This window comes from Carcharodon carcharias, chromosome 7, assembly GCF_017639515.1.
Source record: "Carcharodon carcharias isolate sCarCar2 chromosome 7, sCarCar2.pri, whole genome shotgun sequence".
NCBI lineage: Eukaryota > Metazoa > Chordata > Chondrichthyes > Lamniformes > Lamnidae > Carcharodon > Carcharodon carcharias.
Genome location: NC_054473.1, coordinates 758609 through 872500, shown reverse-complemented (window position 1 = coordinate 872500; position 113892 = coordinate 758609). Strand labels below are relative to the sequence as shown.

The 113892-nt window shown below is 51.8% G+C and overlaps 1 protein-coding gene across 4 annotated transcripts; it reads right to left on the bottom strand.

The window, feature by feature from the left end:
- Positions 1–1603: 1603 nt before the first annotated feature.
- LOC121280571 (hyaluronidase-2-like) lies at positions 1604–86886 on the bottom strand. Of its 4 annotated transcripts, none has more exons than XM_041192713.1 (5): positions 86795–86846; positions 25368–25426; positions 15421–16416; positions 11644–11733; positions 1604–2443 (listed from the first exon to the last, which is right to left on the bottom strand). In XM_041192713.1, exons 3-5 carry the CDS (start codon positions 16339–16341, stop codon positions 2057–2059), a joined length of 1398 nt encoding a protein of 465 aa, XP_041048647.1. In that variant the 5' UTR covers positions 16342–16416; positions 25368–25426; positions 86795–86846; the 3' UTR covers positions 1604–2056. The 4 variants fall into 4 exon arrangements, with proteins under 4 accessions (XP_041048647.1, XP_041048645.1, XP_041048648.1 ...); XM_041192711.1 differs by lacking the exon at positions 86795–86846 and adding an exon at positions 33651–34026; XM_041192714.1 differs by lacking the exon at positions 25368–25426 and having other exon boundaries at positions 86795–86886.
- Positions 86887–113892: the final 27006 nt, after the last annotated feature.

Here is a 113892-nt window from a genome sequence, read left to right as displayed (position 1 = left end):
CACCACTCCCCCTACCCTCACCACCCCCCCCACCCACACATTCACCACCCACACCACACCACACCCCCACCCACACCCCCACCCACACCCCCAACCCCACCCACACCACGCCCCCCGCCCACACCCCACCCACACCACGCCCCCCACCCACACCCCCACCCACACCACACCCCCACCCCCAACCCCACCCACACCCACACCCCCACCCACACCCACACCCCCACCCACACCCCCACCCACACCACACCCCCACCCACACCCCCAACCCCACCCACGCCCCCCCACCCACACCACGCCCCCCCACCCACACCACACACCCCACCCACACCATGCCCCCCCACCCACACCACGCCCCACACCCACACCACGCCCCACACCCACACCACGCCCCCCACCCACACCCCCACCCACACCACACCCCCCACCCAAACCCCCACCCACACCACGCCCCCACCCACACCCCCACCCACAAACCCCCACCCACACCACACCCCCCACCCACACCCCCACCCACCCACACCACGACCCCACCCACACCACGCCCCCCACCCACACCATGCCCCCCACCCACACCCCCACCCACACCACACCCCCACCCACACCCCCAACCCCACCCACACCCCCACCCACACCACGCACCCCACCCACACCACACCACACCCCCACCCACACCCCCAACCCCACCGACAACACGCCCCCCACCCACACCACGCCCCCCACCCCCAACCCCACCCACGCCCCCCACCCACACCACGCCTCCCACACCACACCCCCACCCACACCACACCCCCACCCACAAACCCCACCCACACCACACCCCCCACCCAAACCCCCAACCACACCACACCCCCACCCACACCAAACCCCCACCCACACCACACCCCCACCCACACCACACCCCCCACCCACACCACACCCCCCACCCACACCACACCCCCCACCCACACCCCCGACCCACACCACACACCCACCCACACCACGCCCCCCACCCACACATTCCGCACCCACCCCACACCCCCCACCCACACCCCCCACCCACACCCCAACCACACCACGCCCCCCACCCACACCACACACCCACCCACACCCCCACCCACACCACACCACCCACCCACACCCCCCACCCACACCCCAACCACACCACGCCCCCCACCCACACCCCAACCACACCACGCCCCCCCACCCACACCACGCCCCCCACCCACACCCCAACCACACCACGCCCCCCACCCACACATTCACCACCCACACCACACCCCCACCCACAGCCCCAACCACACCACGCCCCCCACCCACACATTCACCACCCTCACCACTCTCCCCACCAACACCACACCCCCCCACCCACACCACGTTCCCCACCCACACCACGCCCCCCCACCTTCACCACACCCCCCACCCACACATTCTCCACCCTCACCACGTTCCCACCCTTCACCACCCACCCCCACTGTGATCCTTCACCTCAGCCTAAGCCCTGCCCTCTAACCCAGTGCCTGCTTTTGGGAATAGCTGTAGCCCTGGGTAAGATTGAGGATCTATTCCAATGCAACGGAGCAAGACTTTTACACTCACTGTACAAAAAACAAAACACATTTCCAGCTTTGGTCCCATTTAACAGTGTTTACTGACAGAAGGGTGACCATCATTAACACTGGCAGATCTTGCTTCTGGATTATTGTGTCTCCAGTAACTGAAAAGGAACTTGTTTTGTTTGTAAAATGACATTTTTTCCACAAAGCAATGACTTTGGCACATTGAAAAAATTGAGGCAGAGTCACAGCTCCTCCCAGGCCCAAAAATAACATTGTCCTACTCCAGCCACACCCAATATGACTGATTTTCCAATAAATATCAGAGAGAGATCCAAGAAAGCTTGTTCACAGCAAACAGACCAAGGTTGTCTCTTTGTACAATTCAATGTCTGAAAAGTTTTTTCCCATTTAAAAGGTTTCATAATGTTTGTTGATATGAATGACAGAAATACTTTGAGGGAAACATCCCCTTTCAAAGAAACGTCAACACCGGCTTAAAAATAGGAAGAGGTTTTGGGTTGTTAGATTATCAGAGAGAGAAGCAGCGTTAAGATGAGGGTTATAACATGAGGTAGAGTCAGCTGGGCTCCACTTGTCTTAATGTTGCAGTGTTGACCCATCCAACCCCGGTAACATCGGCACTGGAACCTCTCCTGGAACTGGCTGATGTCTTTCTTTGTCAAGGCTCCTGTGAGCACCAACTTGGTTCCTCCAGTCACATTTTTTCCCTGGATTTGGAAACTGTCTGCACTGAGGTGGAGGTAAGCATCAGATTGACTGTCCCGCCGCTCACATCGGCCATGTCCTTGGCACAGAGCCTGGCTGCAATGCTGTGTGGCTGTGGTGACATTGAGGACATAACGACCAAAATCCCCTTCCAGATAATTCTTCAACATCTTGCAGTGACTCTAATGGGCGATAGAGAAACAGGGTTAACATCATTCAGGACTGAACCAATCAGGGGCAACCTGCTCCAGAACAGGACCAATGGGGTCAGGACTCTAAGAGAAGGACACACCATCCACGTCAAACTAAAGAAGTTAAAGATAGTATCAAATTGAAAGAAAAAGCATATAATTCAGCAAAGATGATTGGCAGGTCAGAAGCAAAGAGGTAAATAAGGAGGGAGAAATTAGAGTTCAAGAGAAAGCTAACTAGTAATATAAAAACAGATAGTGAGAGTTTTTACAGGTATTTAAAAAGGAAAAGAGTAAGTAAAGTGAGTAAAGTCCATCACCCCCTACACCTCAATCCCCTCCCACGGCACCTTCCCATGCAACCGCAGAAGGTGTAACACCTGCCCCTTCACTTCCTCTCTCCTCTCCATCCAAGGGCCCAAACACTCCTTTCAAGTGAGGCAGCGTTTCACTTGCATTTCCCCCAACTTAGTCTACTGCATTCGCTGCTCCCAATGTGGTTTCCTCTACATTGGAGAGACCAAATGCAGACTGGGTGACCACTTTGCAGAACATCTTCGGTCTGTCCGCAAGCATGACCCAGACCTCCCTGTCGCTTGCCATTTCAACACTCCACCCTGCTCTAATGCCCACATGTCTGTCCTTGGCTTGCTGCATTGTTCCAGTGAAGCCCAACGCAAACTGGAGGAACAGCACCTCATCTTCCGACAAGGCACTTTACAGCCTTCCGGACTGAATATTGAGTTCAACAACTTTAGGTCATGAACTCTCTCCTCCTTCCCCACCCCTTTTCCGACCCCCCTTTTTTCCAATAATTTATATAGATTTTTCTTTTCCCACCTACTTCCAATATTTTTAAATGTATTTCCATCCATTGTTTTATCTCTACCTTTTAGCCTATTTCAATCTCTTCCCCCTACCTCACCCCCACTAGGGTTATCTGTACCTTGCTTGTCCTGCTTTCTACCCTTAATTAGCACATTCCTCAGATAATATCACCACCTTCAACACCTCTTTGTCCTTTTGTCTGTGACATCTTTTGGTTATCTCCACCTGTCACTGGCCCTCTATCCAGCTGTACCTGTCCCACCCCCCCACCCCCCACCCCCCGCCCCCCTAAACCAGCTTATATTTCACCTCTTTTCTATTTTTCCTTAGTTTTGTTGAAGAGTCATTCAGACTCGAAACGTTAACTGTGTTCCTCTCCGCAGATGCTGCCAGACCTGCTGAGTTTATCCAGGTATTTTTATTTTTGTTCTAGATTTCCAGCATCTGCAGTTTTTTTGCTTTTATCTAAGTAAAGTGAGTGTTGATCCTCCAGAGAGTAAGTCTGGGGAATCAATATTGGAAAATAAGGAAATGGCAGGTGAATTGAACAGATATTTTGCATCTGTCCTCACTGTAGAGGATACAAGTAACACCTCAGAAATAATTGAGGATCAGGAGTTGAAAGGGAGGGAGGAACTTAAAACAATTCCAATCATCAGGGAAAAGGGACTGAGAAAATTATTAGAACTAAAAGCTGATAAGTCCTTGAGTCCTGATGGACTTCATCCTAGGGTCTTAAAAGTGAGATAGTAGATGCATTGGTTTAAGTTTTCTGAAATTCCCCAGATCCTGGAAAGGTCCTATCAGATTGGAAAATAGTGAATGTGACTCCTCTATTCAAGATAGAAGGGAGACAGCAAGCAGATCAGTTAGTTTAATATCTGTCAGAGGGAAATTGCTGGAATCTATTACTGAGGAGGTCATAGTGGGGCACTTAGAAAATCTCGATGCAGTCAGGCAGAGTCAACATGGTTTTGTGAAAGGGAAATCATGTCTGATTAACTTACTGGAGTTCTTTGAGAAAGTAATAAGCGATGTGGATATAGGGGAACCTGTGGATGTGCTGTACTTAGATTTCCAGAAGACATTTGATAAGGTGCCACGTCAAAGGTTATTGTACAAAATAAGAGCTCATGGTGTAGGGGGTAACATATCATCATGGATAGAGGATTGGTTAGCTAACAGAAAACTGAGAGTAGGCATAAATGGGTCTCTTTCAGGTTGGCAGGATGTGACGAGTGCTGTGCCACAGGGATCAGTGCTGGGACCTCAACTGTTAACAGTTTATATCAATGATTTGAATGAAGGGATCGAATGTATGGTTGCAAAATTTGCTGATGACACAAAGATAGGTAGGAAAGTGAGTTGTGAAGAGGACATAAGGAGTCTTCAAAGGGACATAGACAGATTAAGTGAATGGGAGAAAAATTGGCAGATGGAGAATAATGTGGGAAATGTGAACTTTGACAGGAAGAATAGGAAGGCAGCATATTAATTAAATGGAGAGAGATTACAGAACTCTGAGGTACAGAGGGATCTGGATGTGCTGCTACATGAATCAGGAAAAGTTACTATACAGATACAGCAAGTGATTACAAAGGCAAATGGAATGAAAATAAGTGACAGCCATTCACTGGTTCATTCCCAGGGCAACGTCTTGACCAATCAGAGTCAAGCTTCCTGGTTTAAATTTCAAATAATGATTGGCAGTTAACTGTCAGTTAGCATAAACTGGTGCATTCTCCATGGCAATGCCTCTACTAATCACAGTCCACTTGCCAACCAATCAGCACTGTCTTCTCATACAGTATAAATTTGTTGTTTCCCCTGACATTGGTGTTTTCTTACGAATTGTCCTGATGAGTGTCAGCCAAAAAGCTCTGAGAAAAACTCTCTCTTTTTGCAGCAATACTCTAATGGAATGTTGTTGTTTATTGCAAGGTAAATGGAATATTAAAGTATGTAAGTTTTGCTATAGTTGTAGAAGGCATTGGTAAGACCACATTTAGAGTACTGTGTACAGTTGTGGCCTCCTTATTTAAGAAAGGATATATAAATGTGTTTGAAGCAGTTTAGAAAAGGTTCATTCAACGGATACCTTTTTTAAATTTATTCATGGGATGTGGGCTTCACTGGCTGGGTCAGCATTTATTGCCCATCCCTAATTGCCCTTGAGAAGGTGGTGGTGAGCTGCCTTCTTGAACCGCTGCAGTCCATGTGATGTAGGTACACCCACCCTGCTGTTAGGGGGGGAGTTCCAGGATTTTGACCCAGCGACAGTGAAGGAATGGTGATATATTTCCAAGTCAGGATGGTGAGTGACTTGGAGGGGAACTTCCAGGTGGTGGTGTTCCCATGATTCTGCTGCCCTTGTCCTTCCAGGTGGTAGTGGTGGTGGGTTTGGAAAGAGGGTTGGGGGTGGGTTATCCTATGAGGAAGGGTTGGACAGGTTGGGCCTGTATCCATTCGGGTTTAGAAGAATGAGAGGTGATCTTACCAAAACATATAAGATCCTCAGGCGGTGACATGGTCAATGCTGAGAGGATGTTTCCCCTCGAGGGAGAGACCAGGACATTGAGATACAGTTTAAAAATAAAGGGTCTCCCATTTAAGACAGAGATAGGAGAATTTTTTTTCTCTCAGAGGGTCATGAATCTTTGGAACCCTCTTTCCCAAACAGCGTTGGAGGCGGGGTCATTGAATATTTTTAAGGCAGAGGTAGATCGATTCTTGCTTACCAAGGGAGTCAAAGGTTATCGGGGGTAGGCGGGAATGTGAAGTTGGGTCCACAATCAGATCAGCCATGATCTTGTTGATTGTTGGACCAGGCTTGAGGGGCCGAATGACCTACGCCTGCTCCTATTTCTTGTTTGTATATAATCTCCCGAACCAGACAAATCGGGGTCAACCCCCTCCAGAACTGGACCAATCAGCATCGATCTCCTTGAGAAATATAAGGAGAAAATGCTGGAAAAACTCAGCAGGTCCGACAGCATCTGTGAAGCGAGAAACAGAGTTAACGTTTCGAGTCTGTATGACTCAACTTTGAACAGCTCTGAAGAAGAGTCATGGGGGTGTGGGGGCCGCAAGGCAGGAGGGCGAGGCCTAAAAGGGGGGTGGTGGTTGACTCCGGCATTAGAACATGTGCTGCAGAACTTGCCGCGCCCCTAGCCAAGCTGTTCCAGTACAGCTACAACACTGGCGACTACCCGGCTATGTGGAAAATTGCCCAGGTATGTCCTGTGCACAAAAATCAAGACAAATCCAACCCAGCCAATTACTGCCCCATCAGTCTGCTCTCCATCATCAGAAAATTAATGGAAGGGGTCATCAACAGTGTTATCAAGTGGCACTTACTCAGCAACAACCTGCTCGCTGACACCCAGTTTGGCTTCTGCCAGGGCCACTCAGCTCCTGACCTCATTGCAGCCTTGGTTCAAACATGGACAAAAGAGCTGAACTTCTGAGGTGAGGTGAGAGTGACTGCCCTTGACATCAAGACCACATTTGACCAAGTGTGACATCAAGGAGCCCTAGCAAAACTGGAGTCAATGGGAATCAGGGGGAAAACTCTCCACTGGTTGGAGTCATACCTAGCACAAAGGATGATGGTTGGGGTTTTTGGGGGGGGTCAATTATCTCAGCTCCCGGACATCACTGCAGGAGTTCCTCAGAGCAAGCAGGAATCTAGTGGTACTGGGGGTAGTATAGTGAGGGGGAATGACACTGTTCTCTGCAGCAAAGAGCAAGGCTCCGGACGGCTTTGTTGCCTGCCTGGTGCCAGGGTTTGTGACATCTGCTCAGGGCTGGAGAGAAACTTGCAGTAGGAGGGGGAGGATCCAGTTGTCGTGGTCCATGTAGGTACCAATGACATGGGCAGGACAAGGAAAGAGGTTCTGCATAGTTAGTAAGAGAAGCTAAACACCAAATTAAGAAGCAGAACCTCAAAGGCAATAATCTCTGGATTATTACCTGAGCCATGTGCAAATTAGCATAGGGCAAATAAGATTAGAGAGGTGAATGTGTGGCTCAAAGACTGGTGTGGGAGAAGTGGGTTCCGGCGTGTGGTGCACTGGCACTAGGATCAAATTTTGGAAGATGTAAACTAAAGAGCAGAGGTGAGGTAAGACAGAAAGGTATTAATATGGGAAATGATAAACATCACGTGACAGGAAGGGGCAGAGAGCACAAATCGAAGAGTAAATCAGCAGGTAAACCTAGAGATTACAAAAATAATAACAGGACAAAACTAAAGGCTCTGTACCTAAACACACATAGCATTCAAAACAGATGAACTGATGGTTATCAAATCGTGTTTATTTATTTCTATTTGCACTATGACAGAAACAAGGCTGCAGGATGACATTGGTTGGGACTTGAATATTAAAGGGTAGGTGACATTTAAGAAGGAAAGGAAGCTAGGAAGAGGTGGAGGGGCGGCTCTGTTATTTAATGATGGTATTAGCACATTAGAGAGGAATGACATAAGTTCAGGAAACTAGGATTTAGAAGTGGTTTGGGTAGAGATGAGAAATGCTAAAGGCAAGAAGTCACTTGTGGGAGTGGTGTACATGCCTCCTACATGGTAGGACAAAGTATAAAGGAAGAGATAATGAAAGCTTATCAGAAAGGTACGGTGACAATCATGGGGGATTTTAATCTACATATAGACTGGAAAAATAAGATGAACAAAGGTAGCGTGGATGAGGAGTTCATAGAATGTTTTTGGGCTAGTTCCTTAGAACAGCATGTTCTGGAGCCAACCAGAGAGCAGGCTATACTAAACCTGGTACTGAACAACAAGGGATTAACTGAGAGTCTCATGGTGAAAGCATCCCCAGGTAGCAGCTATCATAGTATGATTAAATTTTACATTCAGTGTGAGGGAGAGAAGAGTGGGTCCAAGACCAGTATTTTAAACTTAAATAAGGGGAATTATGAAGGCTCGAAAGCAAAGCTGGCTAAAGTGAACTGGCAAATGAGGTTAAGGGAAAGGTCAATAGAGGTGCAGTGGCAGACATTTAAAGGGACATTTCAGAATACACAGAGTAGATATATTCCAATGAGAAAGAAACTTTCCGAGGAGAGGACCCACCATCCGTGGTTAACTAAAAAAGTAAAAGACAATATCAAACTTAAAGGAAAAACATATAATTGCATAAAAATGGGTGGCAGGTCAGAAGATTGGATAGAATATAAAGATCAGCAAAGAATGACCAAAAGATTAACAAGGAGGAAAAAAAATAGAGAATGAGAGAAAGCCAGCTAGAAGTATAAAGACGGATAGTAAGAGTTTCTATAGATACTTAAAAAAGAAAAGAGTTAACAAAATGAGTGCTGGTCCTATAGAAACCGGGACTGGGGAAGTGATAATGGAAAGTAGGGAGATGACAGATGAATTGAATAGGTATTTTGCTTCGGTCTTCACTTTGGAGGATACAAGTAACATCCCAGAAATAGCTGTAAATCAGGAAATGGAAGGGAGGGAAGAACTTAGGAAAATGACAATCACCAGGGAAGTGGTGCTGAGTAAACTGTTGGAGCTGCGGGCTGACAAATCCCTAGGTCAGGATTGACATCTTAGGGTCTTAAAAGGAGTGGCTAATGAGATAGTTGATGCATTGGTTTTAATTTTCCAAAATTCCCTAGATCCAGGGAAGGTTCCATTAGATTGGAAAATAGCAAATATAACTCCATATTTGAAAAGGGAGACAGACAGAAAGCAGGAAACTACAGGCCAGTTAGCGTAACATCTGTCACAGGGAAAATGTTAGAAGCTATTCTTGAAGATGTTATAACAGAGCACTTAGAAAAATTCAAGGCAATCAGGCAGAGTCAATGTAGTTTTGTGAAAGGAAAACAGGTTTATCCAAATTATTGGAGTTCTTTGAAGGAGTAACATGTGCTGTGGATAAAGGGGAACTAGTGGATGCACTATATTTAGATTTCCAGAAGGCATCTGATAAGGTTATTGTGGAAAATCAAAGCTCCTGGTGCAGGGGGTAACATATTGGCATGGAGAGAAGATTGGTTAGCTGACAGGAAGCAGAGAGTTGATATAAATGGGTCTTTTCCTGGTTGGCAGGATGTGACGAGTGCTGTGTCACAGGGATCAATGCTGGGACCTCAACTGTTTACAATTTATATAAATGACTTGGATGAAGGGATGCATGGGATAGTTGCCAAATTTGCTGGTGATACAAAGACAGGTGGGAAAGTAAGTTGTGAGGAGGACATAAGGGGGCCACAAAGTGACACAGGTTAAGTGAGTGGGCAAAGATCTGGCAGATGGAGTATAATGTGGGAAAATGTGAAATTGTCCATTTGGGCACAAAGGATAAAAAAGAAGCTTATTATCTAAATGGTGAGAGATTGTAGAGCTCTGAGATTCAGAGGGATCTGGGTGTCCTAGTGCATGAATCACAAAAGTGCAGGTACAATAAGTAATTAGGGAAGCTAATAGAATGTTATCATTTATTGTGAGGGGAATTGAATATAAAATCAGGGAGGTTATGCTTCAGTTGTACAGAGCACCAGTGAGACCACATCTGGAGTATTGGGCACAGTATTGGTCATCTTATTTAAGGAAGGATGTAAATGCATTGGAAGCAGTTCAGAGAAGGTTTATTAACTAATAAAAACAGTTTGGGCAGGTTAGGCTTGTATCCACTGGAGTTTAGAAGAGTAAGCAGTGACTTGTTTGAAACCTTTAAGATCCTGGGGGGTCTTGAATTAAGGGTATCTCATTTAAGACAGAAATGAGATTTTTTTTCTCTTAGAGGCTTGAGAGTCTTTAGAACTCGCTTTCTCAAAATCAGTGGAAGCAGAGTCTTTGAATATTTTTAAGGCAGAGCTAGACAGATTCTTGATTAGCAAGGGGGTGAAAGGTTATCGGGGTAAATAGGACATTACATTCAGATTAGCCATGATCTTATTGAATGGCGAAGCAGGCTTGAGGGGCCTAGTGACCTACTCCTGCTCCTAATTCATATGTTCCTAAGGTCAGAATTGGGATGTTCACTGATGGTTGTACAATGTTCAACACCATTCGCGACTCCTCAGATACTGAAGCAGTCCCTGTCCAAATGCAGCAAGACCTGGACAATATCTAGGCTTGGGCTGACAAGTGGCAAGTAACATTCACACCACACAAGTGTCAGGCAATGATTGTCTCTGACAGGAGAGAATCCAACCATCACCCCTTGGTGTTCAATGGCATTACCATCACTGAATCCCCAACTATCAACATCCTGGGGTTTACCATTGACCAGAAACTGAACTGGACTAGCCATATAAATACTGTGGCTACAAGAGCAGGTCAGGGGCTAGGAATCCTGTGGCGAGTAACTCACCTCCTGTCTCCCCAAAGCCTGTCCACCATCTACAAGGCACAAGTCAGGAGTGTGATGGAATACTCCCCACTTGCCTGGATAAGTGCAGCTCCCACAACACTCAAGAAGCTTGACACCATCCAGGACAAAGCAGCCCACTTGATTGGCACCCCGTCCACAAACATTCACTCGCTCCACCACCGATGCACAGTAGCAGCAGTGTGTGTACCATCTACAAGATGCACTGCAGGAATTCCCAGGCTCCTTCAACAGCACCTTCCAAACCCATGACCACCACCACCTAGAAGGACAAGGGCAGCAGACACATGGGAACACCACCACCTGGAAGTTCCCCTCCAAGTCACTCACCATCCTGACTTGGAAATATATCGCTGTTCCTTCACTGTCGCTGGGTCAAAATCCTGGAACTCCCTCCCTAACAGCACTGTGGGTGTACCTACACCACATGGACTGCAGCGGTTCAAGAAGGCAGCTCACCACCACCTTCTCCAGGGCAATTAGGGATGGGCAATAAATGCTGGCCCAGCCAGCGATACCCACACTCCGTGAACAATTAAATAAAAAGAGGGTGAGGGGGTGACAGGATGGTGAGGGGATGGTTAGAGAATTCTGTTGCTCCCTTTCTCTCTCTCTGCTCCCACCAACCCCCTGCCCACTTCAACCCTGGAGACACAATCAATAAATTGCTGAGCAGGTTCCTATCCAGTTTGATGACAGTGAATTCAATTCTCACTGACCCAGGGTCACCGAGCCCAGAATACTGACCCCCACCCCCACATGTCACAGCACCACCGCTGGCAGCTCTGTCCCATTTGGATATACCCTAGTGCACCTTACCCACTGATGCATCAGGCTGGCATCCAAAGGATCAAGTTCGTCCTCCTGAATGATCGGCCGGACGAGCAGGAAGGGATCACACGGAGTAACGGAGGGACCGCTGGAATGAGGCGGAAATGCACAATGGCAAAGGCATCGAGCAGAACAACAGGGCTAGAAAGGGTTAATTCTTACCTCACTGTTACTGTAGTCGGCATCACCCCAGAATATGATGCCAGCAGCTCCGAGGGCGGCCGTCTCTCCGATGGTCGTGATCAGATCCCGCTGTTTAAATAAGAGACAACAGAACTGAAGAAACCATATCAATATAACCCTTCCCTTGGCCATGGGTTCCATGGATATTGACTGTTCCCACAGCCTCATTATTTATGTTCAAACTTAGTGTTACCCAAGTATTTGGCTGTGCAGACACCACCCAATGGAAGACTGAATGAATCTTTCCAACAGCGAGAAGAGCAGAGGTAGAGCAAGAGTGGGTGAGGGAGTTCACACACATGACAGCGAGGAGGGAGAGGGATAGAGCGAGGGAGGGAGGGCGTGGGCAGGGTGAGGGAGTGAGGGTGCGGGCAGGGTGAGGTAGGGAGGGAGGGCGAGGGAAGGAGGGAGGGCGGGAGGGCGGATGGGGGAGGGAGGGAGGGTGGAGGAGGGAGGAAGGGTGGTCGTGGTAGGGAGGGAGGAAGGGTGGTCATGGTAGGGAGGGAGGAAGGGTGGTCGTGGTAGGGAGGGAGGAAGGGTGGTCGTGGTAGGGAGGGAGGAAGGGTGGTCGTGGTAGGGAGGGAGGAAGGGAGGGTGGTCGGGGTAGGGAGGGAGGGAGGGTGGGTGGTTGTGGTAGGGAGGGAGGGTGGGTGGGTGGTCGTGGTAGGGAGGGAGGGTGGGTGGGTGGTCGGGGGAGGGAGGGAGGGTGGGTGGGTGGGTGGGGGAGGGAGGGGGGGAGGGTGGGCGGGTGGGGTAGGGAGGGAGGGTGGGAGGGTGGGGTAGGGAGGGAGGGTGGGTGGGTGGGCGGGCGGGGGAGGAGGGAGGGTGGGTGGGCGGGTGGGGTAGGGAGGGAGGGTGGGTGGGCGGGCGGGGGAGGGAGGGTGGGTGGGGGAGGGAGGGGGAGGGAGAGGGGGAGGGAGGGGGGGAGGGTGGGCGGGTGGGGTAGGGAGGGAGGGTGGGAGGGTGGGTGGGCGGGGTAGGGAGGGTGGGTGGGAGGGTGGGTGGGCGGGGTAGGGAGGGTGGGTGGGTGGGAGGGTGGGTGGGGGAGGGAGGGGGAGGGAGAGGGGGAGGGAGGGGGGGAGGGTGGGCGGGTGGGGTAGGGAGGGAGGGTGGGCGGGTGGGGTAGGGAGGGAGGGTGGGAGGGTGGGTGGGCGGGGTAGGGAGGGTGGGTGGGTGGGAGGGTGGGTGGGGGAGGGAGGGGGAGGGAGAGGGGGAGGGAGGGGGGGAGGGTGGGCGGGTGGGGTAGGGAGGGAGGGTGGGCGGGTGGGGTAGGGAGGGAGGGTGGGAGGGTGGGTGGGCGGGGTAGGGAGGGAGGGTGGGTGGGCGGGTGGGGTAGGGAGGGAGGGTGGGTGGGCGGGCGGGGGAGGAGGGAGGGTGGGTGGGCGGGTGGGGTAGGGAGGGAGGGTGGGCGGGCGGGTGGGGTAGGGAGGGTGGGTCGGTGGGCGGGCGGGGGAGGGAGGGAGGGTGGGTCGGTGGGCGGGCGAGCGTGGTAGGGAGGGTGGGTGGGTGGGTGGTCGGGGGAGGGTGGGAAAGAGAGAGGGAGGGAGGGTGAGGGTCTTCTCTCTCTCTCGTGCTCCCTCCCTCCATCTCACTCCCGTGAGAGAGAGAGAGAGAGAGAGAGAGAGAGAGTGTGGGTCTCCTCAACAGGGAGATTCGTCTTACAATTTTAACCAGGTCACTGAGGGGTGATGTCAGAAAGCATTGGTTCACACAGAGGGGGAGAGACCCTCAGAGGCCACAAACCGGAGAGCAAATGGAAAATACCACAGTGCTGGAGTGGAGAGCGCTCGTGGAAGCTGGGACAAAGGCACATTCTCTGTATCTAACCCCGTGCTGTACCTGTCCTGGGAGTGTTTGATGGGGACGGTGTAGAGGGAGATTTACTCTGTATCTAACCCCGTGCTGTACCTGTCCTGGGAGTGTTTGATGGGGACAGTGTAGAGGGAGATTTACTCTGTATCTAACCCTGTGCTGTACCTGTCCTGTGAGTGTTTGATGGGGACAGTGTAGAGGGAGATTTACTCTGTATCTAACCCCGTGCTGTACCTGTCCTGGGAGTGTTTGATGGGGACAGTGTAGAGGGAGCTTTACTCTGTATCTAACCCCTTGCTGTATCTCTCCTTTGAGTGTTTGATGGGGACACTGTAGAGGGTTCTTTACTCTGTATCTAACCCTGTGCTATACCTGCCCTGGGAGTGTTTGATGGGGACAGTGTAGAGGGAGATTTACACTGTATCTAACCCCATACAGTAACTGTCCTGGGTGAGTTTGATGGGGACAGTGTAGAGGGAGATTTACTCTGTATCTAACCCCGTGCTGTACCTGTCCTGGGAGTGTTTGATGGGGACAGTGTAGAGAGAGCTTTACTCTGTATCTAACCCTGTGCTGTACCTGTCCTGGGAGTGTTTGATGGAGACAGTGTAGAGAGAGCTTTACTCTGTATCTAACCCCATGCTGTACCTGTCCTGGGAGTGTTTGATGGGGACAGCGTAGAGGGAATTTTACTCTGTATCTAACCCGGTGCTGTACCTGTCCTGGGAGTGTTTGATGGGGACATGAAGAGGCAGCTTTACTCTGTATCAAACCCACTGCTGGGTGTTCTTGGAGTGTTTGAAGGGTACAGTGTAGAGGGAGCTTTACTCTGTATCTAACCCCGTGCTGTACCTGTCCTGGGAGTGTTTGATGGGGACAGTGTAGAGGGAGCTTTACTCTGTATCTAACCCCGTGCTGTACCTGTCCTGGGAGTGTGTGATGGGGACAGTGTAGAGGGAGCTTTACTCTGTATCTAACCCCGTGCTGTACCTGTCCTGGGAGTGTTTGATGGGGACAGTGTAGAGGGAGATTTACTCTGTATCTAACCCCGTGCTGTACCTGTCCTGGGAGTGTGTGATGGGGACAGTGTAGAGGGAGTTTTACTCTGTATCTAACCCCGTGCTGTACCTGTCCTGGGAGTGTTTGATGGGGACAGTGTAGAGGGAGATTTACTCTGTATCTAACCCCGTGCTGTACCTGCCCTGGGAGTGTTTGATGGGGACAGTGTAGAGGGAGATTTACTCTGTATCTAACCCTGTGCTGTACCTGTCCTGGGAGTGTTTGATGGGGACAGTGTAGAGGGATCTTTACTCTGTATCTAACCCCGTGCTGTACCTGTCCTGGGAGTGTTTGATGGGGACAGTGTAGAGGGATCTTTACTCTGTATCTAACCCCGTGCTGTACCTGTCCTGGGAGTGTTTGATGGGGACGGTGTAGATGGAGATTTACTCTGTATCTAACCCCGTGCTGTACCTGTCCTGGGAATGTTTGATGGGGACGGTGTAGATGGAGATTTACTCTGTATCTAACCCTGTGCTGTACCTGTCCTGGGAGTGTTTGATGGGGACAGTGTAGAGGGATCTTTACTCTGTATCTAACCCCGTGCTGTACCTGCCCTGGGAGTGTTTGATGGGGACAGTGTAGAGGGAGCTTTACTCTGGACTTTTTCACACAGCGAGTGGCTCGGGTCTGGAATGCACAGCCTGGAAGTGTGGTGGAGGCAGGTTCATTCGAGGCATTCAAGAGGGCATAAGATGATTATTTGAATAGAAACAATGTGCAGGGGTATAGGGAAAAGGCAGGGCAATGACACTCGGTCATGATGCTCATTTGGGGAGCCATTGCAAATGTGATGGGATGAATGGCCTCCTTCTGTGCCGTTAAAATTCTGAAATTGTGGATCTAGTTGAGGAATGCTAGTGATTGACAGGAGAGGATGCTCACCTCAGTTAGCAGGTCGACGGTGTAAGTGTAAGTGGGTCGGGAATAGACAAACACGGGCAGTGAGTAGTTGGCGCTGTGAAGCTCGGACACTCTCAGTGCCTCTTTGACCCGTGAGCGGACAAACTTGGTAGCACTGTTAGTGGAACGCAGCATTGCGTCCAGGTAGATGGAAGGGAACACTGCTGTGCTGTTGGTCCACAGCCACCTGAGGAGGTCATTGCGAGATATCTCCACATCAGGACAACGGCCTGTGTAGTTGGCCATATTGTTCTTATAGTCGTGGTTGTAGCAGTCTGGGAACAGATAGAAGCCCCACATGCTGTGTGGCCGTGAGTTCCTGGCCCTCCTCAGAGTCTCCGCCATGAACCTTTGGGCTGATTGCTCAAACTCAAATTGTGCCTCCCTGTTGAGGTCACTCTCGGTCCAGTCTGGGTGTCGTTCAGACACCAGGCGCCGGGAGCTGTTCCGGTAAATCTGTTTGTCCTTCCAGTTTCGAATCCAGAGGGGTCTCCACTCCTCCCAGTCGATCACTGCCAGACCCTTGGTGCTCCGGGATCGCATGTAACGCTCAATGTCCCGCTCCATCACAGTGAGATGGTCCATGAGGCTGCTGTTCTGCGGCACACCCCCATTCACAGCCTGCTGCCCATGGTAGTACGGGTACCTGCCCAGCCTCTCCTTGTAGAAGATTGTTAGATTCTGGTCATAAAAGCCTTCATTTGGGGATGAAATGATGTCAAACATGTTGAGGTTCAGATTGACTGAATGGCGGACACAGTCCTGGGTTGGTGCATTCCACACAGTCACAAAAGGTTTATTCCCAAATCGAGAAGTCTGCTTCAGCTGTGCTCGACTCTTGGATACCAGGAGGGTCACAACAAAAACCAGCACCCTGGCAAAAGAGCCACTTCTTTGGGCCATGGCCGCTCGGCCTCTCAATCACCCACCCTCCTGCTTCTGGAGAAGCTGTGGTTCCAGTTTCACCCACTCCAGATCCTGGAATACAGAACATCAGCATCAGTCAGAGATATCAGGCTTCAGAACACCACACCCAGACCTTACACTAGAGTGCACAACATTCTCAAACCACAGCCATTAACCTTGCCACACTCCTAGCCCAATCCCAGGCCCCATACGAGGTCCTCAAACTTCTTCCCCCAACTCTCCTTCACCCGAAGTCCCACAAACACTGACTTTCACTGGGTTACAGTCCCACACACACTGACTCTCACTGGGTTACAGTCCCACACACACTGACTCTCACTGGGTTACAGTCCCACACACACTGACTCTCACTGGGGTACGGGTCCCACACACACTGACTCTCACTGGGGTACGGGTCCCACACACACTGACTCTCACTGGGTTACAGTCCCACACACACTGACTCTCACTGGGGGACGGGTCCCACACACACTGACTCTCACTGGGTTACAGTCCCAAACACACTGACTCTCACTGGGGTACAGTTCCACACACACTGACTCTCACTGGGGTACAGTCCCACACACACTGTCTCTCACTGGGTTACAGTCCCACACACACTGACTCTCACTGGGTTACAGTCCCACACACACTGACTCTCACTGGGGTACGGGTCCCACACACACTGACTCTCACTGGGTTACAGTCCCACACACACTGACTCTCACTGGGGCACAGTCCCACACACACTGACTCTCACTGGGTTACAGTCCCACACACACAGACGCTCACTGGGTTACAGTCCCACACACACAGACGCTCACTGGGGTACAGTCCCACACACACAGACGCTCACTGGGGTACAGTCCCACACACACTGACTCTCACTGGGATACGGGTCCCAAACACACTGACTCTCACTGGGGTACAGTCCCACACGCACTGACTCTCACTGGGGTACGGGTCCTACACACACTGACTCTCACAGGGGTACGGGTCCCACACACACTGACTCTCACTGGGTTACAGTCCCACACACACTGACTCTCACTGGGTTACAGTCCCACACACACTGACTCTCACTGGGTTACAGTCCCACACACACTGACTCTCACTGGGTTACAGTCCCACACACACTGACTCTCACTGGGTTACAGTCCCACACACACTGACTCTCACTGGGGTACGGGTCCCACACACACTGACTCTCACTGGGTTACAGTCCCACACACACTGACTCTCACTGGGGTACGGGTCCCACACACACTGACCCTCACTGGGGTACGGGTCCCACACACACTGATTCTCACTGGGGTACAGTTCCACACACACTGACTCTCACTGGGTTACAGTCCCACACACACTGACTCTCACTGGGGTACATTTCCACACACACTGACTCTAACTGGGGTACGGGTCCCACACACACTGACTCTCACTGGGGTATGGGTCCCACACACACTGACTCTCACTGGGGTACAGTTCCACACACACTGACTCTCACTGGGGTACAGTTCCACACACACTGACTCTCACTGGGGTACAGTTCCACACACACTGACTCTCACCGGGGTACGGGTCCCACACACACTGACTCTCACTGGGGTACGGGTCCCACACACACTGACTCTCACTGGGATACAGGTCCCACACACACTGACTCTCACTGGGATACAGGTCCCACACACACTGACTCTCACTGGGGTATGGGTCCCACACACACTGACTCTCACTGGGGTACAGTTCCACACACACTGACTCTCACTGGGTTACAGTCCCACACACACTGACTCTCACTGGGGTACATTTCCACACACACTGACTCTCACTGGGGTACGGGTCCCACACACACTGACTCTCACTGGGGTACAGTCCCACACACACTGACTCTCACTGGGGTACGGGTCCCACACACACTGACTCTCACTGGGGTATGGGTCCCACACACACTGACTCTCACTGGGGTACAGTTCCACACACACTGACTCTCACTGGGGTACAGTTCCACACACACTGACTCTCACCGGGGTACGGGTCCCACACACACTGACTCTCACTGGGGTACAGTCCCACACACACTGACTCTCACTGGGGTACGGGTCCCACACACACTGACTCTCACTGGGATACAGGTCCCACACACACTGACTCTCACTGGGGTACAGTCCCACACACACTGACTCTCACTGGGGTACGGGTCCCACACACACTGACTCTCACTGGGATACAGGTCCCACACACACTGACTCTCACTGGGATACAGGTCCCACACACACTGACTCTCACTGGGTTACAGTCCCACACACACACTGACTCTCACTGGGATACAGGTCCCACACACACTGACTCTCACTGGGATACAGGTCCCACACACACTGACTCTCACTGGGATACAGGTCCCACACACACTGACTCTCACTGGGGTACGGGTCCCACACACACTGACTCTCACTGGGGTACAGTTCCACACACACTGACTCTCACTGGGTTACAGTCCCACACACACTGACTCTCACTGGGGTACATTTCCACACACACTGACTCTCACTGGGGTACGGGTCCCACACACACTGACTCTCACTGGGGTACAGTCCCACACACACTGACTCTCACTGGGGTACGGGTCCCACACACACTGAATTTCACTTGGATACGGGTCCCACACACACTGACTCGCACTGGGGTACAGGTCCCACACACACTGACTCTCACTGGGGTACAGTCCCACACACACTGACTCTCACTGGGGTACAGTCCCACACACACTGACTCTCACTGGGGTACAGTCCCACACACACTGACTCTCACTGGGGTACAGTCCCACACACACTGACTCTCACTGGGGTACAGTCCCACACACACTGACTCTCACTGGGGTACAGTCCCACACACACTGACTCTCACTGGGGTACAGTCCCACACACACTGACTCTCACTGGGGTACAGTTCCACACACACTGACTCTCACTGGGTTACAGTCCCACACACACTGACTCTCACTGGGTTACAATCCCACACACACTGACTCTCACTGGGGTACAGTCCCACACACACTGACTCTCACTGGGATACAGTCCCACACACACTGACTCTCACTGGGGTACAGTTCCACACACACTGACTCTCACTGGGGTACGGGTCCCACACACACTGACTCTCAGTGGGGTACAGTCCCACACACACTGACTGTCACTGAGGTACAGTTGCACACACACTGAGTCTCACTGGGGAACAGTTGCACACACACTGACTCTCACTGGGGTACGGGTCCCACACACACTGACTCTCATTGGGGTACGGGTCCCACACACACTGACTCTCACTGGGGTACGGGTCCCACACACACTGACTCTCACTGGGGTACAGTCCCACACACACTGACTCTCACTGGGGTACAGTCCCACACACACTGACTCTCACTGGGGTACAGTCCCACACACACTGACTCTCACTGGGGTACAGTCCCACACACACTGACTCTCACTGGGGTACAGTCCCACACACACTGACTCTCACTGGGGTACAGTCCCACACACACTGACTCTCACTGGGGTACAGTCCCACACACACTGACTCTCACTGAGGTACGGGTCCCACACACACTGACTCTCACTGGGGTACAGTCCCACATACACTGACTCTCACTGGGGTATGGGTCCCACACACACTGACTCTCACTGGGATACAGGTCCCACACACACTGACTCTCACTGGGGTACGGGTCCCACACACACTGACTCTCACTGGGGTACAGTTCCACACACACTGACTCTCACTGGGGTACATTTCCACACACAATGACTCTCACTGGGGTACGGGTCCCACACACACTGACTCTCACTGGGGTACAGTCCCACACACACTGACTCTCACTGGGGTACGGGTCCCACACACACTGATTCTCACTGGGATACAGGTCCCACACACACTGACTCTCACTGGGGTACGGGTCCCACACACACTGACTCTCACTGGGGTACAGTTCCACACACACTGACTCTCACTGGGTTACAGTCCCACACACACTGACTCTCACTGGGGTACATTTCCACACACACTGACTCTCACTGGGGTACGGGTCCCACACACACTGACTCTCACTGGGATACGGGTCCCACACACACTGACTCTCACTGGGGTACAGTTCCACACACATTGACTCTCACTGGGGTACAGTCCCACACACACTGACTCTCACAGGGGTACAGTTCCACACACACTGAGTCTCACTGGGGTACAGTCCCACACACACTGACTCTCACTGGGGTACAGTTCCACACACACTGACTCTCACTGGGTTACAGTCCCACACACACTGACTCTCACTGGGTTACAATCCCACACACACTGACTCTCACTGGGGTACAGTCCCACACACACTGACTCTCACTGGGATACAGTCCCACACACACTGACTCTCACTGGGATACAGTCCCACACACACTGACTCTCACTGGGGTACAGTTCCACACACACTGACTCTCACTGGGGTACGGGTCCCACACACACTGACTCTCACTGGGGTACAGTCCCACACACACTGACTCTCACTGGGGTACAGTCCCACACACACTGACTCTCACTGGGGTACAGTCCCACACACACTGACTCTCACTGGGGTACAGTTCCACACACACTGACTCTCACTGAGGTACGGGTCCCACACACACTGACTCTCACTGGGGTACAGTCCCACACACACTGACTCTCACTGGGGTACGGGTCCCACACACACTGACTCTCACTGGGATACAGGTCCCACACACACTGACTCTCACTGGGGTACGGGTCCCACACACATTGACTCTCACTGGGGTACAGTTCCACACACACTGACTCTCACTGGGGTACATTTCCACACACAATGACTCTCACTGGGGTACGGGTCCCACACACACTGACTCTCACTGGGGTACAGTCCCACACACACTGACTCTCACTGGGGTACGGGTCCCACACACACTGACTCTCACTGGGATACAGGTCCCACACACACTGACTCTCACTGGGGTACGGGTCCCACACACACTGACTCTCACTGGGGTACAGTTCCACACACACTGACTCTCACTGGGTTACAGTCCCACACACACTGACTCTCACTGGGGTACATTTCCACACACACTGACTCTCACTGGGGTATGGGTCCCACACACACTGACTCTCACTGGGATACGGGTCCCACACACACTGACTCTCACTGGGGTACAGTTCCACACACATTGACTCTCACTGGGGTACAGTCCCACACACACTGACTCTCACTGGGGTACAGTTCCACACACATTGACTCTCACTGGGGTACGGGTCCCACACACACTGACTCTCACTGGGATACAGTTCCACACACACTGAGTCTCACTGGGGTACAGTCCCACACACACTGACTCTCACTGGGGTACAGTCCCATACACACTGACTCTCACTGGGGTACAGTTCCACACACACTGACTCTCACTGGGTTACAGTCCCACACACACTGACTCTCACTGGGGTACAGTCCCACACACACTGACTCTCACTGGGTTACAGTCCCACACACACTGACTCTCACTGGGATACAGTCCCACACACACTGACTCTCACTGGGGTACAGTTCCACACACACTGACTCTCACTGGGGTACGGGTCCCACACACACACACTGTCACTGGGGTACAGTCCCACACACACTGACTGTCACTGAGGTACAGTTGCACACACACTGACTCTCACTGGGGAACAGTTGCACGCACACTGACTCTCACTGGGGTACGGGTCCCACACACACTGACTCTCACTGGGGTACAGTCCCACACACACTGACTCTCACTGGGGTACAGGTCCCACGCACACTGACTCTCACTGGGGTACAGTCCCACACACACTGACTCTCACTGGGGTACAGTCCCACACACACTGACTCTCACTGGGGTACAGTCCCACACACACTGACTCTCACTGGGGTACAGGTCCCACACACACTGACTCTCACTGGGGAACAGTTGCAGTTCCAGTTCCTCAGACATGAATGATTTGAGGCCGTATGTATGAAAACATTTGGCTGTGAATTGTTATACACAGTCACCTTCTGAAGGATAATTAGTGATGGGCAATCAATCAATTCCAATGACACCCAAATCTTCTGAAAGAATAAAAGTCCTGCTCTGCCTGTGTGGAGGGAGAGGCAAAAAGAAGCAATAGTTCCAAAGAGTTCCCAAGCAATCCCATTACCCTTCCTTTCTCCATTGTTCGCTTTGTGTCTGTGCTGAATCTCCCTCACCCCCATTCCCATCCCTGTCCCACCTGGAACCCCCCAACATCCCTCAGTTTGGATTCAGCAAATGGGGGCCAAGTGTCACAGTCAGCAGAGCTGAACAGTGAAGATTTGGAGTCTCTGGTTTGAGATTTTATTTCACTCAGCCTCTTTCTGCCTTTGATCATTAATGAAGAACAAGTTTGCTCCTACATACCAGTCAGCATCAGAGCAGCAGCACTGCTTTCGTAAGCCCAGCCAGATGCTCTGTCTGTGCAGCCCACCCCACCCACCTTTCTCCCTGCCCCTCCCACCCTCTATCGTCCAGGGTTGGAATGTAAACAGAGATAACTAAAGCAAGCAGGGCGGATTCAGACATGACTCTGGCAGAATTCTGAGCTAACAGGAGATCTTAGACAAACATGGCTTGTTTGAAAAGATTTTTCAAGTACAGGAATTAAATGACAAAGGGTTCCTGACTGCTGCGCACTTACCCTCACCAAGGTGACACGGGACTGACTACAGCCCAGTTCGGTAAAGGAACATTTTCATTCCCCACAACTAACAATTATCAAGGTCACTTCTAAAAGCTAGAAACTTCAAAAGTGAAGTCCTGACCGAATGACGAAAGGAATTCAACAGTTTCCAGCTGCTCAGCGCCCACCTCTGCCAGGCTCCCTCTGCAGCCCCCACCCCAACAAATCTCCCAGATTCTGCACCTCTGTCCACCCTTCCTGGGCATTCACTTATTACAATGAATTCATTTTAAAAATCTTGCCTGCTCCAATTCTTGTTCAGTGACGTGGTGAGTCAGAGTTTGTTCAATGCAAGGGAACATTACATCCAAACACAGGGTCACACCATGGCCATGAAGAGTGCCCGATGTTCTTTAGCCTGATTTCCAGACTTCAAAGAAATTCTATATTTAAGATTGCAGACTAGCAGGAAGACTGTTCTACAGCAGTTTGTACAGTGTGAGCTGAACTCACTTGGGGGTGGCGGGGGGGGGTGGGGGGTCCTAATCCAGTCATAACTATTGAAAAGATGGAAATGAAGAAGGAGGTGGTGGTGGAAGAAATCACTGGAATAATTTGTTTTTGCGATTGGAATCCTGTGACGAGTGGTGTATCGCAGGGATTGGTGCTGGGACCCTTGCTGTTTGTAGTGTACATTCATGATTTAGATGTGAATATAGGAGGTACGATCAGTAAATTCACAGATGACACAAAAATTGATGGCGTTGTAAATAGCGAGGAGGAAAGCCTTAGATTACAGGACGATACAGATGGGCTGGTAAGATGGGTAGAGCAGTGGCAAATGGAATTTAATCCTGAGAAGTGTGAGGTGATGCATTTTGGGAGGACTAACATGGCAAGGGAATGAATGGTAGGACCCTAGAAAGTACAGAGGATCAGAGGGATCTTGGTGTACATGTCCATAGATCCCTGAAGGCAGCAGCAGAGGTGGATAAGGTGGTTAAGAAGGCATATGGGATACTTGCCTTTAATAGCCGAGGCATAGAATATAAGAGCAGGGAGGTTATGTTGGAGCTGTATAAAACGCTGGTTAAGCCACAGCTGCAGTGCCTTGTGCAGTTCTGGTTACCACACTATAGGAAGGATGTGATTGCACTGGAGGGGGTGCAGAGGAGATTCACCAAGATGTTGCTGGGCTGGAGCGTTTCAGCTATGAAGAGAGACTGGGTAGGCTTGGGTTGTTTTCCTTAGAGCAGAGAAGGCTGAGGGGGGGCCTGATAGAGGTCGACAAGATTATGAAGGACATAGATAGATTAGATAGGAAGAAACTTTTCCCCTTGGGGGAGGGGTCAATAACCAGGAGGCATAGATTTAAGGTAGGAGGATTAGAGGGGATTTGAGGAAGATGTTTTCACCCAGAGGGTGGTTGGAATCTGGAACACGCTGCCTGAGGGGATGGTAGAGGCAGGAACCCTCACATTTAAGAAGTATTTAGATGAGCACTTGAAACGCCATAGCATACAGGCCAAGTGCTGGAAAATGGGATTAGAATAGATAGGGACTTGATGGCTGGCACAGACACAATGGGCTGAAGGGCCTGTTTCTGTGCTGTTTGGCTCAATGACTCTAATTCCATTGGTCTGCTCAAAGGAGACACTGATGACCATCCATCCTCATTGGTGTTTTCCCCCTAACACTGCACACTCCGACTCCCACCTCCCCAAAGTCAAAGAAAACTCCCCCTATCTTGTAGCTCGTCCAGACCCACAGCTCTCTGAGTTCTCTGTGCTCCTCCAATCCTGACCATCCCTGATTTTAATCGCTCCACTATTGGCGGCCGTACCTTCAGCTGTCTGGGCCCGAAGATCTGGAATTCCCTTCCTAAACCCCCCCACCCCGTTCCTCCTTTAAGACTCTTTATGAAACCTACCTCTTTGACCAAACTTTTGGTCACCTAATTATGTGCCCCAGTGTCAAAGTTTATTGTAGAATGTTCCTGTGAAGTGTCTTGTTCCTGGTACTTTTCTAGTAAATAGATGAAACCCTTTATAAAATCAGCCGCTAAACCCCAGCTGGAAATTGTATCCAGTTCTGGACACCAGACTTTTGAAAGGACATTAAGCCTTTGGAGAGAGTACAGGGGAGATTCACTAGAATAGAGGGATGAGGGATTTCAGGTAACTGGATTATTCTCTTTAGAGCGGAGACGATTAGGGGAGCTGTTTAAAGAGTTTTGGTGCTTCTCCCTATTTCCAGAAGAATCAGTAAATAATGAACACAGATTTCAGCAAAAAAAAGAGGGAAAATATTACCCAGTGAGGTGTATTCTGGAATGTTACAATCCGGAAAGTTCTGATCTGGAACGCGCTGCCTGAAAGAGCAGTGGAAGCAGGTTCACTATTTATGACACCACCAATTTTTGTGTAATCTGCAAACTTACTGATCATACCTCACATATTCACGTCTAAATCAATAACTTTCAAAAGGGAATTGGAGAAATAAAAACATCTGAATTAGGAGCAGGAGGAGGCCATTCAGCCCCTCGGGCCTGCTCTGCCATTTAATAAGGTCATGGCTGACCTGAAGGTAACCTCAAGCCCACATTCCCGTCTACCCCCGATAACCTTTCACCCGCTCTAAATCAGAAATCAATCTAGCTCTGCCTTAAAAATATTCAAAGGCTCTGCTTCCACCACCTTTTGAAGAAGAGCTCAAAGACTCAGAGAAAAAAATTTCTCCTCATCTCTGTCTTAAATGGGGACCCCTTATTTTTAAACAGTGACCTCTAGTTCTAGATTCTTCCACAAGAGGAAACACCCTCTCCACATCCACCCTGTCAATACTTGACGGGGAGAAAATTCCAGGCTTATGGGCAAAGAACAGGGAGAATGGGGTTAATCGGATAGCTCTTTCAAAGAGCCAGCACAGGCAGAATGGGCAGAATAACCTTCTTGTACTATACGTCTCTCTGATTCCTTCTTACCTCCTGTCAGTTTATTTCCCTGCTACTAAAATAACAAAATCAACTCAAAACCAGGCCATTCAGCCCATCTGCTCCAGGCTGGTATTTATTCTCCACACCAGCCTCCTCCCACCCCTTCTACATCTTACCGCCATCACCTTCTATTCCTCCCCCTCCCCATGTGCTTATCCAGCTTCCCTTCAAATGTATGGACACTATTCAACTGGTCCACTCCCTCTGGGAGCGAGTTCCACCTGCTCCCAGACTCTGGGTGAAGAACTTTCTGCTGAATTCCCCACTGGGTTGAATTGGTCTCTTTTACATTAACCCAACTGTGGAGCAGCCGCTCTGTAACACCAGGAATTCTCTCTCTGCCTCTCCCTCTGTAACACCAGGGATTCTCTCTTTGCCTCTCCCTCTGTAACACCAGGGATTCTCTCACTGCCTCTCCCTCTGTAACACCAGGAATTCTCTCTCTGCCTCTCTCTCCGTAACACCAGGGATTCTCTCTCTGCCTCTCCCTCTGTAACACCAGGAATTCTCTCTCTGCCTCTCTCTCCGTAACACCAGGGATTCTCTCTCTCTCTCCCTCTGTAACACCAGGAATTCTCTCTCTGCCTCTCTCTCCGTAACACCAGGGATTCTCTCTCTGCCTCTCCCTCCGTAACACCAGGAATTCACTCCCTGTCTCTCCCTCTGTAACACCAGGGATTCTCTCGCTGCCTCTCCCTCTGTAACACCAGGAATTCTCTCTCTGTCTCTCCCTCTGTAACACCAGGGATTCTCTCTCTGCCTCTCCCTCTGTAACACCAGGGATGCTCTCTCTGCCTCTCCCTCTGTAACACCAGGGATTCTCTCTCTGTCTCTCCCTCTGTGCACCAGGGATGCTCTCTCTGCCTCTCCCTCTGTAACACCAGGGATTCTCTCTCTGCCTCTCCCTCTGTAACACCAGGGATGCTCTCTCTGCCTCTCCCTCTGTAACACCAGGGATTCTCTCTCTGTCTCTCCCTCTGTGCACCAGGGATGCTCTCTCTGCCTCTCCCTCTGTAACACCAGGGATTCTCTCGCTGCCTCTCCCTCTGTAACACCAGGGATGCTCTCTCTGCCTCCCCCTCTGTAACACTAGGGATTCTCTCTGTCTCTCCCTCTGTAACACCAGGGATTCTCTCTCTGTCTCTCCCTCTGTGCACCAGGGATTCTCTCTCTTTGCCTCTCTCTCTGTGCACCAGGGATTCTCTCTCTGTCTCTCCCTCTGTAACACCAGGGATTCTCTCTCTGTCTCTCCCTCTGTAACACCAGGGATTCTCTCTCTGTCTCTCCCTCTGTAACACCAGGGATTCTCTCTCTGTCTCTCCCTCTGTAACACCAGGGATGCTCTCTCTGTCTCTCCCTCTGTAACACCAGGGATGCTCTCTGTCTCTCCCTCTGTAACACCAGGGATTCTCTCTCTGCCTCTCCCTCTGTAACACCAGGGATTCTCTCTCTGTCTCTCCCTCTGTAACACCAGGGATTCTCTCTCTGCCTCTCCTTCTGTAACATCAGGGATTCTCTCTCTGCCTCTCCCTCTGTGCACCAGGGATACTCTCTCTGCCTCTCCCTCTGTAACACCAGGGATTCTCTCTCTGCCTCTCCCTCTGTAACACTAGGGATTCTCTCTCTGTCTCTCACTGTGTAACACCAGGGATGCTCTCTCTGCCTCTCCCTCTGTGCACTAGGGATTCTCTCTCTGTCTCTCCCTCTGTAACACCAGGGATTCTCTCTCTACCTCTCCCTCTGTGCACCAGGGATTCTCTCTCTGTCTCTCCCTCTGTAACACCAGGGATTCTCTCTCTGTCTCTCCCTCTGTAACACCAGGGATTCTCTCTCTGTCTCTCCCTCTGTAACACCAGGGATTCTCTCTCTGTCTCTCCCTCTGTAACACCAGGGATTCTCTCTCTGTCTCTCCCTCTGTGCACCAGGGATTCTCTCTGTGTCTCTCCCTCTATGCACCAGGGATTCTCTCTTTGTCTCTCCCTCTGTAACACCAGGGATTCTCTCTCTGCCTCTCCCTCTGTGCACCAGGGATTCTCTCTCTGTCTCTCCCTCTGTAACACCAGGGATTCTCTCTCTGTCTCTCCCTCTGTAACACCAGGGATTCTCTCTCTGTCTCTCCCTCTGTAACACCAGGGATTCTCTCTCTGTCTCTCCCTCTGTGCACCAGGGATTCTCTCTCTGTCTCTCCCTCTGTAACACCAGGGATTCTCTCTCTGTCTCTCCCTCTGTGCACCAGGGATTCTCTCTCTGTCTCTCCCTCTGTAACACCAGGGATTCTCTCTCTGTCTCTCCCTCTGTAACACCAGGGATTCTCTCTCTGTCTCTCCCTCTGTAACACCAGGGATTCGCTCTCTGTCTCTCCCTCTGTGCACCAGGGATTCTCTCTCTTTGCCTCTCTCTCTCTGTGCACCAGGGATTCTCTCTCTGTCTCTCCCTCTGTAACACCAGGGATTCTCTCTCTGTCTCTCCCTCTGTAACACCAGGGATTCTCTCTCTGTCTCTCCCTCTGTGCACCAGGGATTCTCTCTCTTTGCCTCTCTCTCTGTGCACCAGGGATTCTCTCTCTGTCTCTCCCTCTGTAATACCAGGGATTCTCTCTCTGTCTCTCCCTCTGTAACACCAGGGATTCTCTCTCTGTCTCTCCCTCTGTAATACCAGGGATGCTCTCTCTGCCTCTCCCTCTGTAACACTAGGGATTCTTTCTCTGTCTCTCCCTCTGTAACACCAGGAATTCTCTCTCTGTCTCTCCTTCTGTAACACCAGGGATTCTCTCTCTGCCTCTCCCTCTGTAACACCAGGGATTCTCTCTCTGTCTCTCCCTCTGTGCACCAGGGATTCTCTTTCTGTCTCTCCCTCTGTAACACCAGGGATTCTCTCTGTCTGTCTCTCCCTCTGTAACAGCAGGGATTCTCTCTCTGTCTCTCCCTCTGTGCACCAGGGATTCTCTTTCTGTCTCTCCCTCTGTAACACCAGGGATTCTCTCTCTGTCTCTCCCTCTGTGCACCAGGGATTCTCTCTGTGTCTCTCCCTCTGTGCACCAGGGATTCTCTCTTTGTCTCTCCCTCTGTAACACCAGGGATTCTCTCTCTGCCTCTCCCTCTGTGCACCAGGGATTCTCTCTCTGTCTCTCCCTCTGTAACACCAGGGATTCTCTCTCTGTCTCTCCCTCTGTGCACCAGGGATTCTCTCTCTGTCTCTCCCTCTGTAACACCAGGGATTCTCTCTCTGTCTCTCCCTCTGTAACACCAGGGATTCTCTCTCTGTCTCTCCCTCTGTGCACCAGGGATTCTCTCTCTGTCTCTCCCTCTGTAACACCAGGGATTCTCTCTCTGTCTGTCCCTCTGTAACACCAGGGATTCTCTCTCTGTCTCTCCCTCTGTAACACCAGGGATTCTCTCTCTGTCTCTCCCTCTGTAACACCAGGGATTCTCTCTCTGTCTCTCCCTCTGTAACACCAGGGGATTCTCTCTCTGTCTCTCCCTCTGTGCACCAGGGATTCTCTCTCTGTCTCTCCCTCTGTAACACCAGGGATTCTCTCTCTGTCTGTCCCTCTGTAACACCAGGGATTCTCTCTCTGTCTCTCCCTCTGTAACACCAGGGATTCTCTCTCTGTCTCTCCCTCTGTGCACCAGGGATTCTCTCTCTTTGCCTCTCTCTCTCTGTGCACCAGGGATTCTCTCTCTGTCTCTCTCTCTGTGCACCAGGGATTCTCTCTCTGTCTCTCCCTCTGTAACACCAGGATTCTCTCTCTGTCTCTCCCTCTGTGCACCAGGGATTCTCTCTCTTTGCCTCTCTCTCTGTGCACCAGGGATTCTCTCTCTGTCTCTCCCTCTGTAACACCAGGGATTCTCTCTCTGTCTCTCCCTCTGTAACACCAGGGATTCTCTCTCTGTCTCTCCCTCTGTAACACCAGGGATTCTCTCTCTGTCTCTCCCTCTGTAACACCAGGGATTCTCTCTCTGTCTCTCCCTCTGTAACACCAGGGATCTCTCTCTGTCTCTCCCTCTGTAACACCAGGGATTCTCTCTCTGTCTCTCCCTCTGTAACACCAGGGATTCTCTCTCTGTCTCTCCCTCTGTGCACCAGGGATTCTCTCTCTTTGCCTCTCTCTCTCTGTGCACCAGGGATTCTCTCTCTGTCTCTCTCTCTGTGCACCAGGGATTCTCTCTCTGTCTCTCCCTCTGTAACACCAGGGATTCTCTCTCTGTCTCTCCCTCTGTGCACCAGGGATTCTCTCTCTTTGCCTCTCTCTCTGTGCACCAGGGATTCTCTCTCTGTCTCTCCCTCTGTAACACCAGGGATTCTCTCTCTGTCTCTCCCTCTGTAACACCAGGGATTCTCTCTCTGTTTCTCCCTCCGTAACACCAGGGATTCTCTCTCTGTCTCGCCATCTGTAACACCAGGGATTCTCTCTCTGTCTCTCCCTCTGTAACACCAGGGATTCTCTCTCTGTCTCTCCCTCTGTAACACCAGGGATTCTCTCTCTGTCTCTCCCTTTGTAACACCAGGGATTCTCTCTCTGTCTCTCCCTCTGTGCACCAGGGATTCTCTCTCTGTCTCTCCCTCTGTAACACCAGGGATTCTCTCTCTGTCTCTCCCTCTGTAACACCAGGGATTCTCTCTCTGTCTCTCCCTCTGTAACACCAGGGATTCTCTCTCTGTAACACCAGGGATTCTCTCTCTGTCTCTCCCTCTGTGCACCAGGGATTCTCTCTCTTTGCCTCTCTCTCTCTGTGCACCAGGGATTCTCTCTCTGTCTCTCTCTCTGTGCACCAGGGATTCTCTCTCTGTCTCTCCCTCTGTAACACCAGGGATTCTCTCTCTGTCTCTCCCTCTGTAACACCAGGGATTCTTTCTCTGTCTCTCCCTCCGTAACACCAGGGATTCTCTCTCTGTCTCTCCCTCTGTAACACCAGGGATTCTCTCTTTGTCTCTCCCTCTGTAACACCAGGGATTCTCTCTCTGTCTCTCCCTCTGTGCACCAGGGATTCTCTCTCTTTGCACCAGGGATTCTCTCTCTGTCTCTCCCTCTGTAACACCAGGGATTCTCTCTCTGTCTCTCCCTCTGTAACACCAGGGATTCTCTCTCTGTCTCTCCCTCTGTAACACCAGGGATTCTCTCTCTGTCTCGCCATCTGTAACACCAGGGATTCTCTCTCTGTCTCTCCCTCTGTAACACCAGGGATTCTCTCTCTGTCTCTCCCTCTGTAACACCAGGGATTCTCTCTCTGTCTCTCCCTCTGTGCACCAGGGATTCTCTCTCTGTCTCTCCCTCTGTGCACCAGGGATTCTCTCTCTGTCTCTCCCTCTGTAACACCAGGGATGCTCTCTCTGTCTCTCCCTCTGTAACAGCAGGGATGCTCTCTCTGTCTCTCCCTCTGTAACACCAGGGATTCTCTCTCTGTCTCTCCCTCTGTAACACCAGGGATTCTCTCTCTGTCTCTCCCTCTGTGCACCAGGGATTCTCTCTCTGTCTCTCCCTCTGTAACACCAGGGATGCTCTCTCTGTCTCTCCCTCTGTAACACCAGGGATGCTCTCTCTGTCTCTCCCTCTGTAACAGCAGGGATGCTCTCTCTGTCTCTCCCTCTGTAACACCAGGGATTCTCTCTCTGTCTCTCCCTCTGTAACACCAGGGATTCTCTCTCTGTCTCTCCCTCTGTGCACCAGGGATTCTCTCTCTGTCTCTCCCTCTGTAACACCAGGGATTCTCTCTCTGTCTCTCCCTCTGTAACACCAGGGATTCTCTCTCTGTCTCTCCCTCTGTAACACCAGGGATTCTCTCTCTGTCTCTCCCTCTGTAACATCAGGGATTCTCTCTCTGTCTCTCCCTCTGTAACACCAGGGATTCTCTCTCTGTCTCTCCCTCTGTAACACCAGGGATTCTCTCTCTGTCTCTCCCTCTGTAACACCAGGGATTCTCTCTCTGTCTCTCCCTCTGTAACACCAGGGATTCTCTCTCTGTCTCTCCCTCTGTGCACCAGGGATTCTCTCTCTGTCTCTCCCTCTGTAACACCAGGGATGCTCTCTCTGTCTCTCCCTCTGTAACAGCAGGGATGCTCTCTCTGTCTCTCCCTCTGTAACACCAGGGATTCTCTCTCTGTCTCTCCCTCTGTAACACCAGGGATTCTCTCTCTGTCTCTCCCTCTGTGCACCAGGGATTCTCTCTCTGTCTCTCCCTCTGTAACACCAGGGATGCTCTCTCTGTCTCTCCCTCTGTGCACCAGGGATGCTCTCTCTGTCTCTCCCTCTGTAACAGCAGGGATGCTCTCTCTGTCTCTCCCTCTGTAACAGCAGGGATGCTCTCTCTGTCTCTCCCTCTGTAACACCAGGGATTCTCTCTCTGTCTCTCCCTCTGTAACACCAGGGATTCTCTCTCTGTCTCTCCCTCTGTAACACCAGGGATTCTCTCTCTGTCTCTCCCTCTGTAACACCAGGGATTCTCTCTCTGTCTCTCCCTCTGTAACACCAGGGATTCTCTCTCTGTCTCTCCCTCTGTAACACCAGGGATTCTCTCTCTGTCTCTCCCTCTGTAACACCAGGGATTCTCTCTCTGTCTCTCCCTCTGTAACACCAGGATGCTCTCTCTGTCTCTCCCTCTGTAACACCAGGGATGCTCTCTCTGTCTCTCCCTCTGTAACACCAGGGATTCTCTCTCTGTCTCTCCCTCTGTAACACCAGGGATTCTCTCTCTGTCTCTCCCTCTGTAACACCAGGGATTCTCTCTCTGTCTCTCCCTCTGTAACACCAGGGATTCTCTCTCTGTCTCTCCCTCTGTAACACCAGGGATGCTCTCTCTGTCTCTCCCTCTGTAACACCAGGGATTCTCTCTCTGTCTCTCCCTCTGTGCACCAGGGGATTCTCTCTCTGTCTCTCCCTCTGTAACACCAGGGATTCTCTCTCTGTCTCTCCCTCTGTAACACCAGGGATTCTCTCTCTGTCTCTCCCTCTGTAACACCAGGGATGCTCTCTCTGTCTCTCCCTCTGTAACACCAGGGATTCTCTCTCTGTCTCTCCCTCTGTGCACCAGGGATTCTCTCTCTGTCTCTCCCTCTGTAACACCAGGGATTCTCTCTCTGTCTCTCCCTCTGTAACACCAGGGATTCTCTCTCTGTCTCTCCCTCTGTAACACCAGGGATTCTCTCTCTGTCTCTCCCTCTGTAACACCAGGGATTCTCTCTCTGTCTCTCCCTCTGTGCACCAGGGATTCTCTCTGTGTCTCTCCCTCTATGCACCAGGGATTCTCTCTTTGTCTCTCCCTCTGTAACACCAGGGATTCTCTCTCTGCCTCTCCCTCTGTGCACCAGGGATTCTCTCTCTGTCTCTCCCTCTGTAACACCAGGGATTCTCTCTCTGTCTCTCCCTCTGTAACACCAGGGATTCTCTCTCTGTCTCTCCCTCTGTAACACCAGGGATTCTCTCTCTGTCTCTCCCTCTGTGCACCAGGGATTCTCTCTCTGTCTCTCCCTCTGTAACACCAGGGATTCTCTCTCTGTCTCTCCCTCTGCTCAGGTGGAGAGACCAAGATTTGCACCAAGTTCCTCGGTTACTTTGTGTCACTTTCCGTCTCTTTCTGTTACTTTTTGTCAATTTCTCTCTTACTTTGTATCGCTTTTTCCTGCTCGTTTCTCGCTGAATTTCTCCTGTTGCCTCCGGCGGAAACTCCGCCGGCAGCTGGGCCGGTTCCTCCGCTATTGCCCCGCTATTGCCCCGCTCTTGCAGCCGGCGGAACACGAGGCGGCCGCTCCAGGCCGGACATCGATTTAACTCGACTTCCGTGAATGAAGCGCCTGGTTCCTGGCGGCCCGTCCGCATCACAGGAACTTCAGACCCGCCCGCTCCCGGTGCCAGTCCCGGGGGGAGTGAGAGGCGGCCCGGGCTCCCGGTGCCCCCGGCCCCGCTCAGTCACACCGGCCCCGGGGCAGAGCCGCTTCATCCCGGGATCGGCCTGACAGCTGCTGCCTGTGGGCGCGGCTTTTACCGGGGGAGGGACCGACTCCCATTCACCCAACCCGGAGCCAGAGGCAGAAAGAACCGGGGGCACAACCCCCCCCCCCATTCACCAGGGGCACAACCCCCCCCCCCCATTCACCAGGGGCACAGACCCCCCCCCCCATTCACCAGGGGCACAGACCCCCCCCCCCCCATTCACCAGGGGCACAGACCCCCCCCCCCCATTCACCAGGGGCACAACCCCCCCCCCATTCACCAGGGGCACAACCCCCCCCCCCATTCACCAGGGGCACAACCCCCCCCCCATTCACCAGGGGCACAACCCCCCCCCCATTCACCAGGGGCACAACCCCCCCCCCATTCACCAGGGGCACAACCCCCCCCCCATTCACCAGGGGCACAGACCCCCCCCCCCATTCACCGGGGGCACAACCACCTCCCCCCCCATTCACCGGGGGCACAACCCCCCCCCCCATTCACCAGGGGCACAAACCCCCCCCCCATTCACCAGGGGCACAGACCCCCCCCCATTCACCGGGGGCACAGACCCCCCCCCATTCACCAGGGGCACAGACCCCCCCCCCCCATTCACCAGGGGCACAACCCCCCCCCCCATTCACCAGGGGCACAGACCCCCCCCCCCATTCACCAGGGGCACAGACCCCCCCCCATTCACCGGGGCACAGACCCCCCCCCATTCACCAGGGGCACAGACCCCCCCCCCCCATTCACCAGGGGCACAACCCCCCCCCCCATTCACCAGGGGCACAAACCCCCCCCCCCATTCACCAGGGGCACAGACCCCCCCCCCCATTCACCAGGGGCACAGACCCCCCCCCCCCCATTCACCAGGGGCACAAACCCCCCCCCCCATTCACCAGGGGCACAAACCCCCCCATTCACCAGGGGCACAGACCCCCCCCCCCATTCACCAGGGGCACAGACCCCCCCCCCCCCATTCACCAGGGGCACAGACCCCCCCCCCCCATTCACCAGGGGCACAACCCCCCCCCCCCCATTCACCAGGGGGCACAGACCCCCCCCCCCCATTCACCAGGGGCACAACCCCCCCCCCCATTCACCAGGGGCACAAACCCCCCCCCCCATTCACCAGGGGCACAGACCCCCCCCCCCATTCACCAGGGGCACAGACCCCCCCCCCCATTCACCAGGGGCACAGACCCCCCCCCCCATTCACCAGGGGCACAGACCCCCCCCCCCCATTCACCAGGGGCACAGACCCCCCCCCCCATTCACCAGGGGCACAGACCCCCCCCCCCCCCATTCACCAGGGGCACAAACCCCCCCCCCCATTCACCAGGGGCACAAACCCCCCCATTCACCAGGGGCACAGACCCCCCCCCCATTCAACAGGGGCACAAACCCCCCCCCATTCACCGGGGGCACAGACCCCCCCCCATTCACCAGGGGCACAGACCCCCCCCCCCCCATTCACCAGGGGCACAAACCCCCCCCCCCCCATTCACCAGGGGCACAGACCCCCCCCCCCATTCACCAGGGGCACAGACCCCCCCCCCCCCCCATTCACCAGGGGCACAGACCCCCCCCCCCCATTCACCAGGGGCACAGACCCCCCCCCCATTCACCAGGGGCACAGACCCCCCCCCCCATTCACCAGGGGCACAGACCCCCCCCCCCATTCACCAGGGGCACAGACCCCCCCCCCCATTCACCAGGGGCACATACCCCCCCCCCCATTCACCAGGGGCACAACCCCCCCCATTCACCAGGGGCACAAACCCCCCCATTCACCAGGGGCACAGACCCCCCCCCCCATTCACCAGGGGCACAGACCCCCCCCCCCCATTCACCAGGGGCACAGACCCCCCCCCATTCACCAGGGGCACAGACCCCCCCCCCCCATTCACCAGGGGCACAACCCATCCCCCCCCATTCACCAGGGGCACAGACCCCCCCCCCCCATTCACCAGGGGCACAACCCCCCCCCCCCCATTCACCAGGGGCACAGACCCCCCCCCCCCATTCACCAGGGGCACAGACCCCCCCCCCCATTCACCAGGGGCACAGACCCCCCCCCCCCCATTCACCAGGGGCACAAACCCCCCCCCCCATTCACCATGGGCACAAACCCCCCCATTCACCAGGGGCACAGACCCCCCCCCCATTCAACAGGGGCACAAACCCCCCCCCATTCACCGGGGGCACAGACCCCCCCCCATTCACCAGGGGCACAGACCCCCCCCCCCCATTCACCAGGGGCACAGACCCCCCCCCCATTCACCAGGGGCACAGACCCCCCCCCCCATTCACCAGGGGCACAGACCCCCCCCCCATTCACCAGGGGCACAGACCCCCCCCCCCATTCACCAGGGGCACAACCCCCCCCCCCCATTCACCAGGGGCACAAACCCCCCCCCCCATTCACCAGGGGCACAGACCCCCCCCCCCCCATTCACCAGGGGCACAGACCCCCCCCCCCATTCACCAGGGGCACAACCCCCCCCCCATTCACCAGGGGCACAAACCCCCCCCCATTCATCAGGGGCACAAACCCCCCCCCCATTCACCAGGGGCACAGACCCCCCACCCATTCACCAGGGGCACAACCCCCCCCCCATTCACCAGGGGCACAACACCCCCCCCATTCACCAGGGGCACAACCCCCCCCATTCACCAGGGGCACAGACCCCCCCCCCCCATTCACCAGGGGCACAACCCCCCCCATTCACCAGGGGCACAGACCCCCCCCCCCATTCACCAGGGGCACAACCCCCCCCCCATTCACCAGGGGCACAGACCCCCCCCCCCATTCACCAGGGGCACAGACCCCCACCCCCCATTCACCAGGGGCACAGACCCCCCCCCCCCCATTCACCAGGGGCACAAACCCCCCCCCCCATTCACCAGGGGCACAGACCCCCCCCCCATTCACCAGGGGCACAGACCCCCCCCCCCCCCATTCACCAGGGGCACAGACCCCCCCCCCCCCCATTCACCAGGGGCACAAACCCCCCCCCCCATTCACCAGGGGCACAGACCCCCCCCCCATTCACCAGGGGCACAGACCCCCCCCCCCCATTCACCAGGGGCACAACCCCCCCCCCCCCATTCACCAGGGGCACAAACCCCCCCCCCCATTCACCAGGGGCACAAACCCCCCCCCCCATTCACCAGGGGCACAGACCCCCCCCCCCATTCACCAAGGGCACAGACCCACCCCCCATTCACCAGGGGCACAACCCCCCCCCCCCCCATTCACCAGGGGCACAACCCCCCCCCCCATTCACCAGGGGCACAGACCCCCCCCCCCCATTCACCAGGGGCACAACCCCCCCCCCCCCCATTCACCAGGGGCACAGACCCCCCCCCCCCATTCACCAGGGGCACAGACCCCCCCCCCCATTCACCAGGGGCACAGACCCCCCCCCCCATTCACCAGGGGCACAGACCCCCCCCCCCCATTCACCAGGGGCACAGACCCCCCCCCCATTCACCAGGGGCACAGACCCCCCCCCCATTCACCAGGGGCACAACCCCCCCCCCCCATTCACCAGGGGCACAAACCCCCCCCCATTCACCAGGGGCACAAACCCCCCCCCCCCATTCACCAGGGGCACAGACCCCCCCCCCATTCACCAGGGGCACAACCCCCCCCCCCATTCACCAGGGGCACAAACCCCCCCCCATTCACCAGGGGCACAAACCCCCCCCCCCATTCACCAGGGGCACAGACCCACCCCCCATTCACCAGGGGCACAACCCCCCCCCCATTCACCAGGGGCACAACCCCCCCCCCATTCACCAGGGGCACAGACCCCCCCATTCACCAGGGGCACAAACCCCACCCCCCATTCACCAGGGGGCACAACCCCCCCCCCCCCATTCACCAGGGGCACAAACCCCCCCCCATTCACCAGGGGCACAGACCCCACCCCCCATTCACCAGGGGCACAACCCCCCCCCCATTCACCAGGGGCACAGACCCCCCCATTCACCAGGGGCACAACACCCCCCCCATTCACCAGGGGCACAACCCCCCCCCCATTCACCAGGGGCACAGACCCCCCCATTCACCAGGGGCACAACACCCCCCCCATTCACCAGGGGCACAAACCCCCCCCCCCATTCACCAGGGGCACAAACCCCCCCCCATTCACCAGGGGCACAACCCCCCCCCCATTCACCAGGGGCACAACCCCCCCCCCCCATTCACCAGGGGCACAACCCCCCCCCCCCCATTCACCAGGGGCACAACCCCCCCCCCCATTCACCAGGGGCACAACCCCCCCCATTCACCAGGGGCACAACCCCCCCCCATTCACCAGGGGCACAACCCCCCCCCATTCACCAGGGGCACAGACCCCCCCCCCCCATTCACCAGGGGCACAACACCCCCCCCATTCACCAGGGGCACAGACCCCCCCCCCCATTCACCAGGGGCACAGACCCCCCCCCCCCCCATTCACCAGGGGCACAAACCCCCCCCCATTCACCAGGGGCACAACCCCCCCCCCCATTCACCAGGGGCACAACCCCCCCCCCCCCCATTCACCAGGGGCACAACCCCCCCCCCCCATTCACCAGGGGCACAACCCCCCCCATTCACCAGGGGCACAACCCCCCCCCATTCACCAGGGGCACAGACCCCCCCCCCCCATTCACCAGGGGCACAGACCCCCCCCCCATTCACCAGGGGCACAACCCCCCCCCCATTCACCAGGGGCACAGACCCCCCCCCCCCATTCACCAGGGGCACAGACCCCCCCCCCATTCACCAGGGGCACAACCCCCCCCCCCCATTCACCAGGGGCACAACCCCCCCCCCCCCCATTCACCAGGGGCACAGACCCCCCCCCCCCATTCACCAGGGGCACAACCCCCCCCCCATTCACCAGGGGCACAGACCCCCCCCCCCATTCACCAGGGGCACAGACCCCCCCCCCCCATTCACCAGGGGCACAACCCCCCCCCATTCACCAGGGGCACAACCCCCCCCCCCATTCACCAGGGGCACAGACCCCCCCCCCCATTCACCAGGGGCACAACCCCCCCCCATTCACCAGGGGCACAACCCCCCCCCCATTCACCAGGGGCACAACCCCCCCCCATTCACCAGGGGCACAACCCCCCCCCATTCACCAGGGGCACAACACCCCCCCCATTCACCAGGGGCACAGACCCCCCCCCCCCCATTCACCAGGGGCACAACCCCCCCCCCGTTCACCAGGGGCACAAACCACCCCCCCCCCATTCACCAGGGGCACAGACCCCCCCCCCCCCATTCACCAGGGGCACAGACCCCCCCCCCCCCATTCACCAGGGGCACAGATCCCCCCCCCCATTCACCAGGGGCACAGACCCCCCCCCCCCCCATTCACCAGGGGCACAACCCCCCCCATTCACCAGGGGCACAACCCCCCCCCCACTACACTGATGAACATGTCCTCCCCCACTCATAGCAGTGGGACATACCCCCCACCACAGCAAGGCCACATACCCTCTGCACCACCCCCCCCCCCAAAAAAACCTGGAGCAGATTCCCTCAGCCCCCCCTCCCCACTGAAACCTGAGGCATCTTCTCCCCACCCCCACCCCCACCCCCACCCCCCAAAACCAGGTCAAGTTTCCTCCGCACCCCCCCCCCCCCACCCTCCAAACTGGGGGCAAATTCCCTCTGCCCCCCCCTCCCCTCCCCTCCCCTCCCTTACACACATGGGGCACATTCCTTCCATCCCCCAAAACCAAGGACACATTCCCTTACCCCCGAAAACTGGGGTGCACACTCCCTCTGCCTCTGAATACTCTGGGGGGGCGGGGGGGGGGTGTCGGGGGGCTGAAAATCCCCCCTGCCCCACTCCCTCCCCCTTGCCCCTGTACCAACGCAAACTAATAAATGCAAACCTTTGAAAGCTGGGGGTGGATATTTGGATGTGGACAGGTTAATACTCGACTGAGCCTCCTGCCTTTGAATCAGGTCTGACAGTAACAATCAGAACTGTAGTGAGGTGGAGGAATGGTTGCCTTGGAGATGGCTAGCTCCCAGCGAGAATCCCATCCTCCCACTGAATCCAAGGGCTGTGTAAGTAGCGTGGGCTCTACTGAAAGGAGCAATGACTGATTGCTCTCCCTCTCGCTCACTCTTGCCCAGTGAATTCCGCCACACGGATTCGCTTTTGTTCTCCAAACACCCTCGGAACTAACTGGCGGCACTGGGCTCGGTCCTGTAACACTGAGCCAGACTCGCCGGAGTGAACATACTCCGGGCTGCACCTCCCTCTCTGAGTCTCACACCCATTCCACTAAACCCTGCCACCTACACTTTAAAACACACCTGCTGTCACCATGGGACCACCCCCCCCCACCCCCCGGTTGCTGGTGCATTTCTGAGACAATCTGCTGTCCAATGAATAGTCGATTTAGAGGAGCAGACCTGGTGGAGGGGGCGATGGGGAGGGAGGGGCACTGCGGGGGGTGGGGGCAGGGTCCCTGTGTTTGGGAGAGCTGACACTGTGTTTGATGTTTCTGACACCAGGATTGGTGTTTGTAAATGAAGAGATTTGATGAACAGACTTTTAGGAATCTTTTCCTGCAATGTGGGAGCTGTTGGTGAAGTCACAGTTATTGCCCTGAGAACCTTGTTACTGAGGGGCTTTTTACACACCCTCAGAGTTTAAAGTGTCAAGCACCAAGGCTCAGGACTGGAGTCACAGTAGGCCCGAGAAAGCTCAGTACGTCAGGTACACTTTTCTGAATGACATTGATCAATCAACCGGCTTTTTAGTGACAAGTCTTATAGCCATTTTCTGTGGTCAGCCAAGGAATTATTAGATTTATTGAATTAAGTTTCATAATTTTCCCCAGTGGATTGGAACTGCTGATTTCTGCTACAGGATCTGAACCATCACAAAGCTAAGTTCAGCAGACAGGTTTGATGTTGTAGCCTGATGGGTCAGTGAGCTGTTTCATTAAGAACCAACTGCACAGAATTCTCAAAAGTGGATTCACTGCCTCTCGAACACTGTGCTCTCAGAAACTGTGCTCTCGGACACTGTGCTCTCGGACACTGGCTCTCAGGCACTGTGCTCTCAGGCACTGTGCTCTTGGACACTGGCTGTCGGACACTGGCTCTCGGACACTGTGCTCTCAGGCACTGTGCTCTCAGAAACTGTGCTCTCGGAAACTGTGCTCTCAGAAACTGTGCTCTCAGACACTGTGCTCTCGGAAACTGTGCTCTCAGAAACTGTGCTCTCAGACACTGGTGCTTGGGCACTATGCTTTCGGACACTGGCTATCTGACACTGTACTCTCGGGCACTGGCTCTCAGAAACTGTGCTCTCGGACACTGTGCTCTTGGACACGGTGCTCTTGGACACTGGGTCTCGGACACCGGCTCTCGGACACTGGCTCTCGGACACTGGCTCTCGGATACTGGCTCTTGGGCTCTGCCTCTCAGAAACTGTGCTCTTGGACACTGGCTCTCAGACACTGGCTCTCGGGCACAGCCTCTCAGAAACTGTGCTCTCAGACACTGTGCTTTCAGACACTGGCTCTCAGAAACTGTGCTCTCAGAAACTGTGCTCTCGGACACTGTGCTCTCAGACACTGTGCTCTCAGAAACTGTGCTCTCAGAAACTGTGCTCTCGGACACCGTGCTCTCGGACACTGGCTCTCGGACACTGACTCTCAGAAACTGTGCTTTTGGACACTGGCTCTCAGAAACTGTGCTCTCGGACACTGGCTCTCGGACACTGGCTCTCGGACACTGTGCTCTCGGATACTGTGCTCTCGGACACTGTGCTCTTGGACACTGGCTTTTGGAAACTGTGCTCTCTGAAACTGTGCTCTCTGAAACTGTGCTCTCGGACACTGTGCTCTCGGACACTGGCTCTCGGACACTGTGCTCTCAGAAACTGTGCTCTCAGACACTGGCGCTTGGGCACTATGCTCTCGGACACTGGCTATCAGACACTGTACTCTCGGGCACTGGTTCTCAGAAACTGTGCTCTCGGACACTGGGTCTCGGACACTGGGTCTTGGGCACTGCCTCTCTGAAACTGTGCTCTCGAACAATGGCTCTTGGACACCGTGCTCTCGGACACTGTGCTCTCGGACACTGGATCTCGGACACTGGCTCTCGGACACTGGCTCTCGGACACTGCCTCTCAGAAACTGTGCTCTTGGACAATGGCTCTCAGACACTGTGCTCTCGGACACTGTGCTCTCGGACACTGTGCTGTCGGACACTGGCTCTCAGACACTGCTTTCGGACACTGTGCTCTCGGACACTGTGCTCTCGGACACTGTGCTCAAGCACACTGGCTCTCGGACACTGTGCTCTCGGACACTGTGCTCTCGGACACTGTGCTCTCGGACACTGGCTCTCGGACACTGGCTCTCGGACACTGGCTCTCGGACACTGTGCTCTCGTACACTGGCTCTCAGAAACTGTGCTCTCGGACACTGGCTCTCGGACACTGGCTCTCTGGCACGGCCTCTCAGAAACTGTGCTCTCAGACACTGTGCTTTCAGACACTGGCTCTCAGAAACTGTGCTCTCAGAAACTGTGCACTCGGACACTGTGCTCTCAGACACTGGCTCTCAGAAACTGTGCTCTCAGACACTGTGCTCTCGGACACTGGCTCTCGGACACTGACTCTCAGAAACTGTGCTTTTGGACACTGGCTCTCAGAAACTGTGCTCTCAGACACTGTGCTCAAGCACACTGGCTCTCGGACACTGTGCTCTCGGACACTGTGCTCTCGGACACTGGCTCTTGGGCACTGCCTCTCAGAAACTGTGCTCTCAGACACTGGCTCTCGGGCACTGCCTCTCAGAAACTGTGCTCATGAACACTGTGCTCTCAGAAACTGTGCTCTCGGACACCGTGCTCTTGGACACTGTGCTCTTGGACACTGTGCTCTCGGACACTGTGCTCTCGGACACTGTGCCCTCGGACACTGGCTCTCGGATACTGGCTCTCAGACACTGGCTCCCGGACACTGGCTCTCGGACACTGGCTCTCGGACACTGTGCTCTCAGACACTGTGCTCTCAGACACTGGCTCTTGGGCACTGGCTCTCAGAAACTGTGCTCTCGGACACTGGCGCTCGGGCACTGCCTCTCAGAAACTGTGCTCATGAACACTGTGCTCTCAGAAACTGTGCTCTTGGACACTGTGCTCTCGAACACTGTGCTCTCGGACACTGTGCTCTCGGACACTGTGCTCTCGGACACTGGCTCTCGGATATTGGCTCTCGGATACAGGCTCTCGGACACTGTGCTCTCGGACACTGTGCTCTCGGACACTGTGCTCTCAGAAACTGTGCTCACAGAAACTGTGCTCTCAGACACTGGCACTTGGGCACTATGCTCTCGGACACTGGCTATCAGACACTGTACTCTCGGGCACTGGCTCTCAGAAACTGTGCTCTCGGACACTGGCTCTCAGACACTGTGCTCTCGGACACTGGGTCTCGGACACTGGGTCTCGGGCACTGGGTCTCGGGCACTGGGTCTTGGGCACTGCCTCTCAGAAACTGTGCTCTCGGACAATGGCTCTCGGACACTGTGCTCTCGGACGCTGTGCTCTCGGACACTGTGCTCTCGGACACTGGCTCTCGGGCACTGCCTCTCAGAAACTGTGCTCATGAACACTGTGCTCTCAGACACTGGCTCTCAGACACTGTGCTCTCAGAAACTGTGCTCTCGGACATGATGCTCTTGGACACTGTGCTCTTGGACACTGGCTCTCGGACACTGGCTCTCGGATACTGGCTCTCGGACACTGTGCTCTCGGACACTGTGTTCTCAGAAACTGTGCTCTCAGACACTGGCACTTGGGCACTATGCTCTCGGACACTGGCTCTCAGAAACTGTGTTCTCGGACACTGGTTCTCGAACACTGTGCTCTTAGATACTGTGCTCTCGGGCACTGACTCTTGGGCACTGCCTCTCAGAAACTGTGCTCTTGGACACTGTGCTCTCAGACACTGTGCTCTTGGACACTGTGCTCTCGGACACTGGCTCTTGGGCACTGCCTCTCAGAAACTGTGCTCTTGGACACTGTGCTCTTGGACTCTGTGCTCTCGGACACTGGCTCTTGGGCACTGCCTCTCAGAAACTGTGCTCTCGGATACTGTGCTCTCGGACACTGTGCTTTCGGACACTGGCTCTCGGACACTGTGCTCTCGGACACTGTGCTCTCGGACACTGTGCTCTCGGACACTGGCTCTCGGACACTGGCTCTCGGACACTGTGCTCTCGGACACTGGCTCTCAGACACTGGCTCTCAGATACTGTGCTCTTGGACACTGTGCTCTCGGACACTGTGCTCTTGGAAACTGTGCTCTCGGATCTGTGCTCTCGGACACTGTGCTCTCAGAAACTGGCTCTCGGACACTGGCACTCAGATACTGTGCTCTTGGACACTGTGCTCTCGGACACTGGGTCTCGGACACTGGGTCTCGGGCACTGGGTCTCGGACACTGGGTCTCGGACACTGGTTCTTGGGCTCTGCCTCTCAGAAACTGTGCTCTCGGACAATGGCTCTCGGACACTGTGCTCTCGGACTCTGTGCTCTTGGACACTGTATTCTCGGACACTGGGTCTCGGACACTGGGTCTCGGACACTGGGTCTCGGACACTGGCTCTTGGGCACTGCCTCTCAGAAACTGTGCTCTTGGACACTGTGCTCTCGGACACTGTGCTCTCAGAAACTGTGCTCTCAGACACTGGCGCTTGGGCACTATGCTCTCGGACACTGGCTATCAGACACTGTACTCTCAGGCACTGGCTCTCAGAAACTGTGCTCTCGGACACTGGGTCTCGGACACTGGGTCTCGGACACTGGGTCTCGGACACTGGATCTCGGACACTGGGTCTCGGACACTGCTCTCGGACACTGTGCTCTCGGATACTGTGCTCTCAGAAACTGTGCTCTCAGACACTGGCGCTTGGGCACTATGCTCTCGGACACTGGCTATCAGACACTGTACTCTCAGGCACTGGCTCTCAGAAACTGTGCTCTCAGACACTGGCACTTGGGCACTATGCTCTCGGACACTGGCTCTCAGAAACTGTGTTCTCGGACACTGGTTCTCGAACACTGTGCTCTTAGATACTGTGCTCTTGGGCACTGACTCTTGGGCACTGCCTCTCAGAAACTGTGCTCTCAGACACTGTGCTCTTGGACACTGTGCTCTCGGACACTGGCTCTTGGGCACTGCCTCTCAGAAACTGTGCTCTCAGACACTGGCTCTCGGGCACTGCCTCTCAGAAACTGTGCTCATGAACACTGTGCTCTCAGAAACTGTGCTCTCGGACACCGTGCTCTTGGACACTGTGCTCTTGGACACTGTGCTCTCGGATACTGTGCTCTCGGACACTGTGCCCTCGGACACTGGCTCTCGGATACTGGCTCTCAGACACTGGCTCCCGGACACTGGCTCTCGGACACTGGCTCTCGGACACGGTGCTCTCGGACACTGTGCTCTCAGACACTGGCTCTTGGGCACTGGCTCTCAGAAACTGTGCTCTCGGACACTGGCGCTCGGGCACTGCCTCTCAGAAACTGTGCTCATGAACACTGTGCTCTCAGAAACTGTGCTCTTGGACACTGTGCTCTCGAACACTGTGCTCTCGGACACTGTGCTCTCGGACACTGTGCTCTCGGACACTGGCTCTCGGATACTGGCTCTCTGATACAGGCTCTCGGACACTGTGCTCTCGGACACTGTGCTCTCGGACACTGTGCTCTCGGACACTGTGCTCTCAGAAACTGTGCTCACAGAAACTGTGCTCTCAGACACTGGCGCTTGGGTACTATGCTCTCGGACACTGGCTATCAGACACTGTACTCTCGGGCACTGGCTCTCAGAAACTGTGCTCTCGGACACTGGCTCTCAGACACTGTGCTCTCGGACACTGGGTCTCGGACACTGGGTCTCGGGCACTGGGTCTCGGGCACTGGGTCTCGGGCACTGCCTCTCAGAAACTGTGCTCTCGGACAATGGCTCTCGGACACTGTGCTCTTGGACGCTGTGCTCTCGGACACTGTGCTCTCGGACACTGGCTCTTGGGCACTGCCTCTCAGAAACTGTGCTCATGAACACTGTGCTCTCAGACACTGGCTCTCAGACACTGTGCTCTCAGAAACTGTGCTCTCGGACATGATGCTCTTGGACACTGTGCTCTTGGACACTGGCTCTCGGACACTGGCTCTCGGATACTGGCTCTCGGACACTGTGCTCTCGGACACAGTGTTCTCAGAAACTGTGCTCTCAGACACTGGCGCTTGGGCACTATGCTCTCAGACACTGGCTCTCAGATACTGTGCTCTTGGACACTGTGCTCTCGGACACTGTGCTCTTGGAAACTGTGCTCTCGGATCTGTGCTCTCGGACACTGTGATCTCAGAAACTGGCTCTCGGACACTGGCACTCAGATACTGTGCTCTTGGACACTGTGCTCTCGGACACTGTGCTCTCGGACACTGGGTCTCGGACACTGGGTCTCGGGCACTGGGTCTCGGGCACTGGGTCTCAGACACTGGGTCTCAGGCTCTGCCTCTCAGAAACTGTGCTCTCGGACAATGGCTCTCGGACACTGTGCTCTCGGACTCTGTGCTCTTGGACACTGTATTCTCGGACACTGGGTCTCGGACACTGGATCTCGGACACTGGGTCTCGGACACTGCTCTCGGACACTGTGCTCTCGGACACTGTGCTCTCAGAAACTGTGCTCTCAGACACTGGCGCTTGGGCACTATGCTCTCGGACACTGGCTATCAGACACTGTACTCTCAGGCACTGGCTCTCAGAAACTGTGCTCTCGGACACTGGGTCTCGGACACTGGGTCTCGGACACTGGATCTCGGACACTGGATCTCGGACACTGGGTCTCGGACACTGCTCTCGGACACTGTGCTCTCGGATACTGTGCTCTCAGAAACTGTGCTCTCAGACACTGGCGCTTGGGCACTATGCTCTCGGACACTGGCTATCAGACACTGTACTCTCAGGCACTGGCTCTCAGAAACTGTGCTCTCAGACACTGGCGCTTGGGCACTATGCTCTCGGACACTGGCTCTCAGAAACTGTGTTCTCGGACACTGGTTCTCGAAAACTGTGCTCTTAGATACTGTGCTCTTGGGCACTGACTCTTGGGCACTGCCTCTCAGAAACTGTGCTCTCGGACACTGTGCTCTCAGACACTGTGCTCTTGGACACTGTGCTCTCGGACACTGGCTCTTGGGCACTGCCTCTCAGAAACTGTGCTCTTGGACACTGTGCTCTTGGACTCTGTGCTCTCAGACACTGGCTCTTGGGCACTGCCTCTCAGAAACTGTGCTCTCGGATACTGTGCTCTCGGACACTGTGCTCTCGGACACTGGCTCTCGGACCTTGCGCTCTCGGACACTATGCTCTCGGACACTGTGCTCTCGGACACTGGCTCTCGGACACTGGCTCTCGGACACTGTGCTCTCGGACACTGGCTCTCAGACACTGGCTCTCAGATACTGTGCTCTTGGACACTGTGCTCTCGGACACTGGCTCTCGGATACTGGCTCTCGGATCTGTGCTCTCGGACACTGTGCTCTCAGAAACTGTGCTCTCGGACACTGGCACTTGGGCACTATGCTCTCGGACACTGGCTCTCAGAAACTGTGTTCTCGGACACTGGTTCTCGAACACTGTGCTCTTCGATACTGTGCTCTCGGGCACTGACTCTTGGGCACTGCCTCTCAGAAACTGTGCTCTCAGAAACTGTGCTCTCGGACACTGTGCTCTTGGACACTGTGCTCTCGGACACTGTGCTCTTGGATACTGTGCTCTTGGACACTGGCTCTCGGACACTGGCTCCCAGACACTGTGCTCTCGGACACTGGCTCTCGGACACTGGCTCTCGGATACTGTGCTCTTGGACACTGGGTCTCGGACACTGGGTCTTGGCACTGGCTCTTGGGCACTGCCTCTCAGAAACTGTGCTCTCGGACACTGTTCTCTCGGACACTGTGCTCTTGGACTCTGTGGTCTCGGACTCTGGCTCTTGGGCACTGCCTCTCAGAAACTGTGCTCTCGGACACTGTGCTCTCGGACACTGGCTCTCGCACCTTGTGCTCCCGGACACTGTGCTCTTGGACACTGGCTCTCGGACCTTGTGCTCCCGGACACTGTGCTCTCGGACACTGGCTCTCAGACCTTGTGCTCTCGGACCTTGTGCTCTCGGACACTGTGCTCTTGGAAACTGTGCTCTCGGACACTGGCTCTCGGACCTTGTGCTCTCGGACACTGTGCTCTCGGACACTGTGCTCTCGGACACTGGCTCTCGGACACTGGCTCTCGGACACTGTGCTCTCGGACACTGGCTCTCAGACACTGGCTCTCAGATACTGTGCTCTTGGACACTGTGCTCTCGGACACTGGCTCTCGGATACTGGCTCTCGGATCTGTGCTCTCGGACACTGTGCTCTCAGAAACTGTGCTCTCGGACACTGGCACTTGGGCACTATGCTCTCGGACACTGGCTCTCAGAAACTGTGTTCTCGGACACTGGTTCTCGAACACTGTGCTCTTAGATACTGTGCTCTCGGGCACTGACTCTTGGGCACTGCCTCTCAGAAACTGTGCTCTCAGAAACTGTGCTCTCGGACACTGTGCTCTTGGACACTGTGCTCTCGGACACTGTGCTCTTGGATACTGTGCTCTTGGACACTGGCTCTCGGACACTGGCTCCCAGACACTGTGCTCTCGGACACTGGCTCTCGGACACTGGCTCTCGGATACTGTGCTCTTGGACACTGGGTCTCGGACACTGGGTCTTGGCACTGGCTCTTGGGCACTGCCTCTCAGAAACTGTGCTCTCGGACACTGTGCTCTTGGACTCTGTGGTCTCGGACTCTGGCTCTTGGGCACTGCCTCTCAGAAACTGTGCTCTCGGACACTGTGCTCTCGGACACTGGCTCTCGCACCTTGTGCTCCCGGACACTGTGCTCTTGGACACTGGCTCTCGGACCTTGTGCTCCCGGACACTGTGCTCTCGGACACTGGCTCTCAGACCTTGTGCTCTCGGACCTTGTGCTCTCGGACACTGTGCTCTTGGAAACTGTGCTCTCGGACACTGGCTCTCGGACACTGTGCTCTCGGACACTGGCTCTCGGACACTGTGCTCTCGGACACTGGCTCTCGGACACTGGCTCTCAGATACTGTGCTCTTGGACACTGTGCTCTCGGACACTGTGCTCTCGGACACTGGGTCTCGGGCACTGGGTCTCGGACACTGGGTCTCGGACACTGGGTCTCGGACACTGGGTCTCGGACACTGGTTCTTGGGCTCTGCCTCTCAGAAACTGTGCTCTCGGACAATGGCTCTCGGACACTGTGCTCTCGGACTCTGTGCTCTTGGACACTGTATTCTCGGACACTGGGTCTCGGACACTGGGTCTCGGACACTGCTCTCGGACACTGTGCTCTCGGACACTGTGCTCTCAGAAACTGTGCTCTCAGACACTGGTGCTTGGGCACTATGCTCTCGGACACTGGCTATCAGACACTGTACTCTCAGGCACTGGCTCTCAGAAACTGTGCTCTCGGACACTGGCTCTCAGACACTGTGCTCTCGGACACTGGCTCTCGGACACTGGGTCTCGGGCACTGGGTCTCGGACACTGGGTCTTGGGCACTGCCTCTCAGAAACTGTGCTCTCGGACAATGGCTCTCGGACACTGTGCTCTCGGACACTCTGCTCTCAGACACTGTGCTCTCGGACACTGCGTCTCGGACACTGGATCTCTGACACTGGGTCTCGGACACTGGATCTCGGACACTGGGTCTCGGACCCTGGGTCTCAGACACTGGATCTCGGGCACTGCCTCTCAGAAACTGTGCTCTTGGACAATGGCTCTCAGACACTGTGCTCTCGGACACCGTGCTCTCGGACACTGTGCTCTCGGAAACCGTGCTCTCGGACACTGTACTCTCGGACACTGTGCTGTCGGACACTGGCTCTCGGACACTGCTTTCGGACACTGCTCTCGGACACTGTGCTCTCGGAGACTGTGCTCTCAGACACTGTGCTCTCAGACACTGTGCTCTCGGACACTGGCTCTCAGACACTGTGCTCTCGGACACTGGCTCTCGGACACTGGGTCTCGGGCACTGGGTCTCGGACACTGGGTCTTGGGCACTGCCTCTCAGAAACTGTGCTCTCGGACAATGGCTCTCGGACACTGTGCTCTCGGACACTGTGCTCTCAGACACTGTGCTCTCGGACACTGCGTCTCGGACACTGGATCTCAGACACTGGGTCTCGGACACTGGATCTCGGACACTGGGTCTCGGACACTGGGTCTCAGACACTGGATCTCGGGCACTGCCTCTCAGAAACTGTGCTCTTGGACAATGGCTCTCAGACACTGTGCTCTCGGACACCGTGCTCTCGGACACCGTGCTCTCGGAAACCGTGCTCTCGGACACTGTGCTCTCGGACACTGTGCTGTCGGACACTGGCTCTCGGACATTGCTCTCGGACGCTGTGCTCTCGGAGACTGTGCTCTCAGACACTGTGCTCTCGGACACTGGCTCTCGGACACTGGCTCTCGGACACTGTGCTCTCGGACACTGTGCTCTCAGAAACTGTGCTCTCGGATACTGGCTCTTGGGCACTGCCTCTCAGAAACTGTGCTCTCAGACACTGGCTCTCGGACACTGGCTCTCTGGCATGGCCTCTCAGAAACTGTGCTCTCAGACACTGTGGTTTTAGGCACTGGCTCTCAGAAACTGTGCTCTCAGAAACTGTGCTCTCGGACGCTGTGCTCTCGAACACTGTGCTTTTGGTCACTGTGCTCTCAGAAACTGTGCTCTCGGACACTGGCTCTTGGGCACTGCCTCTCAGAAACTGTGCTCATGAACACTGTGCTCTCAGACACTGGCTCTCAGAAACTGTGCTCTCAGAAACTGTGCTCTCGGACACTGTGCTCTTGGACATTGGCTCACGGAGACTGTGCTCTTGGAGACTGTGCTCTCGGACACTGGCTCTCGGACACTGGCTCTCGGATACTGTGCTCTTGGACACAGTGCTATCGGACACTGTGCTCTCGGACACTGGGTCTCGGACACCGGGTCTCGGACACTGGGTCTCGGACACTGGGTCTCGGACACTGGGTCTTGGGCACTGCCTCTCAGAAACTGTGCTCTCGGACAATGGCTCTCAGACACTGTGCTCTCGTACACTGTGCTCTTGGACACTGTGCTCTCGGACACTGGGTCTCGGACACTGGATCTCGGACACTGGGTCTCGGACACTGTGCTCTCGGACACTGGGTCTCGGACACTGGCTCTCGGATACTGGCTCTCAGACACTGGCTCTCAGATACTGTGCTCTTGGACACTGTGCTCTCGGACACTGGCTCTCGGATACTGGCTCTCGGATCTGTGCTCTCGGACACTGTGCTCTCAGAAACTGTGCTCTCGGACACTGGCACTTGGGCACTATGCTCTCGGACACTGGCTCTCAGAAACTGTGTTCTCGGACACTGGTTCTCGAACACTGTGCTCTTAGATACTGTGCTCTCGGGCACTGACTCTTGGGCACTGCCTCTCAGAAACTGTGCTCTCAGAAACTGTGCTCTCGGACACTGTGCTCTTGGACACTGTGCTCTCGGACACTGTGCTCTTGGATACTGTGCTCTTGGACACTGGCTCTCGGACACTGGCTCCCAGACACTGTGCTCTCGGACACTGGCTCTCGGACACTGGCTCTCGGATACTGTGCTCTTGGACACTGGGTCTCGGACACTGGGTCTTGGCACTGGCTCTTGGGCACTGCCTCTCAGAAACTGTGCTCTCGGACACTGTTCTCTCGGACACTGTGCTCTTGGACTCTGTGGTCTCGGACTCTGGCTCTTGGGCACTGCCTCTCAGAAACTGTGCTCTCGGACACTGTGCTCTCGGACACTGGCTCTCGCACCTTGTGCTCCCGGACACTGTGCTCTTGGACACTGGCTCTCGGACCTTGTGCTCCCGGACACTGTGCTCTCGGACACTGGCTCTCAGACCTTGTGCTCTCGGACCTTGTGCTCTCGGACACTGTGCTCTTGGAAACTGTGCTCTCGGACACTGGCTCTCGGACCTTGTGCTCTCGGACACTGTGCTCTCGGACACTGTGCTCTCGGACACTGGCTCTCGGACACTGGCTCTCGGACACTGTGCTCTCGGACACTGGCTCTCAGACACTGGCTCTCAGATACTGTGCTCTTGGACACTGTGCTCTCGGACACTGGCTCTCGGATACTGGCTCTCGGATCTGTGCTCTCGGACACTGTGCTCTCAGAAACTGTGCTCTCGGACACTGGCACTTGGGCACTATGCTCTCGGACACTGGCTCTCAGAAACTGTGTTCTCGGACACTGGTTCTCGAACACTGTGCTCTTAGATACTGTGCTCTCGGGCACTGACTCTTGGGCACTGCCTCTCAGAAACTGTGCTCTCAGAAACTGTGCTCTCGGACACTGTGCTCTTGGACACTGTGCTCTCGGACACTGTGCTCTTGGATACTGTGCTCTTGGACACTGGCTCTCGGACACTGGCTCCCAGACACTGTGCTCTCGGACACTGGCTCTCGGACACTGGCTCTCGGATACTGTGCTCTTGGACACTGGGTCTCGGACACTGGGTCTTGGCACTGGCTCTTGGGCACTGCCTCTCAGAAACTGTGCTCTCGGACACTGTGCTCTTGGACTCTGTGGTCTCGGACTCTGGCTCTTGGGCACTGCCTCTCAGAAACTGTGCTCTCGGACACTGTGCTCTCGGACACTGGCTCTCGCACCTTGTGCTCCCGGACACTGTGCTCTTGGACACTGGCTCTCGGACCTTGTGCTCCCGGACACTGTGCTCTCGGACACTGGCTCTCAGACCTTGTGCTCTCGGACCTTGTGCTCTCGGACACTGTGCTCTTGGAAACTGTGCTCTCGGACACTGGCTCTCGGACACTGTGCTCTCGGACACTGGCTCTCGGACACTGTGCTCTCGGACACTGGCTCTCGGACACTGGCTCTCAGATACTGTGCTCTTGGACACTGTGCTCTCGGACACTGTGCTCTCGGACACTGGGTCTCGGGCACTGGGTCTCGGACACTGGGTCTCGGACACTGGGTCTCGGACACTGGGTCTCGGACACTGGTTCTTGGGCTCTGCCTCTCAGAAACTGTGCTCTCGGACAATGGCTCTCGGACACTGTGCTCTCGGACTCTGTGCTCTTGGACACTGTATTCTCGGACACTGGGTCTCGGACACTGGGTCTCGGACACTGCTCTCGGACACTGTGCTCTTGGACACTGTGCTCTCAGAAACTGTGCTCTCAGACACTGGTGCTTGGGCACTATGCTCTCGGACACTGGCTATCAGACACTGTACTCTCAGGCACTGGCTCTCAGAAACTGTGCTCTCGGACACTGGCTCTCAGACACTGTGCTCTCGGACACTGGCTCTCGGACACTGGGTCTCGGGCACTGGGTCTCGGACACTGGGTCTTGGGCACTGCCTCTCAGAAACTGTGCTCTCGGACAATGGCTCTCGGACACTGTGCTCTCGGACACTCTGCTCTCAGACACTGTGCTCTCGGACACTGCGTCTCGGACACTGGATCTCTGACACTGGGTCTCGGACACTGGATCTCGGACACTGGGTCTCGGACCCTGGGTCTCAGACACTGGATCTCGGGCACTGCCTCTCAGAAACTGTGCTCTTGGACAATGGCTCTCAGACACTGTGCTCTCGGACACTGGCTCTCGGACACTGGCTCTCGGATACTGTGCTCTTGGACACTGGGTCTCGGACACTGGGTCTTGGCACTGGCTCTTGGGCACTGCCTCTCAGAAACTGTGCTCTCGGACACTGTGCTCTTGGACTCTGTGGTCTCGGACTCTGGCTCTTGGGCACTGCCTCTCAGAAACTGTGCTCTCGGACACTGTGCTCTCGGACACTGGCTCTCGCACCTTGTGCTCCCGGACACTGTGCTCTTGGACACTGGCTCTCGGACCTTGTGCTCCCGGACACTGTGCTCTCGGACACTGGCTCTCAGACCTTGTGCTCTCGGACCTTGTGCTCTCGGACACTGTGCTCTTGGAAACTGTGCTCTCGGACACTGGCTCTCGGACACTGTGCTCTCGGACACTGGCTCTCGGACACTGTGCTCTCGGACACTGGCTCTCGGACACTGGCTCTCAGATACTGTGCTCTTGGACACTGTGCTCTCGGACACTGTGCTCTCGGACACTGGGTCTCGGGCACTGGGTCTCGGACACTGGGTCTCGGACACTGGGTCTCGGACACTGGGTCTCGGACACTGGTTCTTGGGCTCTGCCTCTCAGAAACTGTGCTCTCGGACAATGGCTCTCGGACACTGTGCTCTCGGACTCTGTGCTCTTGGACACTGTATTCTCGGACACTGGGTCTCGGACACTGGGTCTCGGACACTGCTCTCGGACACTGTGCTCTCGGACACTGTGCTCTCAGAAACTGTGCTCTCAGACACTGGTGCTTGGGCACTATGCTCTCGGACACTGGCTATCAGACACTGTACTCTCAGGCACTGGCTCTCAGAAACTGTGCTCTCGGACACTGGCTCTCAGACACTGTGCTCTCGGACACTGGCTCTCGGACACTGGGTCTCGGGCACTGGGTCTCGGACACTGGGTCTTGGGCACTGCCTCTCAGAAACTGTGCTCTCGGACAATGGCTCTCGGACACTGTGCTCTCGGACACTCTGCTCTCAGACACTGTGCTCTCGGACACTGCGTCTCGGACACTGGATCTCTGACACTGGGTCTCGGACACTGGATCTCGGACACTGGGTCTCGGACCCTGGGTCTCAGACACTGGATCTCGGGCACTGCCTCTCAGAAACTGTGCTCTTGGACAATGGCTCTCAGACACTGTGCTCTCGGACACCGTGCTCTCGGACACTGTGCTCTCGGAAACCGTGCTCTCGGACACTGTACTCTCGGACACTGTGCTGTCGGACACTGGCTCTCGGACACTGCTTTCGGACACTGCTCTCGGACACTGTGCTCTCGGAGACTGTGCTCTCAGACACTGTGCTCTCAGACACTGTGCTCTCGGACACTGGCTCTCAGACACTGTGCTCTCGGACACTGGCTCTCGGACACTGGGTCTCGGGCACTGGGTCTCGGACACTGGGTCTTGGGCACTGCCTCTCAGAAACTGTGCTCTCGGACAATGGCTCTCGGACACTGTGCTCTCGGACACTGTGCTCTCAGACACTGTGCTCTCGGACACTGCGTCTCGGACACTGGATCTCAGACACTGGGTCTCGGACACTGGATCTCGGACACTGGGTCTCGGACACTGGGTCTCAGACACTGGATCTCGGGCACTGCCTCTCAGAAACTGTGCTCTTGGACAATGGCTCTCAGACACTGTGCTCTCGGACACCGTGCTCTCGGACACCGTGCTCTCGGAAACCGTGCTCTCGGACACTGTGCTCTCGGACACTGTGCTGTCGGACACTGGCTCTCGGACATTGCTCTCGGACGCTGTGCTCTCGGAGACTGTGCTCTCAGACACTGTGCTCTCGGACACTGGCTCTCGGACACTGGCTCTCGGACACTGTGCTCTCGGACACTGTGCTCTCAGAAACTGTGCTCTCGGATACTGGCTCTTGGGCACTGCCTCTCAGAAACTGTGCTCTCAGACACTGGCTCTCGGACACTGGCTCTCTGGCATGGCCTCTCAGAAACTGTGCTCTCAGACACTGTGGTTTTAGGCACTGGCTCTCAGAAACTGTGCTCTCAGAAACTGTGCTCTCGGACGCTGTGCTCTCGAACACTGTGCTTTTGGTCACTGTGCTCTCAGAAACTGTGCTCTCGGACACTGGCTCTTGGGCACTGCCTCTCAGAAACTGTGCTCATGAACACTGTGCTCTCAGACACTGGCTCTCAGAAACTGTGCTCTCAGAAACTGTGCTCTCGGACACTGTGCTCTTGGACATTGGCTCACGGAGACTGTGCTCTTGGAGACTGTGCTCTCGGACACTGGCTCTCGGACACTGGCTCTCGGATACTGTGCTCTTGGACACAGTGCTATCGGACACTGTGCTCTCGGACACTGGGTCTCGGACACCGGGTCTCGGACACTGGGTCTCGGACACTGGGTCTCGGACACTGGGTCTTGGGCACTGCCTCTCAGAAACTGTGCTCTCGGACAATGGCTCTCAGACACTGTGCTCTCGTACACTGTGCTCTTGGACACTGTGCTCTCGGACACTGGGTCTCGGACACTGGATCTCGGACACTGGGTCTCGGACACTGTGCTCTCGGACACTGGGTCTCGGACACTGGCTCTCGGATACTGGCTCTCGGACACTGTGCTCTCGGACACTGTGCTGTCAGAAACTGTGCTCTCAGAAACTGTGCTCTCAGACACTGGCGCTTGGGCACTATGCTCTCGGACACTGGCTATCAGACACTGTACTCTCGGACACTGGCTCTCAGACACTGTGCTCTTGGACACTGGCTCTCGGACACTGGGTCTCGGGCACTGGGTCTCGGACACTGGGTCTTGGGCACTACCTCTCAGAAACTGTGCTCTCGGACAATGGCTCTCAGACACTGTGCTCTCGGACACTGCGTCTCGGACACTGGATCTCGGACACTGGGTCTCGGACACTGGATCTCGGACACTGGGTCTCGGACACTGGGTCTCAGACACTGGGTCTCGGGCACTGCCTCCCAGAAACTGTGCTCTTGGACAATGGCTCTCAGACACTGTGCTCTCGGACACCGTGCTCTCGGACACCGTGCTCTCGGAAACCTTGCTCTTGGACACTGTGCTCTCGGACACTGTGCTGTCGGACACTGGCTCTCGGACACTGCTTTCGGACACTGCTCTCAGACACTGTGCTCTCGGAGACTGTGCTCTCGGAGACTGTGCTCTCGGACATTGGCTCTCGGACACTGGCTCTCGGACACTGTGCTCTTGGACACTGTGCTCTCAGAAACTGCTCTCGGATACTGGCTCTCAGAAACTGTGCTCTCAGAAACTGTGCTCTCAGACACTGGCTCTCGGACACTGGCTCTCTGGCATGGCCTCTCAGAAACTGTGCTCTCAGACACTGTGGTTTTAGGCACTGGCTCTCAGAAACTGTGCTCTCAGAAACTGTGCTCTCGGACACTATGCTCTCGAACACTGTGCTTTTGGACACTGTGCTCTCAGAAACTGTGCTCTCGGACACTGGCTCTTGGGCACTGCCTCTCAGAAACTGTGCTCATGAACACTGTGCTCTCAGACACTGGCTCTCAGAAACTATGCTCTCAGAAACTGTGCTCTCAGACACTGTGCTCTTGGACATTGGCTCACGGAGACTGTGCTCTCGGACACTGGCTCTCGGACACTGGCTCTCGGGCACGGCCTCTCAGAAACTGTGCTCTCAGACACTGGCTCTCAGAAACTGTGCTTTCAGACACTGTGCTCTCGAACACCGTGCTCTCGGACACTGTGCTCTCGGACACTGGCATCCAGAAACTGTGCTCTCGGACACTGGCTCTCAGAAACTGTGCTCTCGGACACTGGCTCTCAGACACTGTGCTCTCGGACACTGGCTCTCGGACACTGGGTCTCGGGCACTGGGTCTCGGACACTGGGTCTTGGGCACTGCCTCTCAGAAACTGTGCTCTCGGACAATGGCTCTCGGACACTGTGCTCTCGGACACTCTGCTCTCAGACACTGTGCTCTCGGACACTGCGTCTCGGACACTGGATCTCTGACACTGGGTCTCGGACACTGGATCTCGGACACTGGGTCTCGGACCCTGGGTCTCAGACACTGGATCTCGGGCACTGCCTCTCAGAAACTGTGCTCTTGGACAATGGCTCTCAGACACTGTGCTCTCGGACACCGTGCTCTCGGACACTGTGCTCTCGGAAACCGTGCTCTCGGACACTGTACTCTCGGACACTGTGCTGTCGGACACTGGCTCTCGGACACTGCTTTCGGACACTGCTCTCGGACACTGTGCTCTCGGAGACTGTGCTCTCAGACACTGTGCTCTCAGACACTGTGCTCTCGGACACTGGCTCTCAGACACTGTGCTCTCGGACACTGGCTCTCGGACACTGGGTCTCGGGCACTGGGTCTCGGACACTGGGTCTTGGGCACTGCCTCTCAGTAACTGTGCTCTCGGACAATGGCTCTCGGACACTGTGCTCTCGGACACTGTGCTCTCAGACACTGTGCTCTCGGACACTGCGTCTCGGACACTGGATCTCAGACACTGGGTCTCGGACACTGGATCTCGGACACTGGGTCTCGGACACTGGGTCTCAGACACTGGATCTCGGGCACTGCCTCTCAGAAACTGTGCTCTTGGACAATGGCTCTCAGACACTGTGCTCTCGGACACCGTGCTCTCGGACACCGTGCTCTCGGAAACCGTGCTCTCGGACACTGTGCTCTCGGACACTGTGCTGTCGGACACTGGCTCTCGGACATTGCTCTCGGACGCTGTGCTCTCGGAGACTGTGCTCTCAGACACTGTGCTCTCGGACACTGGCTCTCGGACACTGGCTCTCGGACACTGTGCTCTCGGACACTGTGCTCTCAGAAACTGTGCTCTCGGATACTGGCTCTTGGGCACTGCCTCTCAGAAACTGTGCTCTCAGACACTGGCTCTCGGACACTGGCTCTCTGGCATGGCCTCTCAGAAACTGTGCTCTCAGACATTGTGGTTTTAGGCACTGGCTCTCAGAAACTGTGCTCTCAGAAACTGTGCTCTCGGACGCTGTGCTCTCGAACACTGTGCTTTTGGTCACTGTGCTCTCAGAAACTGTGCTCTCGGACACTGGCTCTTGGGCACTGCCTCTCAGAAACTGTGCTCATGAACACTGTGCTCTCAGACACTGGCTCTCAGAAACTGTGCTCTCAGAAACTGTGCTCTCGGACACTGTGCTCTTGGACATTGGCTCACGGAGACTGTGCTCTTGGAGACTGTGCTCTCGGACACTGGCTCTCGGACACTGGCTCTCGGATACTGTGCTCTTGGACACAGTGCTATCGGACACTGTGCTCTCGGACACTGGGTCTCGGACACCGGGTCTCGGACACTGGGTCTCGGACACTGGGTCTCGGACACTGGGTCTTGGGCACTGCCTCTCAGAAACTGTGCTCTCGGACAATGGCTCTCAGACACTGTGCTCTCGTACATTGTGCTCTTGGACACTGTGCTCTCGGACACTGGGTCTCGGACACTGGATCTCGGACACTGGGTCTCGGACACTGTGCTCTCGGACACTGGGTCTCGGACACTGGCTCTCGGATACTGGCTCTCGGACACTGTGCTCTCGGACACTGTGCTGTCAGAAACTGTGCTCTCAGAAACTGTGCTCTCAGACACTGGCGCTTGGGCACTATGCTCTCGGACACTGGCTATCAGACACTGTACTCTCGGACACTGGCTCTCAGACACTGTGCTCTTGGACACTGGCTCTCGGACACTGGGTCTCGGGCACTGGGTCTCGGACACTGGGTCTTGGGCACTACCTCTCAGAAACTGTGCTCTCGGACAATGGCTCTCAGACACTGTGCTCTCGGACACTGCGTCTCGGACACTGGATCTCGGACACTGGGTCTCGGACACTGGATCTCGGACACTGGGTCTCGGACACTGGGTCTCAGACACTGGGTCTCGGGCACTGCCTCCCAGAAACTGTGCTCTTGGACAATGGCTCTCAGACACTGTGCTCTCGGACACCGTGCTCTCGGACACCGTGCTCTCGGAAACCTTGCTCTTGGACACTGTGCTCTCGGACACTGTGCTGTCAGACACTGGCTCTCGGACACTGCTTTCGGACACTGCTCTCGGACACTGTGCTCTCGGAGACTGTGCTCTCGGAGACTGTGCTCTCGGACATTGGCTCTCGGACACTGGCTCTCGGACACTGTGCTCTTGGACACTGTGCTCTCAGAAACTGCTCTCGGATACTGGCTCTCAGAAACTGTGCTCTCAGAAACTGTGCTCTCAGACACTGGCTCTCGGACACTGGCTCTCTGGCATGGCCTCTCAGAAACTGTGCTCTCAGACACTGTGGTTTTAGGCACTGGCTCTCAGAAACTGTGCTCTCAGAAACTGTGCTCTCGGACACTATGCTCTCGAACACTGTGCTTTTGGACACTGTGCTCTCAGAAACTGTGCTCTCGGACACTGGCTCTTGGGCACTGCCTCTCAGAAACTGTGCTCATGAACACTGTGCTCTCAGACACTGGCTCTCAGAAACTATGCTCTCAGAAACTGTGCTCTCAGACACTGTGCTCTTGGACATTGGCTCACGGAGACTGTGCTCTCGGACACTGGCTCTCGGACACTGGCTCTCGGGCACGGCCTCTCAGAAACTGTGCTCTCAGACACTGGCTCTCAGAAACTGTGCTTTCAGACACTGTGCTCTCGAACACCGTGCTCTCGGACACTGTGCTCTCGGACACTGGCATCCAGAAACTGTGCTCTCGGACACTGGCTCTCAGAAACTGTGCTCTCGGACACGTGCTCTCGGACACTGTGCTCTCGGACACTGTGCTCTTGGATACTGGCTCTCGGACACTGGCTCCCGGACACTGGCTCCCGGACACTGGCTCTCGGACACTGTGCTCTCGGACACTGTGCTCTCGGACACTGTGCCCTCAGACACTGGCTCTTGGGCACTGCCTCTCAGAAACTGTGCTCTCGGACACTGGCTGTCAGACACTGTGCTCTCAGACACTGGCTCTCAGAAACTGTGCTCTCGGACACTGTGCTCTCGGACACTGTGCTCTCGGACACTGGCTTTCGGATACTGGCTCTCAGAAACCGTGCTCTTGGACACTGGCTCTCAGAAACTGTGCTCTCGGACATGGGCTCTCGGACACTGGCTCTCAGAAACCGTGCTCTCGGAAACTGTGCTCTCAGAAACTGTGCTCTCGGAAACTGTGCTCTCAGACACTGTGCTCTCGGACACTGTGCTCTCGGACACTGGCTCTCGGACACTGTGCTCTCAGAAACTGTGCTCTCGGAAACTGTGCTCTCAGACACTGTGCTCTCGGACACTGTGCTCTCGGACACTGGCTCTCGGACACTGGCTCTCAGAAACTGTGCTCTTGGACACTGGCTCTCGGACACTGTGCTCTCGGACACTGTGCTCTCAGACACTGGCTCTCGGACACTGGCGCTCGGACATGGTGCTCTCAGACACTGTGCTCTTGAACACTGGCTCTCGAACACTGGCTCTCGGACACTGGCTCTCGGACTCTGGCTCTCGGACACTGGCTCTCGGACACTGTGCTCTCGGACACTGGCTCTCAGAAACTGTGCTCTCGGACTCTTTGCTCTCGGACACTGGCTCTCAGAAACGGTGCTCTCGCACTCTTTGCTCTCAGACACTGTGCTCTCGAACACTGTGCTCTCAGACCCTGGCTCTCGGACACTGGCTCTCAGAAACTGTGTTCTCGGACACTGGCGCTTGGGCACTATGCTCTCGGACACTGGCTCTCAGAAACTGTGTTCTCGGACACTGGTTCTTGAACACTGTGCTCTTAGATACTGTGCTCTCAGGCACTGACTCTCGGGCACTGCCTCTCAGAAACTGTGCTCTCGGACACTGTGCTCTCGGACACTGTGCTCTCGGACACTGTGCTCTCGGACACTGTGCTCTTGGACTCTGTGCTCTCGGACACTGGCTCTTGGGCACTGCCTCTTAGAAACTGTGCTCTCGGATACTGTGCTCTCGGACACTGCGCTCTCAGATACTGGCTCTAGGACCTTGTGCTCTAGGACCTTGTGCTCTTGGACACTGTGCTCTTGGACACTGTACTCTCAGACACTGCGCTCTCGGACACTGGCTCTAGGACCTTGTGCTCTAGGACCTTGTGCTCTAGGACCTTGTGGTCTTGGACACTGTGCTCTTGGACACTGTACTCTCGGACACTGTGCTCTCGGACACTGACTCTCGGTCCCTGTGCTCTCGGACACTAGCTCTCGGACCCTGTGCTCTCAAACACTGGCTCTCAGGCACTAGCTCTCAGGCACTAGCTCTCGGACACTGGCTCTCAGGCACTGTCTCTCGGACACTGTACACTCAGTAGCATTGCCAACTGTGATTAAATGTATTCCTGGAGGTTTCAATCACGTGCCCTGCCCCCATTAGTTGGTAAACACAATCCCCCTTGTGACTGACCGCCTTCCTATGCCAACTGGAAAGCAAAAAGAATCATTACCCAACTGGATGATCATCAGCCAAATAACATCATTCCCCCCATTTTAAATATTTTTATAACTGATAAGGAGAAATCTTCAAAGAAAATGACAAAATAAACAATGTTTTTAAATATCCCAATGATTTTTCTCCAGAGTTGAAAACAGCAGTGTCCTGGAGATTGATCTTCAATCCCTGGAGACTCCAGGACGATCTTGGAGCATTGACAATCTTAGCTCTCAGGCACTGTGCTCTCAGGCACTGGCTCTCAGGCACTGTGCTCTCAGGCACTGTGCTCTCAGGCACTGGCTCTCAGACACTGGCTCTCAGACACTGGCTCTCAGGCACTGACTCTCAGGCACTGTGCTCTCAGGCACTGGCTCTCAGGCACTGGCTCTCAGGCACTGACTCTCAGACACTGTGCTCTCAGGCACTGGCTCTCAGGCACTGTGCTCTCAGGCACTGGCTCTCAGGCACTGTGCTCTCAAACACTGGCTCTCAGACACTGTGCTCTCAGGCACTGGCTCTCAGACACTGTGCTCTCAAACACTGGCTCTCAGACACTGTGCTCTCAAACACTGGCTCTCAGGCACTGGCTCTCAGGCACTGACTCTCAGACACTGTGCTCTCAGGCACTGTGCTCTCAGGCACTGTGCTTTCAGGCACTGGCTCTCAGACACTGTGCTCTCAGACACTGGCTCTCAGGCACTGGCTCTCAGGCACTGGCTCTCAGGCACTGTGCTCTCAGGCACTGGCTCTCAGACACTGTGCTCTCAGACACTGTGCTCTTAGACACTGTGCTCTCAGACACTGGCTCTCAGGCACTGCGCTCTCAGGTACTGGCTGTCAGACACTGGCTCTCAGGCACTGGCTCTCAGTTACTGTGCTCTCAGGCACTGGCTGTCAGACACTGGCTCTCAGGCACTGGCTGTCAGTTACTGTGCTCTCAGGCACTGGCTCTTGGGCACTGGCTCTCAAACACTGTGCTTTCAGGCACTGTGCTCTCTGCCTGCTCTCAGGCACTGGCTCTCAGGCACTGTGCTCTTGGGCACTGTGCTCTTGGGCACTGGCTCAAAGGACTGTGCTCTCAGGCACTGGCTATAAGGACTCTGCTCTCAGATACTGTGCTTTCAGGCACTGGCCCTCAGACACTGTGCTCTCAGACACTGTACTTTCAGACACTGTGCTCTCAGTCACTGTACTCTCAGTCACTGTACTCTCAGACACTGGCCCTCAGACACTGTGCTCTCAGACATTGTACTCTCAGTCACTGTACTCTCAGACACTGGCCCTCAGACACTGTGCTCTCAGTCACTGTACTCTCAGTCACTGTACTCTCAGACACTGGCCCTCAGACATTGTACTCTCAGACACTGGCCCTCAGACACTGGCCCTCAGACACTGGCCCTCAGACACAGATTGTCATGGGGAGCACAGGTCAGGGAATGAGCGAAATGTGGCACAGTGGCAGCATTCTCAGGTCGGAGTCAGGAGGTCATGGGGTCAAGCCTGCTCCAGAGCCTTGAGAACAGTGCCATTCTGGAGGGATTGCTGCCTCACCCCACTCTCCCCAGCAGGAACCCTACCACCTGGGGAACCTGCCTCACAGAAATAACCAGTGCCCAGGGAACTGATACGCAACAGAGAACCAGATGCCTGGGGGAACCTGTACTGCACTGCCCATGGGAACTCACACCCTACAGACAGCCAGTTCCTAGGTAACCCATGACATGGAAGTCCATGAGGGGAAGAGGCTGGTACCTGAATAGTCATGGGTACTTCGCATTTTGGAAGGACAGGAAGCTAGAAAAAGGTGGAGGTGTAGTTCTGTTAGTTAAGAATGAAATAGTAGAATAGAGAGTACATTAGTGTAGTCAGGCTTTTGTTGACCGGCACGGACACAATGGGCCAAATGGCCTCCTTCTGTGCTGTAAACAACTAGAAGAGAGATGACCTCATTCTAAAGATCAAGATGTAGATTCAGTTTGAGTAGAGATAAGAAATAGCAAAGGGAGGAAGTCACTTGTAGAAGTAGTTTATAGGCCCACTAACAGTAACTACACTGTAGAACGTAGACAAATCAGATTGGCAAAGGTAGTCTGGATGATGAGTTCATAGAGTGTTTTTGGGACAGTTTCTGAGAGCAGGCTATAGTAGAAATTAGGTTAAGGGATCGGTCAGAAGAGATGCATTGGCAGAAATTTAAGGAGATATTTCAGAATACTCAGGAAAGATACATTCCGGTGAGAAAGAAAGACTCTAAGGGAAGGTGCACCATCTGTGGCTAACTGAGGAAGTTAAAGATAGTATAAATTAAAACAAAAGGCATATAATTCCACAAAGATGAGTGGCAGGTCAGAAGAGTGGACAGAATATAAAAAACAGCAAAGACTGACTAAAAGATTAATAAGGAGGGAGAAATTAGAGTTCGAGAGAAAGCTAGCTAGCAATATGAAAACAGATAACAAGAGTTTCTACTGGTATTTTAAAAGGAAAAGAGTAAGTAAAGTGAGTGTTGGTCCTCTAGAGAGTGGGTCTGGGGAATTAATAACAGAAAATAAAGAAGCGGCAGATGAATTGAACAGATATTTTGCACTTGTCTTCACTGCAGAGAATACAAGTAAAATCTCAGAAATAATAGTGAATCAAGAGGTGAAAGGGAGGGAGGAACAATCACCAGGGAAAAGGGACTGAGAAAATTAATAGAACTAAAAGCTGACAAGTCCCCAGGTCCTGATGGACTTCATCCTAGGGTCTTAAAAAAAGTGGCTGCTGAGATAGTAGATGCATTGGTTTTAATTTTCCACAATTCCCTAGATTCTGGAAAGGTCCCATCAAATTGGAAAATATCAAATGTAACTCCTCTATTCAAGAAAGGAGAGAGACAGAAAGCAGGAAACTACACATCAGTTAGTTCAACATCTGTCATAGGGAAAATGCTCAAAACTATTATTAAGGAGGTTATAGTGGGGCACTTAAGAAAACCTTCATGTAATCAGGCAGAGTCACCATGGTTTTGTGAAAGGGAAATCATGTTTGACTAAGTTTTTAGAGTTCTTTAAGGAAGTAACATGTTACATGGATAAAGGGGATGTGCTGTACTTAGATTTCCAGAAGACATTTGATAAGGTGCCACTTCAAAGATCACTACACAAAATAAGAGCTCATGGTGTGGGGGTCGGTGGGGGGTAACGTACTATCATGCATAGGGGATTGGTTAGCTAACAGGAAGCAGAGAGTAGGGATAAATGGGTCTTTTTTGGGTTGGCAAGATGTGACGGTTGGAGTGTCACAGGAATCAGTGCTGAGGCCTCAGCTATTTACAATCTACATCAAAGACTTTGATGAAGGGACTGAATGTACGCTGGCTAAATTTGCTGATGACACAAAGATAGGTAGGAAAGTAAGTTGTGAAGTGGACATAAGGAGCTTGTAAAGGGACATAGATAGATTAAGTGAATGGGCAAAAATTTGACAGATGGATTATAATGTGGAAAATGTGAACTTGCCCACTTTGGCAGGAAGAATAGAAAAATAATATTCAAGATAGGAGGGAGACAGAAAACAGGAAACTACAGAGCAACATCTGTCATAGGGAAAATGCTCAAATCTATTATTAAGGTGAGGCACTTAAGAAAACCATCATGCAATCAGGCAGAGTCACCATGGTTTTGTGATATTAGTTAAATGAAGAGAGACATTGCAGAACTCTCTGGTAGAGAGGGACCTGGGTGTCCCCCCTGGTACATAGTCATATATAGTTAGTTTGCAGATACAAGTGATTAGGAAGGTAAATGGAATGTTGTTGCTTCCTGCAAGGGGAATGAAATATAAATATAGGAATGTTTTGCTACAGCAGTACAGGTGCTTGGTGAGACCACATCTGGAGCACTGTGTACAGATTTGGTCTCCTTACTCAAGAAAGGACACAATTTCATTAGAAGCAGTTCAGAGAAGGTTCATTCAACTGATACCTGGGATAGGGGTGGGGTTATGGACAGGCTGGTCCTGTATCCATTGGAGTTTAGAAGAATGAGAGGTGATCTTATTGAAACATAGAAGATCCTGAGAGACTTGACAAGCTGGCTGCTGAGGGGATGTTTCCCCTCATATGGGAGAGGCTAGAGCTAGGGGACACAGTTTAAAAATAAGGGGTTGTCCATTTAAGATGGAGATGAGGGGAATTTTTTTCTCTCTCAGGGCTGTGAGTCTGGAATGTTCTTCCCCAGAGAGTGTGGGAGGCTGCGTCACTGAATATTTTTAAAGCAGAGCGAAATGGATTCCTGACTAACAAGGGATTCAAAGGTTATTGGGGGTAGGGAGGAAAGTAGAGTTGAGGCTACAATCAGATCAGCTGTGATACTATCGAATGACAGAGCAGGCTCGAGGGGCCGAATGGCCTACTCATGCTCCTAATTTGTATTTTGAAAGATGAGGCTAGTGTGAAGAAAAGAGATGGAAATGGCTGAGATACTGAAGCAAGCTCAGAATACAGTCAAAGATAAACATTGCTGCAGATTTGACGTGTTGGAGTCCATTCCCTATGAATATGACCCAGCTTGGAAGTCAATCCTGCCCAGGCTCTGGAACAATTACTTCATTCGATTGTGTCATTTGTTCCCTGACATTTGTCAGCTATTTCTAACTAATTATCAGAGGCTGAAGGGGGTGTCAAAGTTAAGCCGTCAGCAAGATGTGGGTCATTAGCTTTGAAATGCAGGAAGTAAGACATCCGGCTATTAACCCAACAGGAAATGGGAATGTACGGGATTCGAGGTCATGCCCTTCCTGGTTAATGCGACCGGTCACTTCCTGCCTAAGCCCTGAACACAAAATGAGGTAATTGGCTGAATTCTCCTTCTGGGAAGTGAGTCAGCATACATGCAGATCTTACATCCAGATGAAGCCTTTCATTAATACAGCCAACTGTACTCACTGTTCGAAATCTAGTAAAACAGCAGTCAATTTGCGCACAAGAAGATCTCAAAGCAGCAACAGAAATTTGACCAGATAATCTGTTCAGTTGTCGGTTGAAGGGTAGATATTGATGACAGAAAACTAGGGAAAATTCACCTGCTCCTCTTTCAATAACACACAGGACCTTTCACATCCACCTGAGAGGAAGATGGGGCATCAGTTAAACGTCTCATGCATGAAATGGCGTCTTCGACAGTGCAGCACTCCCTCAGTACTGACCCTCCGACAGTGCAGCACTCCCTCAGTACTGACCCTCCGACAGTGCAGCACTCCCTCAGTACTGACCCTCTGACAGTGCAGCACTCCCTCAGCGCTGACCCTCTGGCAGCGCAACACTCCCTCAGTACTCACCCTCTGACAGTGCAGCACTACCTCAGTACTGACCCTCTGACAGTGCAGCACTCCCTCAGTACTGACCCTCTGACAGTGCAGCATTCCCTCAGTACTGACCCTCTGACAGTGCAGCACTCCCTCAGTACTGACCCTCTGACAGTGCAGCACTCCCTCAGTACTGACCCTCTGACAGTGCAGCACTCCCTCAGTACTGGCCCTCTCACAGTGCAGCACTCCCTCAGTACTGACCCTCTGACAGTGCAGCACTCCCTCAGTACTGACCCTCTGACAGTGGAGCACTCCCTGAATACTGACCCTCTGACAGTGCAGCACTCCCTCAGTACTGACCCTCTGACAGTGCAGCACTCCCTCGGTACTGACCCTCTGACAGTGCAGGACTCCCTCAATACAGATCCTGTGACAGTGCAGCACTCCCTCAGTACTGACTCTCTGACAGTGCAGCACTCCCTCAGTACTGACCCACTGACAGTGCAGCACTCCCTCAGTACTGGCCCTCTCACAGTGCACCACAGTACAGGCAGCAATTACACAATAAATGACAGAACCCTTAAGTGCATCGGTGGGCAGAGGGATCTGGGTGTACAGGTCCACAGGTCACTGAAAGTGTCAACGCAGGTGGATAAGGTAGTCAGGAAGGTATATGGCATGCTTGCCTTCATTGGCAGGGGTATTGAGTATAAAAGCTGGGAAGTCATGCTGCAGCTGTATAGAACTTTGGTTAGGCCACACCTGGAATATTGCGTGCAATTCTGGTCGCCACATTACCAGAAGGATATGGAGGCATTGGAGAGGGTGCAGAGGAGGTTATTAGCTATGAGGAGAGGTTGGAGAAACTCGGATCGTTCTCACTAGAGCGACGGAGATTGAGGAGCGACTCGATAGAAGTTTACAAAATGATGAGTGGCATGGACAGAGTAGATAGTCAGAAGCTTTTTCCCAGGGTGGAAGAGTCAATTACTAGGGGACATAGATTTAAGTTGAGAGGAGAAAACTCTAGAGGAGATGTGCAGGGTAAGTTTTTTACGCAGAGGGTAGTGAGTGTCTGGAATTCGCTGCCAGAGGAGGTGGTGGAAGCAGGTACGATAGTGGTTTTTAAGAGGCAGCTCGACAAATACATGAATAGGATGGGAATAGAGGGATACGGACCCCGGAAGTGCAAAATGTTTTAGTTGACGGGCAATATGATCAGCGCAGGCTTGGAGGGCTGAAGGGCCTGTTCCTGTGCTGTACTTTTCCTTGTTCTTTGTTCACTCCCTCAGTACTGATCCTGCAACAGTGCAGCACTCTCTCTGTACTGACTTTCTCTCTGACAGTGCAGCATTCCCTCAATACTGACCCTCTGACAGTGCAGCATTCCCTCAGTACTGACCCTCCGACTGTGAAGCACTCCCTCAGTACTGACCCTCAAACAGTACATGACTCCCTCAGCACTGACCCTCTGACAGTGCAGCGCTCCCTCAGTACTGACCCTCTGACAGTGCAGCACTCCCTCAGTACTGACCCTCTGACAGTGTAGCACTCCCTCAGTACTGACCCTCTGACAGTGCAGCACTCCCTCAGTACTGACCCTCTGACAGTGCAGCACTCCCTCAGTACTGACCCTCTGAAAGTGCAGCACTCCCTGCATACTGACCCTCTGACAGTGCAGCACTCCCTCAGTACTCACCCTCTGACAGTGCAGCACTACCTCAGTACTGACCCTCTGACAGTGCAGCACTCCCTCAGTACTGACCCTCTGACAGTGCAGCATTCCCTCAGCACTGACCCTCTGACAGTGCAGCACTCCCTCAGTACTGACCCTCTGACAGTGCTGCACTCCCTCAGTACTGACCCTCTGACAGTGCAGCACTCCCTCAGTACTGACTCTCTGACAGTGCAGCACTCCTTCAGTACTGACCCTCTGACAGTGTAGCACTCCCTCAGTACTGACCCTCTGACAGTGCAGCACTCCCTCAGTACTGACCCTCTGAAAGTGCAGCACTCCCTGAATACTGACCCTCTGACAGTGCAGCACTCCCTCAGTACTCACCCTCTGACAGTGCAGCACTACCTCAGTACTGACCCTCTGACAGTGCAGCACTCCCTCAGTACTGACCCTCTGACAGTGCAGCATTCCCTCAGCACTGACCCTCTGACAGTGCAGCACTCCCTCAGTACTGACCCTCTGACAGTGCTGCACTCCCTCAGTACTGACCCTCTGACAGTGCAGCACTCCCTCAGTACTGACTCTCTGACAGTGCAGCACTCCTTCAGTACTGACCCTCTGACAGTGTAGCACTCCCTCAGTACTGACCCTCTGACAGTGCAGCACTCCCTCAGTACTGACCCTCTGACAGTGCAGCACTCCCTCAGTACTGACCCACTGAAAGTGCAGCACTCCCTGAATACTGACCCTCTGACAGTGCAGCACTCCCTCAGTACTGACCCTCTGACAGTGCAGCACTCCCTCAGTACTGACCCTCTGACAGTGCAGCACTCCCTCAGTACTGGCCCTCTCACAGTGCACCACAGTACAGGCAGCAATTACACAATAAATGACAGAACCCTTAAGTGCATCGGTGGGCAGAGGGATCTGGGTGTACAGGTCCACAGGTCACTGAAAGTGGCAATGCATGTGGATAAGATAGTCAGGAAGGCATGTGGCATGCTTGCCTTCATCGGCAGGGGTATTGAATATAAAAGCTGGGAAGTCATGCTGCAGCTGTATAGAACTTTGGTTAGGCCACACCTGGAATATTGCGTGCAATTCTGGTCGCCACATTACCAGAAGGATATGGAGGCATTGGAGAGGGTGCAGAGGAGGTTATTAACTATGAGGAGAGGTTGGAGAAACTCGGATTGTTCTCACTAGAGCGACGGAGATTGAGGGGCGACTTGATAGAAGTTTACAAAATGATGAGTGGCATGGACAGAGTAGACAGTCAGAAGCTTTTTCCCAGGGTGGAAGAGTCAATTACTAGGGGACATAGATTTAAGTTGAGAGGAGAAAACTCTAGAGGAGATGTGCAGGGCAAGTTTTTTACGCAGAGGGTAGTGAGTGTCTGGAATTCGCTGCCAGAGGAGGTGGTGGAAGCAGGTACGATAGTGGTTTTTAAGAGGCAGCTCGACAAATACACGAATAGGATGGGAATAGAGGGATATGGATCCCGGAAGTGCAAAATGTTTTAGTTGACGGGCAATATGATCAGCGCAGGCTTGGAGGGCTGAAGGGCCTGTTCCTGTGCTGTACTTTTCCTTGTTCTTTGTTCACTCCCTCAGTACTGATCCTGCAACAGTGCAGCACTCTCTCTGTACTGACTTTCTCTCTGACAGTGCAGCACTCCCTCAATACTGACCCTCTGACAGTGCAGCATTCCCTCAGTTCTGACCCTCCGACTGTGAAGCACTCCCTCAGTACTGACCCTCAAACAGTACATGACTCCCTCAGCACTGACCCTCTGACAGTGCAGCACTCCCTCAGTACTGACCCTCTGACAGTGTTGCACTCCCTCAGTACTGACCCTCTGACAGTGCAGCACTCCCTCAGTACTGACCCTCTGACAGTGTAGCACTCCCTCAGTACTGACCCTCTGACAGTGCAGCACTCCCTCTGTACTGACCCTCTGAAAGTGCAGCACTCCCTGAATACTGACCCTCTGACAGTGCAGCACTCCCTCAGTACTGACCCTCTGACAGTGCAGCACTCCCTCAGTACTGGCCCTCTCACAGTGCAGCACTCCCTCAGTACTGACCCTATGACAGTGCAGCACTCCCTCAGTACTGACCCACTGACAGTGCAGCACTCCCTCAGTACTGGCCCTCTCACAGTGCACCACAGTACAGGCAGCAATTACACAATAAATGACAGAACCCTTAAGTGCATCGATGGGCAGAGGGATCTGGGTGTACAGGTCCACAGGTCACTGAAAGTGGCAACACAGGTGGATAAGGTAGTCAGGAAGGCATGTGGCATGCTTGCCTTCATCGGCAGGGGTATTGAATATAAAAGCTGGGAAGTCATGCTGCAGCTGTATAGAACTTTGGTTAGGCCACACCTGGAATATTGCGTGCAATTCTGGTCGCCACATCACCAGAAGGATATGGAGGCATTGGAGAGGGTGCAGAGGAGGTTATTAGCTATGAGGAGAGGTTGGAGAAACTCGGATTGTTCTCACTAGAGCGACGGAGATTGAGGGGCGACTTGATAGAAGTTTACAAAATGATGAGTGGCATGGACAGAGTAGACAGTCAGAAGCTTTTTCCCAGGGTGGAAGAGTCAATTACTAGGGGACATAGATTTAATTTGAGAGGAGAAAACTCTAGAGGAGATGTGCAGGGTAAGTTTTTTACGCAGAGGGTAGTGAGTGTCTGGAATTCGCTGCCAGAGGAGGTGGTGGAAGCAGGTACGATAGTGGTTTTTAAGAGGTAGCTCGACAAATACATGAATAGGATGGGAATAGAGGGATACGGATCCCAGAAGTGCAAAATGTTTTAGTTGACGGGCAATATGATTGGCGCAGGCTTGGAGGGCTGAAGGGCCTGTTCCTGTGCTGTACTTTTCCTTGCTCTTTGTTCACTCCCTCAGTACTGATCCTGCAACAGTGCAGCACTCTCTCTGTACTGACTTTCTCTCTGACAGTGCAGCATTCCCTCAATACTGACCCTCTGACAGTGCAGCATTCCCTCAGTTCTGACCCTCCGACTGTGCAGCACTCCCTCGGTACTGACCCTCAAACAGTACATGACTCCCTCAGCACTGACCCTCTGACAGTGCAGCGCTCCCTCAGTACTGACCCTCTGACAGTGCAGCACTCCCTCAGTACTGACCCTCTGACAGTGCAGCACTCCCTCAGTACTGACCCTCTGACAGTGCAGCACTCCCTCAGTACTGATCCTCTGACAGTGCAGCATTCCCTCCGTACTGACCATTTGACAGTGCTGCACTCCCTCAGTACTGACCCTCTGACAGTGCAGCACTCCCTCAGTACTGACCGTTTGACAGTGCAGCACTCCCTCAGTACTGACCCTCTGACAGTGCTGCACTCCCTCAGTACTGACCCTCTGACAGTGAAGCACTCCCTCAGTACTGACCCTCTGACAGTGCAGCACTCCCTCAGTACTGACCCTCTGACAGTGCAGCACTCCCTCAGTACTGACCCTCTGACAGTGCAGCATTCCCTCAGTACTGACCCTCTGACAGTGCAGCACTCCCTCAGTACTGACCCTCTGACAGTGCAGCACTCCCTCAGTACTGACCCTCTGACAGTGCAGCACTCCCTCAGTACTGACCCTCTGAAAGTGCAGCACTCCCTTAGTACTGACCCTCTGACAGTGCAGCACTCCCTCAGTACTCACCCTCTGACAGTGCAGCACTACCTCAGTACTAACCCTCTGACAGTGCAGCACTCCCTCAGTACTGACCCTCTGACAGTGCAGCATTCCCTCAGCACTGACCCTCTGACAGTGCAGCACTCCCTCAGTACTGACCCCCTGACAGTGCTGCACTCCCTCAGTACTGACCCTCTGACAGTGCAGCACTCCCTCAGTACTGACTCTCTGACAGTGCAGCACTCCTTCAGTACTGACCCTCTGACAGTGTAGCACTCCCTCAGTACTGACCCTCTGACAGTGCAGCACTCCCTCAGTACTGACCCTCTGACAGTGCAGCACTCCCTCAGTACTGACCCACTGAAAGTGCAGCACTCCCTGAATACTGACCCTCTGACAGTGCAGCACTCCCTCAGTACTGACCCTCTGACAGTGCAGCACTCCCTCAGTACTGACCCTCTGACAGTGTAGCACTCCCTCAGTACTGACCCTCTGACAGTGCAGCACTCCCTCAGTACTGACCCTCTGAAAGTGCAGCACTCCCTGAATACTGACCCTCTGACAGTGCAGCACTCCCTCAGTACTCACCCTCTGACAGTGCAGCACTACCTCAGTACTGACCCTCTGACAGTGCAGCACTCCCTCAGTACTGACCCTCTGACAGTGCAGCATTCCCTCAGCACTGACCCTCTGACAGTGCAGCACTCCCTCAGTACTGACCCTCTGACAGTGCTGCACTCCCTCAGTACTGACCCTCTGACAGTGCAGCACTCCCTCAGTACTGACTCTCTGACAGTGCAGCACTCCTTCAGTACTGACCCTCTGACAGTGTAGCACTCCCTCAGTACTGACCCTCTGACAGTGCAGCACTCCCTCAGTACTGACCCTCTGAAAGTGCAGCACTCCCTGAATACTGATCCTCTGACAGTGCAGCATTCCCTCAGTACTGACCATTTGACAGTGCTGCACTCCCTCAGTACTGACCCTCTGACAGTGCAGCACTCCCTCAGTACTGACCGTTTGACAGTGCAGCACTCCCTCAGTACTGACCCTCTGACAGTGCTGCACTCCCTCAGTACTGACCCTCTGACAGTGAAGCACTCCCTCAGTACTGACCCTCTGACAGTGCAGCACTCCCTCAGTACTGACCCTCTGACAGTGCAGCACTCCCTCAGTACTGACCCTCTGACAGTGCAGCATTCCCTCAGTACTGACCCTCTGACAGTGCAGCACTCCCTCAGTACTGACCCTCTGACAGTGCAGCACTCCCTCAGTACTGACCCTCTGACAGTGTAGCACTCCCTCAGTACTGACCCTCTGACAGTGCAGCACTCCCTCAGTACTGACCCTCTGACAGTGCAGCACTCCCTCAGTACTGACCCTCTGAAAGTGCAGCACTCCCTGAATACTGACCCTCTGACAGTGCAGCACTCCCTCAGTACTCACCCTCTGACAGTGCAGCACTACCTCAGTACTGACCCTCTGACAGTGCAGCACTCCCTCAGTACTGACCCTCTGACAGTGCAGCATTCCCTCAGCACTGACCCTCTGACAGTGCAGCACTCCCTCAGTACTGACCCTCTGACAGTGCTGCACTCCCTCAGTACTGACCCTCTGACAGTGCAGCACTCCCTCAGTACTGACTCTCTGACAGTGCAGCACTCCTTCAGTACTGACCCTCTGACAGTGTAGCACTCCCTCAGTACTGACCCTCTGACAGTGCAGCACTCCCTCAGTACTGACCCTCTGAAAGTGCAGCACTCCCTGAATACTGATCCTCTGACAGTGCAGCATTCCCTCAGTACTGACCATTTGACAGTGCTGCACTCCCTCAGTACTGACCCTCTGACAGTGCAGCACTCCCTCAGTACTGACCATTTGACAGTGCAGCACTCCCTCAGTACTGACCCTCTGACAGTGCTGCACTCCCTCAGTACTGACCCTCTGACAGTGAAGCACTCCCTCAGTACTGACCCTCTGACAGTGCAGCACTCCCTCAGTACTGACCCTCTGACAGTGCAGCACTCCCTCAGTACTGACCCTCTGACAGTGCAGCATTCCCTCAGTACTGACCCTCTGACAGTGCAGCACTCCCTCAGTACTGACCCTCTGACAGTGCAGCACTCCCTCAGTACTGACCGTTTGACAGTGCAGCACTCCCTCAGTACTGACCCTCTGACAGTGCAGCACTCCCTTAGTACTGACCCTCTGACAGTGCAGCACTCCCTCAGTACTGACCCTCTGACAGTGCAGCACTCCCTCAGTACTGATCCTCTGACAGTGCAGCATTCCCTCAGTACTGACCATTTGACAGTGCTGCATTCCCTCAATACTGACCCTCTGACAGTGCAGCATTCCCTCAGTTCTGACCTTCCGACTGTGCAGCACTCCCTCAGTACTGACCCTCAAACAGTACATGACTCCCTCAGCACTGACCCTCTGACAGTGCAGCGCTCCCTCAGTACTGACCCTCTGACAGTGCAGCACTCCCTCAGTACTGACCCTCTGACAGTGCAGCGCTCCCTCTGTACTGATCCTCTGACAGTGCAGCATTCCCTCAGTACTGACCATTTGACAGTGCTGCACTCCCTCAGTACTGACCCTCTGACAGTGCAGCACTCCCTCAGTACTGACCGTTTGACAGTGCAGCACTCCCTCAGTACTGACCCTCTGACAGTGCTGCACTCCCTCAGTACTGACCCTCTGACAGTGAAGCACTCCCTCAGTACTGACCCTCTGACAGTGCAGCACTCCTTCAGTACTGACCCTCTGACAGTGCAGCACTCCCTCAGTACTGACCGTTTGACAGTGCAGCACTCCCTCAGTACTGACCCTCTGACAGTGCAGCACTCCCTCAGTACTGACCGTTTGACAGTGCAGCACTCCCTCAGTACTGACCCTCTGACAGTGCAGCACTCCCTCAGTACTGACCGTTTGACAGTGCAGCACTCCCTCATTACTGACCCTCTGACAGTGCAGCACTCCCTCAGTACTGACCCCCTGACAGTGCAGCCCTCCCTCAGTACTGACCCTCTGACAGTGTAGCACTCCCTCAGTACTGACCGTTTGACAGTGCAGCATTCCCTCAGTATTGACCCTCCAACAGTGCAGCACTCCCTCAGTACTGACCCTCTGACAGTGCAGCATTCCCTCAGTATTGACCCTCCAACAGTGCAGCACTCCCTCAGTACTGACCCGCTGACAGTGCAGCATTCCCTCAGTATTGACCCTCCAACAGTGCAGCACTCCCTCAGTACTGACCCTCTGACAGTGCAGCATTCCCTCAGTATTGACCCTCCAACAGTGCAGCACTCCCTCAGTACTGACCGTTTGACAGTGCAGCACTTCCCCTGAGTTCTACTGGAATGCCAGCCCAGATTTCTGTCGTCAAGTCCCTGGTGTGCGATTGTAGCCCGGGACCTTCCGCCTCAGAGGTAAGTGTGATTGCTACTGAAGCACTGCTCATACCCCGGGTAGGCAACAACACAAGCAAAATGCTGCTGTTGCTGGAAATCAGCAATAAAAGCAAAACATGCTTGAAATCTTTTTACATCCCACAGTTCTGCCCTCACCTCTTCTCCCTCCGTCTGAGAACCACGATTGGCTTCTCCTTGTCCTTACCTTCTATCCCACCAGCTTCCTCGTTCAACAGATCATTCTCTGCCATTTCCCCCCTCCCTACCACCTCCAAGATGGGGCCACCACCAATTCCTCTGGGCCCCCTGTCCACATTCCAAAGGTGCTGTTCCCTCTGCAACACGCTGGTGTCCTCCTCCATTACTCCCACCTCCCCACCCCCTTCCCATGGCACCTTCCCATGCAATCACAGGTGGTGTAACGTCTGTCCTTTTACCTCATGCCTCCTCACCATCCAAGGCCCCAAACACCCCTACCAGGTGAAGCAGCGATTTACTTGTGATTCTTTCAATTTAGTTACTGTATTCACCACTCACAATGCAGTCTCCTGTACTCTGGGGACACAAAACATAGATTTTTCTGCTGGTCTGTATTAAATGCTGCTGAGTCTGGTGAGTGAGGGAGTTTTAATTGTTAATTTCTCTCTAATGTCAATTTTTTTTCCTTCAATTTAGCAATCAACTAAAAATTACTCTTTAAGTTAAGAGAGGTTAAGTTTGTTCAAACCTTAAACAGGAATATCCAGCTCTCTGAGAGCAGCTGCAGCTAGTTAATTAGGTCACTAACTTAAACTGGTTTTCAAACTTGACTTATTTGTTTTTCTGGAAGTATAAAACAGGGGCTCCTTCATGCTGCTTCGTCTGCACAGAGTGTCAAGCTGGGAGTTCGGTGAAGTGGGGAACTATAAATTAATTAAGAAAAATAAATGTAATTAATTAACACAATAATTACAGCAGGACAGGGTGATGTGTCAGGGCTGCAGCATGTGGGAGCTCCTGGATGCCACTGCAATCCATGGCAACCACAGCTGCAGTAAGTGTCTGCAGCTCAAGGAGCTTCAGCTCAAGAGTTAATGAGTTGGAGGCTGAGCTGCAGACATTGTGACTCATCAAGGAGAGGGAAAGTTACCTGGAAACTTTGCTCCAGAAAGCAGTCACACTCCTTAGGTTAATGTCATCTGACTTGGTCAGTGGTCAGGGACAGGAGCTTATGACTGTGAGACAGGCAGGTAAGGGGATCGAGAAGGTAGGAGCGGAGGGGCCTCAGTCCTTGCAACTGACTAACTAATTCTCTCCATATCCAGCCTGTCAAGAGCCCTCAGGCTCTTATATGTTTCAATCAAGCCACCTCTTACACTCCTCAACTCCAGCAGATACAAGCCTAGTCTGCCCAATCTTTCCTCATAAGACAGTGCACCCATTGCAAATATTAGCCTGGTAAACCTTCTTGCAGCTTGTATGAACAAGAGCGAGGGCTGCAGTATGGTATAGGAAGCCATTCAACTGGGGGCAGTTAAAAAGGAACATAGTGGTGGTGGGGGACAGTATAGTCAGGGGGATAGATACTGATCTCTGCAGCCGAGAGTGAGAATCCAGAAGGCTGCGTTGCCTGCCCGGTACCAGGGTTCAGGATATCTGCAGGCTGGAGATGACCTTACAGTGGGAGGGGGAGGATCTGGTTGATGTGGTCCATGTAGATACCAACGAGATAGGTAGAACTAAGAAAGAGGTTCTGCATAGAGAGTATGAGGAGCTAGGCACTAAGTTTAAAAGCAGCACATATGAACATTCAGTCCCTCAAGCCTGTCCTCCATTTAATAAGATCATGGCTGATCTGATAGTGACCTGAAATCTGCATCCCACCCACCCCCGATAACCTCTCACCCCCCTTGCTTACCAAGAATCTATCCACCTCTGCCTTAAAAATATTCAAAGACTCTGTTTCCACCACCTTTTCAGGAAGAGAGTTCCAAAGACTGACAACCCTTGAGAGAAAACATTTAGCCTCATCTCTGTCTTAAATGGGTAACCCTTTGTTTTTAAACAGTGACCCCTAGTTCTAGATTCATGGCCATTCCCATGAGTGTATGAGGCCACAACAGGTAACATCTGTAGTTGTTGGCATCGTATACAGTGTCTAACCACCTTCTTGATATCACTGTCCATGCCCAGCCACCAAATGTAACTTTTCGCAATCATCTTCATTCCTGAGATTCCCGGGTGTACATCTTGCAACTCTGCCAAGAGTGGTTCCTTTCCTGGTGAAGGAACAACTGTTCCTGCACCCCATAAAAGGATCCAATCCTGACTGCTCAATTCATTCCTTTGAATGAAGAATGGCTTCAATTCATCAGGGACTGGTTTCTGGGTCCATCCTTTCAACACTTGGTCTCTCGCTCTAGACCGGACTGGATTAAGATTCATCCAGTTTCTTACTTGTCTTTCGCAGACTGGCAAGGAACCCGGGAAATTCATTGCTAATATGATCTCTGGGGAATTGGGGGCATGTGCATTGCTCTCCTACAAAGGGAGGTGACTTAGGACATCAGCATTGACCATATGCATCCCTGGTCTGTGCAGAAAAGTGTATTCATATGTGGATAAAATTGGAGCCTGTCTTTGAGTTTGTGCAGAAGCTATGGGAAGGAGAGCTATTTCTTTACGGAACAGTCCCAAGAGTGGTTTGTTGTCAGACACTATTATAAAGTGTCAGCCATATATGTATTGATGGAATTTTTTAACTCCAAAAATAATTGATAATCCTTCTTTCTCGATTTGTGAATCCCCTTTTTTGGCCCTGGAAAGGTTCCTGGACACATTGCCTATTGGCCTTTCTGAACCATCTTGTGCGATAGTGCTGTCCCCACACCATAGGGGGATACGTCACAGGTTAGTATCAGTTCCTTTGTCGGGTCATAATGTACTAACAAGTTTGAAGAGTGAAAAAATTGTTTAACTTTTGTGAAGACTTCTTCTTGGAGTGACTTCCAAACCCACCGCTGGTTTTGCTTTAATAATGAATGTAGAGGGGCTAGGGCTGTTGGTAAGTTGGGTAGGAATTCACCATAATAATTATCCATACATAAGAAAGTCTTGAGTTCTGAGACATTTTTAGATGAAGGTGCCTCCTTAATAGTTTTAACTTTTGCTTCTACCGGGTGTAACCTTTGGACATCCACCCGGTGACCCAGATAGATGACTTCACTTGCCTGAAAGATACACTTTTTTTTTTAAGCGCACCTGTGCTTCCAAAAATCATTTCAAGACTCCCCCCAAGTTAGCCAAGTGTTCAGCTTCCACAAGCCCCGTTATTAGGAAGCGTCCGGGTCAACAACAACTTCAGGTAGTCCTTGTAGCAAACTCTCCATCACCCTCTGGAAAATCACACAGGCCGAAGAGAAATCGAAGGGCAGACACGTGTATTGACAGAACCCTTTGTGGGTGTTTATGGTCACAATGTCTCTGGAGGTATCCTCCAGTTCCAGCTGCTGCTACACATATTGTCACAACTCACTGGGGACAGCGCGCTGTAATATCGACTCACTGGGGACAGCGCACTGTAATATCGACTCACTGGGGACAGCGCGCTGTAATATTGACTCACTGGGGACAGCGCGTAGTAATATCGTCTCACTGGGGACAGTGCGCTGTAATATCGACTCACTGGGGACAGCGCACTGTAATATCGACTCACTGAGGACAGTACACTGCAATATCGACTCACTGGGGACAGCGCACTGTAATATCGACTCACTGGGGACAGTGCACTGCAATATCGACTCACTGGGGACAGCGCGTTGTAATGTCGACTCACTGGGGACAGTGCACTGCAATATCGACTCACTAGGGACAGCACGTAGTAATATTGACTCACTGGGGACAACACGCTGTAATATCGACTCACTGGAGACAGCGCGTAGTAATATCGACTCACTGGGGACAGCTCGTAGTAATGTCGACTCACCGGGGACAGCGCACTGTCATATCGACTCACTGGGGACAGCGTGCTGTAATATCGACTCACTGTGGACAGCGTGCTGTAATATCGACTCACTGGGGACAGCGTGCTGTAATATCGACTCACTGGGGACAGCGCACTGTAATATCGACTCACTGGGGACAGCGCGCTGTAATATTGACTCACTGGGGACAGCGCGTAGTAATATCGACTCACTGGGGACAGTGCGCTGTAATATCGACTCACTGGGGACAGCGCACTGTAATATCGACTCACTGAGGACAGTACACTGCAATATCGACTCACTGGGGACAGCGCACTGTAATATCGACTCACTGGGGACAGTGCACTGCAATATCGACTCACTGGGGACAGCGCGTTGTAATGTCGACTCACTGGGGACAGTGCACTGCAATATCGACTCACTGGGGACAGCGCACTGTAATATCGACTCACTAGGGACAGCACGTAGTAATATTGACTCACTGGGGACAGCACGCTGTAATATCGACTCACTGGAGACAGCGCGTAGTAATATCGACTCACTGGGGACAGCTCGTAGTAATGTCGACTCACCGGGGACAGCGCACTGTCATATCGACTCACTGGGGACAGCGTGCTGTAATATCGACTCACTGTGGACAGCGTGCTGTAATATCGACTCACTGGGGACAGCGTGCTGTAATATCGACTCACTGGGGACAGCGCGCTGTAATATCGACTCACTGGGGACAGCGCGCTGTAATATCGACTCACTGGGGACAGCGTGCTGTAATATCGACTCAATGGGGACAGCGCGCTGTAATATCGACTCACTGGGGACAGTGCGCTGTAATATCGACTCACTGGGGGCAGTGCGCTGTAATATCGACTCACTGGGGACAGTGCGCTGTAATATCGACTCACTGGGGACAGCGCGTCGTAATATCGACTCACTGGGGACAGCGCGTAGTAATATCGACTCACTGGGGACAGCGTGCTGTAATATCGACTCACTGGGGACAGCGTGCTGTAATATCGACTCACTGGGGACAGCGTGCTGTAATATCGACTCACTGGGGACAGCGCGCTGTAATATCGACTCACTGGGGACAGCGTGCTGTAATATCAACTCACTGGGGACAGCGCGCTGTAATATCGACTCACTGGGGACAGTGCGCTGTAATATCGACTCACTGGGGACAGCGCGTAGTAATATCGACTCACTGGGGACAGCGTGCTGTAATATCGACTCACTGGGGACAGCGCGCTGTAATATCGACTCACTGGGGACAGCGCGCTGTAATATCGACTCACTGGGGACAGCGTGCTGTAATATCGACTCACTGGGGACAGCGCGCTGTAATATCGACTCACTGGGGACAGCGCGCTGTAATATCGACTCACTGGGGACAGCGTGCTGTAATATCGACTCACTGGGGACAGCGCGCTGTAATATCGACTCACTGGGGACAGCGCGCTGTAATATCAGCCCCGCTGCTCCCTGAGCCGTGACAAATGTGAAAATTTGACCAAACCACCAGATTGCCCCAATTCTACCCAACTGTTTAATTTAGGTTAATAGAATATGAGCACCAGGTTTGTAAACTTAATAAGTAAATAACTGTTTATTGAACAAACAGTGGCAAAAGAAAGAAATATGAACGGCTAATTCCTAACTCTATAACCTAAACTCTACCCTTTCTTAAATCCCTATACACACACACACACACACACCCACACACACACACACTCACACCCACACTTACACACACACTGACACACACACAAGACACACAAAACATAGATTTTAATGGGATAATAGCACCAATCCAGACTACAGGATTCCGTGTTGATTTTGATCCAAATTCCTTTAAATTCTTTGTTGATGACATGAGCACTTTCAGTATTTAGTTCACTGGTTGAGAACTTGCCTTTCAATGTCTCTAACAGTGGTTTTCCCCTTTTCCTTTTTACAAGGGTTTCCTCAGAGAGAGAGCAGGATATAGAGATCTGAGGAAAAGAGACTCTAGAAGTTTTGTCTCTGTAGGCCAGGAGCTTTCTGCACTGCTGTCACACAAACCCTGGTAACCTGGTGAGGAGCCAATTAAAATGCTGTTGTTAGGTAGTTCCCTTGATCCAGGACACCTTTCCAGCACCATCCTGTCTTTCATGGCACACTCTGTTCCAGGACAACAACATTGTAAATATAACCTCTCATCCTGTTCCAGTAGACATGTCTTTCAAATAGCAAGCATTGTAGTTTTAAATCCACAGTCCAACAGAAATACAGAAAAGTAAAAGGATATGTTCTTTACACTACCTAGTTTAGTATAAGTTGCTCCTCCTGCTAATTTAGCATAGAGATCCTCAATCTTGGGGATAGGGTACCTGTCCAATTTGGCAGCTTTTTTTACTGTTAGCTTATAGTCCCCACAGATTTGGATGGTCTGACCTGGTTTTAAGAGATAGACTATAGGTGCTGCCCACTCTGAGAATTGAGCCAGCTATATGACCCTCAAAATCACAGTGTTCAGTCAGTTGTTTCAATTTTGCCACCTATGTAGTAATGTTCTCCCCCCGGGCTCTAACCCTCAAATTAAACCTGAACCTCTGCACAGTGACTGAGGGGTTGGGTTGAAAGTGTCTATTAATGAGGTTCACCAATTCACCTACGGTCTTCGAATCGGGGGCGTTTGCGACAGTTAAACTTCAGATTAAATTATTGGTTTTACTCCCACAAACGCTTAGGAGAATTGCTCACCTCTTTTCCTCCCCTGTTAGTTTTATTGCCTGGAAATAGAATCCGAGGTGTTCTAACATTGACACCAATCTGCTATAGTTAGTTTGAAGGGGTTAATCCTGCCAAAATGTGGCATACCTGGTGAGTATATCTTCCTTTTCTTCTGGTTAAACAAGATACTCACAGTTGCTAGGTGAGGGACAACACCAGAACCAATTTATCCCATTGTCAGTTTGTTATGGACTTGATTTTCCAGACAGGTTTCTCATTAGAAACATCAAATTTTATTTACAGGCTGCAGCAGCAGTTACATGCTTCCATCAAGCTCCACCAATAGAAGAACTCCCACTCGAAGGTTCCCCACACTTAAAGCTGATTTGTTCACATGGTCACGTGACACTATACAACACAATAATTCTTAAAGCTACAGTCAATATATTCCTTAAAGCTACAATTAATACAGTAACCATACAGCAGGATAGGGTATAATTCAAGAAATGATGAGAGCTTGCCAGAAAGGTACGGGATTTTAAACTGCATTTAGACTTGGAAAATCAAGTGCACGTAGATAGTTTAAATGAGCAATTCATAGAGTATTTTCGGGATACTTTCTTAGATCATCACATTCTGGAGTCAACCAGAGAGCAGGCTATATTAGACCTGGTATTATGCAACAAGATAGGATTAATTAATGATCTCATAGTGAAAGCGCCCCTAGGTAGCAGTGATCATAATACGATTGAATTCTGCATTCAGTTTGAGGCAGAGAAGAGTTGGTCTAAGACAAGCATTTTAAGCTTAAATAAGGGCAATTTTGAGGGCATGATTGCAGAGCTAGCTAAAGTGAAATGGCAAATTAGGTTAAGGGATAGTTCAATGGAGATACAGTGGCAGACAATAAAAAGGGATATTTTAGAATACACAGAATAGATACATTCCAACTTAGAGATGCTGTGGATATGTGATTGGTGAAGCTCATCTCAGGGTCAAATATGACACCAAGGTTGTGAGCACGTCTGGTTCAGCCTCAGACAGTTTCCAGGGAGAGGGATGGAGCTAATCATTAAGGAATGGGATTTGTGGGCATACCACAGGGAGACCACAGATCACATTCATAGGGAATGGGAACTCAATGATTTAGTTTGACAGACACTGCTAGTTACTATTGATAACACAAAAGTGCTAAAGTTCACGAATACTTACTGAGTATTCGGAAAGTATAGAAGGAGGTGGGAGGAAGCTGTAAGAAGGATTAAAACATCACTTTGCTTTTTATATAAACACAGGTGCTTCCCCATACATCAGGGACTTCATCCATTCAGCTGGTGAATTCTCTCACCAGTTTGGCTGCATGTTTAGTTCTGCTCTCAAACAGCACACCAGCTTGAAGCAGAGTCACCTCCATATCCAATGGGTTAGGGAGAAGAAGAGCTGCTGCTTCAGGATACCAGCCTGTGAACCTGCAGACAGTCAGCGTGTCGACCATGAGCTGAACAAAGGATTGTGCTTGATATTCAAAGTTCAACAGTCTGTGAACTATCACGATGCTATGCAGAGAGGACAGACATCACAGGGTAAAGTTCACAGTGTCCCCAGAGCACAGGGTAAAGTTCACAGTGCCCCCAGAGCACAGGGTAAAGTTCACAATGTCCCCAAAGCACAGGGTAAAGTTCACAGTGTTCCCAGAGCACAGAGTAAACTTCACAGTGTCCCCGGAGCACAGGGTAAAGTTCACAGAGTCCCCAGAGCACAGAGTAAACTTCACAATGTCCCCAGAGCACAGGGTAAAGTTCACAGTGTCCCAAGAGCACAGGGTAAAGTTCACAGTGTCCCCAGTGCACAGGGTAAACTTCTCAGTGTCCCCAGAGCACAGGGTAACGTTCACAGTGCCCCAGAGCACAAGGTAAAGTTCACAGTCTCCCCCAAGCACAGAGTAAACTCACAGTGTCCCCATTGCACAGGGTAAATTTCACAGTGTCCCCAGTGCACAGGGTAAATTTCACAGTGTCCCCAGAGCACAGGGTAAAGTTCACAGTGTCCCCAGTGCACAGGGTAAACTTCTCAGTGTCCCCAGAGCACAGGGTAAAGCTCACAGTGCCCCAGAGCACAAGGTAAAGTTCACAGTGCCCCAGAGCACAAGGTAAAGTTCACAGTCTCTCCCGAGCACAGAGTAAACTCAGTGTCCCCAGTGCACAGGGTAACGTTCACAGTGTCCCCAGTGCACAGGGTAAAGTTCACAGTGTCCCCAGAGCACAGGGTAAAGTTTACAGTGTCCCCAGAGCACAAGGTAAAGTTCACAGTCTCTCCCGAGCACAGAGTAAACTCAGTGTCCCCAGTGCACAGGGTAACGTTCACAGTGTCCCCAGTGCACAGGGTAAAGTTCACAGTGTCCCCAGTGCACAGGGTAAAGTTTACAGTGTCCCCAGTGCACAGGGTAAGGATATAATGTGCCCATTCCCATTTCCTACTCTGGACCAATTGTTGCTTGAATACTAACTTTCTCTTTTGTTCTGTGACATCATTATCATTTAATCTCCCCACCCATTAACTTGTCCTGGTCCTCTCTTTTGCTCTACCTGCCCCCCCCCCCCCCCACCCCCCACCACGTTCCTGTCCCTCTTCAGTTCCAAAGAAGTGACATTGGGCTCGAAATATTAACCCTGTTTCTCTCGCCACTGATGTTGCCAGACCTGCTAGATTTTCCAGCAGTTTCTATTTTTATTTCCAATTTCCAGCATCTGCAGTATTTTACTTTCATCAGAAGTGGGGATGTTCACTGATGATTGCACAATGTTCAGCATCATTCGCGACTCCTCAGGTACTGAAACAGTTCATGTCCAAATGCAGCAAGACCTGGACAATATCCAGGCTTGGGCTGACATGAGGCAAGTAACATTTGTGCCACACAAGTGTCAGGCAATGACCATCTCCAACAAGAGAGAATCTAACCATCGCCCCTTTATGTTCAATGGCATTACCATCACTGAATCCCCCACTATCAACATTGACCAGAAACTGAACTGGACTCGCCATATAAATACTGTGGCTACAAGAGCAGGTCAGAGGCTAGGAATCGTGCGATGAATAACTCACCTCCTGACTCTCCAAAGCCTGTCCTCCAACTACAAGGCACAAGTCAGGAGTGTGATGGAATACTCCCCACTTGCCTGGATGAGTGCAGCTCCCACAACACTCAAGAAGCTGGACACTGTCCAGGACAAAGCAGCCCCGCTTGATTGGCACCACATCCACAAACATTAACTCCCTCCACCACTGACGCACAGAAGCAGCAGTGTGTACCATCTACAAGATGCACTGCAGGAATTCACCAAGGCTCCTTACACAGCACCTTCCAAACCCACAATCACTACCACCTAGAAGGACAAGGGCAGCAGACACATGGGAACACCACCACCTGGAAGTTCCCCTCCAAGTCACTCACCATCCTGACTTGGAAATATATCGCCGTTCCTTCACTGTCGCTGGGTCAAAATCCTGGAACTCCCTCCCTAACAGCAGGGTGGGTGTACCTACACCACATGGACTGCAGCGGTTCAAGAAGGCAGCTCACCACCACCTTCTCAAGGGCAACTAGGGGTGGGCAATAAATGCTGGCCCAGCCAGCGAAGCCCACATCCTATAAATGAATTAAAGAAAACTCTACTTGCTCACCTGTCCTCCATGTCCTGTTTCCTTTAATTTAGTGATCTCAGCCATGAATTAACACTAATGCCAGTGGACTTTTAAAATATTATACATGACTGATGTAATGATCCATCGAGTGAAATCCCAAAATCGCAACAACAAAGGTGGGGAAGATTGAATGGAATAGAGAGGGTTCCTACCTGACAGCTCTCCTCAGTCCAGTGTGTGCGTTTCTCTGTGGTCGTTCACAGAGCTTTGAATTTCATCCCAGATTCACAGAGACTCAGCTGCAAGCACCACTCATTTCCTTGTGCGTCAGTTCAGCTTCCTGCTCAGGACAGACAGAATGCTGATTATCCTTTACTTACTGATTACCATCAACTCCCCCAAAACTTTAGCATTTCAAAAAGCTTATAAACAACTGAGCAGAATTCTGAAAGAAAACTCTGCTGTATCTGGTCTCTGAAAGAGAGAGTGACAAATGTGATGTTGGAAAGTGACTCCAGCTCACCCTCACACTGCCCTGGCTTCCAGCCCCAACCTCCTCACACCCTCTACTTCAGCCCCACCAGCCCTGAGATCACCAACACCAAACCCCCTGGACCTGCCTAATGTTCCATCAACTCTCCTGGTATCCTGGCTTTCATCTCTTCTTTCTCAAACAGCATAAATCACTAGACTGACACCAACATCATTCACAGGGACAATTCCAGATGTGGAAAGCCATTTGACCCATTTTAATTTATCCTTCCACAGAGATTCCCAATGTAGCATCCAATTATTCTTCAATGATTCCAGGGTTCCTTCTTCATCTGGGAATTGAATCCATAAATCACAGAATCACAGAATTGTTACAGTACAGAAGGAGGCCATTCAGCCCATCCTGTCAGCACCAGCTCTCCAAATGAGCATTATGACTTAGTGCCATTCTCCCACCTTTTCCCTGTACCCCTACACATTGGATGATTATTTGAATAGAAAGAATGCCCATTTCCAGCCAGTACGTACCAGACCCAAACCACTTGCTGTGTGAAAAGGTTGCTTCTTTTGTAAATCACTTTTAATCTGTACCATCTCATTCTCAACCCTTTTATGAGTGGGAACAGCTTCTCCCTATCTACCATGTCCCCCCCGCTCATGACTTTGAACATCTCTACCAAATCTCCTGTTAGCCTTCTCTCCAAGGAGAACAGTCCCAATCTGTCCAATCTACCCTCATAGCTGAAGTTTCTCATCCCTGGAACCATTCTTGTAAACCTCTTCTGCACTTTCCCCAATGTGTTCACATCCTTCCTATAATGTGGTGCCCAGAACTGTACACAATACTCCAGCTGGGCTCTAACTTGTGTCCAACACAAGTTCAGCATAATCTCCCTGCTCTTGTACTCTATGCCCCTATTAATAAAATCCAGAATACTACATGCTTTACTAACTGGTCTCTCCACCTGTTCTGCCACCTTCAATGATCTATGCACGTACACACCCAGGTCTTTCTGTTCCTGGTCCCCCTTCAAAGTTTCACCCCTTATTTTCTATTGTCTGTCCATGTTCTTCCTACCAAAATGCATCACCTCACACTTCTCTGTATTGAACTTCATCTGCCACCTATCTGCCCACTCCACCAACTTGTCTATGTCCTTTTGAAGTTCTACACTGTCCTCCTCACAGTTCACAATGTTTCCAAATTTTGTATTATCCCCAACCTTTGAAATTGTCCCCTGCACACCAAGACCATTAATATATATCAGGAAAAGCAAGACTCCCAATACCAACCCCTGGGAAACTCCACTACAAACCTTCCTCCAGACTGAAAACTATCCATTGACCATTATCTCTGCTTCCTATTTTTAGCCAATTTTGTATCCACGTTGCTACTGTCCCTTTTATTCCATGAGCAATAACTTTTCTCACAAGTCTGTTGTGTGGCACTGTATCAAATGCCTTTTGAAAGTCCATGTACACCACATCAACAGCACTACCCTCATCAACCTTTTCAGTTACCTCTTCAAAAAGCTCCAGCAAGTTAGTTAAACATGATTTCCCTTTTAGAAATCCATGCTGGCTCTTCCTTATCAACCCACATTTTTGCATGTGACTACTAATTCTATCCCGCATAATTGTTTCTGGAACCTTAACACTGAAGTGAAACTGACTGGTCTGTAATTGCTGGGCTTATTCTTACAACCTTTTTTGAACAAGGTTGTAACGTTTGCAATTCTCCAGTCCTCTGGGACCACTCCTGAGTCTAGGAAAGACTGAAAGATTATGGCCAGTGCCCCTGCAATTTCTACTCTCACTTCCTTCAATATCCTTAGAGGGATTTCATCCAGTCCTGGTGCCTTGTCAACTTTAAGTACCGACAGTCTATTCAATACTTCCTCCTTATCAGTTATGAACCCTTCTCGTGACAGAGTTTCCTTGTCTGTCTCCATGTCCTGGGTAGCATCTACCTCCTTGGTAAAGACGGATGCAGAGTATTCATTTAATACTTCAGCCATGGCCCCTTTGTCCATGTGTAAATTCCCTTTTTGGTGCCTAATCAGCCCTACTCCTCCTTTTACCACCCTTTTATGTGCCTATAGAAGACTTTGGGATTCCCCTTTATGTTGGCTGCCAGTCTTGTCGCTTAATCCCTCTTTGCTTCTCTAATTTGCTTTTTCACCTCCCCTCTGAACCTTCTGTATTCCTCTTGGTTCTCAGTTGTATTTTCTACCTGACACCTGTCATAAACGCAGTTTTTCTTCTCTATCTTAATTTCAATCTCCTTTTACATCCAGGGAGCTCTGGATTTGTTTGCCCTACCTTTCCCTTTCAATGGAATATACCTTAACTGTGCCTGAACCATTAATTTTTTGAAAGTAGCCCATTGTTCAGTTACAGTTTTTCCTGCCAACCTTTGGTCCCAGTCCACCTGGCCCAGCTCCGTTCCTGCCCCATCAGAGTCGGATCTCCCCGAGTTACTTATTCTTACTTTGGATTTCACACTGTTCTTTTCTATCATCATCCTAAAATGTACAATACAATGATCACTGTCTCCTAAACGTTCCCCCACTGACACTTGATCTACTTGGCCCGCCTCATTGCCAAGATCCAGGTCCAACAATTTGTCTTTTCTTGTTGGATTGGACACTTACTGCTGTAGAAAATTCTCCTGAACACAATGTAGGAACTCTTGCCCCTCTCCGCCCTTTACACTACCACTGTCCCAGTCTATATTCAGGTAATTAAAGTCCCCATTATAACTACTCTATAATGCCTGCATCTCTCTGTAATTTCTCTGCAGATTTGTTCTTCTACGTCCTTCTCACTATTTGGGGGCCCATAGACTACACTGAGCAATGTAATTGTACACTTTTTGTTCCTTAGCTTGTTCCAAATCGATTCCGTCCTTGAACTCTCTGGGACATCCTCTTTCTCCAGCACTGCAATGCTCTCCTTAATCAATACCACCACCCCTCCTCCTTTCCTCCCTTTCCTATCTTTTCTGAACACATTGTACCCGGGAATAATTAACACCCAGTTCTGCCTTTCCTTGAGCCAGGTCTCTGTTATCGCCACAACATCATATTTCCACATCAATCTGTGATTGTAACTCCCCAATCTTATTCACTATACTCCATGCATTCACATACATGCACTGTAACCCTGGCTTAGATTTTGTTACTTTCTCCCTTGACCCGGCTTTACCTGTTAACTTAATATTCTCTATACTAGTGCTGTCTGTCCCACCCAGTATTTTGTGCACCCTGGTATTCCTCTCTAATACTCTGTCCTGGCTCCCACACCCCTCTGAGTTAGTTTGTATCAAGGAATTCCGAGGGTTGAAGGATGAGATGGAGGAAAGGGGCGAGAGTAAAGGTGAGGGAGCAAAATGGGGGAGAGGAGTGAAGAGGGAGAAACCAGAGGATGAACAAAAACAATATTGAAGATTCCCTTCCTAACGCCATACTGACCTTTGGGGTCAAACCAGTTAATAATCTCCAAGATCAAATACATCAAAAAAAATGTAGCTTGATTATACAGGGCCAAAACTGAGGTTTCTCTCTGAACTCTGAAGTTTCTCTCTGAGCTCTGAAGTTTCTCTCTCAGCTCTGACGTTTCTCTCTCAGCTCTGATGTTTCTCTCTCAGCTCTGATGTTTCTTGCTCAGCTCTGACATTTCTCTCTCAGCTCTGATGTTTCTTGCTCAGCTCTGAAGTTTCTTTCTCAGCTTGGGGGCTGCAATTTCTCGAAAGGAAAGGGGAACGATTTTCAAGATTCTAACAAAAGCTGATCACAGGAAATATTGTGGTTTTGTCTCTTCCCACCTGATGTTGCACCCAACATTTTTAAATTCATTTTTGGGATGTGAGTGTCAGTGTCATGGTCAGCATTGGGATGTGAGGGTCATTGTCATGGTCAGCATTGGGCTGTGAGGGTCATTGTCATGGTCAGCATTGGGATGTGAGTGTCAGTGTCATGGTCAGCATTGGGCTGTGAGTGTCATTGTTATGGTCAGCATTGGGCTGTGAGGGTCATTGTCATGGTCAGCATTGGGATGTGAGTGTCAGTGTCATGGTCAGCATTGGAATGTGAGGGTCATTGTCATGGTCAGCATTGGGCTGTGAGGGTCATTGTCATGGTCAGCATTGGGCTGTGAGTGTCATTGTCATGGTCAGCATTGGGATGTGAGTGTCATTGTCATGGCCAGCATTTCTTGCCCATTCCTAGTTGCCCCTGAGTAGGGAGCCACATGCATCTGACTGTATCCCTGGACACTTCTCTAATTTATGCAGGGCTCCCAGTTACTGATCTTCCTGCACCATCAACATGAACTGTAGGCATTGACTTTCTGTGCCCCACAGCTTATGGGAGGCAAGTTGTGGGCATGTGGATAACTCCGGCATGGGCACAGTTACTGCCACTCCCTGCTTGTTACCCTGAGCTGGAGAATCCAAGAGCATCAATGAACATCTTCCTGAAGCAAGAACTTGTCAACTGTGTATGGCTTCCAAACCTCATGTGTATTAAAGTCATAAATAGGAATATAGAATATAGAAACAGGAAGAGACCATTCAGCCCCTCAAATCTGTTCCGTCATTTATAGAGTCATAGAGTTTTCTATGGCTCTATGAAGTATGGAACAGGTTGGAGGGGCCGAATTCAGTTAGATAAGGGCTGATTTGGCCTTGGTGCGATTTGAGCTCAGAAACTCCAATAAGCATCAAATTCCCCCTTTGCAGAGGGGAGGGATAGCAATAGCACCCTGGGCCTCTGGAATATACCCGAGGTGGTCAGCTAAGGGGCGGGGGTGGGGGGTGCGCGAAGGGGTCTTGAATGTCCACACCCACTCTGTTGCCTTGATCCTAGGAGGTGAATGAACAGGCAATGTTTTTACAGGGAGGAAGAATAAGAGAGGAAATCTTATTTTACTCTGAGAAACTTATCAGAGGGAGCATGCACTTGGATCAGGAAGGATATTGCACAGTAAATTTCAAAACTCTGGAAGAAGGAAATGAGTTTTGACAGCAGCAGCAGCAGCTTATTCCTGTGTTTTTCTGCAAGTGCTGAGGCAATCCCATTGGAAAGGAAACCAGTGAGAACTGGTGGAAAAAGGTGGGACACAGTGGAGCTGGGAGGATGCTGGAATGCAGAGGCTTCTTTAAGAGAGTATGAGGCCACACAGACCAGGGCTGGGTGAAAATGTTCTGACTAATGACTGGCTCACTTTGCAATCATGCTACACACTTTACTTTGGTTCAATTTTTCCTCCTGTTTTATGTTGGGTACAGTTGTGTGGGGGTTATGTCACTGTGGGGTAATCCTAAAGCCTGTGTGGGTTAATAATCCAGAGAATCCAGAGTTCAAACCCACCTGGGCAGAATAAGGATTGAAATATGATTTTAAAATATCTGAAAATAAAAATCTGATTTCAGTAAAAGTGACCTTGAAGCTGTCAGTTAGTCAGAAAAGCCTACCTGTTCTTCAGGGAAGAACACTTGGTGTTCTTACCACGTCTGGGCATGTATGTGACTCCAGACCTACATACAAACATGTGAATTAGGAGCAGGAGGAGGCCATTCGGCCCCTCGAGCCTTCTCTGCCATTCAATAAGATCATTTCTGAACTGAAGGTAACGTCAAGCCCACATTCCTGCCTACCCCTGATAACCTTTCACTCCCTTGTTAATCAGGAATCTATACACCTCTGCCTTAAAAATATTCAAAGATTCTGCTCCCACTGCCTTTAAAGGAAGAGAGTTCCAAAGACTCACAACACTCTCAGAGAAAATAGTTCACTTCATCTCTGTTTTAAAAGGGCAACCCTTTATTTTTAAACAGTGACCCCGAGTTCTAGATTGTCCCACAAGTGGAAACATCTTCTCCACATCCACAGTGTCAAGACCCCTCAGGATCTTAAATGTTTCAATCAAATCACCCCTCACTCTTCTAAACTCCAGTGGAAACAGGCCCAGTCTGTCCAACCTTTCCTCATAAGACAATCCACTCATTCCAGATATTAATCTAGAAAACCTCCTCTGAACCACCTCCAATACATTTACATCTTTTCTTAAATGAGGAGACCAAAACTGTACCCAGTTCTCCAGATCTGGGACAGAACCATCCCAGGTTTGCACTCAGTGTGGTAGCAGGTGAGTAAAACAATGTTTTACCCCCCAGCCACAATGGTGGCTTCTCACACCGTATCTTCCCACACCCACTGCATTGATAACGCATTCCTGGGAAACACGATGTTTCCATGGTGGGCGGGCTCTCATTCACCCCCCTCTCAGGGCTTCCAGCCCACGGCTGCTGCACGGAAGACGTGGCCCTGATAGGTAAGAAGGCTGAAGACCCCAGGCTCAGTGACACATCCCTCAAGCACCTTTTAGATGTCATGGAGGCTGGTAGAGGATGTCCTCTACCCTCACTCTGGCCACAGGATGGGCAGTAACAGCGCTAACCCAGCTTGGGACGCGGTAGCAGTGGTGGTCAGTGCCAACACCCTCCAAAAGAGGACAGCCACCCAGTGCCACAACAGGATGAATGGTCACCTCTGTTCCGCCAGGGTAAGTTACGCTTCTCATCACTCACAACTCACACACTCACAAACGCATCACACATCCACAGGGCCCTCACTCACTGCCGGTTCAAGAGTCATCACCATTCACTCTCGCACACACACCATCATTGTCCCAATCCCATCAATGGGACCATCCACCATCTACACAGGCCAGGCATAATTATCACCTGGCCGGGCACTTACACTCTCCCCATCTCTATTCATGCAGGACAAACTGGCTCACAACAGGAGGAAAAGGTCACAGACCGGAGGAGGAATGCCTGAAATCAAGGCCCTCACAGCCCTTGAAAACAGAGCCATCCAGCTGGCTGGTGATGACCGGGGCTGGTCCTGTGCTGACAGTGAGGTCAGCGCTGCTCTACCAAGTGAGGATCCAGCAGTGCAACATCCATCAGACAACCATGCTGTGAGTGATGTGTCCTGTTTCACAGGCCACTGCCAGGCACTAATTATCTCCCCTTGCTTTCACAGGCACATCTGGGAAGCAGCAGACGGAGTCCATGACCCAGGGCTTCCAATCAAGCCCGGAAGAAACATCTGAAGAGGAATCTGGAGGCACCTTCCCTGAAGTCCCATCACAGCGCTCACCCACACCCTCCACCAGCACAGAGACACATACCTCAGTGGGATCTAGCTTTAGAGTTGCCTCAGGATCACAATCTGATGAGGACATCGCATTGTCTGATCCACAGTAGGTGGAGGCAGTGAATTCCCAGGTTCCTGGCACTCGGAGGAGCTGCTGGAGGCCAGAATGTTGCTGAGTCTGAGTCAGATGAGGAGTCTCTGGACTCGGTCATGTCTCAGTTGCTGGAGCTGCAAAGGCAAGCTTGGGAACATCAGGAAAGGATGTCCGCTGCACTCCTCAGATTGCAAGGCACCATGGAGGAGTCTGTCCACCTTCAGGCTGAGGTGATAGCGCTGGCATCGCAACACACCGAGGTCAACACTGGCAAGGTGGCGGCTGCCATGGAGACCTTGGTCCAGGACATGGGTCCTGCACTGCTGCCCGGGCTGAACTCCATCACTGCTGCCAGAGTCGGCCTCCAACAGTGTGTACTTGAAAAGCAGATAGATCAATCTCACTCCAGCTTCCCCTTCTGCTCAGGGAGTCAGCTAGGGGTCCTCGGGCACCCATAGGGAGGAGGATCAGCAGGTCTACACTCCAGGCCCATCCACCCAGGTGACTCTGGGAGTGTCCGGCCCATCTGACTCCCCTCTACCTGTGACCTCCACAGCTCCAGCTCCACAGGCCGAGGAGGGTGTCACTGCCACAAAGCAGGATACTGAAAGCAGGCCAGGACCCTCCAAGTCTCGGCCCTCCAGAGGACACCCACCAAAGTCATCACAGACAGGGGGGTCACAGTCAGCAGGCTGCCCCCACCTCCACTGTGGATGTCCGGGGGAGCACCAAGATGTAGCGGCAGGGTTAGGAAAGTTAAGGAGAATTAAATTTCACTTTCGGATGTGGTGGGATTTGAACCCAGGCTCCCAGAGCATTACCCTGGGTCCTTTGATTACTAGTCCAGTGACAATACCACTATACCATGGCCTCCCCACCGTTAAGGAGAATTAGTTGCACAGCCTGGGAACAGGTGTTAATCACTTGTAAATACTGTTCACTATTGTCAATAAACTCCCAAGAATGTCTCCCTGCCTATGGCTCCTTGTTCTACTGAGCAGTGCTCTTGTCACTCGGATGTGAAACCTTTCTGCACAAGATAAAGGCAGGTGTCTCAGTCCAGGGCCTCTTCCCTGTGTCTCTGCAGCCTTCAGACCACAGTGATGGTCCAGCCTCACACTCCCTGGAAACATGACTGATGCCTGCACCTCGGCGGTGCTGGTCATTGCTGCCAGAATGTAGTGGACAGGCGCCACAGAGTTCCCTCATTCTCTCTGTGTGCCCTCAGCACCTTTAAGGTAGGGCTGGCTCCCATCACACCAGCATGTGTGACCAGTGATGCTGTGCACCAGCTCCTGAAGGGCTGAGGTGCTGAAGGCAGACACAGCATCAGATGCATCTAAAGTTTCATGGCTGCGTCTCTGAGGTGGCCCTGATCATGGAGCGAAAGCAAGCTGCCCTCATCCAGACAGGAGTCAGACATTCTCAGAGGTTACGTGAAGAATTATAGTGTCCTCACTGCATGTTGTCATCACCCTCCACAAATCTGGTAGCTATGAGGGCATCGTCTAGCCAGTCTGAGAGACTCATCCTCGTCATCATCACCCCCAAGGACCCCCTCAACCTCATCCCCGTCAGTGTCTGCCTCATCAGAGGAGATGTGCTGCTCCTCCATCTCCTCCTCAGACAACTCCTCTCCCCATTGCAGCGCCAGGTTGTAAAGGGAGCAGCAGACGACGATAATGTGTGACACCCTCTGTGGACTGTATTGCAGGCTCCACCTGACCGGTCCAGGCACTAGAAGCTCATCTCCAGCATCCCGATGGTCTGCTCCACCAAGTTGCGAGCTGCAGCATGAGCCTCATTACAGCGTCACTCTGCTGCAGTCTGAGGCTGCTGCTCGGGTGTCATCAGCCACGGTCTCTGTGGGTGGCCCTTGTCCCTGAGAAGCCAACACTGCAGCTTCTGTGGACCCTGGAAGACGTCTGGGATCTGTGACTGACTGAGGGTGTAGGCGTCATGGACACTCCCTGGGAACTGTGCACAGACCCTGCAGGATGTGTTTGTGGTGGTCACACACCAGCTGCACGTTCAGCGAGTGGAAGCCCCTGTGGTTGACGTAGTTGACCACTTGTTGCCGTGGGGATCTGAGCGCCATGTGAGTGCAGCTGATCACACCCTGCACCTGTGGGAAACCTGAGATCTGGGTAAATCCAGTCACTCTTGCACCCTGGCTCTCTTGGTCCTGGGTGAAATGCATAACGTTGTTGCCCTCACAAAGATGGCGTCCGTAACCTCCTTGATGCATCTGTGGGTGGAGGCTTGTGATACCTCACAGAGGTCACCTGTGGAGCCCTGAAAGGAGCCACTGATGTGAAAATTGAACGCTGTGGTCACTTTCACAGCCACTGGCAGTGGGTGCCCTCCACACCCCTGAGGTGCCAAATCCTGCAGCAGCTGGCAGATGTGACCGGCCAGTTCCCTGGACGTGTGCAGTCTTCAGCGACACTGGTTCTAGGTCACCTGCAGGAATGAAAGTGGTGTCTATAGACCCTCAGTCTAGCCATGCACCTCCAACGCCAGCTCGCTGTGGCTCTTCAGCAGCCTGTATGGATGCCCCAGGTGCCCCTTCTCTCTGCTGCTCCTCCCTCTGCACAGCCAGGTGCATCCATCTCTCTCTTCTCTGTCATCTCCGCTCTCTGTACAGCACGAGGCATACAGCTAGTTCAAGAGGCTCCATGCTCCTGATGTACTCCTCCTGCAGGGTGAAAGAGAGAGACGAGTGGGTTAGCATGGGTACTAAAAACGTCTCTTGGTTAAGTCTGAAGGCCCCTTAACACATCCCAGAGAGTGCTGGCCACCACTTGGATGGCCAGAGTTTAGTGTCCTGCATGGCTGCCCGAAACCCCACCCATCTCTGCCCCATTCCACCTGACCGATTGGCAGCAGCTTTGCCCATTGGACTGCAGGCTGTGCTCTCAGCTCAGGCACAGACATTCTCCTAACCCACACTGCAAGGCTGCCCTGTTAGCTTGGACCATGGGGGAGACTGGTCTAAACCACAAGGGGCTGTGAGCGCCTCCAGCAGTGACTGCTCCAAGACCAGCTTTAGCAAGGAGATTGTACAACGTGTGTAATCGTCCATCTGTTCTGCAGCCCACTAAAATGCTCATGAGTTTGCAGTCTGTGCCCAAGAGGTGAAAAGCTCTGGAGCATGTGGTGGCACTGTACATGCCTCTGTGTTGCTTCAGTGGGCAGATAAGCTGGAGGCCGGACTCCATGTATGCCAATGTGGCTGTGTCTGAACTGTCTCAGCTGCGGAGGAATAGTCACTTTATACAAGGTTTTCCTATTGCGTGGCTGCTTCTCTCCCCCCATCCTGCACATGATTGTGCGCTACCTTCAACCACAGGGCAGCCCTTGCCCCCACCCCCAAATTGCCTCAACCACAGGGCAGCCCTTGCCCCCATGCCTCCAACGCACTTCAGCCTTGATGTTCAACAGGTGAACCAGGTAATCGCTGCAAAACGTTACTGTGCATTCACCTCCGAGTCACCCTCAAAGTGCAGCCCACCAAGTGCACACCTTTTACGTGCTATTGTGAAACATGTGGGCATGCAATCACACCGATGTGGGCGGACGATCCAGTAGGGGCTGTGGGGAGGGGGATGATAAGAGTCAGTGCTCTGTGGAAGCAAAACATAAGAACAAGTTACTAAAGGTTCTGTGGGTGGAGGGTGTTGGGGATAAAATTACAAAAAGGATCAAAATAGAGGAGAGAGCTCATGGTCTGAAGTTGTTGAACTCAATATTCAGTCCAGAAGGCTGTAAAGTCCCTAGTCAGAAGATGAGGTGTTGTTCCTCCAGTTTGCGTTGAGCTTCACTGGAACAATGCAGCAAGCCAAGGACAGACATGTGGGCAAGAGAGCAGGGTGGAGTGTTAAAATGGCAAGCGACAGGGAGGTTTGGGTCATTCTTGCGGACAGACCGAAGGTGTTCTACAAAGTGCTCACCCAGTCTGTGTTTAGCCTCCCTTGTCTTCCAGTTAGGCATTTTACAGCCTTCTTTACTTAATATTGACTTCAACAACTTCAGACCATGAACTCTGTCCCCCATTCTGAGCCTTTTAAAACATTTTTTGCATCTCCCCCCGTGGCCGCCTGTCACTTGTTTACACGTTGTTTATACGTGTTGTTTGTACGTGTTGTTTATACATGTTGTTTATATGTGTTGTTTACACGTTATTTATACGTGTTGTTTATACGTGTTGTTTACACGTTATTTATACGTGTTGTTTATACGTGTTGTGTATACGTGTTGTTTATACGTGTTGTTTACACGTTGTTTATCCGTGTTGTTTATCCGTGTTGTTTATACGTGTTGTTTACACGTTGTTTATCCGTGTTGTTTATACGTGTTGTTTACACGTTGTTTATCCGTGTTGTTTATACGCGTTGTTTACACGTTGTTTATACGTGTTGTTTATACGTGTTGTGTATACGTGTTGTTTATCCATGTTGTTTATCCGTGTTGTTTATACGTGTTGTTTACACGTTGTTTATCCGTGTTGTTTATATGTTGTTTACACGTTGTTTATCCGTGTTGTTTATACGCGTTGTTTACACATTGTTTATACGTGTTGTTTATACGTGTTTTGTATACGTGTTGTTTATCCGTGTTGTTTATCCGTGTTGTTTATATGTGTTGTTTACACGTTGTTTATCCATGTTGTTTATACATGTTGTTTACACGTTGTTTATCCATGTTGTTTATACGTGTTGTTTACACGGTGTTTATCCGTGTTGTTTATACGTGTTGTTTACATGTTGTTTATCCGTGTTGCTTATACGTGTTGTTTACACGTGTTGTTTATACGTGTTGTGTATACGTGTTGTTTATCCGTGTTGTTTATACGTGTTGTTTACACGTTGTTTATCCGTGTTGTTTATACGTGTTGTTTACACGTTGTTTATCCGTGTTGCTTATACGTGTTGTTTACACGTTGTTTATCCGTGTTGTTTATAAGCGTTGTTTACACATTGTTTATACGTGTTGTTTATACGTGTTTTGTATACGTGTTGTTTATCCGTGTTGTTTATCCGTGTTGTTTATCCGTGTTGTTTATACGTGTTGTTTACACGTTGTTTATCTGTGTTGTTTATACGTGTTGTTTACACGTTGTTTATCCACGTTGTTTATACGTGTTGTTTACACGTTGTTTATACGTGTTGTTTATACGCGTTGTTTATACGTGTTGTTTATACGTGTTGTTTACACGTTGTTTATCCGTGTTGTTTATACGTGTTGTTTACACGTTGTTTATCCGTGTTGTTTATACGCGTTGTTTATACATTGTTTATACGTGTTGTTTATACACGTTGTTTATACGTGTTGTTTACACGTTGTTTATCCGTGTTGTTTATACATGTTGTTTACACGTTGTTTATCCGTGTTGTTTATACGTGTTGTTTACACGTTGTTTATCCGTGTTGTTTATACGTGTTGTTTATCCGTGTTGTTTATACGCGTTGTTTATACGTGTTGTTTACACGTTGTTTATCCGTGTTGTTTATACGTGTTGTTTATACGTGTTGTTTACACGTTGTTTATCCGTGTTGTTTATACGTGTTGTTTATACGTTGTTTATCCATGTTGTTTATACGTGTTGTTTACACTTTGTTTATCCGTGTTGTTTATATGTGTTGTTTACACGTTGTTTATCCGTGTTGTTTATACGTGTTGTTTACACGTTGTTTATCCGTGTTGTTTATACGTGTTGTTTACACGTTGTTTATCCGTGTTGTTTATACGCGTTGTTTATACGTGTTGTTTACACGTTGTTTATCCGTGTTGTTTATACGTGTTGTTTACACGTTGTTTATCCGTGTTGTTTATACGTGTTGTTTATACGTTGTTTATACGTGTTGTTTATACGCGTTGTATATCCATGTTGTTTATATGCGTTGTTTATACGTTGTTTATACGCATTGTTTATGCGCGTTGTTTATGCGTGTTGTTTATCCGTGTTGTTTATCCGTATTGTGTATACGTGTTGTTTATCCGTGTTGTTTATCCGTGTTGTTTATCCGTGTTGTGTATACGTGTTGTTTATACGTGTTGTTTATACGTATTGTGTATACGTGTTGTTTATACGTGTTGTGTATACGTGTTGTTTATCTGTGTTGTTTATCCGTGTTGTGTATCCGTGTTGTTTATCCGTGTTGTGTATACGTGTTGTTTATACGTGTTGTGTATACGTGTTGTTTATACGTGTTGTTTATACGTGTTGTGTATACTTGTTGTTTATCCGTGTTGTTTATCCGTGTTGTTTATCCGTGTTGTGTATACGTGTTGTGTATACGTGTTGTTTATACGCGTTGTTTATACGCGTTGTTTATACGTGTTGGTTATACGTGTTGTTTATACGTGTTGTGTATACGTGTTGTTTATGCGTGTTGTTTATACGTGTTGTTTATCCGTGTTGTTTATACGTGTTGTGTATACGTGTTGTTTATACGCGTTGTTTATAAGCGTTGTTTATACGCGTTGTTTATCCGCGCTGTTTATACGTGCTGTGTATACGCGTTGTGTATACGCATTGTGTATATGCGCTGTGTATACGCGTCGTGTATATGCGTTTTTTAAACACGTTGTGTATACGCGTTGTGTATACGCGTTGTTTATACGCGTTGTTTATACGTGTTGCTTTCACAGAGGGCTGACCCTTGTTCTGCTATTAACACATTCTGCTATCTGACCTTTATGCCACTATTAGCACCTTCTTTACTCTTTAACGCTACCATAATACTCCCTTTGTCATATGTCCATGACATCTTTGTCAAATCTCTCCTTAGTTCCTACCTATCCCTGATCTTTTATTTTGGTCCACCTGCTCCATCCTGTCTCCTCAACAGTATAAAATCCATCACATTTCTACCTCTCTTCAGCCCTGAAGAAGAGTCACATGGACCCAAAACGTTAACTTTGTGTCTCTCTCCACAGACCTGCTGAACTTTTCCAGCATTTTCTGTTTTTATCCCTTAACCTCATTTGCCAGTTCACTTTAGCTAGCTCCGCTTTCATACCCTCATAATTGTCCTTATTTAAGTTTAAAATGCTAGTCTTGGACCCACTCTGCTCTCTCTCAAACTGAATGTAAAATTCAATCATATTATGATCACTACTATCTAGGGGTGCCTTCACTATGAGGTTATCAATTAATCCTATCTCGTTGCACATTACCAAGCCTAGGCACGATACCTACAGCAACATATGTGGCAAACCCGCTGACAAAGGTGGTGCTGTTGTTGTCTGGCGCACTGACCTCTCCCTCACGGAGGCTGAGCGTCAACTCGCAGACACTTCCTCCTACCTCTCCTTGGACCATAACCCCACCACTGAACATCAACCATTGTTTCCAGGACTGTCACTGACCTCATCTCCTCTGGGGATCTTCCTCCCACAGCTTCCAATCTGATAGTTGCCCAACCTCTTATTTAAGTTTAAAATGCTAGTCTTGGACCCACTCTGCTCTCTCTCAAACTGAATGTAAAATTCAATCATACCTCCTACCTCCTACCCAAAATCCACAAACAGGACTGTCTCGGCAGACCGATCGTGTCAGCCTGTTCCTGCCCCACAGAACTCATTTCTCATTATCTTGACTCCACTCTCTCTCCCCTTGTCCAGTCCCTTCCCACCTACATCCATGATTCCTCTGACATCTTACGTCACATCAACAATTTCCAGTTCCCTGGCCCCAACCGCTTCCTCTTCACCATGGACGTCCAATCCCTCTACACCTCCATCCCCCACCAGGATGGTCTAAGGGCCCTTAGCTTCTTCCTCGAACAGAGGCCCAAACAATCCCCATCCACCACTACTCTCCTCCGTCTGGCTGAACTTGTTCTCTCACTGAACAATTTCTCCTTCAACTCCTCTCACTTCCTCCAAATAAAAGGTGTGGCTATGGGTACCCGCATGGGCCCCAGCTATGCCTGTCTCTTTATGGGGTATGTGGAACATTCCTTGTTCCAGTCCTACTCCGGCCCCCTTCCACAACTCTTTCTCCGGTACATCGATGATTACTTCGGTGCTGCTTCGTGCTCTCGTCGGGACTTGGAAAAATTTATTAATTTTGCTTCCAATCTCCACCCCTCCATCATTTTCACATGGTCCATCTCTGACACTTCCCTTCCCTTCCTTGACCTCGCTGTCTCAATCTCTGGTGATAGACTGTCCACCAATATACATTACAAACCCACCGACTCCCACAGCTACCTCGACTACAGCTCCTCACACCCCGCTTCCTGTAAGGACTCCATCCCATTCTCTCAGTTCCTTCGCCTCCGTCGCATCTGTTCCGATGATGCTACCTTCAAAAACAGTTCCTCTGACATGTCCTCCTTCTTCCTTAACCGAGGTTTTCCACCGTTGACGGGGCCCTCAACCGTGTCTGGCCCATCTCCCGCACATCGCCCTCACGCCTTCTCCTCCCTCCCAGAAACATGATAGGGTCCCCCTTGTCCTCACTTATCACCCCACCAGCCTCCGCATTCAAAGGATCATCCTCCGCCATTTCCACCAACTCCAGCATGATGCCACCACCAAACATATCTTCCCATCACCCCCCCGGCGGCATTCTGTAGGGATTGTTCCCTCCGGGACACCCTGGTCCACTCCTCCATCATCCCCTACTCCTCAACCCCCACCCATGGCACCACCCCATGTCCACGCAAAAGATGCAACACCTGCCCCTTCACTTCCTCTCTCCTCACCGTCCAAGGGCCCAAACACTCCTTTCAAGTGAAGTAGCATTTCACTTGCATTTCCCCCAACTTAGTCTACTGCATTTGTTGCTCCCAATGTGGTCTCCTCTACATTGGAGAGACCAAACACAGACTGGGTGACCGCTTTGCAGAACACCTGCGGTCTGTCCGCAAGAATGACCCAAACCTCCCTGTCGCTTGCCATTTTAACTCTTCACCCTGCTCTCTTGCCCACATGTCGGTCCTTGGCTTGCTGCATTGTTCCAGTGAAGCTCAACACAAACTGGAGGAACAGCACCTCATCTTCCGACTAGGCACTTTACAGCCTTCCAGACTGAATATTGAATTCAACAACTTTAGATCTTGAACTCCCTCCTCCATCCCCACCCCCTTTCTGTTTCTTGCCCCTCCCTTTTGTTTTTTCCAATAATTTAAATAGATTTTTCTTTTCCCACCTATTTCCATTATTTTTAAATCTTTTATGCCATTAGTCTTATTCCACCCCACCCCCACTAGAGCTGTACCTTGTGTGTCCTGCCATCCATTCTTAATTAGCACATTCGTTTAGATAATATCACCACCTTCAACACCTTTTGTTCTTTTGTCTGTGACATCTTTTGATTATCTGCTCCTATCACTGTTTGCTTGTCCCTACAACCACACCCCCCACTTCTCTCTCACCCCCCCACCTTAAACCAGCTTATATTTCACCCCTCTCCTAATATTCACTCAGTTCTGTTGAAGGGTCACGAGAACTCGAAACGTCAACTCTTTTCTTCTCCACCGATGCTGCCAGACCTGCTGAGTTTTTCCAGGTAATTATGTTTTTGCTTAACTCACAATGTTCTGCACCTCCTAGAGAGCAATTCCTGTAACTGCCTTTCACCGGCACCCCTCACAATAGTGGAACAATTGCTGCAAGTTCTTACAGAGTCACTGGGGTGGGAGGGAGCTTTACTAAAAAATCCAAAGATTAGAGGAAAAAAACAAAATGTGGAAATAACCCAGGTCAGACAAAGCAGAACAGGCAGGCAGGTGAATGGACCCGCATTTATATAGCCACTTGCAGGACCTTAGGATGACTCAAAGCACCTTAGAGCAAATAAAGTACTTTGAAGTGCAGCCACTGTTGTAATGCAGAAAACACGGCAATTAATTTGTGCACAGCAAGACCCCACAAACAGCAATGAGACCATGAGCAGTAATCTGTTTTTGTGAAGTTGGTTGAGGGATATAAATTGGTCAGGAGTACTCTTCTTCAAGATAATATCATGGGATCTTTTATGTCGACTTTAGATGGCAGATACGGACTAGGTTCAGTGTCTTACCTGAAAAATGGTACCTCTGACAGTGCAGCAATCCCTTAAAACTGACCCTCAAATAAATACAGCACTCCCTCATTAATATCTCTCAGACTCGCTGACAATGCAGCATTCCCATTGTGCTGCCCCTCATAAGGACATGAGAAGTAGCACAAAGCCATTTGGTCCCTTGAACCTGCTCCACCAATCAATAAGGTCAAAGCTGCATTGATCTTACCCTCAACCCACTTTCCTGACTGTTCTCCATAACCCTCATCTTGGTTAAGAAATCTAACTCAGCCTTGAATATATTCAATGGCGCAGCCTCCGCAGCTCTTCAGCTTAGAGAATTCCAAAGATTCACAACCTTCTGAGAGAAGACATTCCTCCTCACCTCCGTCTTAAATAGGCAATTCCTTATTCTGAAACTGCTGTGGGGTAGTCATTATCACAGGGGACCCTCTGTGGGCCATGGAAGGGCAATAAAGGAGGGACCCCCACATGGGAACCTGCTGTCAGGAGGAACTGCCATTTATCAGCAGTGGTAGCCACTCCTTATACTGGTAAAATGCCTGTGGGGTGAGGAGTGCTCCTTGATTGGTCACTTAATTGGCATAACCAGCTGCCCAGTGGACGGCTGCACCACTGAGATTCCCACCGCTGGTAACATCTGGTGACAGGAGAAAGATATTGAGCTCTTCTCCTGATGCCTCCCAATGCCAATTTAACAGTGCTCCCAACTCCCAGCCCTTCTCCAGAGGGCTGGCAAAGTCGACTCCTTTATATCCTCCTCACAACTTGCCCCACTACCTATCTTCATATCATCAGCAAATTTGGCTAAAATACAGTTGGCCCCTTCAACCAAGTCATTAATATAGATTGTAAATAGCTGGTGAGGCTCCAGCTCTGATCCCTACAGCACTCCAATAGTTAGTTTGCCAACCTGAAATTGACCCATTTATCCTGACTCTGTCTCCTGTTAGTTAGCCAATCCTCTATCCATGCTAATATAAGCACCCCCAAAACCATGAACTCTTTCTTGCACAGTAACCTTTTATATGGCACCTTACCTAATGCCTTTTGGAAATCCAAATATACTACATCTACTCATTCCTCTTTATCAACCCTGCTTGTCACATCCTCAAAGAACGCTGATAAATTAGACAAACACAATTTGCCTTTCACAAAACCATGTTGACTCTGCTCGATTGCATTAAAATGTTAGAGTCCTTTACATTAATGGTGACGAAGGAGGCCCATATGACCCATTAAGACAATGCCAGCTCTCCATGAAGCATTCCTGTCAATTCCTTTCCTGTGTCTATCCCTGTAGCTCAGCAAGTTTATTTCACTAATATACCCATCCAATTTGAAATCTTGATTGTCTCTGGTTCCGTCTTGTAGGCAGCGAGTTCCAGACCATTTTCCCAAATATCCTGCTGTAATCTCCTTAATAATGGGTTCTAGCATTTTTCCAATGACAGATATTAGACTAACTGGCCTGTAGTTTCCTGCTTTCTGTATCCCTCCTTTTTTGAATAGTGGTGTTACATTTGCAGTTTTTCAATCCACTGGGATCTTTCTGGAATCTAGGGAATTTTGGAAGATTACAACCAATGCGTTCACTATCTCTGCAGCCACTTCCTTTAAGATTCTATGGTGCAGGCCAGCAGGTCCATAGGACTTGTCATTAACACTCCCAGTACTTTTTCTCCAGTGATTGTGATGGTTTTAAGTTCCTCCTTCCTTTTTTGCTCTCTGCTTTACTCTTGTTCGCAGGATGTTTTTAATGTCTTCCACCATGAAGACAGAAACAAAATACTTCTTCAAAGTGTCTGCCATTCCCCTGTTTCCCATTAAATGCAGTAACCTTTTATGTGCCACCTACTGGTTCTCCTTTATCCACAACAATAACTTATATTAGATGCTTCAAAGGGACATTATAGAATAAAATATGACACCGAGTTACATAAGGAGAGATGAGGTCAGATAACTATAGCTTGGTCAAAGGAAAAAACGAGGTGGAGAGGCGGAGAGGATTAGGGAGGGAATTCCAGAGCTTGGGGCCCAGGCAGCTGAAGGTATGTCTGCCAACGGTGGAGCGATTAAAATTGGGGATGTTCATGAGATCAGGATTAGAGAAGTGCAGATAACTTGGAGGGTTGTGGAGTTGGAGAAGATTATAGAGATAGGGAGGAGTGAGACCATGGAGTGATTTGGAAACAAGGATGAGAATTTTAAAGTCAAGATATTGTTTGACTGGGAGCAAATGTAGGTGAGTGAGCACAGGGGTGATAGGTAACCAGAATTGAGGCAAATGAAGACAGAGGCAGCAGAGTTTTGGATGATCAAAGGGTAGAATGTGGGACACCTGACAGGAGTGCGTTGGAATAGTCAAGTCTAGAGGCAACAAAAACATGGATGAGGGTTTTAGCAGCAGATGAGCAGAGATGGGGTGGAGTGGGCAATGTTATGGAGGTGGAAATAGTCTTCGTGATGCAAATATGAAGTTGGAAGCTCACCTCAAGATCAAATCTTCTTAAACCCCTCTCCCCCGTACCCTCTCCCCTGTACCCTCTCCCCGTACCCTCTCCCCCGTACCCTCTCCCCGGTACCCTCTCCCCCGTACCCTCTCCCCCGTACCCTCTCCCCCGTACCCTCTCCCCCGTACCCTCTCCCCCGTACCCTCTCCCCCGTACCCTCTCCCCCGTACCCTCTCCCCCGTACCCTCTCCCCCGTACCCTCTCCCCGTACCCTCTCCCCCGTACCCTCTCCCCCATACCCTCTCCCCGTACCCTCTCCCCTGTGCCATAGAAACATAGAAACTAGGAGCAGGAGTAGGCCATTCGGCCCTTCGAGCCTGCTCTACCACTCATTATGATCATGGCTGATCATCCAATTCAATATCCTGCTCCTGCTTTCTCCCCATATCCTTTGAACCCTTTCACCCCAAGAGCTATATCTAACTCCTTCTTGAAAACATACAATGTTTTGGCCTCAACTACTTTCTGTGGTAGCGAATTCCACAGGCTCACAGCTCTCTGGGTGAAGAAATTTCTCCTCATCTCAGTCCTAAATGGTCTAGCCCATATCCTCAGACTGTGACCCCTGGTTCTGGACTCCCCCACCATCGGGAACATCCTTCCTGCATCAGGGGAGGCCAAAACACAGTGAAGAGTCAGTGTGTGTGGAACCTGTACCCCACTGAGAGTCAGTGTGTTTTGGACTGTCACCCAGTGAGAGTAAGTGTGTGTGGAACTGTACCCCACTGAGAATCAATGTGTATGAAACTGTACCCCAGTGTGATTCAGTGTTTGTGGAAATATACCCCAGTGAGAGTCAGTACATTTGGAACAGTATCCCAGTGAGAGTCAGTGTGTGTGGAACTGTACCCCAGTGGATGTCAGTGTGTGTGGAATTGTACCCCACTGAGAATCAATGTGTATGGAACTGTACCCCAGTGTGATTCAGTGTGCGTGGAACCTGTACCCCAGTGAGAGTCAGTGTGTGTGGAATCTGTACCCCAGTGAGAGTCAGTGAGTGTAGAACTGTACCCCAGTGAGAGTCAGTGTGTGTGGAACTGTGCCCCAGTGAGAGTCAGTGTGTGTGGAACTGTGCCCCAGTGAGAGTCAGTGTGTGTGGAACTGTAACCCAGTGAGAGTCAGTGTGTGTGGGACTGTACCCCAGTGAGAGTCAGTGTGTGTGGGACTGTACCACAGCGAGAGTCAGTGTGTGTGGAACTGTGCCCCAGTGAGAGTCAGTGTGTGTGGAACTGTGCCCCAGTGAGAGTCAGTGTATATGGAACCATATCCCAGTGAGAGTCAGTGTGTGGAACTCTGGTTTGAACTTGCTGCTCTATAATATACACAATCTCATCTTGTGCAGCCAGATAAGTTCTGAATACTACAGGTGAGCACGGATCAGTGTCTTCACCCCTCACTCCACCCTTTATGCACCATCCGCCAGGTCAAACCCTTTACTCATTCAGCCCCTTTATCCCAGAGTCTCTCTCACTGTGGATGGGTCTGTTGCTATTCGAATCCTCCACCAGCAGAGTTCAGGAGCAGCCAGGATGAACTCTCCTGGTGTTGGAGCTGCTGGATCTCTCTCAGCTTTTACACATGAACCATGATTGCAAAAGTCAAATAGAATAAAGACAGGGGGCGGAATTTTCCGAGCCGGCTGGTGGGGGGGTGGGGGGTGGGGGTGATGATGATGTGCACCCACAGACAGGTCGTGACCTTCCGCTCAGCCCACCAATGCAGGTTTCCCTCCATCAGCCGGTGGGGAGCTAATTGTAATAAATCAGCATCTCCTTAAAAGGCCATCCTGCCAGACTCTTGGAACCCACCGTATCGTCCGTCCACATCAGCGGGATAGCACGTCAATGTGTTTCACAACAGCACAGGTCACATGCACTGGGTGCCCTTCACTGTGGGGGAACTGAGGTGAGTGAGCAGCAGCGTTGCCACAGCTCGCCCACTGTTTACAGGACTCAGGACACCAGGGGATGGGGGCAACTGATGCCTGGCCCTGCGGGTGACAGCTGAGGGGTGGGGGGTGTCAAGCCAGCCTCAGGGGCAGCTGCTGAGAGGGGGGAGTCGAGTGCTGCCCTGGTCTGCATCCCACACACAGGCTATTGAGGTGGGGGGCAGGGTAAGCGAGGGAGCGGCCACACATTAGGGACACCCTGTATAAACTGACCACGTCTCTGCAACTGAGACAGATCAGGCACAGCCGCAGTGATGTGATGGGGGTCAGGCTCCTAGCCTGGCCGCCCATGCAAGAGACGCAGAGGTACCAAAGGGCCACCAAGCGCTCCAGACCTTACCCCCCTCTCCCTCCCCCACCCCTGGCACAGACTTCAAGTCTGCCACCACTTTACTGGACCGTGGAGCAGTTGGACTGCACACGTTGTACAATCTCCTCGCCAACACTGGCCATGGAGCAGTCACTGCTGGAGATAAGACCATAAGACATAGGAGCAGAAATTAGGCCATTCGGCCCATCGAGTCTGCTCCACCATTCAATCATGGCTGATAAGTTTCTCAACCCCGTTCTCCCGCCTTCTCCTCGTAACCTTTGATCTCCTTACCAATCAAGAACCTATCTATCTCGATCTTAAATACACTCAATGACCTGGCCTCCACAGCCTTCTGTGGCAATGAATTCCATAGATTCACCACTCTCTGGCTAAAGAAGTTTCTCCTATATCTGTTCTAAAAGGTCTTCCCTTTACTCTGAGGCTGTGCCCTTGGGTCCTAGTCTCTCCTACTAATGGAAACATCTTCCCCACGTCCACTCTATCCAGGCCTTTCAGTATTCTGTAAGTTTCAATCAGATCCCCCCTTATCCTTCTAAACTCCTTTGAGTATAGATCCAGAGTCTTCAAACGTTCCTCATATGTTAAGCCTTTCATTCCTGGAATCGTTCTCATGAACCTCCTCTGGACCCTCTCCAGAGCCAGCACATCCTTCCTGAGGTACGGGGCCCAAAATTGCTCACAATATTCTGAATGTGGTCTGACCAGAGCCTTATAAAGCCTCAGCAGCACATCCCTGCTTTTATATTCTAGTCCTCTCAAAATAAATGCCAACATTGTATTTCCCTTCCTAACTACTGACTCAACCTGCAAGTTAACCTTAAGAGAATCCTGGACTAGGACTCCCAAGTCCCTTTGCACTCCAGATTTCTGAATTCTCTCCCCATTTAGAAAATAGTCTATGCCTCTATTCTTCCTACCAAAGTGCATGACCTCACACTTGCCCATGTTGTATTCCATCTGCCACTTCTTTGCCCATTCTCCTAACCTGTCCAAATCCTTCTGCAGCCTCCCTGCCTCCTCAATGCTACCTGTCCCTCCACCTATCTTTGTATCATCTGCAAACTTAGCCAGAATGCCCTCAGTTTCTTCATCTAGATCATTAATGTATAAAGTGAAAAGTTGTGGTCCCAACACTGACCCCTGCGGAACTCCACTAGTCACTGGCCGCCATCCTGAGAAGGACCCCCTTATCCCCACTCTCTGCCTCCTGCCAGACAGCCAATCTTCTATCCATTCTAGTACCTTGCCTCTAACACCATGGGCTCTTATCTTACTGAGCAGCCTCCTGTGCGGCACCTTGTCAGAGGCCTTCTGGAAGTCCAAGTAGATAACATCCATTGGCTCTCCTTTGTCTAAGCTGCACAATGTGCATAAGATATTGATGGTGGCAAGAGAGAGCAGTTAATAAAACATGCGGTAAACTAGGCTTTATTAATAGGGGCATAGGGTACAAGAGCAGGGAGGTTATGCTGAATTTATATAGGAAACTAGTTCAGCCTTAGCTGGAATATAGTGCACAGTTCTGGGCGCCACACTATAGGAGGGATGTGAACACATTGGAGAAAAGATTCACAAGAATGGTTCCAGGGATGAGGAACTTCAGTTATGAAGATAGATTGGAGAAGTTGGGACTGTTTTCCTTGGAGAAGACAAGGTTGAGAGGAGATTTGATAGAGATGTTCAAAATCACAAACAGTTTGGACAGAGTAGATAGGGAGAAGCTGTTCCCGCTCATGAAATGATCAAGAACGAGAGGGCACAGATTTAAAGTGATTAGTAGAAGAAGTAGAAGCGAAATGCAGAGAAACTTTTTCACACAGCGAGTGGTTAGGATCTAGAATGCACTGTCTGAGAGTGTGGTGGAAGCAGGTTCAATTGAGGCTTTCAAAAGGGAATTAGACTGTTACCTGAAAAGGAAGAATGTGCAGAGCTACAGAGAGAAAATGGGGAGGTGGAACTAGGTAAGCTACTCATTCGGAGAGCTGGTGCAGACACAATGGGCCAAATGGCCTCCTTCTGCGTTGTAACAATTCTATGATTCTCTTTCAGGTCAATAACTTTTCATCAGTAATCACTGCTTCCTCCTTTTGCTTTCTATCTATTCCCATGTGATTGCATCTTTCACAATCTCAGGGAGACCTAAAGTCCTTTATAGTCACTGAAGTGTTTTTTGAAATGTGCTCTCTGTTATAATGTCATGTTAGCTCCTGTTTCTGGGATTATTATGAAATGAATGCTTGGAATGAACATGAGGCTGATGGATCTCTAGTTTCCTGTCTTGGTTTTATTATCATGTTTACCAGTTTCCGGGGCATTGAACCCTCTCCAGTGACCAGCAACTCCTTCATGCCTCTCAGATTTCTGCTTTTGAATCACTGGGATAAATACCAGTTACTAGTTTGTTTCACATCCTTTCAGTCTGTCCAGGATTGTCACCTAATTCAGTTTACAAGTTGCCTCTCGAAGAGGATGTGATTCCTCCTGTGGGAACACTTGGAGCAAGTAGACCTTTCAGGATGTTTACATCTCACTTCAATTAAGCCCATTTCACACCTTCTTTCTCACTGTCCTTCCTTGCGCACAATACTGAAAATGCTTTAACACATCAGCAGGTTTAAGTTCTGCTGTCTGTAGGTTTCTTGTGGTCACTTATTCTCAGACCCAGTGATTAGCCAATCGGGCTGACAATCGCAGTGCCACACTGAGGGAGTGCTGCACTCTCAAAGGGTCAGTACTGAGGGACCACCGCACTGTCAGAGGGTCAGTACTGAGGGAGTGCCGCACTGTCAGAGGGTCAGTACTGAGGGAGTGCTGCACTGTCAGAGGGTCAGTGCTGAGGGACTGCTGCACTCTCAAAGGGTCAGTACTGAGGGACTGCTGCACTGTCAGAGGGTCAGTACTGAGGGAATGCTGCACTGTCAGAGGGTCAGTACTGAGGGAATGCTGCACTGTCAGAGAGTCAGTACTGAGGGAATGCTGCACTGTCAGAGGGTCAGTACTGAGGGAGCGCTGCACTGTCAGAGGGTCAGTACTGAGGGAGTGCTGCACTGTCAGAGGGTCAGTACTGAGGGAGTGCTGCACTGTCAGAGGGTCAGTACTGAGGGAGTGCTGCACTGTCAGAGGGTCAGTACTGAGGGAGTGCTGCACTGCCAGAGGTCTCCTTGTAATGAGGTCACTGTGAGAGCATAGCACCATGGGAATGATACAAGGAGCTGACAATGTTTGTTTATGCGGGTTTAGAATCAGACAGCAGCTGGTGTGCAATCACCCTGTGTCCAATGGGTTATTCTGTACACATTTATATAAAACCCATGACAGACAGAAAATTATTTCACAGTTTCAATCAGCAAAATCCATGTCAAAAATAAACAGTTGGATGCACCCTTCCAAGAGGAACCAGCAGCGTGGGAGACTCTCTGTATAAATACATCATCACAGAGATAAAGGAGACAGAAAGGGGTTTAGAAATTATCACAATATGCAGTTTCTGGAATTCAATGAGTTAGAGAAGAATTATTACAGATACAGATATTTATGAAGTTAATTTTCCAGACACTGAAAATGCTGAGAATGAATGCAGTAATTAATATAATCCAGACAGTTGGCCCTGAGAGAGAAAGCAATGGCTGTGTGTGGACTAGTTTGGAAAGGATACCGATTGGTGAAACATTAAGAGTGCAGCAGGTTTGGCAGAGGGGAGGAACCACTGTAGAGTTTTCTCCACACTGTCCTTTCTATATTATCATTCAATTAGTGAAATGCTGACCCTGTCCCTCTCCCTCTCCACAACCTCTTCCCCCACCTCATTCCCCCTCTTCACCAGTCACCACACCCTCCCTACAGCCCCTCTCCTGAAGGGCGAGGGACCTAGTTGGGGTTTAACTGTCAGTTTCACACTGTCTGTTTCACACTGTCACCTCACGGTTTTGGTTGGTTCACTTAATGCCTCTGCCCACACCCATTCAATCATTGGCTGCAGCACTTGACACCCATTCAATCATTGGCTGCAGCACTTGACACCCATTCAATCATTGGCTGCAGCACTTGACACCCATTCAATCATTGGCTGCAGCACTTGACACCCATTTAATCATTGGCTGCAGCACTTGACACCCATTCAATCATTGGCTGCAGCGCTTTACAGAATGAACCAAAAATATATCAAGTTGCTGAAATTTCATTGAACACAACAGACTGAAGCTGGTAAACAATCTGTAGAAGGCTCCATCTCATCTTTATTTTTTTTGGTGTTCAGGTGGTGACTGACTTCCAGTGACGAACTGATAATGAAGTCCTCAAAACATCTGCCAAAGTGCCAGAAAATCCCCACATGACAACAGAGCCTCCTGTAAGATCACACTGCTTAGATACAGAGTATAGCTCTTTGAAACACAGGGCCAGGAGGAGGCCATTCAGCCCCTCCAACCTCTTCCACCATTCAATGAGATCATGGCTGATCTGTGACCTAACTCCACAAACCCACCTCTGCAACATATCCTTTAATACCTTCGGTTAACAAAAATCTATTAATCTGTTTTAAAATTAGCATCAATCTACCTTCAACTGCTGTTCACAGAAGAGAATTCAGAACTACAACCACTGCATGTGGAGGAATGTTTCCAAATTTCACTTTGTAAAGGTCTGGCTTCAATTGTTAGACTCTGCCCCCTGATCTTAGACTCCCCAGCCAGCAGAAATGCTCTCTCTCTCTATCGAGCCAGTCG

Excerpts from the sequence above, each read along its gene's own strand:
- LOC121280571 (XM_041192714.1), bottom strand. The coding sequence starts at position 16,341 with ATGGCCCAAAGAAGTGGCTCTTTTGCCAGGGTGCTGGTTTTTGTTGTG. Across the intron at positions 11,734-15,420 it reads CCGTCGACCTGCTAACTGAG|CGGGATCTGATCACGACCAT; the intron begins GTGAGCATCCTC and ends TTATTTAAACAG. Across the intron at positions 2,444-11,643 it reads CCGACTACAGTAACAGTGAG|AGTCACTGCAAGATGTTGAA; the intron begins GTAAGAATTAAC and ends ATCGCCCATTAG.